This window comes from Dipodomys spectabilis, unplaced genomic scaffold (genome assembly GCF_019054845.1).
Source record: "Dipodomys spectabilis isolate Male_0828 unplaced genomic scaffold, ASM1905484v1 ptg000145l, whole genome shotgun sequence".
Classification (NCBI taxonomy): Eukaryota; Metazoa; Chordata; class Mammalia; order Rodentia; family Heteromyidae; genus Dipodomys; species Dipodomys spectabilis.
In genome coordinates, this window is record NW_024870822.1 from 24080179 (window position 1) to 24194510 (window position 114332).

The 114332-nt window shown below is 42.7% G+C and overlaps 1 protein-coding gene and 1 pseudogene across 2 annotated transcripts; one reads left to right on the plus strand and one right to left on the minus strand.

The window, feature by feature from the left end:
* The first annotated feature begins 2178 nt into the window (after positions 1 to 2178).
* Dennd5a (DENN domain containing 5A) lies at positions 2179 to 99982 on the plus strand. 2 transcript variants are annotated; one of them, XM_042691361.1, is made up of 23 exons: positions 2179 to 2341; positions 35816 to 35887; positions 36629 to 36738; positions 40716 to 41373; positions 45180 to 45367; positions 53290 to 53607; positions 55593 to 55811; positions 57818 to 58052; positions 65657 to 65807; positions 67054 to 67147; positions 72262 to 72393; positions 77246 to 77398; positions 80459 to 80543; positions 82675 to 82759; positions 84518 to 84646; positions 92202 to 92323; positions 93547 to 93692; positions 94083 to 94201; positions 94565 to 94746; positions 95278 to 95360; positions 95866 to 95989; positions 96747 to 96915; positions 98955 to 99982. In XM_042691361.1, the coding sequence occupies exons 1-23, from the start codon at positions 2203 to 2205 to the stop codon at positions 99136 to 99138; spliced, it is 3897 nt and encodes a 1298-aa protein (XP_042547295.1). In that variant the 5' UTR covers positions 2179 to 2202; the 3' UTR covers positions 99139 to 99982. The 2 variants fall into 2 exon arrangements, with proteins under 2 accessions (XP_042547295.1, XP_042547296.1); XM_042691362.1 differs by having other exon boundaries at positions 96747 to 96881; positions 98955 to 99034.
* LOC122117634 lies at positions 10607 to 11158 on the minus strand (annotated as a pseudogene).
* Positions 99983 to 114332: the final 14350 nt, after the last annotated feature.

The window sequence follows — 114332 nt, forward strand, 5'->3', positions numbered from 1 at the left end:
GGCTTCATGCATTGCAAGGCAAGTGCTCTACCACTGACCCATCTTCCCAGCCCCATGCTCCCTTTCTGTAAGTTAACTATTTAGCTTGGCTGTCTCCTCCACTCTCTCTGCTGCATGCAGGACGGGTTGGGCATCACCTTGAATAGACTTTGTGAAGCTATTGCTCATTTTTCCCCCACCAGTTCTGATAGGTTTGATACAGAGAGGAGCAAGTGCCAAGGTTTCCAGTGATGTTTGCTGTGACCTCCAGGCCATCCTCCCCAAGGGAACTAGTAGTTGAGAGAAGTACAAAGGAGAGAACCCAAGAGAGAGTCCAGGTTCGGCCCTTGGGGAAGCCAATTGTTTTCCATGGCTGTTAATGGCAGTCTCCCTGAACAAAACTTGAAAAAGCCTCTTTCTGGTGCAATGATGATAATCTGTAATAGTTACTAAGTGCCTTCACATTCCAGGCAGAATTATCAACAATCTATCTATACAGACATTTGTCTCTTGTAATCATCATTAAAAACTGAATGATGGCACCTAGAGATTAACTTGCCCGAGGTCATACAGTAAATGGTAAAATCAAGAGATTTACTTGTGAGCTCTGTTTCTAGAGCTCACACTAGTAAACAACTATACTGTATTGCCTCCTTGCCTACTTGAGTTTTTTCCTAATAAAGAGACACCTGTCTAACTTCTGTGAGAAATCAGTGTGTCCATTCTTTTTTTTTTTTGTTTTTTGGTCCGGTCGTGAGGCCTGAACTCTGGGCCTGGGCGCTGTCCCTCAGCTCTTCAGCTCAAGGCTAGCGCTCTACCACTTGAGCCACAGCACCATTTCCGGCTTTTTCTTTTTGCTTATGTGGTGCTGAGGAATCGAACCCAGGGCCTCATGCAAGCAAGGCAAGCGCTCTACTACTGAGCCACCTTCCCAGCCTCAGTGTGTCCATTCTTGAGCCACGGAACAGGAACTGGGAAGTAAGTTTCCCTCTGTGACACCCACCCTCTTCTCTCAAGGCAGGTAGACTGGCTCAGGGATGGATGCTTTTTTTTTTTTGTCGGTTGTGGGGCCTGAACTCTGGGCCTGGGCACTGTCCCTCAGCTCTTCAAGTCAAGGCTAGCTCTATACTTGAGCCACAGCACCACTTCTGGCTTTTTCTGCTTATGTGGTGCTGAGGAATCAAACCCAGGGCCTCATGCATGCAAGGCAAACACTCCACCACTGAGCCACCTTCCCAGCTCTGGATGCTTAATTCTTATGGTAGGAGAGAAAGGGAGTTTCCAAGTGGCAGGGGTCTCTGTAGGCTTCCAGTGAGATAGTGGGGAGCTCATTACACACCAGAAAAAACTCTGCATGAGCCGGTGGGAAGTTGTGAGCTGACCTTGCACTGGTTCATAATGCAGATTTAACTTCAGGAAAATCCTTGCTTTTTCTCGGAGCCTTAGTTTCTCTATCTGTAAATTAAGGGTAAATGTTAATCAGGCTAATCCATTCCTTCCAAAAGAAGGGTTTTCCTTAGCTCTACAGGGTATAGGCCCATCATTGACACCAAAAAGCGGAGACAGAAAGGTCTGGGGGCTGGAGATAGGATTGGGTGGGTTAACTGGGAAGGTTTGTCCAGCTACCCTATCCACATTAACAGGGCCGGGCTGAGATCTGCAGACTTCTAGTGTCTGTTTGGTGGGCCAGGGGCGTGGCTCTGAGGGATGAGCCCACTCTTCTCGTACCTCTTCAGCCCAGCCCACCCAAAGGGAGTTGCAGTCCAGGTGAGGGTCGATGGTGGGGTTTGTGGACCGCGCTGCGGCGGCCGCCAGGGACGCGGAGGCCCGCCGGGCCTGAAGAGCATCACGTCATCCTTTCCGCCGGGAGCCCGCCCCTCCCCGACTGCGCATGCGCAGCGCGGTCAGCGGGCGGGAGGGGGCCGCGGCGGGGGCTCCCGGGCGCTTTCCGCCCTTCTCCAGGCTCGCTCGGGCCGCGGCGCTCTCAGCAGGCGGCGACGCGGAGGAGAAGCGTTCAGGATGCAGCGCGGGGCAGCCCGGTGCCCCCCTGCCCCATCACGGCAGTGGCGGCCGCGGGGACCGGGCCAGGCCCGGGGGTGGCAACCAGAGCCGCGGTAGCGGCGGCAGCGGCGGCGGCGTGAGGGGCGGCCGAGGGCGGCCGGGCGCCCGGGTGTGGGGGCTCCGCGCCTCTCCGCACGGCCCGCCCGGCTTGGCCCGGGCGCCATGAGCGGCGGCGGCGGCGGCGGCGGCGGCGGTGGAGGAGGAGGAGGAGGTGGGGGCTCGGCGCCCAGTCGTTTCGCCGACTACTTTGTCATCTGTGGGCTGGACACGGAGACCGGGCTGGAGCCGGACGAGCTGTCGGGTAAGTGTGCGCCCAGGCCCTGCGGGGACCCCGTAGGACTCCCCCTCAGCCATCCCCGCTTTGTCCCGGGCCAGAGCGAGGGTCGGGCGGCGGGACGCAGGGTGTGCGCCGGCCAGGGGGGCGTTGACGTGGAGGTGGGGGACGGGGCGAGGGGCCGGGCGGCCGCCGGGGCCGCGCGGCCTCGGGGCCGTCCTCTGCGCGGAGGGCGCGTCGGCGACGGCGATGGGGAACCGCGAAGGGTGGTGGTGCGCTCAGCCGGAGGGAGGTCGAGTGACTTTGTACAGAATCCTGGGGAGCTTGGCCTCCGACACTTCCTTTGGGGAGGGAAGAAGACATCCCACGTCCAAGGGAAAGTTACTTCCACCCAGACTTAAAAAAAGCAAAACAGTAACTTGAAGAGTTTTTCTGGACTCTTCCCAAGAAACCCTTGAGACTAGTTTCTCAAAAACCGTTATAACCCGGCCCTGGGCTGGGTCCCCTGGGTTTGCCTACAGATTGTAGCTCTGCCCATCTGCGTGGGACATGAAGGGATGGCGTGAACTTGGGGCAGCACCAAGAAGAATGGGAACTCCTTTGGCACTAGGGAGGGCTCCTACCCGGGACGCCATGCCTTTTAATGAAAAGTAATTGATGTCCTTTATGAATAAAAGGGCAGCATCCTGGTTGGGGAAGCTGTGCTGTCTTGTGCTGTGCGATGATGCTTCTCAAGTTGCCTTTCAAAGGAAAAGTGGCGGTGGTGGTGGAGGAGGACGTGATGGTAGGGCCCTAACCAGATTTAACACTCATTGCAGGAAAGCGTCAGCATTATAAAATTCCCATCAATTCCACCTTAACATTATTGAAGCCTTTGAATTGTACCAGTTTGAAAAGTTTTTGTTTTCTTTTTGGGTCTGGAATGCCCACTTAGTGGGTTTCAGTGGTTATGTTGTGCTTTAAATTTGTGTCATTCCGATCTGATGGGGGAAACTCCTTTCTGCTTTTCTGTCACGATGTGGTCACTGTTCATTGCAAATTTTCTCTTTCGAAAGTCATCCTCCTGTTTACTAATTTGATTTTGCTTCAGAGACAGGATAGATTTTTGACTTTTTTTTTTTGGTGGTGGTGTTATTGTCACTAGAAAAATTTCTGTGTTTGTAATGCAAAAAAGATTTGGTGCACACTTCAGATGATCAAAATGAACTGTCAGCCGGGTCCCGGTGGCTCACTCCTGTAATCCTAGTTTCTCAAGGAGGCTGAGATCTGAAGAAACGTGATTTGAAGCCAGCTTGAGCAGGAAAGATTCTGAAGTTCTCATCTCTAGTTAATCACAGAAGAAGCCGGAAGTGGTGCTGTGACTCATGTGTTAGAAAGCTAGCCTTAAGCAAAAGGAGCTCAGGGACAGCTTCCAAGCCCAGAGTTCAAGCCCCAGAACTGGCAAAAAAAAAAAAAAAAAAAAGTCTTTTAAAATTATGATAAATTGGGGCTGAAAGTATGGCTTACATGGTGGGCCCTGAGTTCAAACTCCTGAAATGCAAATAAATAAATATATACATACATAAAACTAGTATTTTAGCTGGGAGCTGTGGCTCACACCTGTAATCCTAGCTACTCAGGAGGCTGGGATCTGAGGATTGAGTTCCAAAGTTAGCCCTGGCAGAAAAGTCTGTGAGACTCTTATTTCCAAGAAACTACCAGAAAACCAGAAGTGATGTAGCTTAAAAGCTCAGGGACATCACCCAATGTGGAAGAAATAACTGTATTGCAAAGCTCATAGAACTCATAAATGTTAATAGACCATGATAGACAATTTGCCCCATGAAAGTTAGGATGAATTTGTGACTTTAACTGAGCATCATTATCCCACAATACTGTGAAATTTGGGAAATTATATAATCACTTAATCACAAAAAAGAATTTGAAAAAAAAAAAAAAAAAAAGCTCAGGGACAGCAACAAGGCCCTGAGTTCAAACCCCATGACAGACCAAAAAAAAATTAAGTTTTCCTCAGATCAGTAGCAGTTTGGTGAAAAAAAAAAATCATGAAGCAGTAATGCAATTAATACTAGGCCTTTTGTGAGGGTAACTTTATTGTTCTAAACTCATTTTTGTAGGTCTTAAGATTTTTGCAACCTGGGAGCCAGTGGCTCACGCCTGTAATCCTAGCTACTCAGGAGGCTGAGGTCTGAGGATCGAGGTTCAAAGCCAGCCTGGGCAGGAAAGTCCGTGAGACTCTTTTCCTTTTTTGGTCAGTTGTGGGGCCTGAACTCTGGGTCTGGGCACTGTCCTTCAGTTCTTCAGCTCAAGGCTAGCGCTCTACCACTTGAGCCATAGCTTCTGGCCTTTTCTGCTTATGTGGTGCTGAGGAATCAAACCCAGGGTCTCATGCATGGAGGGTAAGCACTCTACCATTGAGCCACCTTACCAACCCCTCCTGAGACTCTTAACTCCAATAAACCACCAGAAAACCTGAAGTGGCACTGTGGCCCAAGTGGTAAAGCACTAGCCTTGAGCTGAAGAGCTGAGGGACAATGCCCAGGCCCAGAGTTCAAGCCCCATGACTGACAAAAAAAAAGGGGTGGGGGGCTGGGAAGGTGGCTCAGTGGTAGAGTGCTTGCCTTGCATTCATGAGGCCCTGGGTTCGATTCCTCAGCACCAATAAGCAGAAAAGGCCGGAAGTGGCACTGTGGCTCAAGTGGTAGAGCGCTAGCCTTGAGTTGAAGACCTGAGGGACAGTGCCAAGGCCCAGAGTTTAGGCCCCACGACTGGCAAACTAAAAAAAAAAAAAAGATTTGCAAGTGCTATCATCTTGTCATATAAAGTTTGTGGCTTTGGGATGGTGTAGCTGTTGGAATTCAGTTCTAGGTATTGATGCTGGAAGGTACTGAGATAGGAAAATGAAGGAAGGATGGCAGGACCTGCATCCTGCTAGTTCATTGCTTGTCCTCTTGGTCTAGTGCACCTTTTGTCACATTTAACTGCGTCACATCGAGTGGGCTAAGGTTTTTAAAAAACACATGTTGAGAAAAGTTAAAAATAGTTCAGTAGTTTTTAATAAAAGAAACTTAAAGGTGAAATAGACCAGTGTTTTTTTCTTTTGGTAAGTATTGAAGTTTGAACTAAGGGCCTTCCATTTGCCTCCATTCTCCCATTTGAGTTTTATCCCCAGCCTGCTAAATGTTCTTTTTTGATGTTGTTGGTGGTCATGGGCTTGAACTCGGCCTGGGCACTGTCCCTGAACTCTTCAGCTCAAGGTGAGCATTCTACCACTTGAGCCACAGAGCCACTTCTGGTTTTCTAATGGTTAATTGGAGATAAGAGTCTCAAGAACTTGCCTGCCCTGGCTGGCTTTAAATCATGATCCTTAGATCTCAGCTACTTGAGTAGCTAGGATTACAGGTGTGAGCCAGTGGCACCCAATTTAAATGTTCTTTTATGATATACTTTATGTTGTCTGTTAAATTGTGAAGCTGCTTGATTTTAGAAGATAAAAACATTGATTTACAACTGCTAAACATAGGAATGAAGCTGAGAAGTTACTGCTAGTAAGGTCATGAGTTATGAGGCCAAACTTTCCTAATCGGCAATTGATATGTGTGTGTGTGTGTGTGTGTGTGTGTGTGGTGTGTGCGCGCGCGCACGTGGAGTGTGTGTGTTCCTGGGGTTTGAATTCAGAGTTTGGGTGCTGTCCTGAGCTTTTTTGCTCAAGGCTAGTGATTTACCACTTGAGCCATGGCTCAATTTCTGGCTTTTGGGTGATTAATTAGAGAAGAGTCTCACAGACTCTCCTGCTTGAACTGACTTCAAACAAGATCTCAGCCCCTGAGTAGCTAGGATAAAAGTTGTGAACCACCAACCGCCTTGCTACTCTTGACTATTTCTGTGCCTGGGGGCAAGCTAGATAATTTCCTTATGTCAAAGAGCATGTTAATAAAAAGCATTGCATAAGTAGATCCCAAAATTATTGTTATTATTATTATCGATCACGGGGCTTGAACACTGGGCCTGAGTGCTGTCCTCAGCTCAAGGCCACTTGAGCCATAGCACCACTTCCAGTTTTCTGAGTAGTTTATTGGAGATAAGAGTCTCATGGACTTTCTTTCCTGGACTGGCTTTGAACCACCTCCTGAGTAGCTAGGATTACAGATGTGAGCTACTGGCACCCAGCTCCCCAAATTGTTAAAGAACAAGAAAAGGGGGGCTAGGAAGGTGGCTCAGTGGTAGAGTGCTTGCCTTGCATGCATGAGGCACTGGGTTCCATTCCTCAGCACCACATAAGCAGAAAAAGCTGGAAGTGGTTCTGTGGCTCAAGTGGTAGAGTGCAAGCCTTGAGCTGAAGAGCTGAGGGACAGCGCCCAGGCCCAGATCAACAACAAAAACAACAACAACAAGAAAAAAAGAAAAAAAAAGGTATTTAACACTTTCATTGAAAGAGAATGTGATTCTTTTTTAATATCTGTTAATTATCTGGCTTAGTAAGCTAAGATTATATCTCTATGCAAGCTTATTGGGAAGTAAGAAGGATGAATTGTATAAATGTGTTAAGAAGGGTGTTTTCTGTCTTTTAAATGTAGTTAAAATTGCTTAATGCCAAGACTATCAATAGATGGCCTTTGTTACAATAGACACTGAAGCATTTTTCCCCTCTTTATTTCTGGTAGTTTGTTAGGGGAAAGTGGACCAGCCAGGGGGATTCTTTGACTAAAACATTACAAATAGCTGTGTACAGTCCATGCTGAGACTATCTAGGGTGCATTTTCTCTCTTCTGCCTGCCTTATAGCTCTCAAACTGGTGAGGTCATAGTCAGTGAAACTACAGGAAGTTGTGTATTACATTCAGGTTCTCTAGGGAGGTACTGAAAAGTGTGGTACTGAAAAGTGTATGTTCTTCAAGCAAAGTAAGTTACCTCAGCTAGCACTAAAACTCTCAAGTATATCCAGAACAGAAAATTGAAGAAGTTCTTTCTGGTTTTCTGTAGAAGGATTAAGATTTATTAATCTGTTTATAACAATAAGCATGGAGCTTGCTGTGCTGAATATAGACTCAGATCACTGGAATTGTGTCAAAGTCTCTTGCTGTCATCTTTTCCCCTTTCATTCTCAAGCATTTAAACATTCTTTGATGTGCGAGGAACTGGGAGAGGTGTCAATTTAATTTGTTTTCTTTTTAGATTAGTTGAGGAAGTACTTTAGTTTGGAAAGAGCGGAAGGTAATCCATTAAGTGATATACAAGTCTAATAAAATTTAAAAACTGGTGTCTGTTTATTGGTTTTCACATAAGCAAATCTGGAAGAAGTGCTTCTGATTTATGTTTTCTATTACTGGTGCATACTAAGTGAGATATCTGTGTTTGCTTCCATCATTTCTACCTGAAAGTTTCATTCTATAGTACTTAGGACCAGGTTTTTTTTTTTTTTTGTGCGTCTTGGGGTTGAACTCGACCTGGGCAATGTCCCTCACCTCTTCAGCTCAAGGCTAATGCTCTATCACTTGAGCCACAGTGCCACTTTCAGTTTTCTGAGTGGTTTATTGGAGATAAGAGTCTCAGAGACTTTCCTGCTCCAGCTGGCTTTGAACTGTGATTCTTAGATCTCAGCCTCCTGAGTAGCTAGGATTACAGGTGTGAACCACCAGCGCCTGGCTTTAGGACCAATATCTAACAATGATTTGAAAGTTCCTTTGGTTAGACTCATACCTAAGCCTTGAGTTAGGAATGTCTTGGTTTCTTTCATCCATGATTTCGGTTTTCTCAGGCTCTGGCAGAGGGCTTTGTCAAGAATTGAAGAGAAGTCGGGTGCTCATGGCCCACACCTCTAATCCTAGCTACTCAGGAGATTGAGATCTGAGAATCACAATTCAGAGCCAGCCCAGGTAGACAAACCTAATCTCCAGTTAATCAGCAAAAAGTTGGAAATGGAGATGTGGCTCAGTGGTAGAGTGCCAGCCTTGAGTGACAAGCCTGAGGAGTTCAAGCTCCTGTAGCAGTGTGCACATGCGCGTGCACGCATGCATGCACACACGCATGCGCGCGCACGCACACACACACACACACACACACACACACCACAAATTGAAGAGGAAAGACTGGGGATATAAGAATAGATGGGAGGGGGCTGGGAAGGTGGCTCCAGTGGTAGAGCACTTGCCTTGCATGCATGAGGCCCTGGGTTTGATTCCCGAGCACCACATAAGCAAAAAGAAAAAAGCCGGAAGTGATGCTGTGGTTCAAGTAGTAGAGCACTAGCCTTGAGTTGAAGAACTGAGGGACAGTGCCCAGGCCCAGAGTTCAGGCCCCACGACCGACAAAAAAAAAAGTATAGATGGGAAATTGGCTAGTATCCTATGTGAACTTTATTTATTTATTTATTTATTTGGGTCTGGTCGTGGGGCCTGAACTCTGGGCCTGGGCGCTGTCCCTCAGCTCTTCAGCTCAAGGCTAGCACTCTACCACTTGAGCCACAGCGCCACTTCCGGCTTTTTTTTAATGTGGTGCTGAGGAATCGAACCCAGGGCCTCGAGCATGCAAGGCGAGTGCTCTACCATTGAGCCACCTTCCCAGCCCCCTATGTGAACTTTAAACACTTAGAATGCACTGAAGTAAAACTCTTAATGTCATTTCCTTCCTTTTTTTCCTTTGCTACATTTCATTTTTCTTTTCTGGGACTTGAGTGATACTTGACATGCTTTGCAGTAATATAATAGGGTAAGGAGTGGGTTAAAATATACAGCATTTTTTTTCTAGTTCAGATTTCCGTTTCATGTTACAAAAGAATACTTTGTGTGGTTCCCTCTAGGATAGCTATTTGTTTTTATCTTGTGATATATTTTTATACTTAGAGAAACATTGGAATGGATAAAACAAAGAATCCCAGTACAATCTTTTAGTCACTATTAACATTTTGTCCCATTTGCTTTGTCACTAGATGTGTGTCACTGTATATATGAGCAATTTACCAATATACAATTGATGTATTTAGAGTATACTCTTTAGTGACTTTTTTTTTTTTTTTTTTTTGGGTCCGGTCGTGGGGCCTGAACTCTGGGCCTGGGCACTGTCCCTCAGCTCTTCAGTTCAAGGCTAGCGCTCTACCACTTGAGCCACAGCGCCACTTCCGGCTTTTTTCTTTTTGCTTATGTGGTGCTGAGGAACCGAACCCAGGGCCTCAGGCGTGCAAGGCAAGCACTCAACCACTGAGCCATCTTCCCAGCCCTGACTTTTTTTTTTGTTTCTGGTTTTTTTTTTTTAGTTGGTCCTGGGGCTTGAACTCTGGGTCTGGGTGCTGTCTTTGAGCACATCAGCTCAAGGCTATTGCTCTACCACTTGAGCCACAGCATCACTTCCAGTTTTCTGGTGGTTAATTGGAGATGAGTCTCATGGACTTTCCTGCCTGGGCTGGCTTTGAACTGTGATCCTCAGATCTCAGTCTCCTGAGTAACTAGGATTATAGGCATGAGCCGCCGATGCCTGGCTCATTTTTTTTTTTTTTTTTAAGTGAAGGTCGTGGGGCTGGAACTCAGGGCCTGGGCCCTGTTCCTGAACAGCCTAACTAGCTAGCATTACAGATGTGAGCCACTGTTGCCTCGCTTCTTCAGGGACTTTTTAGTATGTCATCACTATAGTCTTGGAATATGTTTACTACTCTCTGCCTAAAACTTGTACCCATTAATAGTTACTTCCCATTTTTTTTTTTTTTTTTTGCCAGTCCTGGGGCTTGAACTCAGGGCCTTGGTGCTATCCCTGAGTTGCATTTTACTCAAGGCTAGTGGTCCACCACTTGAGCCATAGCACCACTTCTGGCTTTTTCTGCTTATGTGGTGCTGAGCAATCTAATCCAGGGCCTCATGTATGTGAGGCAAGTACTTTACCACAGAGCCACCTTCCCAGCCCAATTCCTCATTTTTCCTCAGCCTCCTAAACCGCCAGCCCTAGGCAATCACTAATCTAATTTTTGGTCTCTGTAGATTTGCCTTTTGGGACATTTTGTATATGATCGCTCTCTCTCTCTCTCTTTCTCTCTCTCTCTGTCTGTCTCTCTCTTTCTCTCTGTCTCTGTCTCTTAGTCTTTCTCTATTTTTCTGAGACAAAGTATCTATATAGTCCAGGCTGGTTTCAAACTTGCCATCTTCCAGCCTCAGTTCTCAAATATTGGGATTACAGGCATAGACCAGCATGTTAGATTATGTGATTTTATATGACTGGTTCCTTTTACTTAGGATAAAGTTCAAGGAAGTTCAGGCTTTACCATGTTGTAGTATACATTACTATGTAATTCTTTTTTCTTTTTTTTTTTTTTGAGAGTGGAAAATGACTTTATTTGTCCTGGGGAGGGGGCAGTGTCATCTCAGAACTTCTGGAATTGCTTCTTGGTGCCAGCGGCCTTGGTGACCTTGAGCACGTTGAATCGCACGGTCTTGCTCGGGCCGGCACTCGCCCACGGTGACAATGTCACTGATCTGGACGTCCCTGAAGCAGGGGGAAAGGTGCACAGACATGTTCTTGTCGCGCTTCTCGAAGCGATTGTACTTGCGGATGTAGTGGAGGTAGTCTCGGCGAATGACAGTGGTCCTCTGCATCTTCATCTTGGTCACCACGCCAGACAGGATCTGCCCTCGGATGGAGACATTACCGGTGAAGGGGCATTTCTTGTCAATGTAGGTCCCCTCAATGGCCTCTTTGGGCGTCTTGAAGCCTAGACCGATGTTCTTGTAGTATCGGGGAGCTTCTCCTTGCCACTTTCTCCCAGCAGCACCCTCTTCTTATTTTGGAAGATGGTAGGCTGCTTCTGGTACACACGCTCCGTCTGAATGTCCGCCATCTTCCCGGGCGCCTAGAAAAAAAAAAAGCTGTAATTATTTTTTCTAATTGAGTAATATTCCTTGCCATGAATGTACCACATTTTGTTTATTTTTAGGTGATGGAGATTTCGGTCGCTTCCACTTTTTATTATTATGAACACTTGTATACATGCTTTTGTGGATATATAGTTTTATTTCTCTTGACTTACATACTTCAGAATGAAATTGCTGGGTCATATGGTTTAATTTTTTTTTTTTTTTTTGTCGGTCGTGGGGCTTGAACTCTGGGCCTGGGCACTGTCCCTCAGCTCTTCAGCTCAAGACGAGCGCTCTACCACTTGAGCTACAGCGCCACTTCCGGTTTTCTGGTGGTTTATTGGAGATAGGAGTCTCACGGTCTCTCCTGCCCGGGCTGGCTTTGAACCGCGATCCTCAGATCTCAGCCTCCTGAGTAGCTAGGATTACAGGCGTGAGCCACCAGCGCCCGGCTTGGTTTAATTTTTTGAGTGACTACCTGCTGGTTTATTTTTCAAGATGGTGGCATCAGTTTACATTCTTTTTTTTTTTTTTTTTTGGGTCCAGTTGTGGGGCCTGAACTCTGGGCCTGGGCGCTGACCCTCAGCTCTTCCACTCAAGGCTAGTGCTCTACCACTTGAGCCACAGCGCCACTTCCGGCTTTTTTCTTTTTGCTTATGTGGTGCTGAGGAATCGAACCCAGGGCCTCTGGCATGCAAGGCAAGCGCTCTACCACTGAGCCACCTTCCCAGCCCCAGTTTACATTCTTATCAGCTATGTCTTCAACACTTTTTTTCCCCCTTTAGTTCTGAGGTTTAGACTCAGGGTTCCATACTTGCTGTTAAGTACTCTATCACTTGAGCTGTTCTGCTAGCCCCTTTTGGCTTTAGTTATTTTAGGTATAAGAGCTTGTTTTGTGGCTGGGAAGGTGGCTCAGTGGTAGAGCGCTTGCCTTGCATGCCTGAGGCCCTGGGTTCGATTCCTCAGCACCACATAAGCAAAAAGAAAAAAGCCGGAAGTGGTGCTGTGGCTCAAATGGTAGAGCGCTAGCCTTGAGCTGAAGAGCTGAGGGACAGCGCCCAGGCCCAGAGTTCAGGCCCCACGACCGGACCCAAAAAAAAAAAAAAAAAAGAGTTAGCTTGTTTTATGCCTGGGCTGGCCTTGAATTGTGAGCCTCCTCCAATCTTTGCTTACCAAGTAGATAGAATTATAGGCTTGAGCCACAATGTCCCACTATTATTTGTTGTTTTGATTGTAGCCACCCTCATGTGTGTGATTGTGATATCTTTGTTGGTTTGATTTCATACCATGATCACTGAAGGACATCTTATTTAAAATAAATAAGGACTATCTCTTCCTCAGTTGTACAGATGCAATGGCCATAATAGGCTTGTTGAGTGGGTGTCAGTGACACGTCTGTAACCCTAGCTACTCAGGAGGCTGAGATCTGAGGATCATGGTTCAAATCCAGCTCAGGCAGAATCTCTATTTATCTATCAAAAATCTGGAAGTGGAGCTGTGGCTCAAATGATATAGAGTCCAGTCTTGAGTAAAAGAGCTAAGAGACAGTGCCCAGGCCCTGAGTTCAAGCCTCATTACCCACCCATATACCCCTTGCCTTCCTTACCCCCAAACAACTTGATGATGGCTCAGTGACAGAGCACTTGCCTAGCATATGAAAGGCCCTGGGTTTAAGACCCAGCACCATTATTACCATAACAAAAATAGTTTAATGAACCAGTTTCTAATTGGGAGTATGAACTCAATTTTGATTTTCTTATCAGTCAGGTTGATCCTGGGCCGATGTTCTCATGATTTTTTTTTCTTTCTTTTTTGCCAGTCCTGGGGCTTGATTGAATTCAGGGCCTGGGCACTGTCCCTGAGCTTTTTTTGCTTAAGGACTAGCACTTTACCACTTGAGCCACAGCACCACTTCTAGCCTTTTCTGTTTATGTGGTACTGAGGAATCCAACCCAGGACTTCATGCATGCTAGCTAGGCAAGCACTCTTACCATTAAGCCATATTCCCAGCCTCATGATTTTATTTATTTTTCTTTCTTTCTTTCTTCCTTCCTTCTTTCCTTCCTTTTTTTTTTTTTTTTTTTGCTGGTCAGGGGCCTGAACTGTGGGCGCTGTCCCTCAGCTCTTCAGCTCAAGGCTAGTGCTCTACTCCTTGAGCCATAGCACCACTTCCGGCTTTTTCTGTTTATGTGGTGCTAAGGTCCTCATGCATGCAAGGCAAGCGTGCTACCACTGAGCCACCTTCCCAGCCTCATGATTTTCTTATAGAGTCATCTCTGCTCTGAAACTCAGATTATACTAGCTACATAGATAGCTATGCCTTATCTCACTCACCAGTGCAAATTAGTATTCTAGTATAGGGAGATTTCCTAAGTTAGGTCATGTCTTTTTTTTTCCCCCATCAAGTAGAACAAAAAAGAAGTGCAGAGAAGAGAGAAACACACAGAAATAATTACAGAGCAGCCCAAGGGAAGTTAAGACACAAGCTGAATTTATTTGGAGAGACAATATATTCCTAGAATATAAGAGAACCCCACTTGACTCTCTCAGGTAGGAAAATCACATTTTAAAAAAGTAGATTTTACTTTAATGATATTTGGACTCTACTCTTGGAGAAATCCTGAGTCACAGTGTTTGGTGCTTAAACCAATTCTCTTATATTCTGCTCAGCCCTTCCTTCCTAGATTAAAAATAGTTTTCTTTGCCTAAGGCCTCCTTTGTCAACATCCTTTTCCAGGTCTGTATCCTTTCATAAACTTATTTTTTGGCTAAGTGCTGTGGAAGATGTATTTGGGCTTGGCTTAGTTCAGTTCTTCAGTTCCTGTTCTTAGATTGGAATCTCCATCAGATGTTCTTAGAAGTCTCTGAGAGCTGAGTTCACTTGTAAGGACCTATACTTTATTTAAATTCCTGCTGGATATGACATAGGGTGTAATGAGAGAGAGAAAGGGTTGCCTTTCAGGAGGGGATTACATCTTCTTGTGGAATTTAGTGATTAAACACAAATGATCATTGCCAGCTTTTTAGATTTTATTCTTAAATTTTTTTAGGTGAGGCAGATTTTAGTTGAATGTCATGTTGTACATCTTCTGTAATTGATTTTGGTTTAGTGTATTTATAGGTTTTTTTTTTTTGGTCGGTTGTGGAGCTTGAACTCTGGGCCTGAGTGCTGTCCCTGTGCTTTTCAGCTCAAGGCCAGCACTCTACCGCTTGAGCCACAGTGCCACTTCCGGTTTAGTGTATTTATAATTACTGGGTTGAGTATAAAGAATGAGAGGAGCCCGGCGCTGGTGGCTCATACCTGTAATCCTAGCTACTCAGGAGGCTGAGATCTGAGGATCATGGTTCAAAGCCAGCCTGGGCAGGAAAGTTTGTGAGACTCTTGTCTCCAATAAACCACTAGAAAACTGGAAGTGCTGTGGCTTAAGTGGTAGAGCCCTCGCCTTGAGCTGAAGAGCCACAGGGATAGCACCCAAGCCCAGAGTTCAAGCCCCACAGTCAACCAAAAAAAAAAAAAAGATTGAGAGGGTCTCACACTGATGGAAAGTATATATGTCTCAAAAGCTATTTTAAGTATGTTCCCAGAGTATCATATATTTTTTCAGGAAATAATATGGCAACAGGTGTAGTTTAGACCATTATATTTCTTTTCTTTTCTTTACTTCCTTCCTTCCTTCCTTCTCCCTCCCTCCCTCCCTCTTTTCTTTCATTTTTTTTTTGCTGGTACAGGGTTTTGAATTCATGTCTTCACAGTTGTTTGGATGGTGGTCCACTTGAGCCATGCTTTAACCCTGGGCTGGTTCTTTAGGAGATTGAGTCTTTTCCCTTTGTTGGCCATATTCTCATTTTGTTTTCGTTTTTTTTTTTTTTTTTGCGAGTCATGGGGCCTAAACTCTGGGCCTGGGCATTGTCCCTGTGCTCTTCAGCTCAAGGCTTAGCGCTCTACCACCTGAGCCACAGTATGATGGATAAGTAGATCAGATAAAAATTTTACTAGTCTATCTGTAGTCTACTATGTAGAATGAATTAGCTGATTTAGTCTAAAATACTTTTCAAAGAATGCTGAGAGGTGCCTGAGCAGTGGAAGTTTGTGGAGGTTCCTCTCATTTAGCTTCATTTCTCTGTAAGTATAGTTTCTCAGCTGTTCCCAGTTTGCCAAGCATAATATGAGTGTGTATTTATTTACTTTGGTCATGGAATAAAAAATGTCAGAGCTAGAAATTGGCTAGTCACTGTTTTTTTTTTTTTTTTTGGTTGGTCATGGGGCCTGAACTCTGGGTCTAGGCACTGTCCCTCAGCTCTTCAGCTCAAGGCTATGGCTCTACCATTTGAGCCACAGCGCCACTTCTGGCTTTTTCTGTTTATGTGTTGCTGAGGAATCGAACCCAGGGCCTCATGCATACATGGCAAGCACTCTACCGCTGAGCTACCTTCCCAGCCCTAGTCACTACTTTTGACAGATAGTGATGGTTAATATTTATAAATGAGGTGAGCACCAGGTTCACACTTGTAATCCTAGCTACTCAGGATGGTGAGATGTAAAGGTAATAGTTTGAAGCCAGCCTCAGTAGGAAAGTCTGTGAGACTTTTATATCTAAGTAATCATCAAAAAGCTGCAAGTAGAGTTGTATAGCTTGTACTTTGGGCCTGGGCACTGTACCTCAGCTCTTCAACTCAAAGCTAGCGCTCTACCACTTGAGTCTCCATGCCACATCTCGCCTTTTCTGTTTATTGGTGCTGAGGAATCGAACCCAGAGCCTCACGCATGCGAGGCAAGTGCGCTACCACTGAGCCACCTTCACAGCCCTGCAATGTACTTTTAAATCATTTAAGTTTTTTCAACTACACTTAAAATTTTCTATCCACTGTTACCCAGAAAGTTAGAAACCAGATAGGTATACTAGTCACATCTGCCTGTAATTCTAGCCTTTTGGGAGACTAAAGGAGGAAGACCAGTAGTTCGAGATCAGCCTGGGCTATGTATCAAAAACTTCTGGAAAGCGGACACTGGTGGCTCATGCCTGTAATCCTAGCTACTCAGGAGGATCTCGGTTCAAAGCTAGCCCAGGCAGCAAAGTCCGGGAGAGTCTTATCTTCAATAAACCACCAGAAAACTGGAAGTGTCACTGTGGCTCAAGTGGTAGAGTGCTTACCTTGAGCTGAAGAGCTCAGGGACAGGGTCCAGGCCCAGAGTTCAAGCCCCACGACTGACAAAAACAAAACAAAACAAAAACCCCCTCAAAACCTTCTGTAAAAATTAGGGCTAGATAGGCTGGGAATGTGGCTTAGTGGTAGAGTATTTATTTGCCTAGCATACACAAAAGCCCTGGGATCAAATCCTCAGTACAAGATAAACAGAAAAAGCTTGAAGTGGTGCTGTGGCTCAAGTGGTAGATTGCTAGCCTTGAGCATAAAGAAGCCCAGGAGCATGGTGCTGGGAAGGTGGCTCAGTGGTAGAGCGCTTGCCTTGCATGCCAGAGGCCCTGGGTTCGATTCCTCAGCACCACATAAGCAAAAAGAAAAAAGCCAGAAGTGGCACTGTGGCTCAAGTGGTAGAGCGCTAGCCTTGAGCTGAAGAGCTGAGGGATAGTGCCCAGGCCCAGAGTTCAGGCCCTATGATTGGACCCCCCCCCCCCCAAAAAAAAAAAAGAAGCCCAGGAACAGTGCCCAGGCCCTGAGTTCAAGCCCCAGGACTGGCAAAAAAAAAAAAAAGAAAGAAAGGGTTAGGGCTAGGGAGGTATCTCAGTGACAGAACACTTGCAAGACCCTTAGTTCAACCCCTAAAATTGAAAAGCAAAATAAAAGAAGGAAAAAGAAAGGTGGGTACTGGTTCACACCTATCATCCTAGCTATTTAGGATGCTAAGATCTAAGGATTGAGGTTTGAAGCCAGCCTGAGCAGAGGCTCTTATCTCCAAGTAACCATCAGTTAAGCCCAGAAGTGAAGCTATAACTCAAGTGGTAGAGCATCAGTCTTGAGTAGAAAAGCTGAGAGCACTCTGGACTTGAATTCAAGCCCTAGTACTAACACACACACACACACACACACACACACACACACACACACACACACTCACTCAAGCCCTAGTACTAACACACATGCACACTCACTCACTCACTCACCCCCTGGGGCTCCCCTCTCCCCCCCCAAAAAAAGAATTATTTGAAACAAAGTTTCTCCTCTCCATATGTAGAATGAACCCAGGGCTTTGCACATGCTAGACAAGTGGTCTTACCACTGAAGCTAGTTCCAGCTGTTTTAATTTATGTTTGTTTTCAGATAGGGTCTTGATAACTTTGATGCCTACCTTTACCTCCTTATCCTTCTTCCTCTGCCTGGTAGGAAACATTATAGACAATTGCTGGAATTACAGGCAGGTAACATCATTCCCAGCTGCTATTTTCCTATTTTTATTTTTTATTTTAATTAACATTTAAAAAATCAGGGAAATTAGATCAGAGGCTTAATATTGGATTGCAGGGGTTTTGGCATGGCATTTCATAGAATGCCCTCTTTGTGACTCATTTCTCAACCCCCAATATATTAGAAGAGTTTTTTTCCTGAGTTGTAGTTAAGGCTGCTTGCTATTATTTTTTTTACTCTATCTCTGTCTCTCTCATCTTTTATCACTTCTGGAAATCTTTTACTTAGACAAAATGGTTAGTAGGACTTCTTAAAAACTTTTTTATTTAAATTGTGAAAATACTGTACAGAGGGGTTACAATTACATGGGAAAGGTAATGAGTACATTTCTTATCAAGCATTGTTGCCTCCTCCTTTGTTTCCCCTTCCATCCCTTCCCATCTCCCACCCCCCCCCTTAAAAACTTTTGAGAGAGCATGTTCCCTCTCTCCCCCTTTTTCTTTTTCCCCTTCTCTGTTTCTTCTCTCTCTCCCCTCTTCTGTTTCAGTATGTTTTATGCTATTTGCCTGAAGTCTGTTTTCTCTGAAGAAAAATAGATTTGCACCTGCTAACTTAGCAAACCCTCAGTGTAATCTATGCATTATATCTTTTGTGTTTGTAGTTTTGGTTTTGGCTGTGACTTGTGATTAACCATATTCTTATAATGAAAGGAAGCTACCTAGAAACTTTTAGAATTTTTTAGTCTTAAAGACAGAGAAGGAAATGACTTAGAAATCATAACCACAGGACACAACTGATGACAGTACATAGATAAACCCAATTTGTAGAAAATTACAGGCATTAAAAAAATAATACATGGGCTGGGAAGGTGGCTCAGTGGTAGAGTGCTTGCCTTGCAAGCATGAGGCCCTGGGTTTGATTCCTCAGCACCACATAAGCAGAAAAAAGCCAGAAGTGGCACTGTGGCTCAAGTGGTAGAGTGCTAGCCTTGAGCTGAAGAGCTGAGAGACAGTGCCCAGGTTCAGAGTTCAAGCCCTACAACCAGCAAAACAAAACAAAACAAAACAAAAAACATTAAAATTTCCATGATGTGAATGTACTTGAATTTTTTCTTATGATCAGGGGTATCAGCTATGAACTTGTTTCTTTGCTTTTTTTTTGGGGGGGGGGGGTCTGGTTGTGGGACCTGAACTCTGGGCCCGGGCACTGTCCCTCAGCTCTTCTTCTTAAGGCTAGCACTCTACCACTTGAGCCACAGCACCACTTCCGGCTTTTTTTCCCTGCTTATATGGTGCTGAGGACTCAAACCCAGGGCCTCAAGCATGCAAGGCAAGCGCTCTACCACTGAGCCACCTTCCCAGCCCCCTTTCCTTGCTTTTATACAGCTTTAATGTGTGTGTGTGTGTGTGTGTGTGTGTGTGTGTGTGTGTGCAGACATATGTGTGTTTCATTACTGGAGCTCATGGTCTTGCTTTTTTTTTTCTTTTTGCTTGTTCTGGGGCTTGAACTCAGGGTCTGTGCACTGTCCCAGAACTTCTTTTGCTCAAGGCTAGCACTCTCCTGCTTGAGCCACAGCACCACTTCCAGCTTTTTCTGTTTATGTGGTACTGAGGAATCAAACCTAGGGCATCAAGCATGCTAGGCAAGCACTCTATCACTAAACCACATTCTCTGCCCCCAAAACATATACATATATATTTTTTGTCGGTCGTGGGGCTTGAACTCTGGGCCTGAGCGCTGTCCCTCAGCTCTTCAGCCCAAGGCTAGCGCTCTACCACTTGAGCTACAGCGCCACTTCTGGTTTTCTGGTGGTTTTATTGGAGATAAGAGTTTTGTGGATTTTCCTGCCCGGGCTGGCTTTGAAGCAAGATCCTCAGATCTCAGCCTCCTGAGTAGTTAGGATTACAGGTGTGAGCCACCAACGCCCTGCTTATAGAATATTATGTTTGTTTTTTTGGTTTGTTTTTTTGTTAGTCTTGGGGCTTGAACTCTGGGCCTGGGTGCTGTCCCTGCGCTCTTCAGCTCAAGGCAAGTACTTTACTGCTTGAGCCACAGCGCCACATACTTCTTATAGATAACTTAGAAGTTATAGGAAGATACATAAGTTACTTTTCTATTGAGAATTAAGCTCTGTAAGCATTTTGAGTGTTTGGATGTTCTTGTTTTGTTTTGTTTTTTCCTAGTCCTGGGGCTTGAACTGGGCCTAGGCATTGTCCTTGAGCTTCTTCTTTTTTTTTTTTTTTGGTTGGTTGTGGGGCTTGAACTCTGTTAAATCATGGACTTTCCTGCCCGGGCTGGCTTTGAACCGTGATCCTCAGATCTCAGCCTCCTGAGTAGTTAGGATTACAGGCGTGAGCCACCAGAGTCCAGCCTTCTTGTTTCTAAATATTATCACATAATTTTCTGATATCCCATTGTTGATAAAGAGTTGTTTACCTAGCTACTGAGGAGGCTGAGATCCAAGGATCAAAATTCAGAGCCATCCCAGGTAGAAAACATGAATCCCTTATCTACAATGAACTAGAAAAACTAGAAGTAGAGGTGTGATTTGAGTGGTAGAGCACCAGCCTTGAGTGGAAAAGCTAAGAAAAGCTTAAAGTTATATGTAATACATTTTTTTTTTTTTTGGTTGGTCGTGGTGCTTGGGCGCTGTCCCTGCGCTCTTCAGCTCAAGGCGACCACTCTATTGCTGCAGCCACAGCACCACTTCCGGTTTTCTTTAGTAGTTTATTAGAGATCAGAGTCTCACAGAGTTTCCTGCCCCGGCTGGCTTTGAACCTCAATCCTCAGATCTCAGCCTCCTGAGTAGCTGGGATTACAGGCATGAGCCACCAGCGCTCGGCTAATACATTTCTTTAAAAGGCTTTCCTATCAGTGCCTGATATACCTTTTGTAATCTATTCCCTTTTTGTTCTCTTAATGGTGACTTACAAGGAAGAAATACTTTATTTTTTATTTTTTGCCAGTCTTGGGGCTTAAAGTCAGGGCTTGGGCACTGTCCCTGAGCCTCTCTGTGCTCAAGTCTACCGCTTGAGCCATAGCACCACTTCTGGCTTTTTCTGTTTATATAGTACTGAGGAATTGACCCAGGACTTTATACAGGCCGAGAAATATTTTAAATTATAATATTTATCAGTTTTTTCTTTTTGTGTAGTCCATTTTGTATCTCTGCTACTGGAGATTATGACGATTTTGTTTTACCTTTCACATTTAGATGTGTAAGCCCAGAGCACTTTTAAATACTGTACTCTGATGTTGTTCTGCTGAAAAAAGCTTCTCTAATTTTTTTCTTTCTTTCTTTTTTTTTTTTTTGGTTGAGTAAGAGAGAAACATTTCCATTGATCACAGCTGGGCCTGAAGTACAACAAGGCTTTGATATGACCAATACAGTCCTGTGTAGTGCACATTTTATAAAACAAATGCTAGTCTTTGTGCTTTGATATTGTACTAATTTGTAAATTTTCAGTGGCTTAGAAAACTGCAAAAAAAAAAAAAAAAGAATTTCCTGCTGCTGAAATCTGAGGCTCACAAAGCCAGAACAAGTAGAAAAGTCTGTGAAACTTTTATCACCAATTAATCAGCAAAAAGCCAGAAGTCAGATACTATGGCTCAAGTGGTAGAATGTCAGCTTTGAGTGAAATAGCTAAGGGAGAACACCCTGGCTCTGAGTTCAACCCTTAGTACTTGCACCAAGACAGTTTAAGAAAAAAAGAACTTATGAAGCTGGCAATGTGGCTCAAGCGGTAGGATAATAGTTTTGAGTGAAAAAAAATGAACTTACTATTATAGGTCTTACAAATAAAGGATAATGTTCTGTTATTGAGGCTAAATGAATGCTAGGCACCTAGATTCTTAAATTTTCTAGTGTATAATTGCTGCTAGGTGTTCCTTTAAAGCTGTGGTTTAAAATATGGACTTAAGACATGTCAGTATTCTTGGGATAACCATATTTGTGCCTTGGTATATATCTGTGAAATGGCTATACATTGCCCCTTTCATATAGTAGACTGTTAATTCTTTCTTAGGGAGTATTTGGGAATGTCCAGGGCATTTGCGTGTCTTCTTTTTCAGAATTCCAGATATGGAGGTGACTCTTGAACATATATATGGCAGTCTGTTTGGAGAGAGAGGAGCTAATATTTTCTAATATTTATTTAATATCCCATGTGGTCCATGTGCTTTATTTACTATCAAATCATTGAGTTCTTTCAGTACACTGGTAAGATAGTATTGCTAACTCCACAATATAAATGATGAAATAAATTTATAGAAGAGAGCTGGGCACCAGTGGCTCATGCCTGTAATCCTAGTTACTTAGGAGACTGAAATCTGAGGATTATGGTTCAAAGCCAGTCCAGGAGAAAAGTCCATGAGACTCTTATCTCCAATAAACCACTAGAAAACCGGAAGTGGTGCTGTGGCTCAGCTCACCTTGAGCTGAAGAGCTGAGGGATAGCGCCCAAGCCCAGAGTTCAAGCCCCACGACCCCCCCCCCCCCAAAAAAAATATAGAAGAGAGATTTTTTTTTTTTTGGTGCCGGTTCTGGCGATTGAACTCAGGGCCTAGACAATGCTCCTATTCTTTTTTCCTAAAGTATAGTGCTCTACTATTTAAGCCACAATTCTACTTTCTTTTCTTTTTTTTTTTGGTCGGTTGTGGGGCTTGAACTCTGGCCTTGGACACTGTCCCTGCACTCTTCAGCTCAAGGTGAGTGTTCTACCGCTTGAGCCACAGCGCCACTTCCGGTTTTCTAGTGGTTTATTGGAGATAAGAATCTCATGCACTTTTCTGCCTGGGCTGGCTTTGAACCGCAATCCTCAGATTTCAGCCTCTCGAGTAGCTAGGTGGCGAGGGCCTGGCTATCTATTTTTTTTTTTGGGGGGGTCCGGTCGTGGGGCCTGAACTCTAGGCCTGGGCGCTATCCCTCAGCTCTTCAGCTCCAGGCTAGCGCTCTACCACTTGAGCCACAGCGCCACTTCTGGCTTTTTTCTTTTTGCTTATGTGGTGCTGAGGAATGGAGCCCAGGGCCTCAGGCATGCAAGGCAAGCGCTCTACCACTGAGTCACCTTCCTAGTCCCCTCCCCTCCCTTTTTTTTGGTGGTTAATTGGAGATAAAAGTCACAGACTTTCCTCCTGGGCTGGCTTCAACTGTGATCTTCAGATCTCAGCCCCCTGAGTAGTTAGGATTACAGGCATGAACCAGCATCCAGCAGAAGAGAAATACTTAAAGCATTTCTTATATAACACTAATTCCTTTTCTTTTTGGTACTAGTACTGTGGCTTGAACTCTGGGCCTTTTGCTCTTACTTTTTCATTCAAGGCTGGCTCTGTAGCACTTGAGCCACACTTCTACTTTCAGCTTTTTGCTGGTTAATTAGAGATAAGAGTCTTATGGAGGGATGGCAAAGTGGCTCACTGGTAGAGCCTTGCATATCTGAGGCCCTGGGTTCAATTCCTCAGTACCACATAAGCAGAAATAGCCAGAAGTGGTGCTGTGACTCAAGAGGTCTAGTGCTAGCCTTGAGCTGAAGAGCTGAAGGGACAGTGCCCAGGCCCAGATTTCAGACCCCAGGACCAACCAAAAAAAAAAAAAAAAGAGTCTCATGGACTTTCCTATTTGTGCATTTTGTACTCAGATCTCAGACTCCTGAGTAGCTAGGATTACAGGCATGATCCACTGGTGTCCAACTGGCTTGGTTTTTTTTTTTTTGGGGTCCGGTCGTGGGGCCTGAACTCTGGGCCTGGGCACTGTCCCTCAGCTTTTCAGCTCAAGGCTAGCGCTCTACCACTTGAGCCATAGCGCCACTTCCGGCTTTTTTCATTTTGCTTATGTGGTGCTGAGGAATCAAACCCAAGGCCTCCTGCATGCAAGGCAAGCGCTCTACCACTGAGCCATCTTCCCAGCCCCCCTGGCTTGGGTTTTTATTGAAATAGTGTGAACATGATATGAGCCTTTGAGTGAGTTGTTTTGATTTAATGCTTTGCATAAAGTATTTATGAGATGATAATAGATGAATTATGGGGACATTTTTACTTTGAGAATTAAAATTTTGTTTTGGTACATACTATTACTATCTTTTTCCCCCTCTCTTCTGGGAATTGATCACAGGTCTTTGTGAGTGCCAGACAAGTGCCCTGCCACAGAGCCCTCTTTTCTTTCTCTATGGCTATTCAAGGTGTGTTCACTTTTAGAGCTTTTTTGTTATACACTGGAGATCAGAACTTTTCTTTAGCTCATTTTATAATAGATGGGTTACTTTGGCTTTTGCTTCTTTAACTGTATTAAAAACAGTATCTCTGATGCTGGGCGCTGGTGGCTCATGCCTGAATCCTAGCTACTCAAGATCTGAGATCTGAGGACCACTGTTCAAAGCCAGCTTAGGCAGAGAAGTCCATGAGACTCTCATTTCCAGTTAACCACAAGAAAACTAGAAGTGGAGCTGTAGTCAAAATGGTAGAATATTAGCCTTCAACAAAAAATCTCAGGGACAGCACCCAAGCTCTGAGTTTAAGCCCCATAACTGACAAAAAGAAAAAAAGTAAAAAAAAAAAAGTAGTATCTTTGTTTCCTTTAACAGTTTCATGGACTTGATATTCAGAACTTGAAAAAAAAAAAGCTTTTATTCTTATATTTTTTCAAGGATTGTATTTAAGCGGGGCATCCTGGTTAATGGTCATAATCCCAACTATTCTGGGCTGGGAAGGTGGCTCAGTGGTAGAGTGCTTGCCTTGAGCTGAAGAGCTGAGGGACAGCGCCCAGGCCCAGAGTTCAGGCCCCACGACCGGACCAAAAAAAAAAAAAAATCCCAACTATTTTGGATGCAGAGATAGGAGGAGAGTTTGAAATAGTGAGTTCCTATTTCTGAAGCAAAATAAAAGAAGCTGGAGTCATGGTTCAAGTGGGCCTTGAGTTCAATTGTTGTACTGAAAAAAAAGGTGGGGGGACGGGGTTGTTATGATAGGCTATATAAAGGGAAGCTCCAAAAAATTGCATATCGAAAAGATAAATAGAAAGGTAGGAGGCGTGGCTCAGTTGGTAGAGTACTAGCCAGTGAGCAAAATTGGCAGGTACTGAGTTTGAGTCCCAGTCTCCGACCTTTAAAAAAGAAAAGCAATAGAAAGCTAAAATAATCCAGAAGCTTTTTTCTTGCATTTTCGGGATTATTAGCTATGGATTGAAAATTTGATAAAACTGAGAAGACTGAAACTGAGATTATTAGATTTATACAGAAACAGTTAATTTCTGTGAATGAAAGTCTTTTGACCCAGACAAATTACACATTAGAGTTCCCAAAATTTTTGAAATGAGATCTGTCACTGTCATTATGTTGGGAAAATGGAGGAGAACTGAAAAGGAACGGGCTGACTTGATCATCAACAGGCAGGATTGTTTATTGAGGAACAGCCAGGGGCACAGAAGTTTGGAGGTTGTACCAGAGAGTTGGGACAGGAGCATGCAAGCACACATGCACACGTTATTCTTGGAGTGGCGGAAGACCGCTATAGCTTCTTTCAACAACTCCGGCAGTTCCTGGCTCTGAGCACACTTTGAATCCAGATGCCTTGAGAGTTGATGTCTCTGTGATCTAAACACATTGATGGAGGTCACCAAAGCTGTCATTTAAGAAATAGCCTGGCACAGGTGGCTCATGCCTGCTGTCCTAGCTACTCAGGAGGCTGAGATCTAGGATCGTTTCAAGCCAGCGGGGCAGGAAAGCCTGTGAGACTCTTATCTTTAATTAACCATCAGAAAACTGGAAGTGGCATTGTGGCTCAAGTGATAAAGAGCTCGCCTTGAGCTGAAGAGCTGAGGGACAGTGCCCAGGCCCAGAGTTCAAGCCTCATAATTGACATAAAACAACAAAAAGAAATTAGGAATTATATTAGTATTCTAAATCCTAGATTTAAAAAGAAAACTCTACTAGTTCAAGAAATGTACACTTAAGCCAGGCGCTGGTGGCTCACGCCTATAATCCTAGCTACTCAGGAGGCTGAGATCTGAGGCTCCTGATCAAAGCCAGCCCGGGCAGGAAAGTCTGTGAGACTCTTATCTCCATTAAACCACTGGAAAACCAGAAGTGGCTTTGTGGCTCCAGCGGCTTTGTGGCTCTAGCGGTAGAGTGCTCGCCGAGAGCTGAAGGGCACAGGGACAGTGTCTAAGTGTCTAAGTCCAGAGTTCAAGCCCCACGACTGACCCCCCCAAAAAAAGAAGAGAAATGTACACCACATAAGCAAAAAGAAAAAAGTCGTAAGTGGCACTGTGGCTCAAGTGGTAGAGTGCTAGCCTTGAGCTGAAGAGCTGAGGGACAGCGCCCAGGCCCAGAGTTCAGGCCCCACGACCAGACCCCCCCCCCAAAAAAAATATATAGGAAATTCAGAGAATGAAGAAAAGTATAAATAAAACAAGCAATCATCTATGCTCTCACTTTTCAGAAATAATATAACAGTATTTAATAGTGTGTCAGGCTTTGGAGATAAGAGACTCATGGACTCTCTTGACCAGACTGACTTGAACCATCATCAGCCTCCTGAATAGCTAGGATTACAGGTGTGAGCCACCAGTACCCAGCCATATTCTTTAATTTTTTTTTTAAAATTGTTATTATTAAGGTGTTGTACAGAGCGGTTACCATTTCACAATTCATGTAATGTGTACATTTCTCTTTTGGAGATGTCTCCCCTTCCTTCTCTTTCCATCAGTTTCCCTTCCTGATGGTGCCTAGAAGTTACGTAGGCCATTTTCTGCATAGTATATGCTGAATATCATAATTGCATTTGTTCACGCTTACTCCTCTTTCTGTACCTCCTTTTCCCCTCCCCTACCATGAAAAAGAAAAAGAAAAAAAACCCAGAAACATACACATACACCAATACTACCACCAACATAAACAACTCATGTTTCCATTTTGATAAATAGTATTTTACATTTTTAGGATTTACATTTTTGGATCCTAACATATTCTTAATTGCCCCCATCTTCCCTTCATATTTTTCTTTTTCACACCTTATTTTGAGATATTTAAAACATAAATCATGTGTGTGTGGGAGAGAGAGAGAGAGAGAGAGAGAAGAGAGTGTGTGTGTGTGTGTCCTGGGGCTTAAATTCGGGGCCTAGACCCTGTCCCCTGAGGTTTTTGCTCAAGGCTACCACTCTACCACTTGAGCCACAGCTCCACTTCTGGTTTTTTGGTTACTAATTGGAGATAAGAGTTCCATGGACTTTCTGCCTGGGCTGGCTTCAAACTGCAATCCTCAGTTCTCAGTCTTCTGAGTAGCTAGGATTATAAGGGCAAGCCACAGGCACCTGGCCTGGCCTTTGTTTTTATTTTCCTTCCTTCCTTCCTTCCTTCCTTCCTTCCTTCCTTCCTTCCTTCCTTCCTTCCTTCCTTCCTTCCTTCCTTCCTACCTCCCTCCCTCCCTCCCTCCCTCCCTCCCTCCCTTCTTTTTTTCTTTCTTTGTTTTCTTTCTTTCTTTTTTTTTTTTGGTCCCGGTCTTGGGGCCTGAACTCTGTGCCTGGGCGCTGTCCCTCAGCTCTTCAGCTCAAGGCTAGCGCTCTACCACTTGAGCCACAACACCACTTCCGGCTTTTTGCTTATGTGGTGCTGAGGAATCGAACCCAGGGCCTCATGCTTGCAAGGCAAGCACTCTACCACTGAGCCACCTTCCCAGCCCCTCCCTTTTTGTTGTTGTTGTTGGTTGTGGGGCTTGAGCTCTGGGCCTGGGTGCTGTCCCTCAGCTCTTTAGCTCAAGGCTAATGCTCTACCACTTGAGCTACAGTGCCACTTCCGGTTTTCTGGTGGTTTATTTGAGATAAGAGTTTCACAGACTTTCCTGCCAGGGCTGGCTTTGAACTGCGGTCCTCAGATCTCAGCCTCCTGAGTAGCTAGGATTACAGGCGTGAGCCACCGGCGCCTGGCTTCTTTTTATTTTTATATGATGACATCCAGCCAGGAAAATGCTGTTAATCTAATACTACAAATTTTTTTGAGATTTTCAGCATTTAAAGGATTATATCTTACAGAAATTTATTGTCATATATCCTTTGTGGCTTGCCTGTTGGCTTAAAGCATTTGAAAATCTGATGCAAATTGGATATTGCATCGGTTTGGGTTATTTGACATTATGGCCTGCCAGGATATTGTCCCCCAATTTTTTTTTTTTTTTTTTTGGGTCCGGTTGTGGGGCCTGAACTCTGGGCCTGGGCGCTGTCCCTCAGCTCTTCAGCTCAAGGCTAGCGCTCTACCACTTGAGCCAGAGCGCCACTTCCGGCTTTTTTCTTTTTTTGCTTATGTGGTGCTGAGGAATCGAACCCAGGGCCTCGAGCATGCAAGGCAAGCGCTCTACCACTGAGCCACCTTCCCAGCCCCCCCAATTTTTTTTAAACTTTTAATTGTTATTATAAAGGTGATATACACAGGCTGTCCTCAAATCTTGAATGGAAAACTTTATCTTGGAGTTAACTTTGTCACTCCTGTGGTGGATGCTGCATCTTATATTTCATATATACATCTTTCTTTTTTTTTGGGGGGGGGGTCCGGTCGTGGGGCCTGAACTCTGGGCCTGGGCACTGTCCCTCAGCTCTTCAGCTCCAGGCTAGCGCTCTACCACTTGAGCCACAGCGCCACTTCCGGCTTTTTTCTTTTTGCTTATGTGGTGCTGAGGAATGGAACCCAGGGCCTCAGGCGTGCAAGGCAAGCGCTCTACCACTGAGCTACCTTCCCAGCCCTATATACATCTTTCTTAGTTAATTCAAGTGGGTTTTGTTTTGTTTTTTTTCTTTTTGTTGGTCATGGGGCTTGATCTCTGGGCCTGGGTGCTATCCCTCAGCTCTTCAGCTCAAGGCTAGTGTTGTACCTCTTGAGCCATAGTGCCACTTTCAGTTTTCTAGTGGTTAATTGGAGATAAGAGTCTCACCGACTTTCCTGCCTGGGCTGGCTTTGAACAGTGATCCTCAGATCTCAGCTTCCTGAGTAGCTAGGATTACAGGCGTGAGCCACTGGTGCCTGGCTTAATTCAAGTTTTTTATTTTACTTTTTTCTGTTCCTGGGGCTTGAACTCAGGGCCTGAGTGCTGACTCTCAACTTTTTTGCTTCAGGATAGTGCTCTACCCCTTGAACTATAGCTCCACTTCCTGCATTTTACTGGTAAATTGGAGATAAGAGTCTCGCAGACTTTCTTGCCCAGGTCGACTTTGAACTTTGGTTCTCAGATCTCAGCTTCCTGAGTGGCATGAGCCACTGGCATTGACTCAGTTAATTCAAGTTTTAGCCAAGCATATCCTTCCAAATTAAATGTCTGTGAATTAAAAAAAAATTCTTGCGCTTTGTCCCTAATTTGGCTGAGTATACAATTCTAGTTGGAAATAATTTTCCCTTTAGAACTGAAAACATGGCTCCATTGTTTTCCAGTTTCCAATGTTGTTGTTGAAAACCCCATCTATTCAGATGCTCTGTTCTTTGTAAGTGCATCTTTCTTTCTGGAAATATCTAGAATTTTCTCTTATTCCTGACATTTTGAAGTGTTTTGGTCTATTTTTTTTTTTAACCTATTATGTAGAGCCTTTGAGAATACTTTCAGTTTGGAAATTCATGCCTTTTATATGTGGGATATTCTGTTGAGTTAGGTTAGTAATTATTTCTGCTTTTTTATTTTCTCCATTTTACTTTTATCAAATACTATTGCTTGTATTTAGATGTTCTGGACTGATTAATTTTCCTATATTGTTTTCTCCAGTGATTTAATTTTTTTAATTTTTTTATCATCAAGGTGATATACAGAGGGGTTACAGTTACATAAGTCAGGCAATCAGTACATCTGGCTCTTTCCTCATTTTTCTCCCATTTTCCCTCTCCCCCAACCTCCCCCATCCAATGATCTTGTTATTTGTTCTCCTGCTGTGGATATTTCCTCAAATCTATTTTCCCAACTCTTCTATTAGTTACCAAGTTTTTAAATGCTTATGTAATTTCCAAAGGCTTTTTCTTAGTGTTCTTTAAAAAAATCCTAACATTTTTTTCATGTAATATGCAACATTTTTTTTCTGAGAATATTTATGATAGTAATTTTTTTTTTTTGTCAGTCATGGGGCTTGTACTTAGGGCCTAGAATTGTCCCTGAGCTCTTTTGCTCAAGGGTAGTGCTCTATCACTTTGAGCCACAGTGCCACTTCCAGTTTTCTGGTGGTTAATTGGAGATAAGAGTCCCATGGCCTTTCCTGGCTTTGAACTGCAGTCTTCAGATCTCAGCCTCCTGAGTAGCTAGGATTACAGGCATGAGCTACTGGGACCTGGCCTTTTTTTTTTTTTTGTCTTTTTAAGCTACTTTATTGACATAGAAGCCTACCTGTATGAAGTACAGAATTCAGTGTTTTGTGTTTTTTTTTTTTTGCTGGTCCTAGGTCTTGAACTCTGGGCTTGGAGACTGTCCCTGAGCTTATAGCACTCTACTACTTGAGCCACAGCACCACTTCTGGCTTTTTTTTTTGATTAATTGGAGATGAAAGTCTCATGGAAAACTTTCCTGTCCCGTTTGGCTTTGAACTGTGTATCTCAGCCTCTTGAGTAGCTAGGATTATAGGACTGAGTCACCAACACCTGGTTCCAGTTTTTTGTTTTTTTGTTTTTTAGTATAGTTACAGAATTGTGCAATCAACTTATTAGGAGTTACTCAGTGTCTCCTCACTCAAGGAAGGAGTGAGGTAAGAAACAAGTCTGGGGCTGGGAAGGTGGCTCAGTGGTAGAGTGCTTGCCTTGCATGCATGAGGCCCTGGGTTTGATTCCTCAGCACCACATAAACAAAAAAAGCCTGAAGTGGCGCTGTGGCTCCAGTGGTAGAGCGCTATCCTTGAGCTGAAGAGCTGAGGGACAGCACCCATACCCAGAGTTCAGGCCCCATGACCGGCAAAAAAAAAAAAAAAGAAACAAGTCTGTTTCTAGATTTGCTTATTTTGAATATTCTGTTTAAATGAGCTATGAAGTTCTTTTTGTTGTTGTTGTTGTTACTGTTTTTCTGATCCTGGGGCTTAAACTCAGTGCCTGGGTGCTGTCTCTGAGCTTTTGTGTTCAAGGCTGACACTCTACTCCACTTGAACCTTAGCTCTACTTCCAAATTTTTGGTGGTTAATTGTGGATAAGAGTCTCATGGATTTTCCTGTCTAGGCTGGTTTTTAACTGTGATCTTCACATATCAGCCTCCTGAGTAGCTAGAATTACAGGTGTGAGCTCTGGGCATCTGGCTGAGATGTGTTTTTTTTTTTTTTTAGTCGGCCGTGGGGCTTGAACTCTGGGCCTGGGCGCTGTCCCTCAGCTCTTCAGCTCAAGGCGAGCGCTCTACCACTTGAGCTACAGCGCCACTTCCGGTTTTTCTGGTGGTTATTGGAGATAGGAGTCTCACGGTCTCTCCTGCCCGGGCTGGCTTTGAACCACGATTCTCAGATCTCAGCCTCCTGAATAGCTAGGATTACAGGCGTGAGCCACCAGCGCCCGGCTGGCTGAGATGTTTTTAAAGTCTTCTTAATAAATTTACAATTTTAGGATAGTAGGAGTAAGAATTGATTTTGGTGCAGTGCCTAGAAGATAGTAGATAGGAGACAAGGCCTTAATAAAAGTAACATGTATACTAAAAGTACACATGTACAAATCCAAAATCATCTGATAAATAAAGCATGGTTAGAAAAACAACAAAGTCCCTCCAGGGGAAAACAAAGGAATACAGATTCTTTCTTAATTTTCCATTGAAAAGTTTGGTGGGCAGCTTTCTTGGATTAGTGTCGTAGAAGGAGCCTTGGTTGATTTGCAGAGTGTATACTTATGTGTATGTCACTGGGTCCACTGTCTTTTTTGTCGTCAGTCGTGGGGCCTGAACTCTGGGCCTGGGGGCTGTTCCTCAGCTCTTCAGCTCAAGGCTAGCGCTCTACCACTGGAGCCACAGCACCACTTCCAGCTTTTTCTGCTTATGTGGTGCTGAGGAATCAACCCAGGGCCTCACGCATGCAAGGCAAGCGCTCTACCACTGAGCCACCTTCCCAGCCCAGTGTTGCTCTTTCATATCTACTTATTTCCTTTTCTTCTTTTTGTTCATTGTTTTTGTTTTTTCACCCTAAAGTGTGTGTGTGTGTGTGTGTACATATGTGTGTGCATGTGTGTTTATTCATTGCTAAGAATTGAAGAGTCTAGTATGTGCTGAGTGTGTGTGTATGTGTGTGCATGTGTGGGTGTGTATTTAAGCAGTGCTAGGCATTGAAGAGCCTAGTATGTGCTAGGTGTGTGTGTGTGTGTGTGTGTGTGTATGTGTGTGTGTGTGTGTGTGTGTGTGTGTGTGTGTGTGTGTGTTTAAGCATTGCCAGGGATTAAAGAGCCTAGTAAGTGCTAGGCAATCCTTTTGCCACTGAGTTATATCTCTAGCTCTTTGTTTTTTCTTTTTTTGTGCTGGTCCTGAGTCTTTAACTCAGGGCCTAGGTGCTGTCTTTGTGCTCTTCAACTCAAGGCCAGCACTTTACCGCTTGAGCCACAGCGCCACTTCCGGTTTTCTGGTGGTTTATTGGAAATAAGAGTCTCATGGACTTTCCTGCCTGGGCTGGCTTTGAACTGCGATCCTCAGATCTCAGCCTCCTGAGTAGCTAGGATTACAGATGTGAGCCACCAGCACCCGGCTCTTTTTTTTTTTTTTTTTTTTTTTTACTTAAGGCTAGTGTTCTACCACTTAAGCCATAGCTTCACTTCTGACTTTTGATGGTTTAGTGGAAATAAGAGTCTGATGGGCTTTCTTGCCTGGGCTGGCTTTGAACCGAGATCCTCAGATTTTGGCCTTCTAAGTAGCTAGAACTACCGAAATGAGCCACTGATGACTAACTTCCTTTTACTTTTTAAATGCTTTATAGGGTGGCTAAAATGAATATGGTTTGTTCTTAGGGCCCTTGTACCTCTTTATTAATGAGCTGCTTCTTCCAAGGGTGGATAAAAGTCAGATTAAATTATATACCTCCTCTATCCTTGGAGTTATTTTACTGTGCTCTTTGTGCTGGTCCAATCTAATTCATGGGGCTTTTGTCTAAAATTGGCATCCCAAGAGGAACCTGTACTCAGAACCTGACAGACAAAATTTACTTTCCTCAGCATGTTGTGGAAGATGGGGCAGAGGAGACAGAAGCTTTTTTTTTTTTTTGTGGTTAGTGGGGCCTGTCTCTGGGTCTGGGTGCTGTCCCTTAGCTCTTCAGCTCAAGGCTAGCACTCTACCACTTGAGCCACAGTACCACTTCCAGTTTCTTCTGCTTATGTGGTGCTGAGGAATTGAACCCAGGGCCTCATGCATGCAAGGCAAGCACTCTACCACTGACCTACCTTCCCAGTCCTGAGATAGAGGTTCTAACCATCACCTCTTCCTCCTCTTCAGCCACACTCTAGATGGTCTCTCACGCTCACCGCTGTTCCACTTTTGATCTCATAGCTTCTGTGGTTCTCCCCTTACTTAGTAGCTGATTTTAACATCTGAATATGTGGCATATCTTAGGGACACCTCACAGCAATCTAAGGAAGATACTTTTCTCCTGAAGCTCTCATATATTACAATGGTAGTTGACTTTATTCCTGTGTATGTTCAGGTATATGTATTTAACTGAGGGGATTTTCTAGGTGAGTTAGGAAGAAATGAACAAATTGACAACTAAAAATGAAGAAGCTTAGGAGGAAGAAATAGTTATCTTCTCTCAAAACTGAAGGCAGTTTAAAAATACATTCTGAGAATTTCAGACTGTAAATAAGAGCATTATATCAGCTGCTTGCTGCTTAATTACTTAGTACAGAAGGCAGGCCTTCCATGGGTGGCTCTTAACAGGTGCTGTCAAAGCAATGAGAACTAGTTTTACTTAAGCCATGGGTCTTTGTTGCTATAGCTTTTGCCAGCTGTCTGCTGATTTTGCTAGGCTTCTTGAATAAAGATTCCCAAATATACTTTGAGAGATAACATATGCTTAAAAAGAAAGTTTCTGAAGAATCAGTTTGGAAGAAGTGATCAAGAATTGAGAAGAATTGAAATTTGCTTTACTAATGAAGATTGGGTTTTATCAGAAATTGGAAATTTAATTTTTGGTTGTGGGGCTTGAACTCTGGGCTTGGGCACTGTCCCTCAGCTCTTCAACTCAAGGCTAGCACTCTACTAGTTGAGCCACAGCGCTACTTCTGGCTTTTTCTGTTTATGTGGTGCTGAGGAATTGAACCCAAGGCCTCATGCATGCCAGGCAAGCACTCTACCACTGAGCCACCTTCCCAGTCCTAGAGAGAAATTTTAATTACTAAATAAATAACTCTGACTGGTATTATTTTTTTTGGAACAGATAACTTAGAATTATTATTATTATTATAATTTTGCTGGTCGTGGGGCTTGAACTCTGGGCCTGGGCACTGTCTCTGAGCTGTTCACCTCAAGGCCAGCACTCTATCATTTGAGCCATAACACCACTTCTGATTTTCTGGCGGTTTTATTGGAGATAAGAGTCTCATGGACTTTCTTGCCTGAGCTGGCTTTGAACCTTGATCCTCAGATCTCAGCCTCCTTAGTAGCTAGGATTACAGGCATGAGCCACTGGTGCCCAGCATAGAATTATTATAAACTCATTTTTAATTAAAAAAAAGAGGGTTGGGAATGTGGCTTAGTGGTAAAGTACTTGCCTAGCGTACCTGAAACCCTGAGTTCAATTCCTTAGTACCGCATAAATAGAAAAAGTCAGAAGTGGTACTGTGGCTCAAGTGGTATGGTATTAGTCTTGAGCAAAAGAAGCTCAGGGATAGTGCCCAGGTCCTGAGTTCAAATCCCAGGACTGTAATAAATAAATAAATAAATAAATATATAAATAAGAGCAACCTGAATGCTTTAGGGAGGGACTTTCTGCCTTTTAGTCCATGTCATTCTGTGATGAACAGTTTATCTCTCTTAATAATCATTAGCTCATTTGAATTCCAAACTACTTTAGAAAAACTATAATTGGAACAGAATTCTGTCAGCTAGAACACATAAATAGGATCCTGTGTAAGGGTGCTCTGATTGTATACCACATAGCTGAAGATCTAAGCTGCTCAGATAATAACCTTGATGGCTTGAGTGTGTTCTTTTTTTGTGCATTTCACAGTAACATCCTGATAGAAGGTGCATTCTCATCTCTCTCCCCAGATTCTACTAAGTTCTCTTATATGATATGACTAGTCAATAAATAAGATATAATTCAATTAAATTGTGCTTGATTAAATTTTCTGTACATTTTTATGCTACCTAGTAAAATTATTATTTTTCTTATTTGCATTGTTTGTTTTTTAATTATTAAGGAGTTGTCCAGAGGAGTTACAATTTATAAGTTAGATAATGCATACAATTCTTCTTGGACAATGTTACCACTTTCACTTTCCCCTAAAAATTATTATTATTTTTGTTGGTCATGGGACTTAAATTCTGGGCCTGGGTACTGTCCCTGAGCTCTTCAGTTCAAGGCTAGCGCTCTACCACTTGAGCCACAGCGATACTTCCAGCTTTTTTCTCATGGTTAATTGGAGATAAGAGTCTCGTGGACTTTTCTGCCTGGTATGGCTTTGAACTGCAAGCCTCAGATCTCAGCCTCCTCAGTAGCTAGGATTACTGGTATGAGCCATCGGCATCTGACCTGAAAATTATTTTAAACTGTTTAGCTGAAATTAATTTGTTCCTAATTTCTTTTTCTTTTTTTTGGGTCCGGTTGTGGGGCCTGAACTCTGGGCTTCGGCGCTGTCCCTCAGCTCTTCAGCTCAAGGCTAGTGCTCTACCACTTGAGCCACAGCACCACTTCTAGCTTTTTTCTTTTTGCTTATGTGGTGCTGAGAGGAATTGAACCCAGGCTTGCAAGGCAAGCGCTCTACCACTGAGCCAACTTCCCAGCCTATTGTTCCTAATTTCTTAAACAAACCCCTTAGGAAAGTAATATTTTAGAGTAGATTATTTCAGATAAAACTCTAATGATGTTATAGTAACTTTGTATCAATTTACCTCTTTATTATATCCTGTTGTAATGTTTTTCAAACTATGAATGTTGACTGTCAGTTTAGGTCTGCAAGCATTATTTTTTGTTTTAATAGTATAGAGTAGGAAGTAGGAGAGGGCCTCAATAGTAAGGGTAAGTATTGTTTTATAAAAAAAATTATTTCAGGTAAACTGACATATACACATACATGTGTGTGTTAATTGTTTTATGTTGTAAAATGTGTTTTGTACTGGAGTCATGGTCAAAAATTTGAGTAACACTGCTTTCTAGTAATACTCTTGTTATTTCGTTTATCATATAGCATTATGCCAGTACATTCAGGCTTCTAAAGCCAGGGATGGTGCCAGCCCTTTCATTTCAAGTACGACTGAAGGTAAAAGAACAAACAAACAAAATTGAGAACACCCAAAGCTTTTTGGTGGTTCTTACCTATGTCTCTCCAATAGCATTTTGTATCCTTTGGCCTTCTAACCTTCCTGTGCCTTTTTTGACAGTAGAGTTTCATATTGGCATCTCTAGGTGGTGGGTTCTCTGGTTCTTCCCTTCTCATATTAATGTTCTAAGTTCAGTATATTGTTTGAAGAGGGAAAGGGAGAAACAGGAGAAGTCTAGATGTTTCAAATGATTCTGTACTCTTCAGATTTACCTTCAAATCTGTTTTCTTTATGTTTTTGTATTTTTTGGAGTTTTTTGGTTATATAAATGATAGTTTTTCCTAGGTTATGCTAATTTGATATTTTCAATTGACTTTAACCAATTACTATGGCTTTCAATGGGGGAAAGATGACTACTCCTTTTTAATTATGTGCTTTCTCCCCTCTATTTCAAGAAAATTAGTATTTTGTTAAAAATATTAAATATTTATTTTTAGTAATATTTGATTTCAAAGAGAAGCAAAGATAGCTAGTGGTGTCTGCTATTAATCATGCTATACTTTTTCAGCTTCTTTACTGACATGTTACCATTTTAATATCTTTCCTGTTCTTAAATGGTTGGCGTTACTAACCCCCTTGCCTTCATTTCTGTATTTGCTGGACTACTGAGCTAATTCATTCATAACACTAGGTTTAAAGGGACTTTGTGGAGATGATTTGCTTTATTCTTCATCTTACAGGAGAAAATTTTGAGCAGACACCATTGAGACGAACATTCAAGTCTAAAGTCCTTGCCCGATATCCTGAGAATGTTGAATGGAATCCCTTCGACCAAGATGCAGTGGGAATGGTTAGTATTTTTTTTTTTTGTCGGTCGTGGGGCTTGAACTCTGGGCCTGGGCGCTGTCCCTCAGCTCTTCAGCTCAAGGCGAGCACTCTACCACTTGAGCTACAGCGCCACTTCCGGTTTTCTGGTGGTTTATTGGAGATAGGAGTCTCATGGTCTCTCCTGCCCGGGCTGGCTTTGAACCGTGATCCTCAGATCTCAGCCTCCTGAGTAGCTAGGATTACAGGCGTGAGCCACCAGCGCCCGGCTGGGAATGGTTAGTATTTCTTAGCTACAGATATGAAATAGTTTACAAATAATTTATAGTAGGATTATGAGTCCAGCTGTGGTAGCATTGCTTTTTATCAAGTACCAATAACCTTTGAAGAAGGAATTATATATATTGCATAGTCTGTATTTTGTTCAGTCTATCAAATATTGAGAATATATCAAATATAATAAAAATCATATGTTTCTGTTATGTAACTATACATATATAGTATTGAGTATTTTGGAGTACTAAGCTATTGAATGCTTATTACATCAAGATTATATTACTAATGAAGTTTAAAGTAGTTTTTTTTCTCTCTCTCTCTTTTTTTTTTGTTTGGTCTTCAGGCTTGAACTCAGGCCTGGGTGCTGTCCCAGGCTGTTTTTTGCTCAAGGCTAATGCTCTACCACTTTGAGCCACAGTGCCACTGTGTCACTTCCAGTTCTTTTGGTGTTAATTGGAGATAAGAGCTGTCAGACTTTTTTTGTGTGTGTGTGTGTCAGTTATAGGGTTTGAACTCTGGGCCTGGGCATTGTCCCTGAGCTCTTCTGCTTAAGGTAAGCACTGTACAACTTGAGCCACAGTGCCATTTCTGGTTGCCTGGTGGTTAATTGGAGATAAGAGTCTCACAGACTTTCCTTCCTGGGCTGGCTTTGAACCACCTCAGTCTCATCCTCCTGAATAGTTAGGATTGCAGGCGTGAACTACCAGCACCCGGCTTAAAGTTGTTTTCTTTTATTATATATTGTTTATATTTAAGTCTTTTGGCAGGTATTGTCTTTTGTTGTTGTTGTTGGTCTTGGGGCTTGAACTCTGGGCCAGATTGTTATCCCTGAGCTTCTTTTGCTCAAGGCTAGTGCTCTACCACTTGAGCCACAGTGCCACTTCCTGCTTTTTCTGAGTAGTTTATTGCAGAAAAGTATCTCACTGACTTTTCTGCCTGGGCTGGCTTTGAAACGTGAGTGAGCCTTAGATCTTAGCTTCCTGAGTAACTAGGATTATAAGCATGAACCACTGGTATCTGGCTGGTATTGTCTTTTTATTTCATCATAATTTTAGGTGGGATAACATTTTAAATTTCATGTTGAATGTTACTCGAGTAAGCTAACCTTTATTGAATATTCACCTTATGCTTGGCACTCTAGTAAGCATTTTACATAGATTAACTAATTTGTTCTTTACCTTCTACATGGGTAATGTTTTTATTTTTTTATTTTTTATTTTTGTTGGTTGTGGGGCCTCAACTCTGGGCCTGGGCTCTGTCCCTGCAGCTCTTCAGCTCAAGGCTAGCGCTCTACCACTTGAGCCACAGCGCCACTTCTGGCATTGGGTTTTGCTTTTTTTTTTTTTTTGTCAGTCGTAGGGCTTGAACTGTGGGCCTGGGCGCTGTCCCTCAGCTCTTCAGCTCAAGGTGAGCACGCTACCACTTGAGCCACAGTGCCACTTCCCACTTCTGGCTTTTTCTGTTTATTTGGTACTGAGGAATTGAACCCAGGGCCTCATGCATGCCAGACAAGCGCTCTACCACTGATCTACCTTCCCAGCCCCCTATATAGGTAATATTAAGAACACACACAAATACACATGCATAACTTAAGAGAGATGGATTCTAAAACTCAGAGAAGCTAAGTAATATATTCAAGATCACATAGGTATAATTAGTCAAGCTGGAGTTTCAACACTGGTAGTTTGGTTCTAGACCTGCCTCTTTTTTTTTTTGTCGGTCATGGGGCTTGAACTGTGGGCTTGGGCACTGTCCCTGTGCTCTTCAGCTCAAAGCGAGCGCTCTACCGCTTGAGCCACAGCACCACTACCAGTTTTTTCTAGTGGTTTATTGGAGATAAGAGTCTCATGGACTTTCCTGCCCGGGATGGCTTTGAACCATGATCCTCAGATCTCAGCCTCCTCAGTAGCTAGGATTACAGGTGTGAGCCACAGCGCTGGGCTCTGCTTCTTTTTTTAAAATGATATTTCCCTGCCCCTTCCCCCACCCCCTATCTTTTTTGTGGTATTGGGTTTGGACTCAGGGTCTCTTATTTGCTCTGCTTGCTTGCTTAGCTAGTGTTTTACTACTTGAGTCTTGCCTCTAGCCAGGCCCCTGCTTTTAACATCTATATTGCCTCTTACTTTTTAGTTGTGTTCTATTGTTTAGTGGATGATCTTGTTTAATGTCTACAATAACTCTCCAGACAAATACCACATATTATCATTCACAAGTAAGAATATGTCTTACTAAATCTTAAATTTTTGACTTCTACTCCATTAGAAAAACAAATGGGCATTGAAAAATTAAGTTCAAGGATAGTGGATATAGCATCATATAGATCCTTATATTTATTAACTCAAGTAGTTGGTGTTTCATTTGTACAGCCAGGTATATGTAGAACTGGAAAATGGGCAGTGATTGATTCAGGTCAGTTTGATTATTTATGTTTCTTTATATAACTCGTGAGTCAATAGAAAAATGAATGTCATTATTCTGATCATGTCATCTCCTTCCTTTGTGAAATGAGAATCTTTTTGATATGAAGAGGTTTTATTGATGGCAGAATTCTGTCTAAAACTGTTTATTTACAAGTTTATTTTCAGATGTAAAATTGTATCTATTAGTTTTCAGATGTATTTCTATCACTGTCTCTTAATATGTCTTTTAGTCTCTGTCATACTTAATCATCTACTATTTTCTCAATTTTCTTTTCTTTTCTTTTTTTTTTTTTTGCCAGTCCTGGGACTTGAACTCAGGGCCTGGGCACTGTCCCTGAACAACTTTTGCTCAAGGCTAGCACTCCCACTTGAGCCACAGTGCCATTTCCTGGCCTTTTCTGTGTATGCAGTACTGAGGAATTAAACCCAGAGCTTCATGCATGCTAGGCAAGCACCCTACCACAGAGCTACCTTCCCAGTCCCCGTTTTCTAAATTTTCTAAGCAATCTTACTTTCAGAATTTTGGGTCAATCTTGGATGGCTAGAACTCAGAACTTGGCACTGTCCCTAGGCTTTTGGCTGAAGGTTAGCATTCTACCATTTTTGGCTTTTGTGGTACCTAATTGGAGATAAGAGTCTCGTGGACTTTGCTGCCTAGGCTGGCTTTGAACCACTATCCCCAGATCTCAGTCTTTTTACTTTTGCTAGTCCTGGGGCTTGAACTCAGGGCCTGGGCACTGTCCATGAACCTCTCTGTGTTCAAGGCTAGTGCTCTACCAGCTGAGCCATAGTGCCTCTTCTGGCCTTTTCTGTTTATATGGAACTGAGGAATCCAACTCAGGGCTTCATGCATGCTAGGCAAGCAGTTTACCACTACGCCACATTCCCAGCCTGATCTCAGTCTTCTAAGTAGCTAGGGTTATAGGTGTGATCTACCAGTGTCCTGCTCTTTGTTTTCTTTTACTTTTGTATGTTTGTGCATTTTCTTCCTGATTCTAAAATGTTCTAATTTTTATATTACTTGATGAATTTTAGTATCAACCCATATCTGAAGTTTTTTCTGAAGTTCCTAAGCTGAGTTGTCTTTTTAGTGTTTCTCTAGTATTTTGCATATACTTCGATGTCGATAAACTGTATATTAACTGTCCTATAATTTTGTTTACGTGTGTATTGCATTAGAATAGGAAAGCTTTAAGGCAGGTATATATCTAGAACAGTAAGTGCTAGATAGATGGATATATAGACAGTGTGTCCTTAAGATGACTAGCAGTGAGTGTTCTCACTGCTTGCCTTGTTTCTTTTGCAGCTGTGCATGCCCAAAGGGCTGGCATTCAAGACCCAGGCTGATCCTAGGGAGCCCCAGTTCCATGCCTTTATTATCACAAGGGAGGATGGCTCTCGGACATTTGGGTTTGCCCTCACATTTTATGAAGAAGTGACTAGCAAGCAGATCTGCAGTGCAATGCAGACCCTGTACCACATGCACAATGCTGAGTATGATGTCCTACACACTCCTGTGGCTGATGGTGGAGACCAGTGTGGCATGGAAGACGGGGAAGGCACTCCTGGGACCAAGCTGCAGCGCTTCAACTCGTACGACATTAGCCGAGACACTCTCTATGTCTCTAAGTGTATTTGCCTCATCACACCCATGTCCTTCATGAAGGCATGCCGGAGTGTGCTGGAACAGCTTCACCAGGCAGTTACTTCACCTCAGCCCCCTCCTCTGCCTCTTGAGAGCTACATATACAACGTACTTTATGAGGTGCCACTCCCACCTCCTGGCCGGTCCTTGAAGTTTTCTGGGGTTTATGGGCCAATAATTTGTCAGAGACCAAGTACCAATGAGCTTCCCTTATTCGACTTTCCTGTCAAAGAAGTCTTTGAACTGCTTGGGGTGGAGAATGTCTTTCAGCTTTTTACTTGTGCCCTTCTGGAGTTTCAAATTCTGCTCTACTCACAGCGTAAGTGCTTACGAGAGTTCTCTGCATAGGATCTGTAGAGTTCTCTGTATAGGATCTCCCTGCTTTTCATATTCAAATACAGTGGGGGATTGACTGTAAAGATCAAAGTTGTTAGAATTTGGACAAAAGCGAGGTCTTTTGCAAGTAGGTGGTGGGTGGCAAACTGATATAACATGACAGAGCTAGCATTTCTGGTTTATGGCCTTCTGGTAAGACTGGGAGGACAACTTTGTCTACTGATGTCCCTTCTAATTGAAGCTGAAAATCTGGGATGGGGGATGATGGTCACCAGAAGTTCTGCGTTCTCTCTCTCTTTCTCTCTCTCTCTCTCTCTCTCACTTGAACTTACTGATTTTTTTTTTTTTTTTTGAGTCCGGTTGTGGGGCCTGAACTCTGGGCCTGGGCGCTGTCCCTCAGCTCTTCAGCTCAAGGCTAGCGCTCTACCACTTGAGCCACAGCACCACTTCCGGCTTTTTTCTTTTTGCTTATGTGGTGCTGAGGAATCGAACCCAGGGCCTCGAGCATGCAAGGCAAGCGCTCTACCACTGAGCCACCTTCCCAGCCCCGAACTTACTGATTTTTGCTTTCACTTATTGGCTGGTACTCTACCACCTGAGCCATACCTTCAGCTGTTCCTTTCTCAGACCAATAGTAAAAGCAAGAATTCAAAAAGGATGATCCTTTACATTTTGAGAAAATGCGCTGTTCTTTCTGTTTGTTTGTTTTTTTTAAATCAGTCCTGGGGTTTGAACTCTAGGCCTGGGTGCTGTCCCTCAGCTCATCAGCTCAAGTGATCACTTTACCACTTGACCCACAGCAGCACTTCTGGTTTTCTGGTTGTTTATTGGAGATAAGAGTCTCATGGACTTTCCTGCCTGGGCTGGCTTTGGACCAAGATCCTCAGATCTCAGCCTCCTAAGTAGCTAGGGTTATAGGCTTGAGCCACTGGCGCCTGGCTCTTTCTTCTTTATTTAAATAAATGTGTGTGTGCGCGCACACACACACACACACACCTAGACATTGCCGCTTAGTGTTTTTTTTTATTGCCAGTCCTGGGGCATTCTACCACTTGAGGCACAGCACCACTTCTGGCTTATTCTGTTTGTGTGGTACTAAGGAATCAAACCCAGGACTTCATGTATACCACAGGCTAGTACTCTACCACTAAGCCACATTCCCAGCCTCCTCCCTTAGCTTTTATAGTAAAGGCTGGCAGTCTACCACTTGAGCCATAGCCCCACTTCTGGTTTTCTTTTGGTTAATTGGAGATAAAAGTCTGTTGGACTTTCTTACCTAGACTGGCTTTGAACCATGATCCTTAGATCTCAGCTTCCTGAATAGACATGAGCCAATAAACTGTAAGTGAGAAGTTGCATATTTTACTAACTAGTAAGGTAGATCAGTAGGAAACAGATGCTTATTAAATGAGCCAGCCCAGTATCATAAAGTTCATTTATTCAGTGCATATTTATTGAGTACCTGTGTGCCATGAATTGTTTCAAGGGCCAGAAATACAGTGATGGACAAAAATAAAGAAAAATCCTTTTTACAGTAGAACTTATGTTGTAGTGGGACAAGAAGAGGTAATTAAAAATAAAACATACAGTATGGAAAGTAGTTAATAAGGTCTGAAGAAAATAAAACAGGGAAAGGGATAGCATTTGGGAAATAAAAGTTTTTTTCCTGTCTCATGGAAAAGTTCTTTTTTTTTTCTTTGCTTTTAAAGAAATTGTTGTTGTTATTATTATTTTTGCTAGTCCTGGGGCTTGAACTCAGAGCCTGGGCACTGTCCATGAACTTCTTTTGCTCAAGGCTGGCACTCTACCACTTAAGCCATAGTGCCACTTTTGGCTTTTTCTGTTTTTGTGGTACTAAAGAATTGAGCACAGGGCTTTATGCATACTAGGCAAGCAGTCTACCACTAAGCACATTCTCAGCCCAATAAATTGTTATTATAAAGGAGATGTACAGAAGAGTTACAGTTACATAAGTCAGGTAATGAGTACATTTCTTTTGGCCAGTGTCACCCCTTCCCTCACTCTTTCCCAGTTTTCCCTCCCATCCCCTCCCACAAGTTGTATAGTTCATTTTCAATGTAGTGTCTAGTGAGTGCTACTGCTGCATTCCATATGTCTCTTCTTTTCTTTTCGTTTTTTTTTGGTTGTCATGGGGCTTGTACTCTGGGCCTGGGCACTATCCCTCAGCTCTTCAGCTCAAGGCAAGTGCTCTACCACTTGAGCCCCAGTGCCACTTCTGGTTTTCTGGTGGTTAATTGGAGATAAGAGTCTCATGGACTTTCCTGCCTGGGCTGGCTTTGAACTATGATTCTCAGACTTCAGCCACCAGTGTCTGGCTGTGTGTCCCTTCATTTCTGTGCCTCCCTTTGCCCTCCCAAAGACAGATAAATGAACAAACAAGACAAAACAAAAAGAAAACAAAAACAGCAATGAAGAAAAGAAAACCTTGTTTCCATTTCCTGGAGTTCATTTCTGTAAATATTATTTTATATAATCAGATGCACATAGCCATTACACCTTTGTGTTCCTCCCCTAAGAATATCCTCCTTTGTTCTCTGTGTATGACTACCTAGGATCCTGTATAATGTACCAGTATATTATTATTAATTATTTTTGGTCAGTCATGGGGTTTGAACTCTGGGCCTGGGCACTGTCCCTCAGCTCTCGAGCTCAAGGCTAACACTCTACCACTTGAGCCATAGCGCCACTTCCGGCTTTTTTCTTTTTGCTTATGTGGTGCTGAGGAATCGAACCCAGGGCCTCAGGCATGCAAGGCAAGCACTCTACCACTGAGCCAGCTTCCCAGTCCCTTCTTTATTTTGGTGATAAGGTCTCATGATACATCTATGCCCAAGCAGACCAAGACCACAGTCTTTGTTTAGGTTTCCTACATGGCTGAAATGACAGGCGTGGAGTATTATGCCAGCTATTTGTTGAGAAGAGAGTCTCACTAACATTTTGCTAAGGTTGACCTTGCAGTCCTCCCTAAATCTGTCTTCCAAGTACTGGGATTGCAGGCATGAGCCTTTGCACCTGGGGACATTGACATCCCTATTGTTAGTTCTAGCTACTCAGGAGACTGAGATCTGAGGATCTTGGTTCAAAGACAGCCCAAGCAAAAAAGAAAAGTCTGTGAGACTGTTATTTCCAGTTAGCTACCAAAAAAAGCCAGAAATCAAAGTGGTAGAGCACCAGCCTTGAGAACAAAGCTCGGGGACAGTGTCCAGGTACTGAGTTCAGTCCCCAGGAATGACAACACACACACACACACACACACACACACACACACACACATTCAGTCCCCAGGAATGACCACACACACACACACACACACACACACACACACACACCCTTTACTACTGTGCAAAAGTGTCTGAGAGAAGTGTCTGAGAGGTAAATAAGCCTATTTTGGTTTCAGTGCTTCAGTAGAGCCCAGACCACTGTTTGTTTTGTTTTTGTTCTAGTTCCTTCTCCTATCCTTTCTACTTAAGAGAATTTTCTTAGCATATTCTGGCATAGTTAATATCTGAAGCAAGGTGCTATTTATTATTTCTTCTATATTTTATTACTAGCTGAAGCTGTGTGTGTGGCTGTGTGTGGTGTGGTACTCAACTTGTGGTGTACCAATGTTTTTTGTATTTCTGATACAAGGAATTCATATTAAGCATATTTTTGTTGTATTTTATCCTTCCTGAATGTGAAATTGTATTGAAGATTTAACTTAGTACTTGGCAAGTGCCTCATTTTTGACTGTTGGATTTGAATGTCTGCTTTTTTTTTTTGACCTAGATTACCAGAGACTGATGACTGTGGCGGAGACAATTACAGCTCTCATGTTTCCTTTCCAGTGGCAGCATGTCTATGTCCCTATTCTCCCAGCTTCTCTCCTGCATTTCTTAGATGCTCCAGTTCCATACCTGATGGGCTTGCATTCCAATGGCCTGGATGACCGGTCAAAGCTGGAGCTGCCTCAAGAGGTGAGAATATTTGTGCCTCTAGTCTCCATCCAGAATTCTGAAGACAAAGCTCTTGAGATGAGCCTACCATATTGTCACTAACCTTATTCTCATTTATTTTGGGAGATATTAATAACCTTTCAGGGAAAAAGCACGAACAATGAACATTTAACTGGGTTTATATCATTCCAGAGATATTTGTCATCTTTTTTTTTTTTTTGGGTCTGGTCGTGGGGCCCTGAACCCTGACCCTGAGTGCTGTCTGTCCCTCAGCTCTTCAGCTCAAGGCTAGCTCTCTACCACTTGAGCCACAGCACCACTTCCGGCTTTTTTCTTTTTGCTTATGTGGTGCTGAGGAATCGAACCCAGGGCCTCAGGCATGCAAGGCAAGCGCTCTACCACTGAGCCAACTTCCCAGCCCGATATTTGTCATCTTTATCACTTGACCTACACACCTTATTCATTCATTCTTTTAAAATATTGCTACTTATTTTTATTATTATTATTTTATTTTTAGTGTATTTCTTTTTTAGACTGTGTCTCACTATGTAGTACAGGCTCACCTTAAACTATGATCCTTTTGCTTCAACCTCTGGAGGCTGTACAGGTGTATATCACCATGCCTGGCTGAGTTGCCTTTTTCCTGCACATACGTTCAATCATGCTATTTTACATGCTCTTAAAGAAATGTATTAGTTTTTTTTTTTTTTTTTCTGTTGTTGGTTGTGGGGCTTGAACTCAGGGCCTGGGTGCTGTTCCCTGAGCCTCTTTGTGCTCATGGACTTTCCTGTCCAGGCTGTCTTTGAACTTTGAACTTTAGAATTCAGCCTTCTGAAGATTACAGGTATGAGCCACCAGCACCTGGCTAGCTTTGAAGTTTTCTAATTCAAGATAAGGTAAACCTTGAGAGAATTTTCCACCCCTTCTTTTTATAAAATTTTTATTTTTTGTTATACTGGGGTTTGAACTCAGGGCTTCACATGTTTGTTAGGCGGCAGCCACTTTACCACTGAGCCATGCCTATAACCCTTTTTTTGTGCTAGTTATTTTGAGATAGGATCTTTCTTGCCTGGGCTAGGATTACAGATGTGAGCCACCAGCCTCGGGCACATCTGGTTTTCTGAAGGAGTGAAGTCTCTTTTTTTTTTGTTTGTTTGTGGGTCTTTTGAAATCTGGGCCTGGGTGCTGTCTCTGAGCTCTTCAGCTCAAGATGAGCACTCAACCACTTGAGCCACAGAGCCACTTCCCATTTTCTGGTGATTAATTAGAGATAAGAATCTCATGGGACTGGCTGGTCTTGAACTGTGATCCTCAGATCTCAGCCTCCTGAATATCTGGGATTACAGGCATGAGCCACCGTTGCCTGGCCAGGAGTGAAGTACTCTTTTTTGTCGGTCGTGGGGCTCGAACTCTGGGCCTGGGCGCTGTCCCTCAGCTCTTCAGCTCAAAGCAAGCGCTCTACCACTTGAGCTACAGCGCCACTTCCGGTTTTGTGGTGGTTTATTGGAGATAGGAGTCTCATAGTCTCTCCTGCCCGAGCTGGCTTTGAACCGCGATCCTCAGATCTCAGCTTCCTGAGTAGCTAGGATTACAGGCATGAGCCACCAGCGCCCGGCTGGAGTGAAGTACTCTTAAGGATAGACATAATGTAGATAGAATAAAAGTATCATTGAAAACCGGGCACCAATCTAAGGATTGCAATTCAAAGCCAGCTCGGGCAGGAAAGTCCATGAGACTCTTATCTCCAGCAAACCATCAGAAAACCGGAAGTGGTGCTGTGGCTCAAGTGGTAGAGTGCTAGCCTTGAACTGAAGAGCTTAGAAGACAGTGTCCAGGCCCAGAGTTCAACTCCCATGATTGACCAAAAAAAAAAAAAAATGTCAGTGAATCAATTTTGAAATGTCTAAAGAAATGATACGTATTTCTAATAAAAAGTGCAATAATAAAGCAAACATGACCTCAAATTTTATTACCTAGAGTTACTTAATTTTAGCATTTTGGTTGACATTTTTTTTTTTGGTCAGCCGTGGGGCTTGAACTCTGGGCCTGGGCGCTGTCCCTCAGCTCTTCAGCTCAAGGCTAGCACTCTACCACTTGAGCTACAGCGCCACTTCTGGTTTTCTGGTGGTTTATTGGAGCTAGGAGTCTCACGGTCTCTCCTACCCGGGCTGGCTTTGAATCGCCATCCTCAGATCTCAGCCTCCTGAGTAGCTAGGATTATAGGCATGAGCCACCAGCACCCGGCTTGGTTGACATTTTTAAACTATGTGGTATCTTTATGCTCTGGCATTAGAAGGAAGCTTTGTGACAAGACTAACAACATTACTTGGGTTGTGTAAGGGAGCATCATCACAGTAGTGAGTAGAGCAGGCTTGGTTTAGAAAAGAGACTTTCTTTAGAACAACAGAGAATATACATTTCCTAGTCCTGCCCCCATCCCTAAGTCATAATTCATTAGTTGCTGCCTCATCTTTGGGCATTAGAAGTTTGTAGAAAGCCCTTTGTTCTTTTTTTTTATACCATCACATGAGTTCAACTGGCCCTGACAAATCAGGATGCTGAGCTGCCTTTGTGAGGTACCTTTGTCCTCTGCTTGTCTTTGGGGTTTCGTTGTCTGAATCTACAGTTATCTCAAGAAGGAAGCAAAAAGGAGCTAAGGGAGAATGGTAGAAGGGGTGTTACTTTTTTTTTTTTTTTGGTCTTAAGACTGTTTTCTCTTTGTTCTCATTCTCCACCCCCTTTTTTTTTGTGTTTGTGTCTGTCTTGGGGCTTGAATTCAGGGCCTGGGCGCTGCCTCTGAGCTTTTGTGCTCAAAGATAGTGCTGTGCCACTTGAGCCACAGTGTCACTTCCAGCTTTTTGGGGGTTAATTGGAGATAAGTCTCATGGACTTTTCTGCCTGAGCTGGCTTCGAACTACAATCTTTCAGATCTCAGTTCTCTGAGTAGCTAGGATTACAGGCATGAGCCACCGGCATCCAGCTTTTATTTTTGGCCCCTTTCAGGACACTCTTCTAATAGCTGTTCTCCATTAATCTGAGAACAGAGCTTTCTTTCAATGAAAAAGGATACAGTGGGTTGGGGGAGGGAGGTGGCTGTGATTTTGGTTTAGGAACTCAGAATGGGAACGGCATTATGACCTCCTGCAGGAAGAGATTTGGGAGAGCTTAGAGATCCATATGGCTGCTACTCTTGTACCTAAGTTCTGATGATTCCTTCTAAAAGGAGGAAGTTAAAAGACGAAGAACGATCATTTGAAATTTAATACCTCATCTAGGCTACTGCTTCTCCCCAAAACTATTATGCAAGAACTGGCTTCTTCTCAGCCAAGAAATGGGGTAACTAAGGAAGTTGTGGTAGATTTATAAATTGCTTCTCTCTGTATGCTGGGAGAAAAAAGCATGAGGCTATTTTATTAGCCTAGAAATTGAATGGATGGTCCTCTTTTTTACTTTGCCTTCTTACTTTTTTTTTTTTTTTTAACCCCAGTTTTTAAAATAAAGGCTAGTGGTGTGTATTCTGAGGCTCCTAAGGGCTGGGAAGGTGTCTCAGTAGTAGAGTGTTTGCCTTGCATGCATGAGGCCCTGGGTTCCATTCCTCAGCACCACATAAGCAGAAAAAGCCGGAAGTAGTGCTGTGGCTCAAGTGGTAGAGTGCTAGCCTTGAACTGAAGAGCTGAGGAACAGCACCCAGGCCCAGAGTTCAAGCCTCACAACCAACAACAACAACAAAAAAAGAATTTGGAGTTTATAAAATTCTTTATAGACACTATATTTGGTGCATGGCAGTGGGAAAAAGCCAACCAAACGTTGTTGAGTGAATTTATTTTTAGCTGCCTTCATGTTTCCTCCTGGAGAAATTGCTTTTTTCCTCTAAAGAGAGGAGAACCAAGGGAGAAATGATTAAGTCTGGATCACATTGCCTTGTTCTGTCAGCAGTGTGAATAGAGCCTACAAAGCAAGTGATCTTTATGAGGAGATGAGTTAATTCTGTTTTTAGCATCCTTTTAGGTGATGGGATGACAGCATTTATACTTTTTCAGTCTTCAAGGATAAGCAAAACATAGTCTATTTAAAATTTTTTTTTAAATTGTTATTATAAAGGTGATACACAGCAGGGTTATAGTTATAGAAGTCAGGTAGTAAGTACATTTCTTCTCCTTTTCCTGTTTCTTTTTGTCAGTAATGGGGCTTGAATTAAGGTTTCAGCGCTGTCCCTGAGCTCTTTTTTTTTTTTTTTTTTTTTTCTTTTTATATTTTTTTTGGGGGGCCTGAACTCTGGGCCTTGGCACTGTCCCTCAGCTCTTCAGCTCAAGGCTAGCACTCTACCACTTGAGCCACAGCGCCACTTCCGGCTTTTTTCTTTTTGCTTATGTGGGGCTGAGGAATCGAACCCAGGGCCTCAGGCATGCAAGGCAAGCGCTCTACCACTGAGCCACCTTCCCAGCCCCTCCCTGAGCTCTTTTGCTCAAGACTAGTGCTCCAACACTTTGTACCACAGCTCTACTTCTAGTTTTTGGGTGATTAATTAGAGATAAGAGTCTCATGTGAGGGCTGGGAAGGTGGCTCAGTGATAGAGCGCTTGCCTTGCATGCCTGAGGTCCTGGGTTCGATTCCTCAGCACCACATAAGCAAAAAGGAAAAAGCAGGAAGTGGTGCTGTGGCTCAAGTGGTAGAGTGCTAGCCTTGAGCCGCAGAGCTGAGGGATAGCGCCCAGGCTCAGAGTTCAGGCCCCACGACCGGACCGCCCCCCCCCCCCCAAAAAAAAATGTCTCACGTGATTGTTTCTAACATATTTATTTATTTATTTTCCCTTTTTTCTTAATTTTATATCCCTCCCACCCATCTAACATATTAATAAGATGATTTCTTTGTTGCTTTTGTATGTCCCTCCCCCACAGTATAACCCCTGCTTTCACTGTATTTGATGTTGGTATAATTTATGGAGGGGAAGGGAAAAAAACAAATTGTAAATAGGGATACAGTGGACCCATTGCAACAATGAGATGTACAAGTTATGTGGAAAAACGAACTTTACAACTTTGGGAGGTGGGGATGGGGGAGGATTGAGTGGGGGAAGTGAGGGGGATGGGAAGGGGAAACAAAAGAGGGGGCAACGATGTTTGATAAGAAATGTACTCATTATCTTGTCCATGTAATTGTAACCCTTCTGTACGGTATTTTCACACACACACACACACACACACACACACACACACACACACACACATTCACACACACACACACACACACACACACACACACACACACACACACACACACACACACACACACACACACACACAAGTCTCATGGGGACTTTTCTGCCCAGGCTGGCTTTGATCATCAGATCTCAGACTTCTGAGTATCCAGGATTACAGGTGAGAGCTACTGGCACATGGCAATGAGTATATTTCTTTTTGGACAATGTCACCACTTCCCCTGGTCTCCCCCAGTTTTTCCCTCCTGTCCCCACCCAAAAGTTTTATAGTTCATTTGCAAAATAGTGTCCAGTGAGTACCACTGCTTCATTTGTTTACCCTTTGTCCCTCTGTTACTGTGCCTCTCTTGCCCTCCCAAAGACAGATAAAGGAACAGGTAAGATAAAAAGAAAAGAAATAGCTGGATACAATGGTGGCTCATGCCTGTAATCCTAACTACTCAGAAGGCTGAGATCTGAGGATCATGGTTCAAAGCTAGCATGGGCAGGAAAGTCTGAGACTCTAATCTCCAGTTAACCACCAGGCAGAAGTGGTACCCTGGCTCAAGTGGTAGAGCACTTGCCTTGAGCTGAAGAGCTTAGGGACAGCTCCCAGGCCCAGGGTTCATGCCCTGTGCTGACAAAAAAGAAATAAAAAACAACAAAGAAAAAAATCTCTTGGAGGGCTGGGAAGGTGGCTCAGTGGTAGAGCGCTTGCCTTGCATGCCTGAGGCCCTGGGTTCGATTCCTCAGCACCACATAAGCCAAAACAAAAAAGCCGGAAGTGGTGCTGTGGCTCAAATGGTAGAGTGCTAGCCTTGAGCTGAAGAGCTGAGGGAAAGCACCCAGGCCCAGAGTTCAGGCCCCACGACCGGACCCCCCCCCAAAAAAAAAAAAAAAAAAAGAGTCTTACAGTCTTTCCTGTTCTGGCTGGCTTTGAACTCCAATCCTCAGATCTCAGCCTTCTGAGTAGCTAGGATTACAGGCATGAGCCACCGGCACCTGGCTTAAAGTTTTTTAGCATCATTTCACTAAGGAATTTTCGTGTGTGTGTGTGTGTGTGTGTGTGTGTGTGTGTGTGTGTGTGTGTGTGTGTAAGTTTTATGTCTGCAGTGATAACAATGTTAAACAGCATTTATTATTTCTTCTGTGCTCTACACTCTGCTAAACCCTTCACATTTATTATAATCCTTAAAACAAGTATAATTTTAGGTAATGTTACTATATGTTTTATAGACACATCCAGCCATTTACTAATGCTTTGGAATAAAGGCAATGACAAGCCAGGTGCTGGTGGCTCATGCCTGTAATCCTAGCTACTCAGGAGGCTGAGATCTGAGGATCGCGGTTCAAAGCCAGCCCGGGCAGGAGAGACCGTGAGACTCCTATCTCCAATAAACCACCAGAAAACCGGAAGTGGCGCTGTAGCTCAAGTGGTAGAGCGCTCGCCTTGAGCTGAAGAGCTGAGGGACAGCGCCCAGGCCCAGAGTCCAAGCCCCACGACTGACAAAAATAAAAAATAAAAAAATAAAGGCAATGACAATTGTCTTTTTTTTTTTTTGTGAAAATACCGTACAGAAGGGTTACAATTACATGGACAGGGTAATGAGTACATTCCTTTTTTTTGGCGGGGGGGGGGGGGGGGGGGCCCTGAACTCTGGGCCTGGGCGCTGTCCCTCAGCTCTTCAGCTCAAGGCTAGTGCTCTACCACTTGAGGCATAGCGCCACTTCCGGCTTTTTTCTTTTGCTTATGTGGTGCTGAGGAATCGAACCCAGGGCCTCAGGCATGCAAGGCAAGCGCTCTACCACTGAGCCACTTTCCCAGCCCATGAGTACATTTCTTATCAAGCATTGTTGCCTCCTCCTTTGTATGACAATTGTCTCGACTAGAACAGGTTAATGGTTATAAGATAAACATATAAAAAGAAATGGCTTTTCTAATTTATAGCCACAAGAAAAGCCTAACAAGGAAAAATATTCAGTATTAAGTTAAATTGCATAAGAAATACGCAAGATTTCTGGTAAGCAGTAGAGGAAATGGTGATGAATGTAAAGGTGTGATTGAAGTCAGGCTAGGTGAATTTAAATTCAAGTTCTGTTAAAATCTGTGTGACTTTAGACCTGTTATTTAACCTGTCACTGTCTATTTTGTCTATAAAATAGGGATACCTAGCTAGAGCCAATTTTTGTTGTTACTAATCCAAATTACTTACCTGGTTAGCATTGTATGAGAATGCTGTCTATCTGCATCCTCTCACAGGCAGTCTTAAAGTCGAAATGAAGTACAGGGAGTACTAACTAAGATCAGCCACTAAATCTCACAAATCAGGGCTTAGTCTCAGAAAAGTTAGTATACTCAGTGAACTCACATAGGAAGAGAGTGGCAGTGTAAGATTTGGAACCTATACTTTATAACTCATTCCTTCTGTTCTCACTGACTGTAGAGCTTTACTTTAACATTTACTATGTATGTGAGAGTTTTGTTAGATGCTTAGTACCTACGGTATAATATCCTTACCACTCTAACAGAAGAATTTTTGTCTTTTTATTTCTACTTTATAGCTAAGGAAAAGGAATTAGAAAGGCAAAGTAACTTAAGTTTAACAGGTAGAAAGGGTTCTATCTCATTTCTGAGCCCCATTGTCTTTTTACATATTTCATATATTCCTATTTTAGATGTTTTCTTTTTCTTCTCTCTTTGGTGCTCAGGAGTTGCTCATGCTTTTTATCTTGTTTTGATTTCCAGGCTAATCTCTGCTTTGTGGATGTTGACAACCACTTTATTGAGCTGCCAGAGGACTTGCCTCAGTTTCCCAACAAATTGGAGTTTGTCCAGGAAGTCTCTGAGATTCTCATGGCATTTGGCATTCCTCCTGAAGGAAACCTTCACTGCAGTGAGAGCGCCTCCAAGTTGAAGAGACTCCGGGCCGCTGACCTTGTATCTGACAAGAAGAATGGGAACATTGCTGGCTCTCCTTTGCATTCCTATGAGCTCCTCAAGGAGAATGAAACTATTGCCCGGCTTCAAGCCTTGGTCAAGAGAACTGGAGTGAGCTTGGAAAAAGTAAGATGCTGTAAATGGATCTGTTGAAATTATGTTGGATATGGAGGAGAAAACTAGTTCAGGACAAGACATATTTGTAAGCAGTAAAAGAAAGCTTTGAATGGGTGACTTGGATCAAGCTCTTGTAGACATTATTTGAGCAAATAATGCTACTTAAATCTAAACATGGGTAGTTTTTCATGCAGGTTAAAGAGAACCTGATATCATTCTGTATGTTCATATAGAATGGCAGAGACTCTTATAAGATCATAGTGGTAATCCTTGTGTTCGGACTTATTGAGATCAATTGTCCTTGTGAGATTCACAACAGTCCAATAGAGCAGTTTTTTTTTTTTTTTTTTTTTTTTTGTCTGTGTGTGTGTTTTTTTTTTTTTTGCCAGTCCTGGGGCTTGAACTTCTTTTGCTTAAGGCTAGCACTCTACGTCTTGAGCCATGCGCCACTTCTGGCCTTTTCTGTTTACATGGTACTGAGGAATTGAACCCAAAGCTTCATGCATGCTAGGCAAGCACCCTACCACTATACCACATTCTGAGTCCCTAGAGCAGGGTTTTTTGTTTTTGTTTTTGTTTTTTATTTTGGGTCCAGTCGTGGGGCCTGAACTCTGGGCCTGGGCGCTGTCCCTCAGCTCTTCAACTCAAGGCTAGCACTCTACCACTTGAGCCATAGCACCACTTCTGGCTTTTTTCTGCTTATGTGGTGCTGAGGAATTGAACCCAGGGCCTCAGGCATGCAAGGCAAGCGCTCTACCACTGAGCCACCTTCCCAGCCGCAGCAGGGTTTTTTTTTGTTTTTTAAAAACAAAAACAAAAACAAAAAAAACTTTCATGGACAAAGAAAATGAGGCTTAAGGGCTGGGAAAGTGACTTAGTGGTAGGGTGCTTGCCTTGCATGTATGAGGCCCTGGTTTTGATTCCTTAGCACCACATTAACAGAAAAGGCCGGAAATGGCACTGTGGCTCAAGTGGTAGAGTGCTAGCCTTGAGCTGAAGAGCTGAGGGACAGTGCCCAGGCCCAGAGTTCAGATCCCACGACCAACAAAAAAAGAAAAAAAGAAAATGAGGCTTAAAAAGCCTAAACATTTTTACCGAAGATTTGATGTTAGTAAGTATCTGAGCAAGAGGTTAGAATTGATTCTCTTAGATTTTAGTCATGTGCTATTTCTAGGAATTTACTTAGTTTTCTATTTCCGACTTTGATGTAACTAAGCTTTCGTACTTGTTTACTTACTCTTTACTTTCCTCATTCTCATTGCTAAATTACTTTTATAAGTTACTTATAAACTGGCCAAAGTAATTTCACTGGATTCCTTTTAGTGGCTTTCTCTTATAAAGTAGAATAGACTCCTCCACCCCCACATTCCAAAGGGATAGATAAGAGGTATAACTTTAACCAGACACGATCTATCTATGTATTTATGTATCTATGTATCTATCTATTTCTATTGTGCCTGTTTTGGGGCCTGAACTCAGGGCCTCTTGCTCTCCTTTGGCTTTTTTGCTCAAATTGCACTCTACCACTTGAGCCATGGCTTTTTTCTAGCTCTTCAGCTCAAGGCTAGTACTCTACCACTTGAGCCACAGTGTCACATCTAGCTTTTTCTGCTTATGTGGTGCTGAGGAATTGAACCCAGGGCCTCATGCATGCAAGGCATACTCTACCACTGAGCTACCTTCCCAGCCTCTTTATTTCTTCCCAGCCTCTTATTTATTAATTTTATTTATTTTTTAGCCAGTCCTTGGCATTGCCCCTGAACTTCCTGTGCCACTTCTGTTTTTTTTCTGAGTAGTTTGTTGGAGATGAAAGTCTCATGGACTTTCCTGTCTGGTCTGGCTTCGAATCATGATTCTCAGATCTCAGCCTTCTATGCAGCTAGTATTACAGGTGTGAACCACTGGTGTTGGCTTGACTAGTTGCATTTCTTTGGCGTGAAAGAACAAGTGTTTATATTCTTAGCTTTATTATTATTTTTTGTTTTGTTTTGTAGCTAGAAGTACGTGAAGACTCTAGTAGCAACAACAAGGATCTCAAAGTTCAGTGTGATGAAGAAGAACTTAGGATTTATCAGCTAAACATTCAGATTCGGGAAGTTTTTGCAAATCGTTTTACTCAGATGTTTGCAGATTATGAAGTATTTGTCATTCAGCCCAGTCAGGATAAGGAATCCTGGTTTACCAACAGGGAGCAGATGCAAAACTTTGATAAAGTAAGTATACTCTGGCTGCAGAGGTGATGAAGAATGAAAACTTCTGTTACATCTTGAAAAAGTTGAATAAATACTATGTTTTTTCTTTTATATATATTACTAGAACAAGTATGATGGGTGTGTGTGTGTGTGTGTGTGTGTGTGTGTGTGTGTGTGTCTTTTTTTGGTAGAGAGGGGCCTATCTTGGTATCTTGGGGGTTAAACTCAGGGCCTGAGTATTGTTTCTGAGCTTTTTTGCTCAAGTCTAGTGCTTACCACTTTAACTACAGCTCACTTCTGGTATTTTGATGGTTAATTAGAGGTAAGAGTCTCACAAACTTTCTTGTCTCAGCTGGGTTGGAACCACAATCCTCAGATCTCAGCCTCCTGAGTAGCTAGATTACAGATAAGAGCTTTGGGTACCTTGGCAGGGTGGTGGTGGTAGGGCTTGAATTTAGGGCTTCATGTTTATTTATTTATTTATTTAGTTAGTTTGTTGTGGGGCTTGAAATCTGGGCCTGGGTGCTGTCCCTGAGCTCTTCAGCTCAAGGTGAGTGTTCTACCACTTGAGTCACCATGCCATTTCCAGTTTTCTGGTGGTTTATTGGAGATAAGAGTCTTACATGCCGGTGGCTCATGCCTGTAATCCTAGCTACTCAGGAGGCTGAGATCTGAGGTTTGTGGTTCAAAGCCAGCCCAAGCAGGAAAGTCCAGGAGACTCTTATCTCCAGTAAACCACTCAGAAAACCGAAAGTGGTATTGTGGCTCTAGAGGTAGAGCACTAGCCATGAGCTAAAGAGCTAAGGGACAGAGCCCAGGCCCAGAGGTCAAGCCCCACAACCCCACACACACACAAAAGTACTTTCCTGCCTGGGCTGGCTTTGAACCAAGATTCTCAGATCTCAGCTTCCTGAGTAGTTAGGATTACAGGTGTGAGCCACGGGTACCTGATGCCTCATGTTCTTACTTGGCTTTTTTGGTCAAGGCTTGTGCTTTGACACTTGACCCACAGCTCTACTTTTGGCTTTTTGCTGGTTAATTGAAGAGTCTCACAGACTTTATTCCTCAGTCTGGCTCCAAACTGCAGTTCTCAGTTTTTTTTTTTTTAGTCGGTCATGGGGCCTGAACTCTGGGCCTGGGTATTGTCCCTCAGCTCTTCAGCTCAAGGCTAGCACTCTACCACTTGAGCCACAGCGCCACTTCTGGCTTTTTCTGTTTATGTGATGCTGAGGAATCAAACACAGGGCCTCATACATACAAGGCAAGCACTGTACCACTGAACCACCTTCCCAGCCTCAATTCTGAATTCTTAAGAGCATAAGTAGCCAGGATTACAGACGTAAGTCATCAGTACTTAGCCTATAATGGTCTTTTGATGTACTTGTTATTACTATCCAGTCATTTATCGCCAGCCAAAAAGTTATTTTTTTTTTTGTCTAATTTTTTTTTTGCTGGTAACTCACGCCTATAATCCTGGCTACTCAGGAGGCTGAGATCTAAGTGAGAATTGCAATTCAAAGCCAGCCTGAGCAGGAAAATCCATGAGACTCTTATCTCCAATTAACCACCAGAAAACTGGAAGTAGTGCTGTGGCTCCAGTGGTAGAGCACTAGCCTTGACCAAAAAAGCTCAAGGACAGGGCCAAAGCTCTGTGTTTAAGCCCTAAGACTGACACAAAGAAAAAAACCAAAAGCCAACCAAGAGGTCGAGACAAAGGTTAAAACCTAGTACCAGCACACTCAACCTCCTCCCTTCCCCCTCCAAAAAAAGTGAAAACAGAAAACAAAAAAAACCAAATCCAATTGGTTGCTTTAGTAGGTTATCAGCATAAGTTTGTGCCAGTGTTAGAATTTCTGGATGTTTGAAAACAAATTTTTTTAAGGGATAAAGGAATTTTGCAGTTTGCTTTTCATAAAAGTCTAGGATACTCCAAAGAAGAATTAATTATCTTTTGGTTATGTTGCTTGTGCTGGTCAAAAGGAAAATTCTCTTCTCTGTCAATGGCTGTTCTCTTTTGTCCCCACCAGGCATCTTTTCTGTCAGATCAGCCTGAGCCCTATCTGCCCTTTCTCTCAAGATTCCTGGAGACTCAAATGTTTGCTTCTTTTATTGACAACAAAATTATGTGTCATGATGATGATGATAAAGACCCTATACTCCGGGTATTTGATTCCCGGGTAGACAAGATAAGGCTGCTAAATGTTCGGACACCTACCCTCCGCACATCCATGTACCAGAAATGCACTACTGTGGATGAAGCAGGTAAGGCCTCCTTGGAGTTGTATGTTTAGCCTTTTGGGCTATGTCTCTAACATGTCCCTGTTCCAAAACATGCCAACTTCTTTTCTTGTTTCTGCCTTTACATGTGTTATTACATCACCTGCAGTGTTCTTCCTTATTATTGACTTAAAAGCTGGGCACTGGTGGCTCATGCCTATAATCCTAGCTACTCAGGAGGCTGAGATCTGAGGATCCCATTTCAAAGCCAGCCCAGGCAGGAAAGTCTGTGAGACACTTATCTCCAATAAACCACCAGAAAACCAGAAGTGACACTGGCTCAAGTGGTTGAGCACTAACCTTGAGCTGAAGAGTGCAGGGACAGTGCCCAGGCCCAGTTCAAGCCCTACAACTGGAAAAAATCGGACAATCTTTTTTTCATCCTTTAACATTGTATCAGTTGGGAACATTTCTTGAAATAAGTAGCAGGAAACCTAAGCAGTACTGGGTAAAATAGGGATTTGTTTTTTTAATTAGCAAGAAGTACAAAAGTGGTGATTGCTATTGTTTGCTTAAGAGTGAGAAATTGAGAGTCAATTTTTTTCCTTTTTTTTTTTTGGTCGGTCGTGAACTCTGGGCCTGGGTACTGTACCTCAGCCTCAGCTCTTCACCTCAAGACTAGTGCTCTACCACTTGAGCCACAGCGCCACTTCCGGCTTTTTCTGCTTATGTGGTGCTAAGGAATCGAACCCAGGGCCTCATGTATGCAAGGCAAGCACTCTACCGCTGAGCCACCTTCCTGGCCATCAATTTCTTTTTCAACTCTCTTTAGTATGCTACTTTTGTAGTAATGATGTTGAGTCATGGTTATTGAGATTTTTTTTGTGTCAGTCCTGGGACTTGAATTTAGGGCCTGGGCCTTGAGATTTTTTTGCTCAAGGATACCATTTGAGCCACCACTCCACTTCCAGCTTTTTTTGGTGCTTAATTGGAGATAAGAGTCTCGTGGACATTCTTGCCCAGGCAGGCTTCAAATCTCAATCCTCAGATCTCGGCTTCCTGAGCTACTGGATTACAGGTACGAGTTACCAGTGCCCAGCCAATTATGAGACTTTTTTTTTTGTCTGTTGTGGGCCTGGGCCTGGGCTCTGTCCTTCAGCTCTTCTGCTCAAGGCGAAGCTCTACTACTTGAGCCACAGTGCCACTTCTGGCTTTTTCTGCTTATGTGGGGCTAAGGAATTGAACCCAGGGCCTCATGCATGCGAGGCAGGCACTCTACCACTGAGCCATCTTCCCAGCCTGAGACTTTTTATATTCACATTTAAGTGAAGAAGAGGGAGAGTTGATGCCACCTTTATTTCCCCACATTTATCAGAAAGCAATTCCCAGAAATTCCCAACAATTTCCATGTTCTCATAGAGCAGGCTCACATTATGTAACTGGCTTTAAAGCCAGGGAGTCTATAAAAGTGAACATTGAATTGGAGGCAGTGCAACTCTGAACAATATTATAGTTCTTTAATCAAGAAGAAGGGATTAATGAAGTATAAGTAAGAAATTGATAGTTGTCAGAAAATGAAACAAAACACATATGCCCAAAATGACACCTAGCCAATATGTCTCCTCCTCTGTGAACTTTTCTCTGATGCTCCAGGCTAAGTCAGTTCGTTTTTCTTCTGAGCACCTGTGGCACTTTGTTCTCATCTCCACTCTACAATCTCTTTGAATTGTTGTCAGGAAACAGCGTAAGTGCAGAGTCTGTATTTACTCACTTTCTTATCCTTAATCCTCTAGCATCATGCTTGGTCACACAAAGTTGTAGACTACACGAATAATTGAACTTGCCTTTTTGTTCACTGAGGGCTGCAGCTAGATCAGCTTAGCTTTAGAGGATGGTTTCAACTTGAAATGTTAGAGTAAATAGTGTGCTTACTTATAGGATGCTTCTGTGTCCTTACTTTAGCATTTAGTATAGTTTGTTTATTCATTTACCATTATAAGTACCTACTACTATATGTCCAAATGAATGAATATGTCAGGCTTTTTTTTTTGGGGGGGGGTCTGGTCATGGGGCCTGAACTCTGGGCCTGGGCGCTGTCCCTCAGCTCTTCAGCTCAAAGCTAGTGCTCTACTACTTGAGCCACAGCGCTACTTCTGGCTTTTTTCTTTATGTGGTGCTGAGGAATTGAACCCAGGGCCTCATTCATGCAAGGCAAGGGCTCTGCCACTGAGCCACCTTCCCAGCCCCGGGCTTTTTTTTTTTTTTTTAAATGCTGGACCTGGGACTTGAACTCAGAGCCTGGGTCTATCATTGACCTCTACTTCTGGCTTTTTATTTTTTTTAATTTTTTTTCTTGATTTTTTTTTTTTTTTTTTGCTTATGTGGTGCTGAGGGGCCTCATGCATTGCAAGGCAAGCGCTCTACCACTGAGCCACCCTACTTCTGGCTTTTTAATGGTTAATTGGAGATAAGAATCTTTTGGACCTTCTTGCCCGGGCTAGCTTTGAACTCTGATCCTTAGCTCTTAGCCTCCTGAGTAGCTAGGATTACAGGTGTGTGAGACACCAGCACTCAATTAGGCTTTTGATTTTTAGATTTTGAAGCTAGAACTGTTGACAGCTTGAATAAAATTTTGTCTTCATCAACCTTACATTCTCTAGTTTCTGTGTTTACCTTTAAATCCTTTTATTAAGATAATAATCCTCAACTGCTGGTGGTTCACACCTGTAATCCTAGTTTCTCAGGAGGCTGAGATCTAAGGATTGTGATTTGAAACCAGTTTGGCCCAGAAAGTCTGTGAGACTCTTATCTTCAATAAACTACTCAGAAAATGCCAGAAGTGGTGATATGGTTCAAGTGGTAGCATGCTAATCTTGGGCAAAAAGGAGCTCAGAGATAGCACCCAGGCCCAGAATCTGAGTCTAAGGATCAGTGTGCTTGCATACACACTGGCAGACAGACAGACAGAGGTAATAGTCCTTTTTTAGATGTGGTGGTGCACACTAGTATTCCAGCTGCTTGGGAGGTGGAGGTAGAAGGATTATGGTCTCAGACAAGCCTGGGCAAAAGCTCAAGACCTTATCTTAAAAAAAAATCTACAACAGGGCTGGGAATGTGGCTTAGTGGTAGAGTGCTTGCCTAGCATGCATGAAGCCCTGGGTTCAATTCCTCAGTACCACATAAACAGAAAAGACTGGAAGTGTCACTGTGGCTGAAGTGGTAATATGCTAGCCTTGAGCAAAAGAAGCTCAGGGGCAGTGCCCAGGCCCTGAGTTCAGGCTCCAAGACTGGCAAAAACAAAAAACAAAAAACCAAAAACACCACAACATGCTAAAGCAAGAAGGTTTAGGTGGTGGAGTGCTTGCTGACTAAGCATGAAACCTTGAGTTTAAGCCCCAGTATCACCCAAAAAAAAAAAAAAGTCCTCATGACTAAGCCTCATGTGTTTTCTATTCTATGTGAGTGGATTAGTAGAATACAACCATTCTTATCTCTTGGACTTAGCAACCTTCAAATTCCTGAACCCTGCTTCAGGGTTTGGACCTGGGCAGCTTGAAAGAGATTTCTGTGGGACTATGAGTTTAGAAAACGATCCCCAATTATGGTTTAAATCAGGATCCTTAACCATTTTCATGGCAATATTTGTATTTGACACACCATGAGTAAGGGGATTTTCTGCTTATAACTACAGGTAGTAAAGCCAGAGGCTGTAATCACTTGAGGCCCTCTCTAGCTATTTACCCTAAGAGTGAGGCAGTTAATTTTTTTAATACATTTTTTATTGTGAATGAGGTAGTTAATTCTTAGCCTATCTATAATCCATATGTTAAATACTGTAATATGTTTATTTGAATTACTCTGGTCTCAATTATGGCCAGAATATGTAGTAACGTGGTCCTCTTAGAATCTGGATTTTGGAATATGGTATGAAGAATTAACTAAAGCTCATTTCAGGAAAATGAGTGTTCCAACATGCTTTAGATGGGTCTTTGCTTTGTTCTCAGAAACCATAGGAATATGCTTGCCATGGACATATCCCTTAACTATGTGCCAAATCCATTAGAGCAGAGCTCCTCTCACCAGCCTCATATCCCTAGACTGTAGGAATAGTTTAGACATCTCACTCATTCCAAATAGACACCTCAGCTTCTTAAACCAATCCTACTAAAAAATAATAGCATAATATTGGAAATTTTTAAAAAATGTCACAATTTACAAAGGTATGTTTTGGCAATCTACTGCACTTATATAATAATTTTACACATAAAGAGGTTTCTGTGGCTCATCACTGTATGGACAGGTCCACAAATATTGCGAGCACGTGTTAGACTTTTTTTGTTAATTGAGAATGAGGGTGGGGAGAAGTAAGGAAGGCCTCCCAAAAAATGACACTGGACCTTGAACTCATAGTCCAAAAAGATGCAAAGTCCAAAGATGGAGATTTTTTTCATATGACTGTAGAAAATAACAGAATTACCATCTTTAAAATTTTTTACAATTATATTCTTCCCTGTTGTAGAGATCAAACATTGGTTCTCATTCATGGTAGGGAAATATCCCACCACTGAGCCACATCACAGTCATCTAAAACTGTCAAGGTGTAATTAACGTATAGTAATCATTGTTTGTTTATGTATCGCAGTGCCGAAATTTAACCCAGTATTGCACATGTTAAGCAAACCCTTTACCACTTGAGCCACACCTCCAGCCCAAGTGTTGGCATGTGCTTACATTTACAGTAAGAACTGATAAACATACCCATTACCCTAAAAAATTTTCTCATGTCACTTTTTTTTTTTTTTGTGGTCATAGGCCTTGAACTCTGGGCCTGGGAGCTGTCCTTCAGCTTTTTAACTCAAAGCTAGCGTTCTACCACTGGAGCTACAGCACCACTTCCGATTTTTCAGAATGGTGTATTGGAGATAAGACTCACAGACTTTCCTGCCTGGGCTGGCTTTGGACCATGATCCTCAGATCTCAGCTTCCTCAGTAGCTAGGATTATAGGCGTGAGCCACTGGCACCCGGCCTGTCATGTCACTTTGTACTTGCTAATTTTAAACAAATATTATGATATAGTTAAGTGCAGATATAATAACTGTTAATATTCCTGTCTGCTAATTTTGTTATTTGTGTCAGTTCTGGGTTGGTTTCTGTCATGATTTTTTTTTTTCCTTTCCCATCATGTGTTATACGCTATCTGACTTCTTTGCATGGCTGGTCATCTTTGATGTGATGAGTGTTAATTAACATTTAGAATTTTGGACATATTCTTATTGCATTCCTGCAAATATTCTTGATCTTTTCTGGAATATTGTTAAGTTACTTGGAAATAGTTTGATTTTTTTCTGGCCTTCCTTTTAAGTTTTGGTTGATAGAATGAGAATCTTTTAGTATATTGACTAATTACTCTTCATTACTGAGGAAAGATTCTTCTGAGTTCTGTAAGCCTCCCAGATGATGAGATTTTCTGGTTTGGCAATTTCCTAGCCCTGGGAAAGAATTTGAGTACTAAGCCGGGCTCTGGTGGCTCATTCCTTGTAATCCTAGCTACACAGGAGGATGAGATCTGAGGATCACGTTTCAAGCCAGCCTGGGCAGAAAAGTCAGTGAGTCTCTTATCTCCAGTTAACCACTAGAAAACTGGAAATGGTGCTGTGGCTCAAGTGGTAGAGTGCTCACCTTGAGCTGAAGAGTGCAGGGATAACGCCCAAGTCAGGAGTTCAAGCCCCACAACCAAAAAAAAAAAAAAAAAAGAATTGAGTACTGTTCCTTTTAAACTTTTTCAGATGATTCTTTTGTTTTGTTAGAATAAATGTTTGTTTGTTTATTGTCTGTCATGGGGTTTGAGCTCAGGGCCTGGTGCAGTCCCTGAACACTTTTTGCTCACGGCTAGAGCTTTACCACTTCAAACCATGATTCTCAGGTCTCAGCCTCCTGAGTAGCTAGGATTACAGGTATTAGCCACTGGCACCTGGTTCAGAATGTTTTATTACTACTATGATGATGCTATGATGATGATGATGATGATGATGATGATGATGATGTATTTGTATAAAGGAGTTACAATTCCATCAGTCAAGTTATAAATACAATGCTTGGTCAGTGTCACCCCTTTCTTTGTTTTCTGAGATGATTCTCCAGCTGTTAGTTGTTGTTTTACTTGTGTGAAATGGTCAGTTACCTTGGCAAATACTCTGGATGGACCCTCTGCAAAGTTCTTGGGTTTCTTTTCTTTTTCTGGTCATGGGGCTTGACCTCTGGCTTGGGCACAGTCCCTGAGCTCTTCAGGCCAAGGCTAGCTCTCTACCACTTGAGCCACAGTGCCACTTCTGGTTTTCTGGTGGCTAATTGGAGATAAGAGTCTCACGGATTTTCCTGCCCAGACTGGCTTTGAATTGCGATCCTCAGATCTCAGCCTCCTGAATAGCTATGATTACAGGCATGAGTCACCGGTGCCTGGCTAGTTCCTGAATTTCTGGATTCTCTTTTCTTTTCTGGCTCTTCTTCTCCTTCTCCTTCTCCTTCTCCTTCTCCTTCTCCTTCTCCTTCTTCTTCTTCTTCTTCTTCTTCTTCTTCTCCTCCTCCTCCTTCTTCTTCTTCTCCTCCCTCTCCCTCTCCCTCTCCTTCTTCTTCTTCTTCTTCTTCTTCTTCTTCTTCTTCTTCTTCTTCTTCTTCTTCTTCTTCTTCTTCTTCTTCTTCTTCTTCTTCTTCATCATCATCATCATCATCATCATCATCATCATCATCATGGGGCTTGAACTCTGGGTTTGGGCACTGTCTCTCAGCTCTTTAGATCAAGACTAGCACTCTACCACTTGAACCACAGCACCACTTCTGTTTTTCTGGTGATTAATTGGAGATAAGAGTCTCACAGACTTGGGGCTGGAAAGGTGGCTCAGTGGTAGAGCGCTTGCCTTGCATGCCTGAGGCCCTGGGTTCGATTCCTCAGCACCACATAAGCAAAAAGAAAAAAGCCGGAAGTGGCACTGTGGCTCAAGTGGTAGAGTGCTAGCCCTGAGCTGAAGAGCTGAGGGACAGCGCCCAGGCCCAGAGTTCAGGCCCCACGACCAGACCAAAAAAAAAAAAAGAGTCTCACAGACTTTCCTGCTTGGAACTGTGATCCTCAGATCTACTGAGTAGCTAAGATTATAGTTGTAAGCCACCAGTGCCCAGTTCTGGTACCATTCCTTATTAATGCTACCACCTTGGCTTCTCTGAGGCCAAAAATACTTGGGTGTCTTTTTTTGAACCCAGGACCATGCTCATAGTAGACAAGTCCTCTACTACTAAGATATATCCCCAGCCCCTACTTGGCTTTCTTTAACTCAGGGAGTCTACCAGACTCTCTCTCGATTTCTGTTTCTCTCCCTGTTCCACAGATTAGAAACTCTCTAAGCAGTTAGCTGAAGCATTTTTAGGAGTTGTCTCGTTTGCTTCCTTTTTCTCAGAGCTACTTCCTTCCAATGCCAGATGTCTAGTGTTTTGAAGTTCATTGCTTCACATAATATATATTGTCTGTTTTTTTCTTCTTTCTGTTGTTTCAAGAAAGAAGACAAATACCAGCCTCTTCTATTTCATCTTGGCTGGAAATTTAAGCATAGCTGCTTCTTGAAAAATGTTTGACTTGATTTTTTAAATTCTCATCTAGAGAAAGCAATTGAACTACGTCTGGCAAAAATTGACCATACTGCAGTTCACCCACATTTACTTGACATGAAGATTGGACAAGGAAAGTATGAACCAGGCTTTTTCCCTAAGCTGCAGTCTGATGTGCTTTCCACTGGACCAGCCAGCAACAAGTGAGTCAACCCTGCAGATCCCTGGCTAAGATTCTAAGCTGAGGTTGTCACCTGGAGTTGGTTACCTCTTGCCCCCAAACCCTCAGATTTTTTTTGTTGTGTTTGCCAGTCCTGGGGCTTGAGCTCAGAGCCTGGGCACTGTCCCTGAGCTTCTTTTGCTCAAGGCTAGCATTCTGTCACGTGAGCCCCAGCACCACTTCCTGCTCTTTCTGTTTATGTGGTACTAAGGAATCGGCACCCCAGGCTTCATGCATGCTGGACAAGCACTCTGTACCACTAAGCCACATTCCCAGCCAACAGTCAGATTATGAAATAAATACAGAGAAGAACCAGAGCCTGTAGACTGTTCACTTATAAGCAAGAAAATAGTTTAGAATATCTGTAAGCTCCTGTCTTCACTGTGAAAATTTGAGATGACAATATGCTCAGGACTTGCAAAAAGCCAGCCTACAGATGGGTTAAAATCATCTTGTACTTGGATTCCAAATAGCAGCTAACTACCATTGTATCTTCCGTAAGTGATGGTTGAAATAACTGAAAATTTATCTGGCTTACTCTCATTCATATTTGGAGGTGAGTTATCAATGAATGGCTATGAATGGCAATTCACCAGATGAAGTTCTTTTTTTTTTTTTTTTGGTTGGTTGTGGGGCTTGAACTCTGGGCCTGGGTGCTGTCCCTCAGCTCAGGACAGCACTCTACCATGTGAGCCACAGCACCATTTCTGGATTTTTCTATGTATTTGGTACTTAGGAATTGAACCCAGGGCCTCATGCATGCAAGGCAAGCACTCTACCACTGAGCCACCTTCCCAGCCCCCATGTGTATGTTTTTGAGACAGATGTCCCTTGGGGAGCTATAATTTCTTGTTTCGTTACTGCTTCTCCCCTCCCTCCTCCCCCGTGCTAGTTTTAGTGCTTGAACTCAGGGCTTGGGCACTAGGCGAACACTCTACAATTTGATCCGCAGTACCACTAACACATTTTTGGTGGTTAATTGGCGATTAGAGGCTCAAGGACTTTTTTGTTTGGCTTTCAAACCACACCCCTCAGATTTCAGCCTCCTGAGTAGCTATGATTTACAGGCATGAGCCTCTGGTGCCCAGCTTCTTGTCACTGCTTTTTGAGCTGCACTTCCTCAAGGTATCTGAACTATCTTTGCTGTCCACTGTTGGTCTCTCAGACATTCAAGTTTCTCCTGTCAGTGGCTTTGGGATGTTCTTAATTGCTTGCTTGGATATTTTCAGGTGGACAAAAAGGAATGCCCCTGCTCAGTGGAGGCGGAAAGATCGGCAGAAGCAGCATACAGAACACTTGCGTTTAGATAATGACCAGAGAGAGGTAAGATATCTTTTTTTTATCATAATTTATTTATTTTTTTATTGTCAAGGTGATGTACAGAGGGGCTACAGTTACATAAGTAAGGTAATAAGTACATTTCTTGTTGAACTTGTTACCCTCCCTCATTTTTCTCCCACTTTCTCTCCCCTCATTCCCCCACCCCAAGTTGTACAGATCATTTCCAACAGATTGTCTTATGATGAGTATCACTGTTGCATTGGTTCCTCCCTTGTCCTTTGTCTCACCATTTTATTGTTCCCTTTTCATTCCCTAATTCAGATAACATATACACAATACCCAGGGTACCAAAATCAAATACAGTGACAACAAGGGATAAACCATAGGGGGAAGAACATACAAAAGAAACAAATCACATAGTACATTAATAACAACAACAGCTGGGCACCGGTGGCTCATGCCTGTAATCCTAGCTACTCAGGAGGCTGAGATCTGAGGATCATGGTTCAAAGCCAGCTCAGGGCAGGAAAGTCCTTGAGACTCTTATCTCCAATGAAGCACCAGAAAACTGGAAGTGGCACTGTGGCTCAAAGTGGTAGAGCACTAGCCTTGAGCCGAAGAGCTGAGGGACAGCACCAAGGCCGAGTTCAGGCCCCATAACCAATAAAACAAAACAAAACAAAAAACAACGACAACAAAGAAAAACTCTTGTGTCCATGTCTTAGAGTTCATTTTGCTTAGCATCATCTTATATGGTCATATGTATGTAGCTATTGAGCTATTCTGCTCATCTGCTAAGATTATACTAGACATATAGTAATTATTGCAAATAAGGGGAACCATAACTTTGACAAGAAATGACCCTATTATCATGCTCCTTCTCTGTACCAGTTCTTCAGCCTCTGGTCCGATTCATATATGCCAGCCATACCTACTCCCCATAAGTAATAAGTACAGTTTTTTTGTTTTTTGTTTTTGTCAGTCTGGGTCTTAAACTCTGGGCCTGGGTGCTGTCCCTGAGCTTTTAAGCTCAAGGCGAGAGCTCTACCACTTTGAGCCACAGCACCATTTCGGATTTTCTGGTGGTTTATTGGAGATAAGAGTCTCAAGGACTTTCCTGCCTGGACTGGCTTTGAACCACGATCCTCAGATCTCAGCTTCCTGAGTAGCTAGGATTACAAGCGTGAGCCACTGGTGCCTAGCTTAGGTCTAGTTTTTTATTTTTTTGTGCCAGTCCTGGGGCATGAACTCAGGGGCTAGGCACTGTACCTGACCTTTTCTTTCTTTTATTCTTTTGGTCAGTAGTGGGACTTGACCTCAGGGCCTGAACACTGTCCCTGAGCTTTTTCTGCTCAAGGCTAGTGTTCTACCACATTAAGCCACAGCTTGCTTCCGGTTTTCTGGTGGCTGTTGGATATAAGAGTCTCATGGACTTTCCTGCCTACGCTGGCTTCAGCTTGCTGAGTAGCTAGGATTATAGGCGTGAGCCACCAGCAACTAGTCTTTCTTTTATTTTTGCCAGTTCTGGGGCTTGAGCTCAGGGCTGGGCATTGTCCCTGAACTTCTTTTTTTTTTTTGGGTTCGGTCATGGACCTGAACTCTGGGCCTGGGCGCTGTCCCTCAGCTCTTCAGCTCAAGGCTAGAGCTCTACCACTTGAGCCACAGCACCACTTCCGGCTTTTTTCTTTTTTCTTATGTGGTGCTGAGGAATCGAACCCAGGGCCTCATGCTTGCAAGTCAAGCGCTCTACCACTGAGCCACCTTCCCAGCCCGTCCCTGAACTTCTTTTGCTGAAGGCTAGCACTCTATCACTTGAGCCACAGCACCATGTGTAGCTTTTTCTGTTTATGTGATACTGAAGAATCGAACCCAGGGCTTCATGCATGCTAGGCAAGCACTCTACCATTAAGCCACATTCCCAGCCCTCTTTTATTTTTTATTTTTATATTTTCATTGTTATTGTAAAGGCTATGTACAGAGGGGTTACAGTTACACAGGTCAGTAGAGAGTATATTTCTTTTTGGAACTAATGTCTCCCCTTCCCCCTCCCTCCCCAGTTTTTCTCTCCTGTCCTTATCCACAAATTTTATAGTTCATTTTCAACATAGTGTCTAGTGAGTACCACTACTTCATTTGTTAACCCCTTGTCTCTCCATTTCTGTGTCCCCTTCCTTATCTTCCCAGTCCCTGAGCTTTAAAAAAAAATTGCCAGAGCTGGAGGCTGGTGTCTCATGCCTAAATTCTAGCTATTCAGGAAGCTGAGATCTGAGGATTGTAGTTCAAATCCTGGGCAGGAAAGTCCATGAAACTCTTACCTCCAATTAACCACTAGAAAACTGGAAGTGGTGCTGTGGCTAAAGTGGTAGAGTGCAAGCTTTGAATTGAAGAGCCGAGGGACAGCACCAGGCCCAGAGTTCAAGCCCCATGACTGAAAAAAAAAATTGCCAAAGGCTAGCACTATACCACTTGAGCCACAGTTCCACTACTGGCTTTTTTGGTGGTTCATTTGAGATAAGATTCTTATGGACTTTCTTGCCTGGGTTAGCTTTGAGCTGAGATCTCACTCGAGCATGTTACATCTTCCCTGGCCAATGTAGTAAAAATCTTACAAGTCTTCCTGTATGCTTTCTGCCTCACTTGAATATTACGGTTTTTTTTTTTTTGAGGGGGGGGGTTTGGTGCCATTCCTGGGGCTTGAACTTGGGGCATGCACACTGTTACACTGTTCCCAGGTTCTCTCCCCCCCACCCCCCTCCCAAGGCTAGCTAGCACTCTACCACTAAAGCCACAGCTCCAATTCCAGCTTTTTTTTTTTTTTTTTTAAAGTTTACTGGGGATAAGAGTCTCACAGACTTTACTGTCCAGGCTGGCTTTGAACTGCCATCCTCAGGTCTCAGCCTCCTGAGTAAATAGGGTTATAGGAGTGAGCTTTGGGTGCCTGGCTTAATATTAACTGTTTTCAGTAGTGACTATTGAATACATCTTTTTGGCCAAAATCACTGTAGTAAACACTTTGAAATATAAAGATAATAAGGAGGTACCTGTCTTTAGAATACAAAGTTAAGAATGCAACATAAATAACTTCTGTGGAAGAAACACTTGAATTGGCCATATGAATTAAAAGCCCTCATGATTACTGGTGAGAGAAAGAGACCAGTTCTACTTGGAGTAATCAACAAAACTACTTGGAGGAGTCAGCAAGTATGTAAGATTGGAGAAAAATAGGATTTTAGAGAGACTAGCATTTCAAGTATAGCAAATGAATGTAGGACTAAAAGCTTGATTTATGTTGTGTAAAGCAGGTCTGGGCAGAATATTTTCGATGCGTGAGTTACAGAAATAGTTAGCAAATGAGTAGGAAGGTAACAGTAGTCTAAGTGATAGAAGCTGAATCCTAACTTCGTGGGTTAGGAGGAAGAGGCAGGTTAAGGAGGCCAAACAGAATGGACAGAGTTGTGCTGCTAGAGTACATTTGGTGGAAGGGAAAGGAACAGGGTAGAGTACATTTGGTGGAAGGGAAAAGAACAGGGTAAAAATGTTGGTCATGAACCTGAAATACTGAGATGCTGGGATGGGAAGGTGGCTCAGTGGTAGAGCGCTTGCCTTGCATGCCTGAGGCCCTGGGTTTGATTCCTCAGCACCACATAAGCAAAAAGAAAAAAGCCGGAAGTGGTGCTGTGGCTCAAGTGGTAGAACGCTAGCCTTGAGCTGAAGAGCTGAGGAACAGCGCCCAGGCCCAGAGTTCAGGCCCCACGACTGGACACCCCTCCCCCCCCCCAAAAAAATACTGAGATGTTTATGTGCAGTTCACTATAGTGGTTTGAGTCTGTGTTGAAACAAACAATCTAAGCATATTGTAGAGAAGAAGGAAATGCAGTTGTTTTAAGTGTGCAGCCTTATTTTCTCAGTCTCTAATTTAGCAAGTTTAGAAAGAATAGGTATCATTGATATGGGAAGAAGAATTAAATTCTGCTTAACTTGGTGGAAAAAAAGATTTTCTCAGTGGTGCTTTTCAAGTTTGATGAACTATATATGCTGTACCTATGGCTTTGGTTTTGTTTTTTATTTTTGGTGTGTGTGTGTGTGTGTGTGTGTGTGTGTGTGTGTGTGTGTGTGTGTGTGTGTGTGTGTGTGTGTGTGTGTAGTCGTTTTGTTTTTTATTTTTGGTGTGTGTGTGCGTGTGTGTGTGTGTGTGTGTGTGTGTGTGTGTGTAAGTGCCAGTCCTGGGGCTTGAACTCAGAGCCTGGGCACTGTCCCTGAGCTTCTTGTGCTGAAGGCCAGTGTTCTACCACTTGAGCCACAGTGCCACTTCTGGTTTTTTCTGCTTACATGGTACTGAGGAATTTAAATTTAACCTAGGGCTTTTTACGTGCTAAGCAAGCATTCTACCACTAAGCCATATTCCCAGCCCCTACCCTTTGTATTTTTAATCAAAGGTAACTCCTGTATTCATGGAGTGCTTTACATCAGCAAAATCATATTATCTCAGTTTTTCTCTTTGGTACAATAATTACTTTTTTGTTTTGTTTTGTTTTAATGCCAGTCTTGGGGCTTGAACTCAGGGCTTGGGTGCTGTTCTTGCTCAAAGCTAGTATTCGATCTTTTGACAACATATTTCCACTTCTGGTTTTTTGGTGGCTAATTGGACATAAGAGTCTCATGGACTTTTCCTGCATGGGCTGGCTTTAAACTGCAACCCTTGGATCTCTGCCTACTGAGCAGCTAAAATTATAGGCTACCAGCATCCAGCTCAGAATTGCTTTTTTTTTTTTTTGGTGGGTCACGGGGCTTGAACTCAGAGCCTAGGACTCTCTTTAACTCCTTTTGCTCAAGGTAGAGCACTAGCTCTACCACTTGAGCCACAGTGTCGCTTCTGGCTTTTTCTGTGATTAACTGGAGATATGAGTGTCTCAGACTTTCCTGCCCAGGCTCCTCAGATCTCAGCCTCCTGAGTAGCTAGGATTACAGGTGTGAGCCATAGGAGCCTGGCAAGAATTTTATTTTAAATTTACTGCTCCCAGTATTATCTGAGCCATGGGAGAGACAAACCAGAAAATGTGAGGTAGTAATGCCCTCTTCAGGCACCCATCAGTACTGGTTTTCTATGGTTTGTGTGAATGGACACAAAAGATTTTCAATTTTTCTGTTTCATGCAGAAATACATCCAGGAAGCTAGGAATATGGGCAGTACCATCCGCCAACCCAAACTATCTAACCTCTCTCCATCAGTTATTGCCCAAACCAACTGGAAGTTTGTAGAGGGCCTGCTGAAAGAATGTCGTAACAAGGTAAGCTGTGGACCCTTCTCTGTGTGTGCTATGAATTTCTTTTTATTTTTTTTTATTTAAGTAATTTACAAAGGTATTTTAATTTAATATGTCAGTTTATGAGTAAAATGCAGCTTGGTCATTGTCACTTTTTTTCACAATCTCCTGCATCTCTCAGTGGCTGATCATCTTTTTTTTTTTTTTTTTGCGGTCGTGGGGCCTGAACTCTGGGCCTGAGTGCTGTCCCTCAGCTCTTCAGCTCAATGCTAGTGCTCTACTACTTGAGCCACAGTGCCACTTCTGGCCTTTTCTGCTTATGTGGTGCTGAGGAATCAAACTCAGGGCCTCATGCAAGGCAAGGGCTCTACCACTGAGCCACCTTCCCAGCCCCCTGATGGTCTATTTTTTTTTTTTTGTCGGTTGTGGGGCTTGAACTCTGGGCCTAGGCGCTGTCCCTCAGCTCTTCAGCTCAAGGCGAGCGCTCTACCACTTGAGCTACAGCGCCACTTCCGGTTTTCTGGTGGTTAATTGGAGATAGGAGTCTCACAGTCTCTCCTGCCCGGGCTGGCTTTGAACCGCGATCCTCAGATCTCAGCCTCCTGAGTAGCTAGGATTACAGGCGTGAGCCACCAGCGCCCCGCTGATGGTCTATTTTTAATGTCTTTCTAAGTTTGTAAACATAATGTTTTTTCTGTCTGATGGCTGCTTCTCCTATTTTTATAATTTCTTACTTATCCCCTATATGATGAATTTAATCTTTAATACATAATACACTAAGTAATACTTCTTATAATTTCCATCCTTTAAGTTTACTAAAGTCTCACTTCAAAGTATAACTTTTATTAATTGTTCTAAGTTTTAATTCTTCTATTCCATTTCAAGATGTATTTTCTTGGTTAAGTTGGAATAGGAAACCACTGAGATTGGGCCTCCAGACCTCCCTTTTAATTCTTCTTCTTCTTCTTTTTTTTTTTTTGGGTCCAGTTGTGGGGCCTGAACTCTGGGCCTGGGCGCTGTCCCTCAACTCTTCAGCTCAAGGCTAGTGCTCTACTACTTGACCCACAGCACCACTTCCGGCTTTTTTTTTTTTTTTGCTTATGTGCTGCTGAGGAATCAAACCCAGGGCCTCATGCATTGCAAGGCAAGCACTCTACCACTGAGCCACCTTCCTAGCCCCCCTTTTAATTCTTCTTACATTAGCTTTCACTTTAGGGTACATGTTAAAGTCAGAGAGGAGTATGATTATTCTTAATTATCATTTGAATTTACTTTTTAGTAGAATCAACAATATCAGCATATCATAATTTTTAGGGTAAGTCTGCTAACTTAGTTTTTATTACATCCTTTTTACCAATGAAATGAAAAGATTTTTCTGTATTTTCAAAGAAGTATTTATGTTTAGGGAGAAATAAGATACTTTTTTTCTTATAGAAACATATTATTAATATTATTGTTATTTTGGAAATTAGATTTTTAATCAGAAGTGATTTTATTTTCCCCTTCAGTACTGGTGTTTGAAACTCAGGGGCTCCTGCTTATTAGGCTGTTACTGTGCTCTGCCACTTGAGGCATGTCCACAGTGCTTTTTTGCACTGGTTATTTTTGAGATAGGGTCATCTTTCTTTCTAGAGTGCAGTTAGCTTGTAGTCAGCTTCTTTTTTTTTTTTTTTTTTTTTGGGTCCGGTCGTGGGGCCTGAACTCTGGGCCTGGGCGCTGTCCCTCAGCTCTTCAACTCAAGGCTAGAGCTCTACCACTTGAGTCACAGCACCACTTCCGGCTTTTTTCTTTTTGCTTATGTGGTGCTGAGGAATCGAACCCAGGGCCTCGAGCATGCAAGGCAAGCGCTCTACCACTGAGCCACCTTCCCAGCCCCAGTAGTCAGCTTCTTGTAGGTTATATTTTAGCTAGGCAGATATGCACATGTTATCATGCTCAACATTTTCTGTTGAGATGGAGTCTTGAGGGTGTTTTTGCTGAGGCTAGCCTGGAAGCATAATCCTCCTGATCTCAGCCTCCCTCTTAGACTGAATGACATATACACACCATTGGTTGAGAACGTGACTCAGATGTGTCTTTGGTTTGTCTTTGAATTGTGATCCTCCTTGTAATCTTGACTCTACCTTCTGAGTAGTAGAATTACAGATATGAGCCACCAGCACATTGCAGAACAGATATTTTATTATTTTATACATATATAACTTGAAAAATAATCTTTAAGTAGTTGTACAAAGGGGCTTAGTTCAACATGACCGTTTATGAGTACAGTGTATCTTGATTGAGGTCACCCTATCTATCCTTCTCCCCATCTCTCCCAATCTTACCCATTCCCTCAAGTTACTTGGTTCCATTTTCACATATGCACATTGATACTATGACTTAATTCACCTGCCCATTCTCTCTTCACAGAAATGATATTTTAAATTCAGGTTTTAAAAATTATCAGACTACTCTAGAGTCATTGAGTTCTGTGATTTTCCCTGCACTGTTCTTTTTTTCTACCCTTAGAGAATTGATGCTACATTTTTTTTCAAAGAATATTCCTCCATTGTCTTGCCATTCGTTCTCAAGTTTTAAGATATACTCCTAGGCTGTGACAGCTTCTAGTGCCTGGCTAAATGATGACTAATGACATCCCATTTTGTGACATGCTACTGTATAGGAAAATGTGCATCTTAGGACTGAAGAAATACCATAAGTAGTTTCACATCACAAAGCATTGACTAGCATGTGGAGCAATAGGAACGCTTATGTTCTTGGAATTAGAAATTGGTATAATCACTTTGGAAAACAGCATAGCAAGTAGATATTGGTATGATCACTTTGGAAAACAGCATAGCATTATACAGGAATTCTTTTCCTAGGTGTATTCTCTAGAGAAACTTTGGCACTGTGTCAATTAATTGTAACTTTTGCAATGTGACAATTAGTTTAAGAAAAATATTCTTTGTAATAGCCCAAATCTAAAACACTAAGGACCAATCAGTAGGATAACTGTTAGTGGAATGCTATATAGCAATGAAATGGAACCACAGTGTCCATCAACTTTGAATATCACAAACAGAGTGAAAAAACAAATCATGGAAGAAAAACATACAGCCAAACTGTATTATTTTAGGAATACAAATACAGGTACTTTTCTATAGTTTCATTGTGTATGTTATCATTTTTGGTGAGAAAGTGATTGGAAGAGGGCCTCAATGGTTAGAAATGGACAGTGTTTCCTTCCTTCCTTTTTTTTTTTCTTGGTTGGTTGTAGGGCTTGAACTCAGGCCCTGGGCATTGTCTCTGAGTCTTTTTGTTTAACGCTAGTACTCTACAACTTTGACCCACAGTGCTACTTTCAGTTAATTGGAGATAAGAGTCTCATGGACTTTCCTGCCCAGGATGGCTTTGAGCCGATCCTCAGATCTCAGCCTCCTGAGTAGCTAGGATTATAGGCATGAGCCACTGGTGCCTGGCTTATTTCTTAACATAGTTCTTGGTGCAAGCATATGTGTACACACACACACACACACACACACACACACACACACACACACACACACACGTGCATTGTGTGTCATAGTAAAAAAAATGAAAAAAACAAAACAAAACAGTAGAACACTGGAAAGAAGCATGCCAGAATAATGAGTTAGTTTTTCTTTTCTTTTCTTTTCTTTTTTTTTTTTTTTTTGGGTTCAGTTGTGGGGCCTGAACTCTGGGCCTGGACGCTGTCCCTCAGCTCTTCAGCTCAAGGCTAGCACTCTACCACTTGAGCCACAGCACCACTCCTGACTTTTTCCTTATGTGGTGCTGAGGAATTGAACCCAGGGCCTCATGCATGTAAGGCAAGCACTCTACCACTGAGCCACCTTCCCAGCCCCATGAGTTACTTTTTCAAGCTAGCATTAGGGCTGATTTTTTTTCTGCTTTTAATTTATCAAAAGTTATGACATAATTAGATATTAAGAATTTGTACTTAAAAGGTCAGGCTGACTTGGGTTCAAATCCGGATCTGCTACTGTTTTACTATGTAGTTTTGGGGAAATTACTTAAGTTCTCAATTTCCTTATTAGTATATTGAAAATAATAATAATACTTTTTCTCTTAGATAATGTTACGAGGCTTAAATGAGTTAATGCAACACAGTACAGTCATGACATATACTTAATAAAAACTGGTTATCATTATACAGCTTGTATTCTTTTGGTTACAATAGACATCGAAGATTTTCACTTTAAATTATTTTCCATAATTTTTTATCCCTTTGAAAATTATTTCAGGTATTTTTATACATTGTATATATCACTCAAGGTTTGTTTGTTTGTTTGTTTGTCTGTTTTTGTCAGTCATGAGGCTTGAAGTCAGGACCTGGGTGCTGTCCCTGAGCTTTTCCACTCAAGGCTAGCACTCTTGTCACTTTGAGCCACAGTGCCACTTCTGTTTTTCTGGTGGTTAATTGGAAATAAGTGTCTCATAGACTTTTCTGCCCAGGCTGGCTTTGAACTGCAATCCTCAGATTTCAGCTTCCTGATTAGGAAGGATTATAGTTATGAGCCACTGGTGCCTGGCTTGATGGTTCGTTTTTAAATAAGTTATTTAAGTAGTCAGAATTAGAGAGGATTAGAGGTGAGTATGACATAAGAATTTTATTTAACTCTACAACATAAATGCAAAAAACTGAAGCTGAAGTGAGGATCATACGGTGATTGTTTGTGTTCTCTTCTCCTTTTTGAAAGTATAGAGTCCCCATAACTTGACCTATATGGCTATCAATATCCTGTGTGGCTGGGACTTATTCAGCTGGCACATATTCATTCAGGCAGCCAGAGCCCTCTCTGGTTGCATATGATTCTACTTAATGTGGTTGTCTATTCTACTTTCTGATTTCTAGACGAAGAGGATGCTGGTGGAGAAGATGGGACGTGAGGCTGTGGAGCTAGGGCATGGGGAAGTGAACATCACTGGAGTAGAAGAGAATACCTTGATTGCCAGCCTCTGTGACCTTCTAGAAAGGATCTGGAGTCATGGACTACAAGTAAAACAGGTAATATATGTTTGGCCTCTCCATGTTGAGCAATTTGTCTTCATGGTTTCACTTATCACACTATGCAGCTTTGAAAATGGCATATACTGTTCTTAGAATGAATATGAAATAGCTCAGCAAATAGGATTCCAACTATTTTTTTCTTAAAAATAGTTTTATAACTTAAAAAAAAAGCCGTAGGGCTTGAACTCTGGGCCTGGGCACTGTCCCACTTGAGCCACGGCGCCACTTATAGTTTTCTGTTGATTAATTGGAGACAAGGGTCTCACGGATTTTCCTGTCTGGGCTGGCTTTAAACTGTGGTCCTCAGATCTCAGCCTCCTGAGTAGCTAGGATTATAGGTGTGAGCCACTGGTACCTGGCTTTTACCAGACTTTTTAAAAATACTATTTTTCTTTCTGGGAGTAAATTGAAAGTCAACCTAATAGATCTTTTTGACAATTGGCCCTTGATTGGAGATAGAACAGAGAGAGAATTTGAGTGCAGAAAATACTACATATACTATAAGGATTCTTCACTAATTGTACATTGCCAGTGGGAAAGGTCAGCTATTAATATTTCTTTTGTAAACAGATGGCTTAACCATCTAAAGATTTGAATGAAGTCCTTAAAAATTGAATATTTAGCTGGGTGCTGGTGTCTCATGCCTGTAATCCTAGCTACTCAGGAGGCTGAGATCTGAGAATCGTGGCTTAAAGCCAGCCCTAGCAGGAAAGTCTAAGACTCTTATCTGTAACAAATTACCAAAAAAAGCTGGAAGTGGAGCTGTGGCTCAAGTGTTAGAGCACTAGTCTTAAGCACAAAGAAGCTCAGGGACAGCCCCTAGGCCCTAAGTTCAAGCCTTAGGATCAGAAAAAAAAAAATTAGGTAGTTAATTAGCTGTAATAAAACTAATGTGGCATGTGATGAGTAAGCAGCATCTGACAATTGATTGTGCTAAGTTCTACCTGAGCAGTTTCTCTATACCAAGAAGGTAGAATGTGCATAATCCCTTTAAAGTGTGGCTCTATAATTGAACTCCTCCAGATTCTTTTTTATTTTTTTCATCTTTAGTATGTTTTCCTAGTAATTAGAAGCTTTTTTAAAATATGAGTTTTTATAATTGCTGTCATCTGGGGACTGGTATATGAAAAATGTTTCTTCTCATCTTTTTGCACTTAGGACATTCTTGAAGAATCTGGTGCTATTTATTGTGTGGCCATATCCTTAAATAGGCAGTCAGGCTGTATTGAGCCTTGAGTCCCCAGCACCCGCTCTGCAAAAGAGGAAGAGAGTAGTTTCTGTCTCCTGAGCAGCCCAGCTGCTGTTTTCCCACTCTTGTTCTTTGTCTTCCTGCTCACCACTATGATCACTGTGAGCCAGGAGCTTTCTTCTGGCCTGGTGCCCTAGCTTTTCTCTTCAGCATTATTGCACGTGAGGGTTCTCTCTGTTTAGTGTGTGGCATATCCAGATAGATTGTTGTTTGTTTGTTTTTTTCCAGTCCTGGGCTTGACCTCAGAACCTGGCCACTGTCCCTCAGCTCTCTCTCTTTTTTATTTTTTTTGTCGGTCATGGGGCTTGAACTCTGGGCCTCAGCTCTTCAGCTCAAGGCAACCACTCTACCACTTGAGCCACAGCACCACTTCTGGTTTTCTAGTGTTTTATTGGAGATAAGAGTCTCATGGACTTTCTTGCCTGGGCTGGCTTTGAACCTCGATCCTCAGATCTCAGCCTCCTGAGTAGCTAGGATTACAGGCATGAGCCACTGGCACCCGGCTTGAAATAATAATAATAATTCTCCTCCTCCTCCCCCTCCTCCCCCTCTTCTTCTTCTTTCCTCCTCCTCCTCATCTTTCTTTCTTTTTTTTTTTTTTTTGGTCTGGTCATGGGACCTGAACACTGGGCCTGGGCACTGTCCCTCAGCTCTTCAGCTCAAGGCTAGCGCTCTACTACTTGAGCCACAGGGCCACTTCCGGCTTTTTTCTTTTTGCTTATGTGGTGCTGAGGAATCGAACCCAGGGCCTCATGCATGCAAGGCAAGCGCTCTACCACTGAGGAACCTTCCCAGCCCCCCCCCCCCTCCTCCTCCTCCTCCTCCTCCTCCTCCTCTTCCTCCTCCTCCTCCTCCTCCTCCTCCTCTTCCCTCCTCCTCCCTCCTCCTCCTTCTCTTCCTCTTCCTCCTCCTCCTTCTTTGCACTGTCCCTCAGCTCTTCAGCTCAAGGTGAGCACTCTACAACTTAAGCTATAGTGCTACTTCCGTTTTTCTGGTGGTTAATTGGAGATAAGAGTCTCATGGACTTTCCTTCCTAGGCTGGCTTTGAACCATGATCCTCAGATCTCAGCCTCTTGAGTAGCTAGGATTACAGGTGTGAGCCACTGGCACCTGGCTTGTACTGAAATTCTTATTTCCCACTGTAACTGGGATGACAGACATATACCAATACACAATTTCTCTCTCTCTCTCTCTCTCTCTTTTCTTTTCTTTCTTTCCAATCGTGGGGCCTGACCTCTGGGCCTGGGTGCTGTCCCTCAGCTCTTCAGCTCAAGGCTAGCGCTCTACCACTTGAGCCTCAGCTCCACTTCTGGCTTTTTCTGCTTATATGGTGCTGAGGAATCGAACCCAGGGCCTCATGCCTGCAAGGCAAGCACTCTACCACTGAGCTACCTGCCCAGCCTCCACTAGTTCTTTCTATTAGTTAGGGTCTTGCAATTTTTTGTGGGGAGGGGCCTGGATTGGTCTGAAACCACTGTCCTCCCAATCTAGCCTCCTATATAGTGGGTATAACCTGGGTAGGATGTGGCCTCACAAACTTGTTACCCAGGCTGGCCTTGCGTTTCTATCTTCCCATCTTAATCCATCTGATTTATTTAGCCTTTTGAGACAGTCTCACTTTGTAGCCCTACCTGACTTCAAAATCACTATGAGCCCAAAGAGGCCTGAAACTCATGGTCTTAATTACCTCAGCCTTCTGAGTGCTAGTAGTAGTACAGATATGTGCCACCACACTCAGATAAAAGCATACTGAAAGTTGTACTCTAAAATCTAAACTGATAGGTATTTCTCCTTCACATTGGTTCTAGGGAAAATCAGCCTTGTGGTCTCACCTATTACATTATCAGGAAAACCGGCAGAGGAAACTCACATCAGCAAGCCTCAGTACTTCAGGTAAATAATCTCTGCACCACTGCACAGAAATTTCTGTCTCTCCATTTTCCCTCATTGGAATGATCATCTGTAGCAAGCTAGTTATGGCTTTTGCTCTAGAGCATTTTATTTTAAATATGGAGCCACCAGCCTCTTTGAGCATATCAAAACTATGAGAATTGTTTTTTTTAATGTGCTTTCATATCCTCTCTAGCAATGTAATAGAAAAGATATTTTGCAATTGGCTAGCCTTATATAATGAATTTGAATTTTTCTATAATGCTGATGTCCTTTATTTGAGGAAAGCTTTTTTAGAGCATAGTCAAGTCCCTCCTTGAAACTCCAAGCCAAAGGCCTAATGTAAATGATCCTCTGTATTTCCTCACAAGGCCACTTGCCACACCTCCACTCTGGCTTTTTGGTGATTAATTGGAGATCAGAATCCCATGGATTTTCTGCTGGGCTGGCTTTGAACCCACATCTTCAGATTTTAGCCTCCTGAGTAGCTAGGATTACAGGGGTGAGCCACCAGTGACCAGAACGTGAAAGATTCTTTATTCTTCCTGTTTCTAATTTAATGTAATTAGCAGGGCTGAGGATATTGCTTATTGGTAGAACGCTTACTTGCCTAACATGTACAAAGTCCTGGGTTCAATCCCCAGCACTGGAAAATAAAAAAACAAAACTGAAACAGAAATATTAGAATTTATAGGGACTCCAGGAATCATTATATAGTCTATTTATTTTTGTGAGAAGAAACTGGGGTTCAGAGAAGAAATGAATTTACCTAAGACCATGCAGTAAATTACTATAAGAGCCCAGGTTAGCAACGAGGCATCTTGTTTCCTGCTTCATTGTTCTTTATATCATCATACATTGACCACATCTCTCTTTTACACTAGCATTTGTTACCCCTCCTGCCAGAGAACAAGTTTACTTTTCTTGGATGTACTTATCCTAATAGTAAAGCTAAGTCAAATATTATAAAGATGGGTGTTCATTCTTTGCCCTTGAACTAGTACTGAACTTGGGAAGATAATTGGCTGGAAACTGGGAAGAGAAGTTCCTTAGGTAATCTTATTAGGAGTTTTGTGTCCATATTCTGGATGTGAAAGCAAATAGTCTTCTCAGGAAGACTGTAGAAGTTACCACTAAGAGATAACATATAGCCAGAAATTCTGATCAGTTTGATAATAAAAACGAGTTTTAAACACTGGGCCAGACATGAGGATATAAAAGTATTATAATGTCTCTTCTAGAGGACCTAAGTAAGCATTCTATAACAGGTTCTTTTTTTTTTTTTTCGTGTGTGTGTGTGTGTGTGTGTGTGTGTGTGTGTGTGTGTGTGTGTGTGTGTGTGTGTGTGTGTGTGTGTGTGTGTGTGTGTGTGTGTGTGTGTGTGTGTGTGTGTGTGTGTGTGTGTGTGTGTGTGTGTGTGTGTGTGGTTAATTGCAGATGAATCTCAGATTTTCTGGCCCAAGCTTGTCTCAAACTATGATCCCCAAACCTGAGTAGCTAGGGGTATAGGCATTAGCCACCTGCACCCAAGCTCAGCATAGTTTTTTTTTTTTTAATGTTTTCAAACAATTTTAATGATTTGGAGAGATGCTTATCCTTTAATAATAATATAAACAAGGCACTAAATATGAAAACATCTGTTTATCTATAACAATATTCAAAGAAGGGAAATATGCTAAAGTCAGTAGTGGTTCCCTGGGGAAAGTAGGATTATAAATTATAACAGGTTCTTTACTCATCCATTTTTCTCTTTTGTAGCTCATTTGAAGCAGGAACAGGAAATGTTCAATGGTTCCAAGTGGAAGCACTGCTTCCATGGATTATGATGAGTGCATGATGAATTAGGAGCCAATTGGTTACCTAAAAGCAGCTAACTTGTTTCTTCCTTCATTAAGTAGGGAAATTGTGATACCTTTTATGGAGATCTTTATCAATTATTGAAAATTAAATGAAGTAATATGTATAAAATAAAAAATCTGATCTCTAATGGGAACTAAATAAATACTATGAAATGATTGCTTAAGGTATTACCAGTGTCTCAAGCATTTCAAGGAATTTGTGATTTGCTATAAGGAGAGTACTAGCTATGTGATTATGTAGATCTCTTTAGACATGATCAACCTTGTTATTGTAGGAATACTTCTTGATTCAGAACGGAGGAAGTCTGATGCCAGCGCTGCCATGTCTCCCCTGAGGATTTCTCTAATTCAGGATATGAGGTCAGTCTGGGCTCACCTATAAGAAGCCATTGTTATCCTGTTTTCAGGTGTTTCTTTGGTGTCCACTATTGTTTGTTTTTAGTGGTACTGGGGATTGAACTAAAGAGACTTGTGCTTGCTAAACAAGTATTCTATTACTTGAACCAAGCCCATAGCCCTTTTTTGCTTTAGTTTATTTTCTAGTAAGAGTCTTTTACTTTTGTTGGGACCAGAATTGAACCTCAATCCTCCTATCTCTGTTTCTTGGAAGCTGATATTTAGGCATATACCACCATGTCTAATTCATTGTGTGTGTATGTTTTGGAACTGAGATTTAACTCAAGACCTAGAGTTCTCAATGGGCTTTTTTTTTTTTTTTCTCAAGTGGTATTTTGTTAATCAAGCCAGTCTTCCAGTTCTAGGTTTTTGCTGGTTAATTGGAGGTGAGGCCCAAGGGTTTGCCTGCCCAGGCTATCTTCAAACCTTGATCCTCAGATCTCAGTCTCTTGAGTAGCTAGGATTATAGGCTGTGAGCCACCAGTGCCTGGCCTAATTTGTTTTTTTGAAATAGGATATTGCAACCTTTTTTGCCTAGTTGGCAATTGGCCTTGAAACACAATTCTACTGTATCTATCACCCTTGTAGCTAGTATTATAAGCTTGATTCACTGTACTTGGACTTGATGTCTACTTTAGAAAGATTCTTTTTTTTGTTGGTTGTGGGGCTTGAACTTGGGCTTGTGCACTGTCCCTGCACTCTTCAGCACAAGGTAAGTGCTCTACTGCTTGAGCCACAGCGCCACTTCCTGGATGTCTACTTTAGATGACACAGTCTCAGTGCCTTAAAGCATATTGCCTACGCAGGAAACCCTCCTTAGTGGTATTCTTTATAATGTCTTAGATCTCTTGGCATTTCTTGGGAACTATGCCAGGTGAAGGAGCATAAGAGAATATCTCGAGGCTCCAGAGCTCAGGATTAGGGTATCTCCTATGTTCTTGTACCATCTTACAATGTGCTTTCCCTCTTTGTAAAAAGAGGGAAATGAATTAATTACTGGAGCCACTCTGCCAGCCTCCTTTTATGTTGATTTTTTTTTTTTCTTTTGGTCATGGGGCTTGAATTCAGGCTGGGCACTGTTGCTGAGCTCTTTTGCTCAGGACAGCACTCTACCACTTAGAGCCACAACTCCACTTCCATTTTTCTGGTGGTATATTGAAGATAGTCTCACAGATTTTCCTGCCTGGGCTGGCTTTGAACTGCAATAGATCTCAGCCTCCTCAATAGCTAGGATTACAGGTGTGAGCCAGCAGCACCTGGCTCTATGTTAATTATTTTCAAGATAAGGCCTCTCTTTTTGCCATGTTAGCCTATATTGTAATCCACTGGTACCCTTGGTTGCTGGGATGATAGGTGCATACCATTGCACCCTAACCATTGTATTCCCCTTGTAGCTTGAGATGACAGGTGTGTGCCACTGTGTGGGACTCTCTTGAACTTTTATGCTTGGACTGGCTTTGAAAACCACAACTCTCTAATTTCTGCCTCCAGAGTAGCTTGGATTACACTTTCAGCTCCTTTTATTTTTTGAGGAAGTTTATTTTGGGTGTGTCTATAATGTCTTTTCCTTCTTAAAATTATAACTACCCTGTCTGACAATATCATGTGGAAGAATTTGGAGAACAAGAGAGAAGCGAGAATTCCATTGACTTCATGGTGAGGTATTGACAGTGAGTTCATCTCCCTACTGATCCTCACTTCTCTTGTTTATTCCCCTTTCAGGCATATCCAGAACATTGGGGAAATCAAGACCGATGTGGGAAAGGCCAGAGCATGGGTGCGACTGTCCATGGAAAAAAAGTTGCTTTCTAGACACCTGAAGCAACTACTCTCAGACCATGAGCTCACCAAGTAAGACCACTTCACCTGGAGTAGAAACAGGTTCCTAGGATTGATGTGGGAGATTGGAAACCCCTGTGTCAGAAGGAAAATATTCAGTATGTCATGAGCTATAAACTCAAATTGCACAGGAGGTTTTGCAGTATTTCTTCTTAATCTTTATTATTATTATTCTTTTTTATTTTTTGGCCAGTCATGGGGCCTGAACTCTGGGCCTGGGCACTGTCCCTCAGCTCTTCAATACAAGGCTAGCACTCTACCACTTGAGGCACAGTGCCACTTCTGGCTTTTTCTGCTTATGTAGTGCTGAGGAATTGAACCCAGAGCTTCATGCATGCGAGGCAAGCACTCTACCACTGAGCCACTTCCCAGCCCCCTTATCTCTTTTATTTTCTCTTGAGCCCAAAACCAGCTTAAAGCAACCAGTTCCTTGTATTCCCTTCTAGTTCTGCCCTGAATTTCCCTTAAGCTTAGAAAGACTTCCAAGTAGTAATCCTAAGGTACTTTCCCTTCCTCCATGCACCATCTAAGCATAGGGAGTGGTCAAGCAGGAGATTTATGAAAGCCAGAACATGGATGGGTCTAGAGCATCTGAGCTTAATGGTCTCAGTAGAGCAGATCTTGCGGAAGAGGAAGCTAATTTTTTTTTTAATTTAATTTTATTTTATTTGAGAACATACTGTACAGAGGGGTTACAATTACATGGGCAGGATAATGCATACATTTCCTACCAAGCATTGCAGCCTCCTCCTTTGTTTACCCTTCACCTCCCTTCCCAGCCTCCCCCCTTCCCCCCCACCCAATCCTTCCCCGCCTCCCCCACCACACCGACATTGTAAAGCTCGTTTTTGACATGACATTTTGTACTTCTCATTGTTGCAACAGGTCCACCTGAATCCTTAAATGACTTGTTTGTCCCGATCTCCTCCACAAGTTATACTGACATCAAATATAGTCAAAGCGGGGGTTACACTGTGGGGGAGGGACATACAAAGCAACAAAGAAATAATCTTATAAATGCGTTAGAAACACATGCATGAAAGGAAAAAAAAAACATTAAAATACATATTTAAGGGTTCGTTTTCCTAACATCACATTATCTGACCTTTTCCGCTTGACTCATACATATACTAGATATTGCAAATAAGGGAAACCATGGGACCTATGTTTCTTTGGGCCTGGCTTACTTCACTTAATATAATTTTTTCCAAGCCTTTCCATTTCCTAACAAATGGGGCAATGTCATTCTTTCTGATGGAGGCATAGAATTCCATTGTGTATATATACCACATTTTCTTGATCCATTCATCTACTGAGGGTCATCTGGGTTGGTTCCATATCTTAGCTATGGTAAATAATGCTGCAATAAACATAGTTGTGCTGGTAGCTTTAGTGTGGTCTTGTTTGTAAACATTTGGGTAAATGCTCAAAAGTGGGATTGCTGGGTCATAGGGGAGTTCTATGTGAAGTCTTTTGAGTAACCTCCATACTGCTTTCCAAAGTGGTTGAACAAGTTTACATTCCCCCCAACAATGAAGTAAGGTTCCTTTCTGTCCACATCCCCTCCAGCATCTGTTGTTGTTAGAGTTCTTGATTTTTGCCGTTCTAACTGGAGTGAGGTGATATCTCAATGTTGTTTTGATTTGCATTTCTTTTATGGCTAGGGATGTGTCTATTGGCCATCCTTCTTTCTTCTTCAGAGAAGTTTCTCTTTAAGTCTTTCGCCCACTTATTTATTGGGCAGTTGTTTCTTTGAGGATTTGTTGTTGGGGGGTTTAATTTTTTGAGTTCCACGTATATTTTAGATATGAGACCCTTGTCCGTTGTATGGCTAGTGAAGATCTTCTCCCAATCCATGGGCTTTCTATTGATCTTGCTAGCTATGTCATTTGCCCTGCAGAAGCTCTGCAACTTTATGCAATCCCATTTGTCCAACCTTTCTTTGATTTGTTGTGTTTCCGGGTCTCTATTCAGAAAATTTCGGACTGAGCCAAGGAGACCTAGGGTTTCTCCTGTTCCATCCTGTAATGTTTTCAGAGTGTCTGCTTTGAGTTCAAGGTCTTTGATCCATTTGGAGTTGATTCTGGTGCAGGGTGATATATAAGGATCTAGCTTTAGTTTTCTACATGTAGTTAACCAATTTTGCCAGCACCATTTACTGAAGAGGCTGTCTTTCTTCCATTGTATTAGCTCCCTTATGGAAGATTAGATGGCTATAGGTCTGTAGGTTCATTTCTGGGTTTTCAATTCTATTCCATTGGTCCTGTTCTTATGCCAATACCAAACTGTTTTGATTACTATGGCTTTATAGTAGAGTTTGAAATTTGGTATTGATATTCCTCCAGCAGTGTTCTTTCCGTTGAGGAGCGTTTTTGCTATTCGGGGTCTTTTATTGTTCCATATGAATTTTTGGATTGCCTCTTCTATTTCCTTGAAGAATGAGGGTGGAATTTTGATAGGTATTGCGTTGAATTTGTAGATAGTCTTGGGAAGTATTGCAATTTTCACGATGTTAATCTTTCCAATCCAGGAGCATGGGAGGTTTTGCCATTTTTTAAGTTCTGTGTTGATTTCCTTTTTCAAGATTTTAAAGTTTTCATCATAGAGGTCCTTCACTTCTTTAGTTAAGTTAATTCCTAGGTATTTTATTTTTTGTGGGGCTATTACAAATGGAGTTGCTTTCCTAATTTCAGCCACACTTTTCTCATTGTTGGCATACAGAAAAGCCATTGATTTTTGGGGGTTAATTTTATAACCTGCTACTTTGCCAAAGTTTTGAATCAGCTTGAGTAATTTGGGAGTGGAGTCTATGGGATTCTTTAAATACAAGATCATGTCATCTGCAAAGAGGGAGAGTTTTATTTCTTCTTTCCCTATTTGGATCCCCTTTATGTCTGCATCTTGTCTTATTGCTGTTGCTAGGCATTCTAATACTAGATTGAAGAGAAGTGGAGAGAGTGGGCATCCTTGTCTTGTTCCTGAGTTAAGAGGAAATGGCTTTAGTTTTTCACCATTGAGTATAATGCTGGCTGTAGGTTTGTCATATACAGCCTTTATTGTATTGAGGAATGTTCCATGGATTCCTAATTTTTCCAAAACCTTCATCATAAAGGGGTGTTGGATCTTGTCGAATGCTTTTTCTGCATCTATTGAGATAACCATGTGGTTCTTATTCTTGCTCCTGTTGATGTGATGAATAATATTAATTGATTTGCGTATATTGAACCAGCTTTGCATCCCTGAAATGAATCCTGTTTGATCGTGGTGTATGATTTTTTGGATGAATTGTTGAAGTCGATTGGCCAAAATTTTGTTGAGAAGTTTTGCATCAATGTTCATCAAAGAAATGGGTCTATAGTTCTCTTTCTTTGATGAGTCCCTGCCTGATTTTGGGATGAGGGTTATGATGGCTTCATAGAATGTGTTCGGTAGTGAGCTTTCTCTTTCAATTTCATTGAAGAGTTGGAGGAGAATTGGTGTGAGCTCTGCTTTGAAGGCCTTGTAAAATTCCGCTGTAAAACCATCTGGTCCTGGACTTTTCTTAGCTGGGAGGTCTCTTATTGCTGTTTCTATTTCAATGCTTGATATGGGCCTGTTAAGATAGTTTAACTCATCTTGGTTTAGTTTTGGCATGTCAATATTTGCTAGGAAGAGGTCCATTTCTGTCAAGTTGTCAAACTTATTAGCATAAAGTTTTGAGAAGTTATTCCCTTATAATGTTCTGAATCTTGGTTGTTTCCGTGGTGATGTTTCCATTCTCATCTCTGAGTTTATTAATTTGGGTGTGTTCTCTTCTTTTTCTGATAAGATTTGCTAAGGGTCTGTCAATTTTGTTAAGTTTTTCGAAGAACCAACTTTTTGTTTTGTTGATTCTTTCTATAGTTTTTTTGGATTCTAATTCATTTAATTCTGATTTAATTTTGATTATTTCTTTCCGTCTACTGGATTGGGGTTTATCTTGCTGCTCTTTTTCAAGGAGGTTTAGATGTGTCATTAAATTGTTAGTTTCAGATCTCTCCAATTTGTTGATGTAGGAGCTCAGAGCTATAAACTTGCCTCTGAGTACCGCCTTTGCTGTGTCCCAGAGGGAGGAAGCTAATTTTTTTAAAATTATTTTTTATTTTTATTTTTTGCCAGTCCTGAGGCTTGAACTCAGGGCCTAGGCACTGTCCCTTAGCTTCTTTTGCTCAAGGCTAGCCACTTGAGCCACAGCACCACTTCTGGCCTTTTTTTTTGGGGGGGGGGGGGTCCAGTCGTGGGGCCTGAACTCTGGGCCTGGGTGCTGTCCCTAAGCTCTTCCGCTCAAGGCTAGCTACCATTTGAGCCACAGCGCCACTTCCGGCTTTTTTTCCCCCCCTGCTTATGTGGTGCTGAGGAATCGAACCCGGGGCCTCATGCATGCAAGGCAAGTGCTCTACCACTGAGCTACCTTCCTAGCCCTCTTTTCTGTTTATTTGGTACTGAGAGATCAAACCCAGGGTTTCATGCATTCTAGGAAAGCACTCTACCACTAAGCCACATTCTAAGCCAGGAGGCTCATTTGTTGTTGTTCTTGTTTTGTAGCCCTATCAGAAGAAGTATGCTCAGAATCCAATCAGTAGATGCCTTCTTCCCTGGTATTATGACTCCTCTGCTATTTCAATGAGTAGAAAATAAAGATGCTTTTGCTTTGAAAAATTACATGTTGAACAGGGAATAGAGAGAAAGGAGTATTTTATCAAATATTAGTCCTGTATTAATCCATTTTATACTGGTGTAGCAGACTATCTGATGCTGGATACTTTGTAAAGAAAAGAGGTTTATTTAGCTTGAAGTTTGGGAAACTGAAAGTCCAAGATCAGGTGGTCCAGTCTTTTCAACCTCTCTTGAGGGCTTAAAGGTCTCAGACTTGCTAGGTAAGCGGTATATCACTTGAACCATGCCCCTAAGTTCTTTTGCTTTAGTTCTTTGTTTTAAGTTCTTTGCTTGCCTAGGACAGATAATGTGCTTAGATAGGATCTTGAGAGCTTTTTCCTTGTGCTAACTTCAAACTCTGATCTATCTCCACTTCTGGAGTAGCTAGGATTACAAGTATGAGCCATTTTCCCAGCCATATGCATGACATTTCTTATATTATTTGTTCATCTTTTATTTACCACTGATAGGCTTATTATTATCTATTTGGTTATTGCTTATTAAAACTTGCTTACATTGAGGGCATGAACCATGTACCTTTCCAGTGCTGAGCATATTGCCTAGTATCTAGTAAGTATTTAATCAGTGCATATAAAATGTGTGAATAGTTGCCCTGGTAAGAGGAGGAGATCAATCTTGGAAGAGTGTTATCTTAATAGAATGTTCCTGAGTCCCTAGGATTTCCAATTAACTCTCAAGACTGTATACAGCTTGGAGATAGGGTAAGGTAGAGGCAGGTTAAGAGGGCTTATATATTCATCAGATTTATGAGATCTAGTGAATTGTAAGTTCTAATAAAATAAATTGGTTCTTTGTAGGGAGCCCAAACTCTTTCTCCTTAATTTCTCTGCAGTGATTAATGTTCTTGTACTGCTCCCTTTCCCTTATATCTAAGATTGTGGGGTTGTCATGACCCTACATCCTTTTGTTCCTCTGCTCCTACTCTTTTCAGATGTTGACTTTGACTGCATGCATACCCTTTTTCTGTCACTGTCTCTCTCTCTTCCTCCTTTCCTCTCTTCCTCCACCCCACATCTCCACCCCCCCCCCCCCCCCCCGCATCTTTCTCTTTCATTCATTTGGTGATCTTACTCATTCTCGTGATTTCTGTTACCTCCAAGTGGGAGCTCCTAGCTCTGACAATCATCTGAGCTTTAGTCCTGAATTGGTTTCCATTCAGATATCTCATTCAGATATCTTAGCTGTAGCTCAGAGAAAACAGAGACAAGCTTCACACTGTCTTCATTATAACTGCCTTTCAGTTTTGTAATGTTATTACTGTTTTCTTTCTTTTTTTTTTTTTTTTTTGGGTCCGGTCGTGGGAACTCTGGGCCTGGATGCTGTCCCTCAGCTCTTCAGCTCAAGGCTAGTGCTCTACCACTTGAGCCACAGTGCCACTTCTGGCTTTTTTTTTCTGCTTATGTGGTGCTGAGGAATCGAACCCAGGGCCTCAGGCATGCAAGGCAAGGGCTCTACCACTGAGCCACCTTCCCAGCCTTGTCATTAATGTTTTCTTGGAACATCCTTCCCCTACTTCTTTCTACCTATTTTCCAAATTTGGAGTTAGTTTTGGCTCCTTGCTTTGTTTTGCCAACCACATACGCATTTCCAGTCCTTAACCTCTGTCCTCTCCAGGCTTTGACCTTTTTACTGCCTTATTTTAATCCTCATTCTTCCTTTACCCTTTACCTGTGTTAACTTTACATTTCTTGAAATTGGTTGTGGTTCTACCTTTACTTCTAGGGGAAATTATAGATATTCATTATTTAACAATGAGCAAATTGTAGTCATTAGGCTGAAAATAAGGACTTTTCTGTATTTGACCCTACCCTTGCTTTTCAGTCCTGTTGCTAACTGAGTACTTCCTTGCACTGTAGCCAACTATAGATTTTCATACCTACTCTTCATCCTGTACAATGCATGTCTAAATTTGTGCTGTCCTTCAGGTCCTTTTTGTTCTAGAATGTTTTCCAGGACTACCGAAGCTCATGATTCTTTTAAGTTTCCTGAAAGAATTTTTAACTTGGCAACTCATCAGGCCCTTTACCCAATTTATTCACTTAGACATATTTGAGAGTAGGTCTTTCTCTGTCTAGCACCTATGTGTAATAGGCCTTAGTTGATGAATTATCTCTTGAAGGTGAATCTTCACAGATAGATAGAATCCCAGATCTTTGTGGTTGGGCAATTGTATTCTGGGAAAACTAGGATAGATTCTATCCTTTTTTCTCTGTGTATTGATCTTTGACAGGGCCTGAAAATTGAGTTCTCATTGTTATCTGATGTTAATGCTGTACATCCTCCCAGGCCCTGGAACATCAGGCAAAGGAGCTGCCTTTTGATGAGCTGACAGTAGGGATAAAGTGAGAAATTTCTGTGAAGAGAGGAAGGTCTGAATCTACACAACTCTTTCTTGTCTGTGACCTGGGTCAGAGGTAGAAGTAGAGCCTGCACTCAATCACCTTTGAAGCAGTGTTCTTTTTGATTCATGGTTCTCAGGTCTGTTAAGTGTTTGCCTGGTAATAAATGGTCACTACAGACCTCTTGCTGTTGCTAGGATGACAGCTTAACCAGAAGCCTGAGAGGACCTGTGTCACCTCGATATGCTTTCAGTTCAGCCTTAGATTATTTAGGAAAGGAGATTACATGGCCTATCACACTGGACAGTATAACATCAACCCTTGGACAACAGGGAATATTTAATTTTTGTTGTTCCTGCTGTGGTTTAAACTAGTTTCTTTATAGATTCAGTTACACAGAATGTCAGGGTTTAAACCTTTGTAGAGTAACTCTAAGGAATTTTGATTTCCTTAGCTGTATACTTCTGAAAGAGTAACTGTCTTCTTTCTCCTCCTTTTTGATGGAGACTGATGTGCTGCCTCTTTCCCAACAGGAAATTGTACAAGCGCTATGCCTTCTTGCGCTGTGATGATGAGAAGGAGCAATTCCTCTATCACTTGCTCTCTTTTAATGCTGTTGATTACTTCTGCTTCACCAATGTCTTCACCACGATCTGTAAGTAGTTCTGTGCTCCCCACTGACCTGCTTAAGGCAGCCTTGCAAACAAATCCCAGCCTCACTAGCTCTTCCCCCTCCCTCCCCCCCTTTTATTTTGCCAGTACTGGGGCTTAAACTCATGGCCTGGCCACTGTCCCTGAGCTTCTTTTTGCTCAGAGCTAGCATTCTACCTCTTGAGCCGCAGCACCACTTCTGGCCTTTTCTGTTTATTGAATTGAACCCAGGGCTTCATGCATTTTGTAATGCCAAGTGATTTTCAAGTAAGCCCAAGGGAGAAAGAGCTCTTCCTGAAGTAGCAGAAAGATGATAGGAGGAGATGTGAATCCAGGCTGGCTCTGCCTTTTTTTTTTTTTTTTTTTTTTCTGGGTCCGGTTGTGGGGCCTGAACTCTGGGCCTGGGCGCTGTCCCTCAGCTCTTCAGCTCAAGGCTAGTGCTCTACCACTTGAGCCACAGCGCCACTTCCGCTTTTTTTTCTTTTTTGCTTATGTGGTACTGAGGAATCAAACCCAGGGTCTCATGCATGCAAGGCAAGCGCTCTACCACTGAGCCACCTTCCCAGCCCTCTGCCCTTAACTTGTTAGGTATCTGCAAACAGAGTCCACCCTTGCCGTGGCCTTAATCTCAGAGTGAGGTAGAGGGCTCAATATATTGTAAGGTCCTTCAAACCTTCTCTAATGCCAAGATTCTTTACTGGATAGTCTCTGGATTTGCTCCATGGCTAGCTCTTTGGCCAGCCACTCTACTGCCTCAGCAGCTTGCTTGCACTCTTGTTTCTGTCTAACATCCTATCTTCATTCTCAGAGACTAAAGTTCAATAGGAGTGACTGGGCTAGAACTTAAGAGACTCAGGACAAACTATTTCTCACTGTGTGCCTTGGAAAAGAGATACTTATATGGACTTTGTTAAGATTATTATGACAGTTAATAGAATCCATGAGATGAGATATGAGAAGTGCTCTATAATGGTTACATTATTTAAAGAATCATTCATAGAGCCAGCAGATTGGATTTTGATATTTGGGTAGTTCTGGAGGAGTGATTTTGAAAGATAGATTGGCTGATATTCTAAGCCATCTAGGGGCTCTGCTGTCCAGAACTCCATTGGAGCTGGTATAGCCAGGACTGCACTCATGATACCTGCTTGGGGCATGTCCAGGCCCCATCAGGTATGGGAAAGATTCCTGATCGCTCGCAATACTTTTGTGGCTTCTCCTAAACAGTGATTCCATACCACATTCTGATTGTACCAAGCAAGAAGCTGGGGGGTTCCATGTTCACTGCAAACCCATGGATCTGTATCTCAGGAGAACTGGGTGAGACACAAATCCTGCAGATTCCCAGAAATGTGCTGGAGATGACTTTTGAGGTATGTGTTACATGGGTCTACAAATCTGTGGGGACTTGTTTGTAACAGCTGATGTGGGAAGTTTTCTGCAGATTTTATGGAGGCCTTTGTGGGATTTAGATACCTCCCTATGCTTGGGGTGTGGAGAATCTCCAAGATTTCTTTCATTTGTTGAGTCCAAGTGTTCTTGGGAGACCTCAGTACCCACTTCAAAACCTCTTGCATTCAGGTTATTCTTCCTTTTTAAGTAGTAGCATTTTCTTTCCTAGTCCTGAGCCACTCAGGAGATAGTTTCCCTGCAAATGCTGAGGGACCAGGTAGCCAACAGTGGGTCAGATTTGTGCTTCCAAAGGAGTGCTACTCTTTTCTGCTATTTTTCTGGCCTGCCTCATCATTTCTCTTCTCTTACAGTATCAGAACCTGGGGAAGCTCACTACTGTCCAGATTGGCCATGACAATACAGGGCTGTACGCCAAATGGCTGGTGGAATATGTGATGGTCAGGAATGAGATCACAGGACATACCTACAAGTGAGTGATCCCTCAGCTGTGCACTCTCAGATAGGCTTGGGTATGTGCATTCTCAAGGAGCCTCTTGAGGTTTGGCAGGCTGAGACAACTAACTGTTGGCTCTGCCTCATGCACTTGAAAAGAAACAAGGAAAGTTTCTAAGTAAAGATATATAATGTTGCTGTGAACAGGTCCCAGCCCAACATGTTATTCAGGTAGCTTCTTTGATGACACATGGTTGATAAACAGGTCCTCAGGGGAGCACATAGCCTGATTTAAAAACCTATCCCCAGAGACTGACTTTGTTGATGGCTCCTGCTGAGCAGCAAAGGCAAGGACACTGGAAGAGCTGACAGCTCTGACAGACCATTGCCTGACTTCTAGGTTTCCTTGTGGCCGGTGGTTGGGGAAAGGTATGGATGATGGAAGCCTGGAGCGGGTCCTTGTTGGGGAGCTGCTCACATCCCTACCTGAGGTGGATGAGAGACCATGCCGGACCCCACCATTGCAGCAGTCCCCCAGTGTCATCCGGAGGCTTGTAACCATCTCACCCAACAACAAGCCTAGTAAGTAGGAGAAGGGCTTAGACCTTCATGTCACCCGTCACTAATCCCAGCTTGTGCAGCTGTCTCAGGAGCCATTTGACAAACCCAGCTTAGAGCTGGCACCTCTTCTCATGATCAGTGAGGTAGGTATGTGCCCATTTTCGTAGAGGCCTAGAAGGAAAGGAGAGTCAGCACAATCTGCTGCTCTGTGCTCTTTCCTCATGATCTTGGTAGAGGTGAGCAGTATACTTTCTGGCCTTCTTTTTGGTTCCTCAGCTTCACAGTCATTGGTAGCCTAAATTTCTATAGTAAAATAGAAAATAAATGTTACCAGCATGTTTTAGACAAAGAATACTTAAAAGACAAGGTAACTTTGGCTTTCCCCAAAGATTTTGGGAAGAGTTGTTGCTCATCAAAGCCACTACTTCCCAGGGTCTAGCTCCCTTGCCTCTCCTATGGGCCCTCTTTCCTATATCCTCAGTCTCCTACTCAGTCAGCCAAGCCCTGTTAGCCTCTGAGATTGGTTAGGGATGTCTGCTTGATTTTTGTCAGAGCTGAACACTGGGCAGATCCAAGAATCCATTGGGGAGGCAGTCAATGGCATTGTGAAGCACTTCCATAAGCCTGAGAAAGAGGTGAGCCTCCTGCCCTCCAACCCACAGCCTGTGTCAAATAGAGGGTTTTGTAATTACAGTGTACTCTTCTATTACCATGTGCGACCTCAGCTAGTTTGAGATGGGCAGACTCCTTCCAGGGAGGGAGAGGCCTTTGGCTCGGGTCACTATGTTTTCTCTCCATACTGATGATTTCCAGTGGAATCTCTGGGGTCCCCAAAGAATAGTGTCTAGTCCTATCCACTTCCAGATTTGCTTGGGTCTCCAAATTATGGCTACATTGGCTTTTTGCTCTTGTTGAGGGACCTCCTTGTATGTGACCCAGAGCAATTATATATTTCTTTATTCATTTGCTCAGCACCAAAAACTGCTCTGAGCCAGGCACTGTGCCAGTGCTAGGGGAACAGACAAAGCCCTTGCAGTCTTCTGCTGCACTCTTGGTTGTGGCTGTGGGTTTAGTGATGCAGTAGTGGGAGGGCAGCTCAGCTATGACCAGCCAGTGATTCAGTCCTGTTGTTTTAACCAGCGAGGCAGTCTCACATTGTTGCTTTGTGGAGAATGTGGCCTTGTCTCAGCCCTGGAACAGGCTTTCCAGCATGGATTTAAATCACCTCGGCTCTTCAAAAATGTCTTCATTTGGGATTTCCTGGGTGAGTTGGGCTTAAGGCTTGAGGGTGGGAAAAGCTTACAGAAGCATAGGAGGGCTCACCAACACAGTATGGTACTGACCTTGGGGTCTGAGTTCAGAACCCAAATCAGGCAACTCTCAAATTATCTTCTGTTTGCTCTGATTTTTCTTTTTCTTTTTCTTTTTTTGAGTCCGGTCGTGGGGCCTGAACTCTGGGCCTGGGCACTGTCCCTCAGCTCTTCAGCTCAAGGCTAGCGCTCTACCACAGCACCACTTCTGGCTTTTTTCTTTTTGCATATGTGGTGCTGAGGAATCGAACCCAGGGCCTCAGGCATGCAAGGCAAGCGCTCTACCACTGAGCCATCTTCCCAGCCCGCTCTGACTTTTCTTAAGGAGAATGACAAGATCCCTCTTCTTCCCTCCCTTGTGGATTCAGTTCTGAGTCCTTATACTTTTTCCTTATAGATCAAAATGGCCAGCTAAAAGTAGTGAAGCCCAAGTCCTGTGGTGCTCACTTGGGACTTTTTCATGCAAGAAACTGTTCTCATAGCTTTCTTGTATTTTTGAACTAGAAAAAGGTCATCTTTATATCAAAGGTCACTTAAATCAAAAATTTTAAATGTCTGAAATATAATCAGTGACATCAGGGCACTCATGTTATTCTCATGAAGTTACTTGACTCCATTTGGGAGAGCCTTCTAGCAAGTGGCCTTCAGGACAGTCAGAATCAGGTGGGTTCTGAAAGCAGTTGCCACTGCAAACTTTTCTATTCTTCACAGAAAAAGCACAAACCTATTATGAAACATTGGAGCAGAATGAAGTAGTCCCTGAAGAAAATTGGCATACAAGGGCTCGAAACTTCTGCCGGTTTGTCACCGCGATCAACAATACTCCCCGGAACATTGGCAAGGATGGCAAGTTTCAGATGTTGGTGTGCTTGGGAGCCAGGTACTGCAGCCCCGGGGACTAGCGTGAATAGCAGCCAGCCTTGGAGAATAGTGCTAGAGGCCAGGGGTGATACAGGGTGGGAAATGGCTGGTGTGTGGCTACCCTTGAAGAGAACAGCTTAGAGCTCTTTCTAGAGGTCATTAACTTCTATCATGTGTGTGTGTGTGTGTGTGTGTGTGTGTGTGTGTGTGTAGGAGCATCATGTGTAAACGGGGGAGGTAGGGTTTTGTTATGATAAGAAGGTACAAAACTACTCCACTGGTAGAAGCAGAATTTGAAGCAGAATAAATATAGTCATTCCTTCAGTAAACATTTGGTTGTGCCAGGTCTTAATGAAAACTGGTGGGAAGAGATATGAATAAAACATGGTTCCTGCTGCTTAGAGGTTCACTTTTTTGGGGAGGGGAGGAAGTGCTGGGTTTTGAACTCAGGGCTTTGCATTTGCTGGACAAGTGTTCTCAAACACTTGTTTTAGGTTTTGCTTTTAGGCCTGGGTCAACTTGGACCACGATCTTCCTATTTATGCTTCCTATACAATTGGGGTGATAGGCATGTGCCATCATGCTTCAGTCTCATTGATTGAGATGGGTCTTGCTAACTTCTTGTCTGGTCTGGCTTTCAACCATAATCTGCCCAATTTTTACTACCCAAGGATTTAGGATTAGTCATGAGCCACTGTGCCTAGTTTTCTTGTCCCAGTTTTAAAAAGCAGAAAGTTATCAGAAGCCAAAAGAAGTACTCACTCAAACTATGCTGAAAATGTAAAGGAGGGAGATGAAAGGTTTCAAAGAGAAGGCGGTATCTGAATGAACCTTTAATGGAGAATGTACTAGGAGCAATAGTAGGAAATAAAGTTGAAAGAGGATAGGAATCTTGACCTGGAGTAGAGATAAATTTCTCTTATGATAGGACAACCTTGTTTAATCAGGGCTCTGAAATAATATGAATCTAACATCATCAATTGTGGGTTTCAGAGTGGACAGGATTGAGAGAGGCTATTCCAGTAGGACAGCTGAGAGAGTATGAAGCTCAAATTAGACCTAAGATAGTAGTTGATTTGGGCCACGTAAATGAAGCAATTGACATAGTAATTAAAAACAGACTGTAAGGGGCTGGGAAGATGGCTCAGTGGTAGAGCGCTTGCCTTTCATGCACGATGCCCTGGGTTCTATTCCTCAGCACCACATAAGCAGGAAAAAAAAGCCGGAAGTGGCACTGTGGCTCAAGTGGTAGAGTGCTAGCCTTGAGCTGAAGAGCTGAGGGACAGCGTGCAGGCCCAGAGTTCAGGCCCCACGACCGGACCCCCCCAAAACAACAACAACAACAACAAAAAACCAGACTCTAAGCTGGGTACAAAGGCACATGCCTCTTAGTCTCAGCTACTTGGGAGGCTGAAGCAGGAAAATCACTTGAGTCCAGGAGTGTGAGGACAGCCTGGACAATGTAGCAAGACCCTGTCTTAACAATAGTAAAAAGAACTCCAAAATACTGTAGAACCAGAGTTTCTAGGTTCACACATCAAGTGTCACTTACTGTGGCCTTGGACAAATTGTTTAATCTCTATGTACCTCAGTTTCTCCAGTTATGAAATGGAGATAATAATACCTTAGGGGCTTGTCCTCAAGTTAAATCTCTCATAACAGTGCTTGCATATGAGAAGTTAGTGCTTATTATTTTGGATGGTGGTAGTTGGGGAGGGAGGGGAGGTGAGAGATGTTCTGGAGTGATTGCTGCAAATGGAAAGAGTGTTGATCAGCTACAGCTGGTGTCTAGCAGGTGGTAGTATTGTCTGGGGAAAAGGGGAAGGTGGAGGAGGAGGGACAGATGACAGTGCTAATTTGGGTCAGGTTGGCTTGGTGTCTCTCGGGTTGGGCATTCCCTAGTGGGATACAAGCCCTGTTAGTGAGAGAAGGGAGGCTGTGGGTAACTGCCAGCAGCACCAGCTTCAGACTTACATTCAGGGTTCCCTCTTGGCCTTGTCCTGTCTCTCTTCCTTTTCCCTTTCCTCTGACCTGCCTGAACTACTCCTGCCCTGCCAGGGATCACCTCCTGCACCACTGGATTGCCCTGCTGGCTGACTGCCCCATCACCGCACACATGTATGAGGACGTGGCACTGATCAAAGACCACACGCTTGTTAATTCCTTGATCCGAGTGCTGCAGACATTGCAGGAGTTCAACATCACGCTGGAGACATCCCTCGTCAAGGGCATCGACATCTGACCTAGTACCAGCCAGCAGCAAAACTGGGAAAAGACTCCCTAGCAGCTCTGCATCTTCTTCCCAAAGGGAGACCTATGCAGGGGACAGAGAGGAGATGTACACTCATTGTAAAAAGAAAACTAGAGGATTTTTGGAAAAAATAATCTATTTTAGAGTTTATTTGCTGATTTACTTTTTACACACTTTCATGTGAAAGAGTGATAGGGAGAGGGAGTGAGGTTGGTGCCGCTTATTTTGAAGCTGGTGCCCTCCCTTGTGTGGCCACGCACTAGGAGCCTGTGGCCTCCTGGACTGAGCTGCACACATACAAGGTTGTTCTTCACCCTGCTGTGTTGCATTAATGAGGCCATTCCACATTGTTTTTAACTAATGTTTTCTATATTAACATTATGGATGTTTGGCTTTCACAGACCACACACAGTTGTGCTGATTGGGAAGCCCCATGCTCCATCAAAGGGATTTTTAGTAGTGCCTCTAAGCAAGCACTGAGGAGTCAGCCCCACATCTTTTTTTAATTTTTATTTTTTTTGTCAGTATTATTTGGGAAGAAGACATGCCTGGATGTGTCATCATGCTGTCATCGTGTGGAAAGTTACGTTTCCTGTTGGCACACTTTAGAGAAGTAAACAGAAGCATGTTTTAACAGGTTTTTCTTTTTTTCTTAGGTTTTATTTATTTAACTCTACATTGTGTGTTTTAAGTATTGTTTTCTTTTTTCTTTTTTAAGGAAAGATAAAGCTTGTCACACTCTAACTGGCTATGTTATTACTGTTAAATTTATATTGTTTTGCAGCTTAGAAACCAGCTACAATATGGCCCACTTAATAAAACACCTGAAACAGAACTGCACAGGACATGGTCTTTTATTGGGGTTTGTGAGCAGTGAGTGTTGGAGGGTGTACCTTGGTCTAGCGGAGAGGTCTGGGCCTCTTACCAGCTGGCTTAGGATTGTGCCCTGGATGCCCCTGATGGCCTGGTATCTCCATGGTCCTTCCCCTTGCAGGGTCAGGATCCTTCATTTTGGACTGAAGTGGCTCATAGAGAGGGAGATGGAAAAGAGTTACTTTCCACATGACAAAGAAGGGATCTAAAGCAAAGATCTAAAGGGATCTAAAGAAAAGACCTTGCCAGGGTTACAAAGATCATTGCTTGATTGAGACTGGGTATAAGAACCAGGTATAAGCACACAGAACACAGGTGACTCTGTCTACCCTCAGGTAGGGGGTGGGGAGCGGAGGGGGAATCCGTTCTTGAAAGGTTTTATTTTCCAGGTGTAGCAAATTAGCAGAGCTCTGTAAGATCCTAGAAACTAGCTCCCTTTATTTTTATTCTTCAAACAAACTGCTTTGGTGGGAAGTTCTAAAAATACAGGATGACCAAAAATATAGCCCCTCAAACCAGTCAGTTCCTTCTCATGCTACACTGGTTTGCATGTACTGTTCTTTCTGCCTGGAATGCCTTTCCTTTGCCTATATCTTTGTTTGTCGCTCATGGGTTGCTTTTTTTGGGGGGGTGGGGGGGTCCAGTTGTGGGGCCTGAACTCTGGGCCTGGGCGCTGTCCCTCAGCTCTTCAGCTCAAGGCTGGCTAGCGCTCTACCACTTGAGCCACAGCGCCACTTCCGGCTTTTTTCTTATGTGGTGCTGAGGAATCAAACCCAAGGCCTCATGCATGCAAGGCAAAGCGCTCTACCACTGAGCCACCTTCCCAGCCCTCAAGGTTTGCTTTTATAGCATGGTTCTGCAATTTCTTAGATGTTGGTACAGCCTCTCTGGGTCCTCATTTTCTGCCTCATGTTATTAGGCCCACGAACTTCTATAGAGGACCCTTTGTCCATCTCCATCCTTGGCCTAGCAGGTTGTAAATGCCCAGTAAAGACTTTGGATGAAGAAAGTGGGTCTCCAGGAGAGCTGTAGTACAGTATACTGCCAGTGGGGGGCATTAACAGACCACATCGTATCTGGTTACTGCCAATCACAGAGTTCTCAGTTCTTTTGGTGATAGGGGAAGAGAAGATGAATTATGGCTTTGAGCAGGGAGGGAGGATTCTTGTTCAGACAACCAAGACAGCATGGGACTTAGCTGTGTGTTTATCATTCAGCTAGGTCTGGGCTTACCTTAAGCCAGGAGCTTTATAATACACCTCTTCCTTTTCTTCATAAGTCTGTAAAGCAAGTATAAATTATCCCAGGTTTCAAATAAGCTCAGAGTTTTTATTTACTTGTTGACAACTGTTCTTTATTTGATTGAGATCTCTGCTCAGATGTCTTCAGAGATCCTTTCTTTAAGTAGGTTACAGACCTATCAGAAAGTTCCAATAGTCACTTTTTTTGGCAGGGGCGGGAGGATCATGGCTTTTTTTTTTTTGGTCCAGTCGTGGAGCCTGAACTCTGGGCCTGGGTGTTGTCCCTCAGCTCTTCAGCTTAAGGCTAGCGCTCTACCACTTGAGCCACAGCGCCACTTCTGGCTTTTTTTTTTCTTTTTGCTTATGTGGTGCTGAGGAATCGAACCCAGGGCCTCAGGCATGCAAGGCAAGCGCTCTACCAATGAGCCACCTTCCCAGCCCCCCATCATGTTCTTTTTGTTGTTGTTGTTTTTAGTTCATTTAGATAAAATATATGATCGGAGTGTGGCTTTTTTTTTTTTTTTTTACGGTATTACATGCTTATTGTGCTTGCTTGCTCAGCTGGTGCTCTACCAGTTGGCATGTTTCTTTTTTTTTTTTTTCTTTTCTTTTTTGGTTCCAGTCTTGGGGCCTGAACTCTGGGCCTGGGCGCTGTCCCTCAGCTTTTCAGCTCAAGGCTAGCACTCTACCAATTGAGCCACAGTGCCACTTCTGGATTTTTCTTTTTGCTTATGTGGTGCTGAGGAATTGAACCCAGGGCCTCAGGCATGCAAGGCAAGTGCTCTACCACTGAGCCACCTTCCCAGCCCCCAGTTGGTATGTCTCTATCCTGGTTTTTTGCTGTCTTTTCTCCCTCCTTCCCTCCCTTCCTTCTTTCCTTCCTTCCTTCCTTCATGGGGTTTGAACTCTGGGCCTGGGTGCTGTCCCTGCACTTTTTAGCTCAAGGCCAGCACTCTACCACTTGAGCCACAGAGCCACTTCTGGTTTTCTGGTAGTTAATTGGAGATGAAAGTTTCACAGACTTTCCTGCCCAGGCTGCCTTGAACCATGACCCTCAGATCTCAGCCTCCTGAGTAGCTAGGATAATAGGCGTGAGCCACCAGCATCCAGCTCAGCTTATTTATTTTTTTGAGATGGAATCTTACAGACTTTTCTGCTTGGGCTAGCCTCGAACCATGATCCTCCAGATCTCAGCCTCTTAAATACACCTGTTCTACCACTCATCTAAATATAAATAAATACATATATACACACATGTATTGTACAATGAATTTCATTATGCTATTTCCATGTATGCATATGATGATGTACTTTAGTCATATTTACCCCTCTTATTCTATCAGTTACACCTATTATTATTATTTGCTGGTTGTCAGGCTTGAATTCAGGGCTTGTGTTCTGTCCCTGAGTTTTTTTGCTCAAGACTACTATTCTACTACTTTGAGCATAGCTCCACAAAAGCCTCATGGACTTTCTGCCTGAGCTGGCTTCAAATCAAAGTTCATTCCTCAGATCTTAGCTTCCTGAGTAGCTAGGATTACAGGTGTGAGACCCTATTTGCTATTTTTTAATGTAAATTTCATTAAGGTGAGAAGTGGTTTACTTTATTCACTAAATATAGGTTCCCAGTAGGTGTCTAGAATAGTAAATGATTTTATTGATAGTATTTGAGATTACAGTTTATGGAACCAAATTCCTTAGATTGAATGCTTGGTCTGCTACTGTGACCTAGGATAGGCCACATGGCTTTCCCAAACCTCGGTGTACTCATCCATACACATGCCTCTATCAGTACTAGCACCTGCATCCTTGGGATGTTGTGAGGATCAAATTGTCTGAAACAACAACAACAGATTGCCTTAAACATACCAAGTGTGTCATGGGCTCGGGAAGTACTAGTTAGTACCCCTTTGGTCAGTTCTGTCCTGGTTCCTGGGTTAGGGATGACTGAAACCTTAACCCCTGTCCCCCAGGAATGCAGAATTCTATAGAGGAGTATGCCATCAGTATTGACTTTCTATGGGATGCTCAGGGTGGAACATTGTCAGAAGTATGGGCCTGGCACAGTGAGCAAGGGCCTGGCAATAGGAATGTGCCTGCAGGCAATGAAGCTTAGTGACGTTTAGAGTCCAGTCCTAGCAGGGGAGGGTGCAAGTCTTTGGGATGCTTATCCACAAAAGGTGAGAGATTTTTTTAAAAAGGGCCAGCAGGCATGGAAGGACTTTGAATGGGTGCTCAAGAGATGTGGACTGTTTGAATATATGCTACAGGCACAAATCACAGAGCCACATCATCAGTATGTGACATTCCTAGTATACTTATACTCCATAAGTGTTACTCCTGTTGTTGATCCTCCTTGTCTGGTTGATGTGAGAAATGGGACTTCATGACCTGAGCACAACAGCTGGGCATGGTGCAGCATGAAGGTAAGTGGGTGTCTTACAGTGTGCCTCAGATCATATGGCTGGAGCAAATCACTGACAACATGTGCTAGTAAGGGTCTGTTTGACCACATTTAACTGAGTTCTCCTAAAAGGGAGGTCATAGGTCATGGGAACATGGGGCAGCAGCATTTGGGTAACTGGGAGTATATCCTACCCTTTGTCTTCTTTCAGCTTTTAGGAGCTGATTACCAGGGCCGATGCTCAAGCTAGAGTTAAATGACTTGTCTCATATGTCGTGAACAGTTGTACAGTGGGCCGTGGTTGGGGTGGGGGGTGAGGGTAGAGTTTGGGGGGGGGTGCGGAGGAAGAACAGCACCCAGCACTCAGTTCTGTGTGTCACTCAGTTCTGTGTGTCTGTGACTTAGGCCTTGGTGGCCTAAGTCAGTCAAAGCAGATGTTGGTGAAAAAGGTAGATGTGAACATAGTTTATCAGTTAGGGTTCACTTGAGAGCATCTGCTTTTCTGTTCCTTACACCGGATTCTGCTGACACTCTCAGCACTCAGGAGTATGCTTGCTCACTTGATACCAATGCTAGGCTAATTACCTGGCTGCCTGGACCTCTGAAGGGCCCTTTTCTGCTTCAGGCTTCACTGGAAGCTGCAACTTCCTGTCACCAGAGAAGTCCTAGGAATGAAATGTGTGGCCTCTGGATCCCAAGAGGTCTACTTTGTGGTAGAGAATGCAAGATTATTGATTTGGTTTTTTTTTTTTTTCTTTTTCCTTTCTTTTCCTTTTCCTTCCACCTTCCCGCCTTCCATTTTTCCCTTCCTTTATTCTTCCTTCCCTCCATCCTTTTTCTTGTGCTAGGAGTTGAACCCAGGTATGGCACATGTTTGGTGTATACCCTACCACGAGCCACTTGCCGCACCCTATCTTTTGTTTTATTTCTTTTACATCTATGGCCACTGGGTGCTATATAAAAACTTCATGTATGTCTTTTTCTAATTCAAGTAAATAGGAGGATCATGAATATTTGTCATTCTTATGGAACAGCCAACAGTGTTTGCTTACAGGTTTCCCCCCAGAACTGTGCTCTCTTGCCTTGTGTCATTGTCCAGAGAGATCTGGACTATCTGTGCAGCCTGCAGAACATCACACAGCTTCATTACATGGATTGCATCATAGTTACTGAGTGGAAAAAGACCCTTGCAAGACACATATGCTCCAAAAGATGGATGATAAACCCTAGGAAATTTCAGGAGCTACTGCTTTTATGAAATTCTGTGGCAAGAATCCAACTGCACAGGGCTCCCTAAAGATGATCTGAGGGAGTTTTACTTTGCCCATAGAGCCTTGAGAAGTCATGCAAGGCTTTCTAGAGGTGAGTGACATATTCAGATTTAAATTTCCAGTGAAGATGTATGCGTTTTTTAGTGGTCATAGGGGAAATGAGCACTGCTTGACCTGTGGGGTGGGAGTGGAGTGCTGGGAAAGCCATAGATTCTAGAGTTGCTTCAGAGTCAAGATGGACAGAATCTGGTGATAGACCAGGAGCCAGGCAAGAAAGAATTGTTAGGGATGCCTTCTTGTACTTTGAGCCACACTAAAACTTGTGTAGTATATTATAAATAGAGGTGTTCACAGACTCACACTCACTTGTAGGTATACCCTTGAGCTGTTTTGAACTTCCTTTTGTCATACTACTCTGGGGAAAGTGGAGGAGAGGATAGTGGCTTATGAGAAGCCCTAGAACTTAAAGTTGCTTCTTGTTTTACACTGACTGAAAATAAAGCTGACTGTTTCCTTGGGAGTGGATCAGGCCTTGAGTATTTCTCCCCACCCCTCAGCAGGGGTCCCAGCAACTTCAGCTTTGGAAAGGTTTATTATAGGGTCTGACCTTTAACTCAAACTGCACAGGCTAAGCAGCTGCTACAACCTTGGAACTCCATGATGAATATTCCTGGAATATGGTTTCTTTTTTTTTCTTTTTTTTGGGGGGGAGGGGGGAGTCCAGTCATGGGGCCTGAACTCTGGGCCTAGGCACTGTCCCTCAGCTCTTCAGCTCAAAGCTAGCACTCTACCACTTGAGCCACAGCGCCACTTCCAACTTTTTTCTTTTTGCTTATGTGGTGCTGAGGAATCGAACCCAGGACCTCATGCATGCAAGGCAAGCGCTCTACCACTTAGCCACCTTCCCAGCCCTGGAATATGATTTCTATTGCTAAGCTTCTGAGCCTCCAGCTGAGCCAAGGCATCCCCTGAGCAAACCACTGGTTACTTTCCATCTTGGTCCAAGCTCTTAGTCCAAGCTGCTTTGTCCTTGGCATGTAGCCATACCTTCCCTACAACTACATGCAGTCATGGCCAGGCAGCTCTTTGAATTCTTGCGCTCTTTCCCCAAAACGTTGATGTCAAATGGTGTTACAACCACTGAAAATCAAAACCACAGAACACATTAGGGATAGGCCTTTCTTTTTTTTTTTTTTTTTTTGTGTGTGCTTTTTTTTTTTTTTTTTTTTATTGTAAAACTACTATACAGAGGGTTACAGTTACATGAGTGAGGTAATGAGTACACTTCCTCTTGAACATTGTTACCCCCTCCATTGTTTTCCCCCTACCATCCCCTCCCTCCCTCCCTTCCCCAGGTTCTTTTTTTTTTTTTTTTTTTTGATTGTGATTAAATGATTACATAATTTCAAAGTCACAAGTTCATTCTAACTTCCCTGGAGCAAATTGTCTACCACAGTCTGTAATATATAACAGTGTTCACATGTTATATACCATATTTGTGATCAGCAGCATGGGGATATTTAGTAGTGGTTCAACCAGATGAGCGGGAGTTCTTTGTTTCTTAAGTCCTGTTAGTTTTGTCGTATCACCTAACCTTTTGGATTTAGCATCCACTTATCAGGGAGACCATGTACCCTTTGTCTCTTCGTTCTTGGCTTACCTCGCTCAACTTGATTCCTTCTAGCTCCATCCATTTCCCTGCAAATGCCATTATTTAGGGACAGGCCTTTCAATAAAGAAACCTTTGGCCTAGTGCCCTTGTAAGATTTTGTCCTTTATTTCAGTTTTGGGGTTTTGAACTTGGCTCCATCACTGAGGCTCACTTAGTTGTGCATTTGTTAAGCTCAGCCCTCTGGCATCTTGAGACCATGTGGATTTGCACAATTTTATGGCAAAATGTAATCAGAAAGTTGAATTAAAATTGTTACTTGGTTTTGTCTGTAAAATTTCACTTTACTGAATTTGCAATGATAGGTAATTCTTTTGGGAGGTTCTTACTTACTAATGCAAAAACCCCAAAGTGGGCATTCATCTGGGACACAGTCACAGCTAAGTTTTCATCCTAGCCTGCTCTGGGACCTCCATATCAGGTAATGTGCCTTCCTCTGTTTCCTATAAAATAAGTTTATCAGCTCTCTGTTATTGGTATGTGATGAAGACAAAAGGATCTAGCAAATAATTTTTTTTCAAAATTTTTTATTGTGGTTAAGTGGTTACATAATTTCCCAAATTTCACAGTATTGTGGGATAGTAAAGCTTAGTTAAAGTCACAAACACATTCTAACTTTCATGGGGCAAATTGTCTATCATGGTCTATAACATTTATGAGTTCTATGAGCTTTAGCAAATAATTTTAAAAGTGAGAATAAAGAAAGGCACCAGTGGCTTACTCCTGTAACCCCAGCTACTCAGGAAGCTAAGATCTGGAGGACCAGTTTGAAGCTAGGCCAGACAGAAAAGCTCAGGAAACTATATCTCCTAAATAGCAAAAAGCTTGGCTCAAGTGGTAGAGCACCTTAAGCTTAGCAAGCTTGAGGCCATGAGTTCAAACTCTAATACTGCCAATAAGTAAATAATGTAAGAACAAGTTAAGCAAAAAAAAAATTTAAGAGGCATCTAGATTGGAAAAGAGGTAAAACTATTTGCATATATGATCCTGTATATATAGAAAATCCCAAGTAATCTAAAAATGAAAGAGATTGACTAGTTTTCAGGATTCAGAACTAACATACAAAAATTGTATTTTTATGCAGTAGAAATGAGGAAACATGTTTTAATTTAATTTACAATAACACCAAAAGAATAAAATACTTATGAATCTTTAACAGAAGTGAAGAATGTATACTCTGAAAATTACAAAACATCTTTGAAAGAAATGGAAGATGACCTTGGTAAACAGATACCCCATGTTCATTGATTAGAAAATGTTGGTAAAATGGCAGCATTTCCCAAAGTGACAAAGACTCTGCTAAAACCCCATCAGACTTCTTTGCAGAAATCAATGTTGATCCTAAAATTCATGTGAAAATCCAACAGACCTAGTCTAGCCAGAGCAAGCTTGAAAAAGAACAAATTTGAGGTTGAGGGTTTTAGTTTAGTAGTAGAATGCTTCCCTAGCATACATAAGGCCTTAGGTTTAATCCCTACCATGTGGAGGGGGTTAAGAAAAGCAGAAGACGCATTTACCTATTTCAGAACTTATTACAGTAGTCAAGACTGCAGTTTTGGCATAAGGGCAGACATAGGTAAATGGAATAAGACCAGGTACACTTATGGTCAATTGATTTTTTTGAAAGGTACCAATATTATGGGGAAATAAAAGTCTTCTCAACAGAGGGAACTAGATATCCACATATAAAAGAGTAAAGTTAAGGGACTGGAGATATGGCCTAGAGGTAGAACACTTACCTAGCAAAAAAGTGAAATTGGGGCCCTTGCTCATATCATACGTAAAAATGAACTTGAGATTGATTGAAGAACTAAACATAATAGCAAATGGTATAAAGCTCTCAGAAGAAAACATACACATAAATCTTTGTGACCTGGGATGAAGCAATAGTTTCTTAGCTATGAAAACCAAAACACAAGCAACAAAAGAAATTAGACTTCTTCAAATTTATAAACTTCATACTTCAAAGGATACTTGCTCAAGAAAGTGAAAAAGCAGCCCATAGAATAGAATAATACATTTGTCACATATATCTGATGAAGAACCACTGTCCATAACATATAAAGAACTTCTACCAATCAATTTAGAAACAGGCAAAGAATCTCAATAGTTGTTTCTTCAAATAGTCTGAGCCAATAAACACATGCAAAATTGCTCAACATTTTTAATAGGAAATGTAACCACAATGAGTTACAGGTTAAGTATATCATTCAAAATTCTTGGGAATAGAAAAATTTCAGAGTTTCTCAAATTTTGGAATACTTACAGAGACTTTACTGGTTGAGCATCCCTTGTCCAGAAATTAAAAAAAAAATCTGAAATGCACTAGTGAGAACAAGGCCCTGAGTTTAAGCTTTAGTACTGCAAAAATTAAAAACATCGAGTATTCCCAAACCCAAATATTTTTTAATGCAAGGGGCATTAAAAAAGTTTGGACTTTGGTGCTGGGAAGGTGGCTCAGTGGTAGAGCGCTTGCCTTGCATGCATTAGGCCCTGGGTTCGATTCCCCAGCACCACATAAGCAAAAAGAAAAAAGCCGGAAGTGGCGCTGTGGCTCAAGTGGTAGAGCGCTAGCCTTGAGCTGAAGAGCTGAGGGACAGTGCCCAGGTCCAGAGTTCAGGCCCCACGACTGGACCCCTCCCCCCCCCCAAAAAAAGTTTGGACTTTGTATTTTTGGGTTAGTGGTGCTCAATGTATTGCTTTTTTTTTTTTAAAGAATCTTTTTGTTTATGTGGTACCAAGGACCTGAACCCAGAGTGTCATGCATGCTAGGCAAGCACTCTACCACTAAGCCACACTCCTAGTCCTCAATCTGTATTACTTTATATGTACTAGAATGTCTATGATCCAAAAGACAGTGATTAGACATGGTGGACCATGTAATTACATTACTGGAAAGATGAAGACAACATAGTAAGACTCTGGGAGAAGGGGAGGAAGAGGAGAGAAGAGGAAAGGAGTGGAGGGGAAAGAGGAGGAGGGGAGTAGAAAAGAGGAGAAAGGGAGAGGGAGAAGAGAGAAAATGCTTAGAACTGCGGTGTCTTTCAGTGGTAGAGCATTATGAGGTCTGGGGTTTGGTTCCCCAGCACCACAAACACACCCACACCTCCGCTCACAAAGATGTAAATGTGGGCAAGGCTGTGGAGGAACCCTCATACATTGATAGCAGAAATGTAAACTGATGCAGATGGCACTGCAAACCAATCTAACAGTTCTTCAAAAGGTTAAACATAAGAGTAAATGACCCTGAAATTCTCCTAGTTAGCCAAGAGAAATAAAAGAACATATTGACACAAAAGGTTGTACATGCAAGCTGATCACAGTATTATTCATTATAATCAAAACATGGGAGCAGCGAGCTGAGGAACGGACTAGCACATTGCTGTCTCCATACAATGAGATGTTATCCAGCATTCAACTAAAGAGCGAAAATACTCATATATGGTCCTACAGGGAAGAGTTTGAAAAGACCATCAGGGTCTGATTCTCTTTGTATGAAATGTCCCAGAACATGCAAATCAGCAGGGACAGAAAGGAGATTAGGAGTAACAAATGTGGATTTGGGGTTTCCTTCTGGAGTGGTAAAAATGTTCTAAAAGTTGTGATAGTTTGCACAACTCTGTAAATATACTAAGACCATTGAATCCTATGCTTTAAACTGACAAAAATCTATGGCATATTATTTATATCTCAATAAAACCATATTTCCAAAGGCAGAGGCTGGGATGTAGCTAGTAACAAAGCATATGCTTAGCATGTGTGAGGCCCTGGCTTCAGTCTCCTGCACTGAAAAAAGCAGTCAGCAGTTGACAAATGCACATTGTTGTAGTTCCAAACTAGGTCTGGTTTATCACCCTTTTACGTAGGATGTTCCTCTGAGACTAAGGAGGCCGAGGGTGCAGGACAGTCTGTGGTAAAATGTGGCAAATCCTAAAGAAAACAGGATGAGTTGGATATCCTCATTCTAAGGCACATTCCTTAGGAATGGGGTTTAGGATCTGCCTGACCTTACAGAGGGAAATTGCAGGGACTGTCCTGTTCTCGTGCTTAAGGAGGTCCAGAGTGGTGGAAAGAAACATTCTTAAATCTTTCAAGCAACAAAACATGCCTTACAATTAAAGAGGGAAAAACAAAACCAGAAAGAAAGCCTTTGGGAGAATCATCAGGACTCTCAGCTACAGTGTCATGTAATAGTATCCATCACCATTTCCTGACCGAGGCCCTTACATTCACTCAACATCCTTTTCCTCACATATATTTCCCATCACTTTTCATATTTAGGCAGGTCATGTGACTAGTCCTGGTCAGGCAGAAATAGGCACAGGCCATGGTATGCCTACTTGGTCTCCTTCTTTCCTATTTCAGCCCAGCTTTCTTCCCAGCTGCTGCCCTGTTGATCTGCAGACTCAAGGACTATTACCACGTAAGAGACAGGAGTCACCAGCTTTGTGATTGTGTGTAATCTAATCCTTACTCCAAAGCTTTTTTTCTAAACTCTTGGCTGTGGTTCTACAGTCCTCTTAGACCCTAACCATTGCCAGATAGCCAACTGTCCTTGGGCTAACATGATGTGTTTCTTGTTAGGTCCTAGGAGACATGGCCTATGGAAGGCCATTCACCACCCATCCAGCTTTGATTCAGGATGGTCACAGAGTGGGGATACCCAGGGCTGCAGTTAGAGGGCTATCTCATGGCCAGGCAACTAGAAGAGCAAGAAATCATTGACCCTTTATTTGCATGTATGAAAATATAGAGTGATGAAACCTGATAAAATTGTTTTAAGGAAAGGCACTCTGGCTCAAAGTGGTACAGTGTTAACCTTGAGCAGAAAAACTCAGGAACAGCATCCAGGCCCTGGGTTCAAGCCCCATGACCGACCCCCCAAAATGTTTAAAGAAGGGAAAATGAGGTAGAGTCTTAGAAGACTGATGTTGATTGGATACATTGTTTATATGCATGGAAATGTCACAATTAAAACCTCTTTGCACAACACTTGGGTGCCTCTGAACTACAGCCATAGGCTGTTTTCCTTTGTTTAAGCACACACTGTAAGTCCTGGGCATAGAGATGTGTTTCTTTTTCCAAGGCTGCCAAACTGGGTAGTTTAAAAACCAATACTTATTACTATAGTTCAGGAGACTGAGAAGTCTTAAGAGCAAGCTGATTTGGTGTCTGGTGAGGTCCCACTTTCTCCTCTTTTGGTCACCTTCTCATCTGAAGGAAAGGGAGAATCAAAGCTCTCTTGAGACTCTAATCCATTTATGAAGACTCCACCCTCGTGGCTTGATCTAATGTGGATTAATTCCCAAAGACCCTACCTCCTCACCACCACATGACGGCACAGAGTTTCAACATACAAATTTGGGTGTCACTCAGATATCGATAACAAAAGACAAGTGGGATGGGTGACCCAAGTCAGGTGGGATTGTTTCCTCTGTCTGTGAAGACATCTCCCCGAAGAACAAGTCAGACTCCTGGGAATCGCTCTCAGAAGGGAAGGGATTTCACTTAGAGGTATAAGTTATGGGTCTTTTTGTCTAGACAAATTCTTTTAAAAAATTTATATATATATATATTTTTATTGTAAAGGTACTGTACAGAGGGGTTACAGTTACATGAGTAAGGAATGAGTACATTCCCTATGGAGCATTGTTGTCTAGACAAATTCTTACTCCTTTTCTAAGAATGTAGCAATTCCCTTTGCAACATGGGATGATTTAGGCCCAGAAATTTCTTCTTTTACATGTCTTGTTCTTACATGTCTCTGAAAGATAGGTCTTTAAAAACCTAGTTTGAACTGATGACCACATCTAGGGAAAGAAAGCAGTTTTCTAAGAAAGGACTGTTACCAGTGGTGTCCCAGATGCTCACTGGTTCTTGGACAACAGTGTCTAAAATTAGAGCATCATTCCAATAAGGCAGGGAGCAGATACTCAAGCAAAGGAAAGTACAGTAGGAAAGGAGACTTTTATTGTGAAAAGAAAGAGGCTTTTATTAGAAGTGACAGTATGCTCCTGGAGAGACTTGTGGAACAGGCAGTTCAGGAGAAAAGGCCTGACTGCTTAAGCAGAGGAGACAGTACACCTCAAGGGGTGAGCTGGGCAGTTGGGATAAGGACATAGTGCCTGAGGCTACTAGGTGGTTTGAAATGGAAGGCTTTTCCTTGTAGCTCCTCCCCATATGGTTTGATGACTGCACAGTGGCTTGGGAAGTCATAGGCCTGCACTTTTTTTTTTTTTAGGTTCGTACTTTTGAGAAGATGAAGGCTAGGGTTTGCACATTTGATCCTAGAATCCCCTCTGTCTATCCATCTGTGTTAGTAGGACATGACTAAACTGACAAGGGTCTCAGGGCAGTTAGGGTCCTGTGGTTTCGTAGCTGGTTTCTTTCTTCTCTCTAACATTTTAATCAATTAAGTAGGTGTTGTATACAAGTTCTGTGATGGCACTTTGCTAGTGAGGATGCAGACTGAAATGAACAATGCTAGCTGATGGCTCACACCTGTAACCCTAGCTACTCAGGAGGCTGAGATCTGAGGATTGAGCCAGCCCAAAGCAGAAAAGACTATGAGACTCTTATCTTCAAGTAACCAGCAAAAACTGGAGCTGTGACTCAAGTGATAGAGCATCAGCCTTGAGCAAAAAATACCAAGTAGGAGCATGAAGCCCTGAGTTCAAGGCCAATTACTCACATAAAACCATAAAACAAACTAAAAAACTGAAATAGAAAGGAGGCTACTTAATCTATGACTGGCCTCCATGGTGCCTTTTCTTTCACTTTTTTTTCCCCTTTAACATTGCCAGGGATTGAACCCAGAACTTTATGCACACTAGACAAATGTTCTACCACTATGCTTTATCCCAAGCCCCATGGCTCCTTTCTTTTACTTAAGATGACTCAATCACAAAAGCAGTGCATAGTCATCATAGAAAGTGTACAGTCAAGCCAGGCGCCAGTAGCTCATGCCTATAATCCTAGCTACTCAGGAGGCTGAGATCTGTGGATCATGGTTCAAAGCCAGCCCGGGCAGGAAAGTTCGTGAGACTCCTATCTCCAATAAATCGCTAGAAAACCGGAAGTGGTGCTGTGGCTCAAGCGGTAGAGTGCTCGCCTTGAGCTGAAGAGCACAAGGACAGCGTCCAAGCCCAGAGTTCAAGCCCCACGACCAAAAATAAATAAATAAATAAAAGAAAAGAAAAAAAAAGAAAGTGTACAGTCATTAACACATACTGGGAAGGAAACAAGTAGACCGACTCCAGCTGCTTGTTCAAGTTGGAGGAGATAAACGATTGCTTGGTAATCTTGTAAATATGAAAAGTCAAGATTTTCCTGCCACAAAATGCAGGTTCCAGAGGGAGGCATCATTCTATACAGAAGAAAATGGAAAACATGAACAACTTGGTAGCTAAGTGGCAGGCGAGGACTCCCAAGTAGGTGCCGGTAGTAGAAGTGAGGACATCCACTCTTTCCCTCCCTCATGAGAGGCCTGGTAGAGACAAGATTGTCCAGTGAGAATCTTCCAAGAGGAAAGGCCATAAGGACATGAAGGTAGGGACCCCTCGGCAGCACCTGGTGAAGGCTGTTCCTTGGAAGAAATCAAGGAAAGGGGGCAGGGTTCCCGGTTTGGGTTAACTGGGGACAGAGAGAAGAGAACAGCTGCAGAGAGCAGGATGCCAGGGAAAATCAAGAGCTGCAGGAAGAGGAAATAGGAGTGAACATGAGCTCTA

What these genes read in the sequence shown, in the direction of transcription:
- Dennd5a (XM_042691361.1), top strand. Translation starts at nt 2,203, where the DNA reads ATGAGCGGCGGCGGCGGCGGCGGCGGCGGCGGTGGAGGAGGAGGAGGA. An exon ending in ACTGGACCAGCCAGCAACAA is followed by an intron (nt 65,808 to 67,053) that starts GTGAGTCAACCC and finishes GGATATTTTCAG; the next exon opens with GTGGACAAAAAGGAATGCCC. An exon ending in CTTCATTTGGGATTTCCTGG is followed by an intron (nt 95,990 to 96,746) that starts GTGAGTTGGGCT and finishes TATTCTTCACAG; the next exon opens with AAAAAGCACAAACCTATTAT.